Genomic DNA, 144,179 nt, shown 5'->3' on the forward strand with positions numbered 1-144,179 from the left:
GTTTTTATAGGTGTGTTGTTGTTGGCAGAGACCTTTCATGACTGCTTCATTGTGCCAAGTTAAATGTTTGGATTTTTTAAATCAGCAATATGTCATAAGATGTTGTAGTCTATTCTTCTCAGTAAAATTATGTGCTTTGGAAAAAGTCGTCAATTGTAAATAATTCTTTGTGAAGGTCTGCTTGTATCCTTTATAGGCTTTCATTAAGGATGTCTTTAAAATTTGCACAGGCTTGAGAAAATAGGTATATGGGTTATTACTCAGGTGTCGTTTTGGCAATGCTATATCAGCTCTGATTGTAATAAGTTTTTAATATTTCCCCCTTGGAGAGCCTGAAAATTGATCTTGGAGTCCCTTTAAAAATCATCAGCAAAATACATTTTTCTATATTGGGTCCAGTTATTTTTCTCAATTTTATTCTCTTGATTGCGATTTCTATTTTTTCATTAGACATTAAAAATAGAAGCTAGAGAGTCCAAATGTGAGGAGTGGACATCATCAGTGATAAAAACAAATTGCTGATCCATAAATTCCTTTTCATGACTATGATTGTTCTTTCCACTTTTTCTGTGAATGTTTTGATAATTGGGGCTTTTCGGGGGATCTTTGTTCAATCTTCCTATGGGACTATTTCTCATTTCATGGCTTCTCTTTGATTTATTAGACATTCTGTTTATAATCACCCACCATTTTCTTCCAAAGAAATCTGTGCCCTAATTTAATATTGTCATTGGTTTCTATAACCTTTTTTTCTGAGCAAGATATGCTGTTTTCTGTCTGAGGACATTTTCACCTACCAGCTACCTATTTGTGGTGATTGGTTTTTATCATATGTATTTCTTCGCAAAATTGTGAATATAAGATAGTTTTTTCTTTTAATCATTTTCTTTGCCCCTAGAGTCATCAAGTCATTTAAAAAATTCTTGATTGATGTATCTCTCCAACTTATTTTTTTTCTAAAATTGGTACTGATTTTGATCTTTCCTCTAACAAGTCATTGCTCTGAGGGAACAAAGATGCTTAACTTAGAAAGTAGACCCATGACAGTAACCATAATCCTTTGTTACCTCTTAAAATACAGGTCAATTTCATGTGTTGTGATAGAGTTCAGTATTTGCTATGTTTAGCATCATTTACCTCAGTTCTGAAGGAACAAATTAATGATATCTGAATCATCTACTTTGTCCTTGGATTCTGACATCTTTACTTTTGATTTGTATGCTGGAATTTTTCCTGTCTTATCACCTGCCCATCTCTGTGACTTTTCATGGACTATCTCCAGATCTAGAATGTTCTGTCTCCTCACCTCTGTCAATTTTCCTTTGAGATTTACCTCACCTCCCTCATTTTGCATGATTTTCCTGCTTTCCCCAGGAATGGGGAAGAAATGATGCGTGGAGAGTTATAGATGGGTGAGATAATGAGGTGAAAAATCAAGGTACTGAAACAGAGAGAAAGAAGAAGGAGGAAAGAAGCAAGTACCAAGCAGTATGGTGTAGGGAAGATATTCTCTGATGGTACATGTAGACATCACATTGGGTATGATTTACAGTATCCTTTGTTTCCTATCTTTGAGAGAGTGTTGTGTCTCTATGGATAACATCCTGTTTCCTGTTAAGGGGAATCAGAAGTTTGGGGGGCCCAAGATCCAGAGAAGTGGAAGGCATGGCACTAGGAAGGAGATTCATGGAATATGAATATAAAATTATTATAAGGAAGGAATGAGGAAGATATGGACTATCAGAGACACAGGAAAATTTCTACCATTTTGGCAAAATGCCATGCTAGATAAAGGGGTGAGCTTAGAGACAGGAATCTCAATGTTGCCTCAGAAACTGATTAGTTGTGTAATTCTGGGCAAATCATTTAACTTCTTCTAGCCTCAAGTTTTTATCCACAAAACTGGAATAATAATAGGACTTATCCCACATTGCAGTTGGGGAGAGCAATGAAATAATATATGTAAAGCATTTTGTAAAATTTAAAGCACTATGTAAATGTTATTTTACTCCTCCAAAACTGAGTATGAGTGTTACAGACAAAGCCAGGGTTGGGGTGAGGGCTAGGTGAAAAAAAGACTGTGAAAACAAGATTGACTTAAAATAGATTAAGGAAAAGTTAGTGAAGAAATAAAGAACTATAGTCATCTATAAATAGAATATAGAACAAAATCCTAATTCAGGGAAAAATAAAGATCAAAGAAATTATAAATCTAAACTTAAATATAGATGATTCAGCAATCCATTAAAATGAAAACTAGTTACACATTGGATAAGAAATAAAAATCCCACCATCTGTGGCTTACAAGAAATTTACCTACATGGTAGATAAGGGACAACCATCCAGAGGGACTCTCCCAACATTTTCTTCCAAACAACTTTAAATTAATTCCATAAATAAAACTTTGGTGAGCTAGACCTAACAAAAGATCATAGTGAGATAGTTTTCTTGCCTAAGTATATCTAAAAATCTGTGAAATTTGGTTGGAGATCTGTCTGTAGCTCAAATATGAGGTTATGATGCCAGTGACCACACTAGCAGAAGTGCCAAGTTCTCTCAAGCAGAGGTGGTAAGGAGGCCAAATAATTGTTCAGAAAAAGATTACAAGGGACCTTTTGCTGGGACTGAGTACACCTGTCACTGATTGGAAACTGTATTTCCCACACATAGTTTTGGGTTGCAGTTCCAGAGTAGAAATGAGGGTTGTCAATTGGTCATAAGGGATCAGGGCTCCTGATAACTTTCAAAGCAAAAAGGAGCATTAATGTTTATGGTTGAAGGGTAGCAAGGATCCTTCCTATATAAAGACTACAATGTAGACCAGAAGATAACTTACCATACCTCTGCCAAGATCATACATCCTTGGAAGTATCAAAAATTTGCTGATCCCCAAAACTAGCTCTGAAAACATCTTCATGAAAAAGCCTGAAGCTTAAAATAGTATCTCTCCCTAACCAGGAGAACAAAGTTCAAGTTTAACCTAAAGTTAAAAATCAAGAAGTAGGCTGGAAAAATAATCAAACAAGAAAAAAATATTTTTCTATTAAAAAGCTAGCACAGTGACAGGGAAGACCAAGATATAAACTCAGAGGAAGACAACAAGAAAAATATCTGCCATCAAAGTCTTAAAGAAAAATATTAATTGGGTCCAAAACCAACAAGAGTTTCTGGAAGTTAAAAAAATAAAGAAGACCGCCAGAAGAAAAAAAGGCAAAATAAATGATAGTGATATAAGGATTTTAAAAAAGTTAAAATAAAGGGATGCAGCAGAGGGATCATGATTTCAGACAAAGCAAAAGCAAAGCCAAATCTGATTAAAAATGATAAACAGGGAAATTATATTATGCTAAAAGATACTACAAACAATGAAATAATATCAAAAAATTTCACAGCAAGTTTTGATAAAGGCCTCATAGCTCAAATATATACTGAATGTAGAACTGAGTCAAATTAATAACAATAAGAGCTAATCCCCAGTTCATAAATGATCAATGCTATAAATGGGCAGTTTTTTTAGAAGAAATCAAAGCTATTTATAATCATATGAAAAATATTCTAAATCACTATTTATTTATTTATTTATTTTAATTTTTTATTTTATTTTATAATTATAACATTTTTTGACAGTACATATGCATGGGTAATTTTTTACAACATTATCCCTTGCACTTACTTCTATTCAGATTTTTTCCCTTCCTCCCCCAACCCCCTCCCCCAGATGGCAAACAGTCTTATATATGTTAAATATATTACAGTATAATTTAGATACAATATATGTGTGTAGAACCGAATTTTTTTTGTTGCACAGGAAGAATTGGATTCAGAAGGTAAAAATAACAGTTTACATTCATTTCCCAGTGTTCCTTTTCTGGATGTAGCTGGTTCTGTCCATCATTAATCAATTGGAATTGGATTAGTTCTTCTCTATGTTGAAGAAATCCACTTCCATCAGCATACATCCTCATACAGTATCATTGTTGAAGTGTATAATGATCTTCTGGTTCTGCTCGTTTCACTCAGCATCAGTTGATGTAAGTCTCTCCAAGCCTCTCTGTATTTCTCCTGTTGGTCATTTCTTACAGAACAATAATATTCCATAACATTCATATACCATAGTTTACCCAACCATTCTCCAATTGATGGACATCCATTCATCTTCCAGCTTCTAGCCTAAATCACTATTTATTAAAGAGAGGCAAATTTAAATAATTCTCAGATAACACATCACACATATCAGAAATGATAAATGCTGGAAAAAAATAAAGGGAAAAATTGATAATAAACTTCTGGTGGATTATGAACTGGTCCAACTCTTTTGGATAAAAAATTAGAAGTGTTCCTAAAGGGCTTTAAAAACTGCATTGAAGAATCCACATTATGACTAGGTTGGTGTTCCAATCAAAGGGAAAAGAAAAGGCTTTACACATCCAAAAATATTCATACTTGCTATTTTGTGGTAGCAAAGAATTGAAAATCAAGGGGTGCTCATCAACTGGAGAATAATTGAACAAGTTGTGGCTTTTAATTGGGAAGGAGTACTATTGTGTTGGAAGAAATAATCCAGGAGGTGGCTCCAGATAAATGTGAGAAGAGCTTTATGAACTGATGCAAAATGAAATGAGAGGAACTGGGAGACCATTGTGTATGGTAATAGCAATGTTATAATAGAACTTGTCTATAAAGACTTGTATACTCTGATCAATACAATTCCAAAAGATTCATGATAAAAAAAAATGTTACCAATACCTCTACAAAGATAACTGATGCACTCACTTCAGATTGATATAACTTTCTTACATTATTTTTCTTGCTTTTTAAAAAGTATAGAAGACATGGAAATATTTTTGGATGATTTTACATGTCTAAGGAATGTTTCTTGACTTTTCAGTAGATGTAGAATGCAGGGAGAGAATTTGGAACTCAAAAGTTTAAAAGAAAATAATGTTGGAAAGAAACAATAAATTGAAATGTTAAAAAAATAAATAAATATGCAAAAAGAGAAAAGATACACAGAATAAAAGAAGTGGCTAGGACAAAATTTGCTATTTATAGATTAATTGAAAAATAGAATTGCAATTACATTATCAAAATGGTAACAAAATTGAAAAATTACAATATTATCATAGTTAAACAAAGAAATGACATTATACTGAAAATAACCATACACAACAAAGCAACAGTAGTATTTAACTTATATACTCCAAATATTTTAATTCATCTTATTAATTAATATCTTAATTCATAAAGGAAAAATTACCTGAGTTAAAAGATGTAGACAGCAATATAATAATAGTAAGGGATATTAATGCCTCTCTCAGTTTTAGTCAAATCAAATAGAAAGATAAATATAAGAAAAAATGTAGAATTGAACTGTTTTAGAAAAAACTATAGTTCAAAGACCAGTTGCATCTTCTAAAGAGAATGTTCAAGAATATATGTATTAGTGCCATATATAAATTTTAAAATAGCTGACCATATATTAAAGCACAAATTATACCCCATGAATATCCTGGAATATTTTGAATACAAACTCTTATTTGAGAAATTTGACACAAAAAAGTTGTTTTTTTTTTTTCTCTCCCTCATTTGACTACTTCCCTTCTCATCCCAGATGCACTGATTGTGTTTGTGCAGAAGCCTTTCAGTTTCATGTAATCAAGATTATCTCATTTATCTTGTTTAATTGTTTTTGTCCTTAGAATAAAATTATAATTTTATTGATAAGTGTAAAAAGCAAATGATCCTCTGCAATTCTAATTTTATTTCATGGTTTGAGCTTTAATATTAAAGTTGTGTATTAATTTTGAATTACTCATGGCATATGGCACAAGATCACAGTAGTAGCCTAATTTCTGCCAGACTGCTTTACATTTTTTTTTCAAAAAGCTATTGTTTTTAAATCAAATAGTGAGTTCTTTCATAAATAATTTAAGTTTTCAAGCTTATTGAACTACTTTATGTCTCATTCTCCACTGTCTAGTCTCTTCCATTGATCCACTCTATTTTTCTAACTAAAACAATACTGCATTATAATATGTGTTCTGAAAATTTATGCAATCCCCCTCATTCCAAATTTTTAAAAATTGTTTTTATTGATAGTCAATGATTTTCATTCTTTCCCAAATTGTTTTTGTTATTATTTTATAAAATTTTGCATAAGAATCCTTTGATAGTTTAGTGGTATTGTATCAAAACAATAAGTGAACTAATAAATGGGATTTTTATCATTTTTATTACATTGACACATTCCAAAAATAAGCACTGAATATTCCTCTAGCTACTTGTTATTATTTCCTAAAGTGTCAATTTGCAATTCTATCTATAAAAACATGTTACATTTTTGGCAAATAGATTCCCAAATATTTTAACCATTTTTAGTTATTTAGAATGGGATTTTGCTTTCTATGATTCCTTCTTAGATTCTGTTATGAAGATGATGATGATGATGATGATGATTATAGGATTCTGTTAAATTGTGAGCTGATTTTATAGTTTGCAACTCTATTGTTTCAATGTATATATATGGTGGTATCCTAGGATTTTGTAAGGAAACCATCTAAGTAAATCATCAGCAAATCGAAATGCTTTTTCTCTCCCCTGCTTATCTTTACATCTTTAATTTCTTTCTCTTATCATTATTACCAGGATTTCTATAACTATATAAAATATAGCAATATAAATCATGTAAACTTTGTATAGTTACATGCATAAAATTATATATAGATATAAATTACATAAATGTATTATATATATATATATATATATATATATATATATATATATATATATATATATATATATATATATATATATATATATAACTATGTAAAATAAGGGAGAGACTAAGAATCCTTGTTTTACTCCTGCATTGAATAGAAAATTTATATTGTGTCTCCACTGCCATGCTTTTGGTTTATATGAAGTTTTAACAATAATATTTTAAAAGTTTCTTTTGGCCCAGACTTTGTAGCACTTTTAGAATAAATTAGTCTTTTGGTATGTCAAAGTGTTTTCCTGCATCTATTAAGAAAAGCATGCGTAAAATCAAATCCCCAGGTATTGAACATCACATGTATTTTTAGACATTTTGTCTTGTATTTAATTATATGAATGTTTCCCCTTCCCACTTTTTCTATGTTCTTTTTCTTTAAAAATATTTAAAAATATAGGTCTGTGGGAGAACAGAGACACTGGAGAAATTTTGGCAATGTAAAGATATTGATAAAGATTTATTTTTTAAAATATTTTGTACAAAATGTTTAGTCACAGTTTTAATTATGTATTTTATCTTGCCCCTTCAATATTATAGCTAAGGAGAGCTGATCCCCTAAACTCTCATCTTTAATCAAAGGCATCACCACATATCAACTGCAAGTACATTATCTAGGAACAAAGTAACCAGTCTGAAGAGCCCACATCTTGATTTAACCTTTGAAATGATGAAAACCGGGGTAGCTAGGTGGCGCAGTGGATGGAGCACCAGCCCTGAATTCAGGAGGACCCGAGTTTGAATCTGGTCTCAGACACTTAACACACTTCCTAGCTGTGTGACCCTGGGCAAGTCACTTAACCCCAGCCTCAGGGGGGAAAAAAAAATGATGAAAACCAAAGGGACCCTTCTCCCCCACCATACTAATTAAGAGAAGGAATTGTTTTTTCAATGCAATTCTTCTGGAATTAATCTAGGCCAATTCCTATCAAACCAGAAGACCAGTGCTGACTTTCTCTTTCCTTTCTCTTTTTGGTGAAGTTAGAAGATAGTTGGTGGAGTGTTGGACTTGCAGTTAGGACTATATGAATTCAATTTCAACCTCTGGTAGTTGTCTCAGTTTCCTTATTTGTTACATGGGAAAATAATAGCACTTATGTCACAGCCCATATGAGGATCAACAATGATTACATTTGAAAAGTTCTATGTAAATACCAGGTATTGGGAAAGGAGGATACTAAGTGAGGTTTAGTCACATCATGGATCTTTGTAATATGAATAAACTCCACTTACAGACCGTGAATCAAAATCTTTTCTCAGAGCTCCTTTATTTTCCTCTGCTTCATTCCTACTATAGACTATTGCTCTCCGTTATATGGATTGTGTATGGTTGTTCTCTAAGGGTTTGCACGTATATGGTTGTGTATAGAATGATCTGTTTGATATTTAGTAGCGCATCAATCCTGAGGGTTTGGAAGCTTTTTAGTGTAAGGGTATGAAGAGTGAAATATGAGTGCTTCAAGCATTTAAGAGCTGTGAAAATGAGAAAAATTGAGGCCCAAGCATACATGTAGCCCAGTGATCTAAGATTTTTTTTATTGCTAGGCAAAGTAATAGTCACTGGCACACAGGACTGCTTGGCCTCTGCCCCATACTTAGAATTTCCAGGCCTCCTTATAAGCTCTAATTAGGGAGAGTCCCACAGTGTCCCTATGAGGTGATGGAGTCCTCTGACCCCAGTTTATAGAACTTGCAGCTGAGGCCCAGAGGTGTCAAATAGGTGCCTGAGGCAATGAGTCCAGAATCTAGGAAAGCCAGGGTTAAAACCTTCCCTCTGCTCTAGTCTGGGACCTGATTGAACCTAGCAGTCCCTTTAGAATTGTAAATTTCCCCCATCCCTTGCTTCTCTGTCTCCATGGAGTCCTGAATGAATGATTTCTCTGCCCTACTTTATTTTTGGTCAATATTCTTAAACACCAAGGGATTTCACTGATGATACTTCTGCTGCTTTCTAATAGCGGGGCTCAATTTCCCTAAGCTTTGAAGGTACCCTTCACCCCTGGACCACTGCTGTGGGTCAGAAAAAAAGAACAAAAAAGCAAAATGACTATCTGATCAGACTTTACAAATTGCAGGGGAAAGAAGGAAAGGAGAAAACAAAAAACATTTCCAAGTGAATGTAGAATTCCAGAGAATTGTAAGATTTTCTTAAAAGAACAGTGCAAATGAATAGAACAACAAGATGGGAAAGACAAGATAATTCTTCAAGAAAATTAGGAATATCAAGGGAAATTTTCATGCAAAAATACATGGGATGAAACATAAAAATAGTAGAAATTTAACAGAAACAGAAGATATTAAGAAGAGGGGGCAAAAAGACACAAAAGAACCATACAAAAAAGACTTAAACAATATTGATAACCACAATAGTATGGATATTGACCTAGAACCAGACATCCTGGAAAATGCAGTAAAGTAGTCTTAGGAAACATTTCTACACTAGGATAATGGAGGAGATGGAATTCTAATTTATTTAAAATCCTAAAAGATGAGGCAGTAGACGTAGAGTCAAGATGGCAGAGAAAAGACAAGGGCTTGACTGAACTCTTCCCCAAAGTCCTGTGAACAACTTTAAACAATGTCAAAAAAAAATTCTGAGTAGCAGAACCAACAAAAGAATGACATGAAATAATTTTCCAGCCAAAGATAACTTGAAAAGTTGGCAGGACAGGGCTTTTGGACCAGGTTAAGAGTGAAATCGTTTCCCAGTACAGGCCATTACCAGCTCAGATCAGGCTCCTAGCAAATCAGGAGTAGACTTTGGAAGTGATTGAATTAGCAGCAATAATGGCTGCTTCTGAAAACTCTCAATCCACAAATCTTAAGGGGGTAAATAACAGGTTAGAAAGAGATTATAGAGGTCTCTTTACTAGAACTGAGGGACAGGAGTGTGCTGCATTTCCTATACTTAGATCTGGCTCCCAATCATATCTGGCAATTTCAGGGAGTAGCATATCAGAGCTTGTGGAAACAGGAGAGTGGCAATCACTTTTTGCAGTTATAAGGCAGAAAAGAGTGCTTGTGATCAGACCAGGAAAGTAGCAAATACACTTAACTTTAGATCATACTACCTTGAAAAAAAATGAAAATTTACAGATCTCTAGAAGTATCTTTGAAAACTGCTGCACAAAAGCCTTAAAGTTTGGAATAGTACACCTTCTGCCCTGAACACAGAGCTAATCTTTTACAGGGGTTAAAAGCCAAGAAATAGGTTGGAGAATGAACAAGCAACAGAAAAATATTCTGACTATAGAAAATTGCTATGGTGACAAAGATCAAAACATATTCAGAAGACAGCAACAAAGTCAAAACTCCTATGTCCAAAGCCTCTAAAATATGAATTGGTTTTTAAAGGATTTTAAAAATCGAGTAAGAGAAGTAGACAAAATGGGGAAGACAAATGAGTGAGGCAAGGAAATCACGACAAGAGTCAACAGGTTGGTAAAAAAGGCATACACTTACACACAATACTGAAGAAAATGACATCTTAAAAACAGTTGAGGACAGGTGATAAAGGAAGTACAAAAATTCAGTGAAATTCAGAAGAGTGCCTTGAAAAGCAGAATTGACCAAACAGGAAAGAAAGTACAAAAGCCTGAAAAACATGATTCCTTAAAAATTAGAATTGAGCAAGGGGAAGCTAATGACTTTATGGGACAACAATAAATAATAAAACAAAACCCAAAAATGAAAAAAAGGCAATGTGAAGTATCTCAATTAAAAAAATAACTGACCCAGAAAAATGATTCAGGTGAAATAATTTTAAAGTTATTAGACTACCTGAAATCCACGATCAAAAAAAAAAAAAAAAAAAAAGAACCCACGCATCATTTTTAGTGAATTATGAAGGGAAACAGCCCTGATATTCTAAAAGCATAGGGTAAAATAAAAATGAAAATAACCCATCAATCACTTCCTGAGATACCAAAATAAAAACTCCAAGGAGTGTTACAACCAAATCCTAGATCTCCCAGGTCAAGGAAAAAATATGCTAAGCAATCAGAAAGAAACAATTAAATTGCCATGAAGCTTAGAATAACACAAGATTTAGCAGCTTCTACATTAAGGAATCAAAGGGTTTAGAACATAATATTCTGTGGGATTGAGGAGCTAGGATTACAAGCAAGAGTCATCTACCCAGAAAAATTGAGTATAATCCTTCAGAGGGTGGGGGGAATGGATATTCAATGAAATAGAATATTTTCAAGCATTCATCATGAAAAGAATAGAGCTGTATACAAAATTTGATTTTCAAATATGACTCAAGGGAAGCATAAAAATATAAACAAGAGGAAAATAAATAAATAAACAAGAAAGGCAAGTCATAAGATAATTTAAGTTAAACTGCTTACATTCTTACATGTAAAGATGATACTTGTAATTCATAAGAACTTTAAGGCACTTTAGAAAGAGTATGCAAAGAGAGAGTGTTAGGTTCTTACCAAGGGCTAAATTGGTTCTTAACAATTCTCTAGCTCAGAATTCACACCTTTAGTTCAAACTTTTAAGGGAGTTTTCACCTTTTGAAAGGAATACTTTAAAGAAGCAAGTTCATTGGTTGAAGGTGTCCCCACAAGCTCCTGCAGTACCCACAAGCCCATTCTCTGGGAGGATAAAAAGAGGCAACATTGAGTCTGAAGAAGAGTCTGGATTGAGTCAAAGAGAAGAAGTCCATCGATTCACAAGTCCAGCAATCCCACACTTTTGGAGGGGAAGGCTCCAGAAGCCTCCCAAGAAACCTGCTCACAGAGGAAAAGATTATACAGAAATCTCCTCCCAGAGAAGGATTACAATTGAGAGATCAACAGAACTTTACATTATAGATTTGAGTTTAATATGAATAGTTTTGAGTTTAATATGATAGGATGATATCTAAAAATAAAATTAAGGTCTAAGAAAGAGGAATGCATTGGAAGAAAAGGAAAAGGTGTGGTAGAATAGGGTAAATTATGTCACATAAAAGAGGTAATAAAAATTTTACAATAGAAGATGGCAGGAAACATTTAAACATTATTCTCATTGGAATTGATTCAAATTAAAAAACAACATAAACACTTAGATGGGTATAGAATCTTATCTTACCCCACAAAACAAATTTCTTTGATAAAAGTCTCATTTCTCTAATGTATAGAAAAAAAAGTCAAATGTATGGAAATAAGAGCCCTTTCTCAATTGAAAAATGATCAAAAATATGAACAATCAGTTCTTAGATGAAACAATCAAAGATATAAATAGTCACAAGGAAAAAATGCTTAAAATAATTATTGATTAGAAAAATGTAAATTAAACCAGTTCTCAGGAACTACCTGAAACCTATTAGATTGGCTGATAGGGCAGAAAAGGAAAATGACAAATGTTGGAAAAGGTATGGGGAAATTGAGATACTAATGTATTGTTGATGGGGTTGTGAATCAACTTAACCATTATGTAGAGCAATTTGGAACTATACTGAGTGGGCTATAAAACTATGTATATCTTTTTACCCAGTAATATCAGTATTTGGTCTGTATCCCCCCCAAAAAAAAATTTTAAAAATACAAAACAAAACAAAAAGCAAACAAACCCATATATGCAAAACCATTTATAGTAGCTCTTTTCTTGTGACAAAAATTTGGAAATTGAGATGATGTCCATTAATTGGGAAATGGATAAACAAATTGTGGTATATGACTGTGTTGGAATACTATTTTGCAATAAGAAATGATGAGTAGGATGTTCTCTAGAAAACCTGGAAAGACTTTTGTGAACTGATGCAAGATTAAATGAGTAGAATCAGTAGGAAATTGTATACACTAAAAGAAATATTGCAAGATAATCAGCTGTTAATGCCTTAACTATCCTTAACAAAACAATGATCTAAGACAATTCTGAAGGATCTATGAGGAAAATTGTTATCCATTATTAGCAAAATGGAGTCTAAATGAGATGGAGTCTGAATACAGATCAAAGCATACTTTTTAAAATTTATTTTCTTTGTTTTCTATTTTACTTTTTTGGTTTTTAGTCTATGGTTTTTTTCAACATTATTATTATGTAAATATATTTTGCATTATTACACATGTATAGCCTATATTAAATTGCTCTTCTCAATAAGAGAGGTGAGGTGAGGGGGAAAATGTATGATTCAAAATTTGTAAAAATTAAAGTCAAAATTATTTTACATGTATTTGGAGAAAATTAAATATTAAAAAAAAAGATGATGCTGTTAAAGTATTGCACACAATATTCTAGTTAGTTTAGATAGCTCAACAGTGGCCACTGTTTGGAAAAGTTTGGATAAAAAAGATTAGCTTACATCCCAATTCTAAAAAGGAGCAATAACAAAGAATGCTCAAATTACAAAATAATTTCACTCATTTTACACTCCAGCAAGGTTATGCTTTGTTAGGATTACAAGGTGAGAACTCAGGTTGTCTTGACAGTGACAAGGTGAGAACTCAGGTTGACTTGACAGTTCTCTGACTTAGACCTTTGGTTCGGGCCTTTAAAGGGAGTTTACACCTTAGGAATTCTAAGAGAAGCAAATTCATTGGTTGAAGTATTTTCTCCCACAAGCCCTTGCGTTCTCACACGCCCATTCTTTGTGAGGATAAAAGAAGACACCACTGAGCAAGAGAGAAGTCTCTACTCTAGGTCAGAGTTGGCAGCTCGATACAGGAAGAAGAATCTGGCTGAGAGATTGAGTTGAGACAGCAGATCTCCCAGAGAGCAATCGGCAGTCTCTGGAGACAACAGAACATTACAACGCTTATGATTCTGCAAGAAAGGATTAATAAATCCAGAAGAGCAGGCTTGTTTTTGAAGAGGCAGGAGAACTATAAACCAAATTGCCAATGTTCGCTTGGAAATGACTTTCCAGAAAAACATTAGTTTCTGCTTCATTGATTACATTAAAACTTCTTAATGTGTCCATCACAAAAAAATATGGCAAGTTCTCAAACTGATGGTAGTACCATATCATTTTAATTGTCTCCTGAGAAACCTGTATGTGGACTGACAAGCAACAGTCAGAAGCAAGAATGAAGCAACTGATTGGTTTAAGATTAGAAAAGAAATATGACAAGATATATTGTCATCCTATTTCTATCAAGGTTGGGCCCTGAAATAGACCTCAGAAAATAACAGTAAGGACCTGAAACTTGGGGTATCATTCCCTTAGGACTATAACTTGATTAAAAACTGCTAAAAACCAAAGTAAAACACAGAAATGAAAGTGAATAAGCAAAAAGGAAACAATTCAATAAAAGATTATTATTATTGTGTGGTTAGAGAATATCTAGATTCCTCTTCAGAGAAAGATAAGGAGCTAAAAGAAAAAAAACCAACTTTTTTTTTTCAGTGAGAAGTGTCAAATGGCTCACAGAACTTAAAAATCAGATAAGAGGGATTGGGGAAAAATAGAAAAAAATAATAAAAATTCAAGAAAATTATGAAAGGAAAGTTAACCAATTTGAAATAAAAAATAAAAAAGGAAAATAAGGACTTTAAAACTGAAATTGGGCAAGGAGAAGCTAATGGCATTCTAAGATGCCCCCCAAAATCATAAAAGAATATCAAAAGAATGAAAAAAAATAGGAGAGAGAATGAAACATCTCATCAGAAAAAATGACATCTGTAGAACAAATCAAGTAGGAAAAATATAAGGATAGCCAGCCTACCTGAAAAAATGATAAAAAGAGAATCTTGTTACAATATTATAAGAAATTATGAAGGAAAATTTCCCTGAAGTTCTAGAATAAGAAGGCAAAGCAAAAATTTAAAAAATTATCATTCACCAACTGAGATTCCCAAAAGGAAAATTTATAGTAATATCAAAGCCAAGTTTGAAAGCAATGAGTTTAAGGAGAAAATATTGGAAGGAATAAGAAAAAAAATTAAATATCATGAAGCTGCAATAAGTATTACATAAAACCTAGAAACTACTATATTGAAGGATCATAGGTCTAGGAATACTATGTTCCATAAAGCAAAAGGGATTATGACTAAGAGTAAATTGCCCAGCAAAATTAAAGATAATTTATGAATATTAAAGATAATATAATGAATGGAAATAAAATAGGTATTTAATAAATTGAAACTTTTTCAGGTTTTGTGAGAAAAAATAAAACAAACAAAAACAAAACTTAAGGGAAAATTGACATAACATCCCCAGGAGAAATATAAGGTAAACACTAAAAACCAATTATAAGGGACTCAATAAAGTCAAATTGTTTAATTTGTATATGTGAAAATATTAGTATCTTCATGTAATTGCCATCATTATATTTGGGTAGTTTGAAAGAAAACCTTGGGCTGAAGTGAGTATGATGAAGTGATTCTTTTTTTTTTAATTTTGTTTATTTATAATTTTTTTGACAGTATATATGCATGAGTAAATTTTTTAAAACATTATCTCTTGTATTCATTTTTCCAAATTATCCCCTCCTTCCCTCTACTCCCTCCCCCCGATGACAGGCAATCCCATACATTTTACATGTGTTACAGTATAACCTAGATACAATATATGTGTGTAAATACCATTTTCTTGTTGCACGTTAATTATTAGCTTCCGAAGGTATAAGTAATCTGGGTAGATAGACAGTAGTGCTAACAGTTTACATTCAATTCCCAGTGTTCCTTCTCTGGGTGTAGTTTTTTCTGTCCATCATTGATCAGCTGGAAGTGAGTTGGATCTTCTTTATGTTGAAGATTTCCACTTCCATCAGAATACATCTTCATACAACATTGAAGTGTACAGCGATCTTCTGGTTCTATTCATTTCACTGATGAAGTGATTCTAAAAAAACAACAACAACAACAACTTAGGGAGAGATTAAAAAGGAGTAATTATCTCAAACAAATGAGGAATAAAAGTAAAATTTGATACAGAAGTTAGTAGGGGTGAGGGCAGGCAGTGCTGGAATATGTCTATATATATAAAAGTTTTAAATTCAGAGAGAAATAAGAGGGCAAGGAGAATAACAAAGTTCATTTAGAAAAACAAAAGGTCAGGAAATTCAAAGAAACCAGGAAAAAAGAAGTAAAAAAAAAAAGTAGATTTGGCAATATCAGATCTTAAATTATATTATAAGGGAGAGAATTGTTGAAGTGGAAAAAGGATAATTTTAATTATTTTAAATTTAAATCTTCTTTTATAAATTAAATCTTTGTAGACAAGGATGGGAAAAGGTAGACAAGGTAGGGAAAAACTTTCATACACATTCTCTAAGATAGGATGTGATTTCATTGGAATACTGCTGTAGTGTAAGAAGGATGAGGTGGTTGATTAAAAAAAACATAAAAAGCTTTGGATCTATGAAGAAAAATCTCTTCTGCCCTCAGAAAAAGAGATAATATGTAAATAAGAATAGTATGGTCATATATGTGTATGAATATACTTTTCTATGTGTGTAAGTTTATAGATAACTATGTATATATGTAAATATCCATGATTAATTGTAATCTTCTGTAGAGTGAGAAGGGGAGGGAAGTAAAGTAAAATAATAAAAAAAAAAAAGGAAAAATGCACAGCAAGGAACAAAAGAAAGAAGCAAAGAAAAGCTGCACAGCTTTGAAAACGATATGTAATATTTGTTACATAATTTTTCTTGACATGGAAATTTATTGTTTTACATTAAATTTCTCTCATGGTCTGCTGTATATGTGGTGTTTTTTTTCCTCATTTCACATTTAAATTTAACATGAAAAAATTAAAAAGAAAGAGATGATGCATAATAGAAGAGGCCTTGAGTGAATGGCTGAACAACTGAAGTTGCCAGTGACCCTTTGTCTGAAGAGGAGATGTGTGGGGATGAGGGTAGAACAGGACAGGATATCCACACTCTTCCATTTCTGCTCACCTGTATGGGAATGGAGAAGAAATTGGACAGTGCATGATAGAGATTTGCAAACAGGGCAACTGGTATTTGAATCCAACTTTGCCCTATTATTGCAAGGCTTGGGGGAAGCCACTTCCCCTTGGGCTTCATCCAAATCAAGAGTGGGAGGGCTTTTGCTCTGCAAGGTCCATTCCAGCTCTAAATCCTGTTACCTGCACAATTAGGCCAAATAATTAGATTGTCCATTCAAAGGACCAAGGCTAGCTCCACATAGATAAGCAGCTGATGTCTATGTGTTGTATTAAAGCTCTTTTAATATATGAGCTCCTTGGATCATTGCAGCAATTGAGTGTGAAAGGTACCAGTATGATCCACATTTTGTAGGTGAACAAACTGAGGCAGAGAGAGTTTATGTTCTTTTCCCAGCGTCCCACAGTTAATACTGGAGTTGTGATTCTCTGCTCTGTCCCCTACCCCAGCTAGCTACTTCTACTCAGTTTTCTCTAGGTGAGACATGTTGATTCTAACCCAGGACTTCTGAGCTGAACTCTGTCCATGGTGCTGGTTCAGTTGAGTTTATTTGAATTCATCTCTTCCATCAGTCCAGGATGAGGTAAGAAAAACTCACCTGCATACTTCAGTGCTCACCTTGGGGGGGGGGGGGGGGGCGAGGGGGAGAAGAAGGGGCTGTCTTTGGAATGGGGCCAGAAAAACTTTGCAAAGCTGATCCCATTTAGTCCCCACTGCAGGAGAGATTTTCCAAAGGATGGCCCTGATCATGTGTTTGCTTAAGTTTTTTCTTTGTTTGTTTGTTTATTTTCTGCTCAGTAGTTACCTTTAGGAGGCATGGGCAGTAGATAGAAATAATCCATATTAGGAGAAACCAGGGAATAGCAACGACTTTTTAATGATTATGTCATCTGTTCATAAACAGAGGAACAAGACTGCAAATTAGGTAAAACATTATATGGAGTCCTCTTTAGGCAGCTTTGAAACTGTGACCTCTGCACTGAGAGGCAGAAGCAGGGGGTTGGGGTGGGGTGAATGGGGCTAGAATCAGAAATATGGGGGTTTGAATCCCACTTCAAGTCCTGCTGATCCCATGACCTGGATAAGTGTGGCAGAGTGAAAAAAGCAGGAGCCTTGAGGCTAAGGGTCTGTGTTCAAATCTTGTTACTTACACATGACCTCAAATAAAAATGTGGTGGGGTTTAGAAGAAAATTAGAGGAAGCCAGGGAAGTCAGAAGTAAGAGGGGAAGATGGATTGCCCCAGGCTCAGGAAATGGCAGAGAAAATACTGAGAGCCAGAGATGGAAGGGGTCAGGAACACCAGACATCCCCTTCCCTCCGCTCCTTAAGGTCTTTGGCTCTTATGGGAATCCTTGGTCATGCCCTCATTCTCATATGATCCTCCGACTCAGCCGAAGCCTCCTTCCTTTCAATTTCCTTATCTGTACAGTGATCAGTCATCCTCTCCCTGAGAGTCAAATGGACAAGCTCTGGACAAACCAAATATTATTACTTGTCTTCCGGAAAGGAAATAAATCTGCAGCCCCAGAAGGCAGGGAAGGACTGATTGTTGATGCTTTGATGATCTCAGAGCATGCTCAGGTACCAGTTCTTTGAACTGTGAATGCAGAAATATTTGTTAAATAAAGGAAAAATGAGGTCTGACTAAGTGCTGAAGCTGCAGGTGGGAGCCCCAGCAAAGCCTGCCAGATGGCAGACACTTCCCTCTCTGAGTGCCAATTTAAGTAGCCACCAGATGAAGGGGATGGATTCAGTGTGTGTTCTCACAGGGCTTTTTGGTATCTCAAGCAATGATTCTAAAGCCATTTTTCTCCTATTATGTATGTATGTATGTATGTATATGTGTGTGTGTGTATATATATATATATATATATACATGTGTATGTGGGAGGAAGGGTTTAGGGGGACCACATACAATTTCTTCACTCCCAGAAAACACTGAGATTATAAGCAAGAAGAGGAAAACCATTCTTTCTTTGGGGGAGAAATCTTACATTTTCAAAAAGTAATTTCATTTTGAAATTAACTGTTTCAAATTCTGACCATAGTTTGAACCTATCAGAAAAAGGAAAATGTCCATTTCCCCAGTGCTTTATGGAATGCTATCCAAAGAACTGGTAAAGATGCAATAATGTGCAGACCCAAATTGTCCTGTGACCCAATCTCCTGAAAGGAGGTTCAGACAAGGGATTCTGTTGACAACTCCACTGTCCCTGCAAGGAATCAATATGGAAGATAAACGAATTATTTACTAGAGAGGGGCCCTTGAAAATGGGCTTGAAAAGTCCCTATTAGGATCCACCTGAAGGTTTCCTTTAGCTGATGCTGCCTGCTCCCCAAATGAGGCAGCAGGGAAACCCACTGAGGCTGATCCAATTTAGATATGCAAATTGTAGCTGGTGCCAAGGCTGGAAAAGCACGTATAATTTGAACCTTCAGTTGTAAGAAATAATATTTCTAATCTAAGGAAAACATGCCTCCATTGTCCATTTTCTCTGCTCCCCACATTAAAGCCCCACACCCCTTCACTTTTACTTTCAAGTTGTGCTTTCTCATCTCTTCCCGATGCTTTTTTCAAAAGAAAGAGGGGAAAAAAGATGAAAGGATTCGGGAAGTTCACATCTTTAAAAGAGCCAGACAAGTTGGGTTATGAAAGGTCAAGCAAGAGCCTTCATGGAAAGCAGAAAAAGGAGCAGGAAAAGGGCAGACTCTTGTTTCTGTCACATGAGACTGGGCTGCTGTTTTTGACCATCGTAATATTCGGGCTAGAGGACGGGGCTGCCCATATAAAAATCAGGTCAAGTCTGAGAAATGCCTTTTGGGCAAGAGTCTGATCACAAGCTAATTTAATAATAATTCTTATGCCAGCAATCCTGGCATAGAGGAAGTAAGCGATAAAATTGGATTTGGGGCTTTTAGAGAAGAAACTTACTTCCCATTTTCAATAAAAGATCATACAAGGAACCATGAAACCAGGGATGGCAGCAGCATCCCAACAATTCTCTGCAAATATAAAAAAAATCAAAGACTCCCCAGTGTCTAAATCAGTGTTTACTTCAGTGCAGAGGCACTCTGTTCCTCCCAAAGTGGACAGGTCCGGTTATATGGTCAGCACTTCCACATGGCCAACACCTTCTTGCCATCAGACCCTGGACGGTGGCCAGATGTCCAGCCGGAATTGGTTTTCTTCTGCTGAGTCCCAAGTTGGTTGTTTTGTTTTAATTATTTGTTATTTAGTCAGGGGCTGAGTGAAGGAATTATAGCCACAGGACAAACGTTGCTTTTTCATTCATCCTCCTTCTCTTCCCTAATGTCTTCATTGTCTTCTTGGTTACTTCAAAAACACAGTGCTTTTGTCTCATCTCAACAAAATCCTTTTGCTCACTCTCTTTGTCATATTTCCCTATTACATTTATTGAATTTCCAGGGCCTCTTCTTGAGAAAAATCTATAAATCAGCACTTTTTTGTTCCCCCCATCCTTGTCGACCAGATACAGAGGTTGTTTCTGAGCATTAGGGTGTTTTGTGGCATCTTCCAGAACTAGCCACCCAGGGTAAGATTTAGAGAAAAAGAATCTTGTTTGCAAAATTGAATTTCACTTTGGAGCCTGGGGGGAAAGTCTATTCACAGACTTAGAGCATATTTATATCATTGGTTCTCCCTCTTAGAAAAACAAACAAATAATGAAATCTTATTAACTCAAACTGTTTTATCCTTCTGGTACATGCACAATTTTAAAGGTTTTATTTTTAAGGTAGATTTTAAATCAATAATATGGATAAAAGCTTATTCACTTTGCATCTGTCACAAAATGGGAGGGACAGCCCAGCAAGAGTCAAGATCCCAAATGATCTTTTATAGACTAAAGCATTGGAATAACTATTACACAGTAAAATCCAACACTGGAAGTCTTATACTGTGGTTCAATTCTTCACAAGTATTAGGGAGACATCACTGGGCAGAGCTTCATCAATTGGTGATAAGGAAGAATTTCAAGGGAAGTAATGAAAAAAAAATTAAATGAAGGTGGTCTAGCTGTACCTGATCTAGAACTATATTATAAAGCAACAGTCACCAAAAACCATTTGGTATTGGCTAAGAAATAGACTAGTTGATCAGTGGCATAGGTTAGGATCACAGGGCAAGATAGTGAATAAAAATAGCAATCTAGTGTTTGACAAACCCAAAGATTCCAACTTTTGGGATAAGAATTCATTATTTGACAAAAACTGCTGGGAAAACTGGAAATTAGTATGGCAGAAACTAGGCATGGACCCACATTTAACACCACATACGAAGATCAGATCAAAATGGGTCCAAGATTTAGGCATAAAGAACAAAATCATAAATAAATTGGAGGAACATGGGATAGTTTGCCTCTCAGACTTGTGGAGGAGGAAGGAGTTTGTGTCCAAGGGAGAACTAGAGACCATTATTGATCACAAAATAGAACATTTTTGATTACACCAAATTAAAAAGTTTCTGCATAAACAAAACTAATACAAACAAGATTAGAAGGGAAGTAACAAATTGGGAAAACATTTTTACAGTTAAAGGTTCTGATAAAGGCCTCATCTCCAAAATATACAGAGAAATGACTTTAATTTATAAGAAATCAAGCCATTCTCCAATTGATAAATGGTCAAAGGATATGAACAGACAATTTTCAGATGATGAAACTGAAACTATTTCCACTCATATGAAAGAGTGTTCCAAATCACTATTGATCAGAGAAATGCAAATTAAGACAACTCTGAGATACCACTACACACCTATCAGATTGGCTAAAATGACAGGAACAAATAACGATGAATGTTGGAGGGGATGTGGGAAAACTGGGACACTGATGCATTGTTGGTGGAGTTGTGAAAGAATCCGGCCATTCTGGAGAGCAATCTGGAATTATGCCCAAAAAGTTATCAAAATGTGCATACCCTTTGACCCAGCAGTGCTACTCCTGGGCTTATCCCAAGGAAATACTAAAGAAGGGAAAGGGACCTGTATGTGCCAACATGTTTGTGGCAGCCCTTTTCATAGTGGCTAGAAACTGGAAGATGAATGGATGTCCATCAATTGAAGAATGGTTGGGTAAATTATGGTATATGAATGTTATGGAATATTATTGTTCTGTAAGAAATGACCAGCAGGAGGAATACAGAGAGGCTTGGAGAGACTTAAATCAACTGATGCTGAGTGAAACGAGCAGAACCAGAAGATCATTATACACTTCAACAATGATACTGTACGAGGATGTATGCTGATGGAAGTGGAAATCTTCAACATAGAGAAGAGCTAATCCAATTCCAATTGATCAATGATGGACAGAATCAGCTACACCCAGAAAAGGAACACTGGGAAATGAGTATAAACTGTGAGCACTGTTTTGTTTTGTTTTGTTTTTCTTCCCAGATTATTTTTACCTTCCGAATACAATTCTTCCTTTGCAACAACAACAACAACAACAAAATTCGGTTCTGCATATATATACTGTACCTAGGATATACTATAAAATATTTAATATGTATGGGAATGCCTGCCATCTAGGGGAGTGGGTGGAGGGAAGGAGGGGAAAAATTTGGAACAGAAGGGAGTACAAGGGATAATGTTGTAAAAAAAATTTACCTATGCATATGTACTGTCAAAGAAAATGTTATAATTATAAAAATTAATTTAAAAAATTTAAAAAAAATTGGTGATGGGGACTTATGGACCACAAGCACCACACGTACATCAGAAGACATGACAATCAAGGATGATTGCAGGAACTAGGGTACAGTAAATGAGAAGGGGCATCCCAGAGTAGGGAGAGTACATTGTATTCTGCAACAGTCAGGTCTCAGCACACATGGTGAGAAGGACATTGAGAAGCTTGAGAAGCTTCAACGTATTGGAATACACGGGAGAGCTGCTGAAATACATGGGAGCCACCTAACATTGACTGCTTGGAGATCCAATCCATAATGGATCTCCTCTTGTGAGAGGATGATACAAGGAGACTGTTCTCTGACCTCTCTGAGGGGCTGTTGTGTTGTCTGACCTCTCTCCTCTTCCCTCTGCCTCCAATTTATCTCATTCCCAGTCTGCAACACCTGTGTCAGCAAAGGCTGCCCTGCAACTCCTTCAGATGCTACGATCCACAGCTGTGGAGGCTCTGGGGGAATTGACCTGTCCCTCAACATCAGAGGATGATGACCCAGATGGGCAGGAACCTCAACTTCACAGCAAAGGAAAATCAAATCAAAGGTGAAGGAAGGGGCCTTGTTCTTTTGTAGGAAAAAAAGATCTGTGGATCTGAAGGCTTTTAATGTGGAAAAGGAAACTCTGCTTTGTTTCAGAGATGACAAGTGGGTAGAAATCCTAAAGAGGATATTTTAATCTCCATCATAAGAACAACAATGACATTTAATATTTATCCATTTCAAGGATTATAAAACACCTGAATGTGATATCTCATTTGGACCTGTGAAGGAAGTGAAGGAAGGGAGTTACCCCCATTTTACAGATAAGAAATGTGGAGTAGCTTGGCCAGGATCACTTGGCCAGTAAATCTCTCAGCCTCTATGAGCTTACCTTAGGAATGAGCTGCCTCCAGAGCCGGTGGGGATTTCCTCCCCAGATGTCTCCCAGTCATAGCTGGACACATCATCTCTGGGTGGTCCTCAGGCATCACCTCTGGCTGTCCCTTAGGTGTCATCCCCAGGTTGTCCATCAGTGTCACTTCTGGCTGTCCCTCAGGCATCTTAGATTCAGTGAGTCCCCTCATCACCTTTCTTCTTGAGTCCCCTCCTCTCCCTGACATTCTGGTTTTCTAGGTTTGGGCTCATTTCTGACTTCTCTATCTCCATCCTAGTGCCCTCCCTCTGGTGATTGAAATGTATTTATCCCACATTGAACTTGTCTGTACACAGTCGTTTGCATGTTGTCTCCCCCATTAGATTACAAACTCCTTGGGAACAGGGATTGTGTTTTGTCTCTTTTTAAAATTCCCATTGTTTGACACAGTCCTTGTCACATAGCAGCTAATTATTAAATGTCTATGGATCGGTTGATGACATATAGAGTACGACTATTCCCCAATTTGTAGATAAAGAACTGGATGTCCAGAGATGCTAGGCCACTTACCCATGAGTCCACAGCTACTGAGGATCAGAGGTTGGAACCTGCTTCCTTCCAGTTATAAGTTATAATCACCTGGTGATTGTTCCCCAACGCTGCAATTAAATAAATGATCATTCACTTGCAATAGTTTCCATCACATTGTAAGAAATCGGAACTATGCATAGGCACACACAACATATATGTATATATTATACAGCTCCATGAAGCAGCATATAGAACACCCGCCCTGGAGTCAGGAGGATCCGAATTCAAATCTAGTCTAAGACACTTAGGAGCTGTGTCACCCTTGGTGAGTCACATACTCATATTTGCCTCAGTTCCTCATCTGTAAAGTAACCTTGAGAAGAAAATGACTAACCACTCCAGGATCTGTCAAGAAAACCCCCAAATGGGGTTACAGAGAATTAGACACGATTGAAATGACTCAACAGCACATAGACATATGTGTGTGCATGTATGTTTGTGCATAACAACCTCAGTACTCATTGTCAATTGGTTCCAGAAGGCACCATAGCTGGTGAAAATGACAACTGCCAAATTGTTCCCATAAAGGAGATATCTCTAGTCCTCAGCCTAACCATCCCTCCCCACCCAATTCCCCAACCTGCCCAGTCTAGCTCCTCTTCTTGACTCAACTCACTTGACCAACTCACGAGAGGAGCCTCGACCTTTATACTCTCCCCTCCCCATTCCACCCAAGCTTCCTTGGGGTATAGGAGGGGTTAGATGTGGAGGTAGAAGCTGTGGCCCCTTGCCTTCTGTCACCCAGCACTCTGGCCACTCCCCAAACTTGGGGCTGCTCTTGCCACCTCCACCTGGGCTCCCTCCACTGCTGTTCGTGTCATCCCTGAGGCTTCTGCTCTGCTGCTTCTCCCCCTGCCTGGAATGCTTGCCACTCCGTGTCCCTTCTGGCACTACTGTTTGGGGAGCAAGGAGACCCTGCAGCCACACTAAGCTGTAGTCACTGCCCTGGGACCTGCCCGCAGACAGGCACAACTTCAGAGCTCCAACCTGACAATCCGGTACACCCTTGCCTTTGTTGGGGAGGGGCGGTGGGGACTGGGCAAGGTCCCGGCCAATCTCTCATCCCTGCTGCTGAGCCAGACAACACCCACCGGGGAGGAGAGCCCAGCAAGCTCCGAGTGCTTCTGCTGAGATGCCTCAAATACAGAATTCCACGAGTTTGGAAGTAGCTAAAAGCCAAAGTCCCACCGTGTGTGAAAAAGCCTCCATTAGGTTGCCCCCAAATTTGATGCTATTGCCCTTTGAAAGCCCCTGTAGCTCTTAGGGCTGTGAAGGGGCTCTGGCACACAGCTGAGCCTGCCAGCGGGGGCAGGGGATTCTGCTTATTCCCACAACTGAGCTTCTGGCCCTCAGCCTGGAACTCTCCCCTCCTCGATTGTCCAAGCTGGCTCCTTGTGAAGAAGTAGAGCTCCGGCCCTTCACCTCTCTCCCCACCACATTTTTGTTTTAAGGAGATCTCACAAAGAATAACTCCGAAGTCCCAGTAATCCCTGGCCTGGGAAATTCCTGATCTTGGACCCATGGCTGCTGCTCTGGCCTCGGTTTCCTTAGAGTTCCCTGAGGACCATCAGCCCCAGCAGAGCCCAGCTGCTCCATGGGCAGGGTGGGGGTGGGGGGACAGAAAATGTATTCTTTCATCTCTAATCTTCACCCGCACTGCTAACACAATCCAGTTAGCTCTGGCTGTTTCAACCTTGATTCAAGAGCATTTTTGTTTAAAATACAAGATTGTATTAAATAATGAAACAGATATGTGAAAAAGTCTTACCTCTCAATTAAAAAAAAAAAGTGCGCTCAAGCCATATCCCCATTTGGGGAAGAGAAGCATGTCTGTGTGATGTTTTTGTTAATTAAATTTGTCTCAAATGATGTGTACTTGGGATGGGTGCTCCATTCATCACTTAAGTGTAATAAATATGTGACATCCTTGAGTGTGACATCTGTCCACCTGAGGTCTGCTTTCGCTCTCCTGCCCTTTAAATGAAATTGTCGGTGGCTGGCAGCCCCATGGGGGAGCATCCAATGAGCATTTATGTAGACACACATTTGGGTTTTAGTATTTCAAATGGAGACTGCATTATTTTTGTTAATAAATATTGTGGGGCCTTGACACTCTGGTTTATTTCCCCTCCTCTTCTCCACATTTCTCATCCAATATGAAAACATTTTTATTTAATCACCAATAACTCAACTCATGGGTAAAAGTGTTCCTTTTCAATTCCCTACATTGTTACAACCCCCCCCATTGAAATTCTGCAAAAAGCTAAGCTGCTCAGAAGAAATTGCCTTTCCAATCTCGCTGTGATTATCTCTTGGCTATGGACACGTGTCTACAATGCCCAAACAGTGCAGCTGGGTACATACAGAAACCCCAGACTAGTAAATATTTGCTGTCCATTATAGTCTCTGCTTTGGTGATTAACAGTCCATAAAGAGATTTTAAGCAAAGCTATCAGTTTAATCTAGCAGGGCTTTACATATCTGACATGAGCCCAAAGCGGGCAGTTAGAGTAGCAAGTCAATGATGCAGCCACAGTTTCAGAAATAAGACAGGGAATTTTTAAAAACCCTGGGGAGTCACAGCCCCATTTCTTCCATCTGTGAGGCATGGGGTGAGGGGGATGGGAAGAGGTATGGTAATAAGCACAAAGGTTTGTGGGAGCTTGATGACTGAATTTAATGATGCTCCAGTGGAGAGGCTCAGAGAAGACCAGTTAGCTGCCCCACTGGATGGTATGTTCTGCTTGTTCCCCATGGGAGGGCATTGACCTCCGATCACCCAAGAGAGGCTAGCTGCAATGTTGCTTCGTGATGCTCAGTCCTTGCGTTATCTCTAAAACGGAGCCTTTTACTACCTCCTGGATAAAGCTAAAAAGCCACAACAATTTAGCTTTTCAGGAAACGTATTCCAATCCACCAAATGCCTTCATGTAATTTCCTAAAAGCAAAGAAAAACTAGATGAAATAACATGTATATATATGCATGCCAGCTAGTCCATTACATATAGAGGTCATTTTGTCTTCTGAAAAAGTGATTAGGAAAACTAATAATAATAGTAATAAATATATATATATATATATATAGTATTTTAAGATTTGCAAAGTATTTTACAAAAATTAACACATATGATCCCAATAACAACCCTAAAAAGAAGGTCCCAGTTTTACAGATGAGAACACAGACAAAAGTTAAGTGTTTTTCCACGGTCATACATCTAAGCATAAGTTTCTGAGGTCAAATTGGAAGTCAGAATTTCCTGGTCTACTCTCCATTGGTGTACTTACTGCATTGTATAGGATTCACTATGTGTAGTATATGAAAATATTCCTGAAGAGATCACAGCTCTGTTTCCTGGAAGCTCAACATTTGTAGAATCAAGAAAATACTTTAAATATGAAATATGCAAAGCAAAGGATGGTTGAGAATGTGGTCTCCACCCTGGATTGAAACTGAGAAGCAATTGTTTTGTTAAGTAATAATGAGTGAAGAAGGTGCTAGATCACATCTTGCAAGGGCCAACAGTCCAAGGTCGCACAGATTGTAAGTAGCAGGAATGGAATATATTCTGATTTCAAATGAGAGTTCATGTCCCTGTGCATCCTCCAAATGTCTTAATCCTCCACTAATCTAAATATAGCTCCATGTCCTTAATATTATGATGGTGAAGGTTCTTGAGATCGTGCCAGATGGTGATAAGCTTAAAGAAATCTGAGATCTGAGACTTGAGGAAAGAAGACTTTAAAGAAGATGTCATTATGGAAAGGAGGGATTGGATTTGCTTAGCCCTAGAGGAGAGAATTAGTGATAACAGAGGAGGGAGGTACATAGAAGCAGATTTTTGAGTGAAGATGTGAGGGAAATCTAATTAACCTTTGGTGGTACTGACTGCCCCCAGGAGGAGGACTTCCCTCAACAAGGAAAGTCTTTAGGCAAAGATTGGATGGTATTTTGTCAGGCATGTTTTACAGGACATTCTTGTCACAGTGTAAAGGTTTAAACTAGCTGGTTACCTAGGTCCCTTCAAACACCAAGATTTTGTGATGCTGGGACTAGCTTAGAAGGTTAGACAAATGGCCCTGAAAGTGGCTAACATGGTTTCCCAGAAATCACCAACCCTTGTCCTGTGAGACATCTTCATTGCTGGCAATCCCAAGGCAATTACAGCAGAATAAAAGCAGATTTCAGTGACAGTCTCATCTATAAATGAAGGTAATTATCTAAATTTATTGTGGATGTGGATGATCTCCGGTGGGAAACTGAACTAGAGAAGAAGGACATTTGTTAAAGAAGAGCAGGACTTTGCAATCTAAAGGGATGAACAAAGAGATGTCACTATTTATTGAACACACACACACACACACACACACACACACACACACACACACACACACACACCTATTTAGTCAAATGAGGACTCCAGGTAACCCACAAAGGAAAGATGTGCTAAAGAAGTCATGAGAAATTATATATCAGAAAAGGATTATCTAAAGGCAGAAGAAAGAATTGCCACCAACCATCTGGTACAATGCAACGGTCTGGAGTCATAGCTCACTTCTGCTGCTCATCACCTCTCTGACCTGAGGCAAATGATTTTACCTCCCTGGGCCTCAGTTTATTCATCGCTATAACAAGAGAGTGAGGCTAGATGGCCCTTACGTAGTTTCCAGCTCTAGATCCATGATCTTATGAATTTAAGCAATGTGTCAGATTCCCTCATTTACATTTCCAGACAAGAGAAAAGCTCAACATTCAGATGCAGATATGACCTTTTCCCTAGGATTAAGCTCGAGCAAAATAGCAATACATGGGCCTTTTTCTGTGAAAGACTCTAATTAGCACAGTGGATAATATGAAAATTATCCTTATCTTATCTGGGGCCATAGTCACGGGCTCCTTAATATATTTCAATTCAAAGATTCAAATTTAATGCATCAGATTATTCCAGTGGCCCAGCCTCAGATGATGACACTGAGATTTAACAGTCCTCCCATGTACACAAGTTCTTCTGAAACAAACCAGGCTGCTCTGAAATTCAGATCGAGCATGAATAGAGGGAAAACCAGCATTGGCTTAGTTTTGTCTCACCCCTTGGTGCATAAGCTTATCTGGGCTTTGCTAGTATACCATATGCCAGGATGTCTTGGAGTCTTCAGGGACTATTGAACTGTTAGGCTTTTCCTGTTGACTCCAAAGACTGTTTTTTATTTATTACATGATTTGACATAAGGATCCCAATTTACTGGAAAATAATGAAGACCAAGGGAGTGGAAGGAAGGACATTTCACATGATGCAAAAATTGACATTTGAGCAAAGCAAAATGAAATTAAAACTGGAATCATTTTGTTAAGTGATGATTTAGATGACTACTAAGCATGGTGATAATTACATCTATCTGGAGGGTTTCCAAGCAAAGGGAAATTCCTACTTGCTACTAGCAGAGTAATGATGAAAAAGAGCAGAGTTCTCTGAGAAATGGGTGGAGCCTTGGGTTCAAATTCTGGTTCCATTCCTTGCTGCTATTGTGATCCTGAGCACATCATTCAAACCTCAAAGGACCTCAGTTTATTTATTTGTAAAATGAGTAACCTGGATTAGATGATGCTAAGGTCCTTCCTATAATGAAATGAGTGACTAAAATGACAAGAGAAGTGATGTCATCTCCTGGAGAATGGAAGAGCAACCCAGCCAAAGAAGAAACGCACAAATTGCTCTAATTTTTATGATGCCAGCAGAATGCATTTTTCTCTCATTTCAATATAAAGCTAATATTACCAGACTTGGAAAGTCTGTATAGATTGTCAGGTTCTTGAGGGCAGGAACATATTAGGCACTTAAGCAATGCAGGTATTCTGGGAGATTTCTGCCACATGGGAAGTGTCAAATGAACAAACCTTGACATTTCCCTGCTTTCAAAGAATTCTGCTTTACCCAAGGCTAATTTTTTTTTTCATCAAAGAGTTAGTGTGGCACAAGGGAACTTCCTTTTAAATGGGTCTAACTACGTCATCCTGTTTCACTCCAATTCAATAAATTCTAGTGGTTCCTTATGATCTCCAGGATTAAGCCTTTCTTTGACTTTTAAAGCCTTTCCTAACCATGCTGCTTCATGCCTTTCCATTCTTCTCAGACCTTACTCTTCTCACTGCCACTCTCAGACTCACTGGCCTGTTTGCTGTTCCTCCCACAAGGCACTCCCTCTCCTGACTTTATGCATTTTCATCTGCTATCCCCATGTCTAGAATGATCCCTCTCCTCTGGTGACTTAACAAAGAGCAGAATAAATTGAACATCCTCTTCCATTTCCCTCATTTGACTCAGCTATGAAATAATGTTTTGCTAATCCATTGTGGTACAGTAATTTAATTGATGTTAAACTGTTTATAATTCAAGTTCTCTTTGAAATATGAAATAGGCAGGAAAAAAAACCTTGTATCTTTGATTTCCCCCCCTCATTTCTTTCTCCCTCCCAATTCTTTGTGGCACCATCTGGCCTAGAAGATTTGTAATCACTGGTGTCTGGAAAAGATTCCTAACCCTTCCCCAATGATGAAATCCCAATTCACAAAGTGTTCCAAAATCCACTGCTCCTACCAGTCCACCTGCGATCTTTCTCTGACATCTAATGAATAAATCATTGCATTCATTACAGCAACTGGGTCATACTTCTGGGTAATGTCCCATCCGTGTGAACACATAGGCACACGTGTGAACATGTAATGCTCATTCAAAAGTCAGACACAAAAATAATTCATTAGGTGAGCATTAGAAACAAGTATTTTGAAAGAAATGAAAAAAATCCTTTTAATTGAATGCCCATAAATAAATCATTGTTAACATTAGTTATTAACAGCTAAATGTTTTCAAAAGCTTGAGTTCTTTCATTGTGACCAACAGCTCAGCATGGTGTCCGGCTGGAGAGGACAGGGTGAAAATCTTGTTTTAAGGATTGAGGACTTCCCAGGGTGAATGTGCCCTCCACAGCATTAGCCCCTGCTTGTCTGAGTAAATGACCTTCAAGAGTGGTTGTGGTCACAGGATTCATCACTTAACAATAAATGACATTGGTATAGTGATTTTGGCTTTAAAATACTTTGAGTGCTTTCTCATTTTACAGTGTGAGGTGGGATGGGAGAAGGGATTATTATTATTATTAATTTGTGGATAAGAAAATTAAGACACAGAGAAATTAGGTATTGCATCCAAGGGCACATGGATTTTATGTGTGAGTATGAACATTCAAGTTCAAGTCTTCAAAGCCAAGGGTTCATTCCATTCCACTTCAGCTGGCCATCTCTCTTAGAGATAACACTTTCTGATTCTATCTGGGAAGATGCTTGAATGACAGAGAAGACAATGGGTCTTTGTATCGTATTCTGTGTATATAAGTTAAGTGCTGCAAATGTGATTGTTCCCATTTTATCCATGAGCACACCAAAGTCAGGGAAATGAAGTGACCTGATTATGGCAGCAGAGCTATTACATTTCAGTCCAGATTTGAGCTAGGGCTTCTTGACGGTATGTCCAACCCTCTTTCCATTATTCCACAGGGTCAGTTCATCTATAGATCTGTATCCAACACCTGCCCTGCTTGGGAAGATCTATCAGTGTATGAGCCAACTTAGCTTTGGAGGGGCCAGGATCCCAGCCACATCAGAAGGCCTCCAAGGAGACACAAACTCCTATAATTACTTTATAATAAGCTGGCCTCAGTCAGTGTCATATGCCATCATTCACTGTCCAACTTCCATAAGAAAGAGTTGGCGTAAATATAACTTCTGCCATTTTAAGTGAAATCAGCTAAGATAATAGCAGCTACTTTTAAAACAGCTCATAGTTCTTAAAGCGTCCAAATGCTTACAGATTGTGTTCCTCATAAGCATTATGGGAGTTCAGTAGGGCAAACATTAGCACTGGAACAGTGTGTATCATCATAGCTTCTTTCAAGAATTTGAAGGTTTTCACAGGGACCAGGGATGAGACTTGTCCTGTTTGACCCCAGAAGCAGAACTAGAAACAGAGGGAAGAAGCAAACTCAAGGTGGATATAAGAAAGCAAAGTTTTATCGATTGGAGCTGTCCAAATGTTGGAATGGTCTGCCTGGGAGGCAGAAGTCAACGCTTCAGCACAGGGCATTCAATGAGGGCTGCTTTGGAATATATTGTCCTAAAAATTCTTGTTCAGCTGCTGGTTGGAATCGATGGCTTCTGGGGCCACTTTGATCCATGAGATTATGCAGAGGATTTCTAGGGAACACCAACAAATTCCTCCTACATTTTCCGCCTCATCTTCCACCACCCTTTCATCTTCCCCTCACCTCTCCCATGAGTCTCACCATTGTCCTTTGGCCTCACCTTGTTACATCATTCCCACCCTTCTTCTTCACTCATAACCATCTCTACCTTCAGCCTTTCTCCTAATCCCCACTCCACTATTCTCAACCTCTTTCTCTAACCTTATTTCTTCCATCACCCTCACCCTTCTATTTCCCCTCACCTCTATTTGTTCCATCACTCTCATCATTTGCCATTGCTATCTTGCATTCAAGATCTCTGACAGTGCCTTATTTGTCCTTCCCTGAACCTGCTCCTTTGTTATTTTCGCCAATACTTACAGTATCACATGACATGGCTAAGCAGGTTGGCTCTCTTTCCCTCAGCTGTCACTGCACTCAGCAGAATGTTCTCCAGACACACTGGTGCTTTTGGCCTCTCTACAAGATGACTGCAATGTTCTTTAAAGATCACTGGAAATTTTCAGCTGATATAGAATCCAAAAGTCCTCCCACTTTCAGGTCTGTTAATAGGCTCTGGATTTCAATCCTCTTTTGGACAGGGAGCTAAATTCTGCTCTTGACAGTAGGTGTGCTGAGACTTCAGTTTATAAAGTAGCCATGAGTCATCAGTGTTTAACAAAGTCAGGCACTGTCCTTGCATTGGTTCTGCTGTTCTCAACATTGGAGCTTAAATCTATATCACCTCTTCATTAAGCACTTTTAGCCCCTGAATGTAGCCTGAGCCTAAAGAAGTGAGACTGCTTATTCTTCCCAAGGCTTCTTTATGTTTGGTGAACACACTCTGAACAAGCTTATAAGAATGCTTATAAAGTATTAAGTAAAGGACACGTATAGTTCCCCTCTCCTAAATTGCTCATTGCTTTCAATGGCTACCATTTTCCTTTTATAGACCTCCTTTCTTATATCTCCAAATCTAGTCACTAATTGAATGACATTAAGCACAGAATCACAAAATTTCAGGGTGGGAAGGACCTAAGTCACCATTTAGTCCAAGTACTTATTGTTTAATCATTTTTCACTCATGTCCAACTATTTGTGACTTTTTTTGGAGAGTTTTCTCAGTAAAGATACTGCAGTGATTTGCCAAATCCGCCTCTTATTTATTTGACAGATGAGGAAACTGAAGCAACCAGGGTTAAGTGACTTGTTCAGGGTCACACAGGTTCAGTAAATATCTGAGACCAAATTTGAACTCAGGAAGATGAGTTTTCAGATTCTATCCACCGCATTTCCTTGTTGTCCCTACTTAGTCCAAAGCACAGTCAAAAATAATTCCCATGAAAATGTATCAAGCAGATGGTTCTCTAGCTTCTGTTTAAAGTCCTCTGGTAAGAGAGAACCAGTCCACCCAATCGGGAAGCCTCTTCAATTTTAGGAAGGCTCAAATTGTCAGGAGAAATCATTTTGGTTTTGTTTTATTTTTTCTTGGTGCCATACTTAAATTTGCCTCTTTGGGACTTCTACTTATTTCTTCTAGTCAATGGTTCTTTGACAAGCTTCTGATTTCTATTCCTCTCTCTCCACTCCTGTGGCATCTAACTTTATACAGGCCCTCATATCTAATGCAAATATAAATGTATGCAAGATACACATTTTGGGTAAATAAATAGGCACATCTCAGTGTAATCCCATTAGAAATGCATCCTCCTTGAAAGCAAAGACTGAATGGTTTGCTTTTATTTGCATCCTTAGCACTTCACCTGATGCCTGGAAAATAGCAATTACTTAATGCCCTCTCACCTTTCATTTTCTGTCTCTTTCTATTTGTGGGACTCTGTTTCTCTAACACATCTGTCTCTCTATTCATCTGTATCTATGTATATCTCTATCTATCCACAAAAAGGTTTTCCAGTACCTAACACTCAAAACTTTTATAATTGAGAGAATTGCTCATCTTGGTTTGGGCAAATTCAGCCATCCAGTAAGGAAAAGGCAATCGGTTCTCTGAGGATTTTACACAGTGGTACCTATGTGTTAGAGTGGATAGAGTGCCAAGCCTAAAATTAGGAAAATTCATCTTCTTGAATTCAGATCTGAACTCAGACACTTAACTATTTCTGTGACACTTGCCAAATACTTAATCCTTCTTGCCTCAGTTTCCTTACTTATTTATAAGATGATCTGGAGAAGGAAATTAGAAAACCCTTCACTATTTTTTGCCAAGAAAACCCCAAATATAATCACAGAAAGCTAAACATAATTTTAAAAATGACTGAACTAAATCTTATTTCATTTACCAGTTATTTCTTGTGAATTTATATTAAAAATGCATTGAGAAACTTTGAATCATCTGTTAAATGCATCAGGGAAGCTGAGCATTTAAAAATTGGAAAGGGAAAAATCTTTTTGTGACTTAAGCAATAATTTTGATATATCTCTTTTTAATGGTAGCTTCTTCTGGAATAAAAATATTATTTATAAGGAACATGATAATAAGTAATAAATGTTTGTTGACTTTAGAGGAAATAGGCCACAATTCATATTTTATGAAATAGAAATTTACTAAGTATTTTAAATATATTAAATAAAATAAAATCCAACCTCTTGCATGCATTGATTGTAAAAGCTATAAATCAGCCAGTATGAAGTTATCTTGGATAACAAAAAAATTATGTCTTTGGAGAATTCAAGGATGTTGGAATGGTTATCAATTATTGGTGACAGTACCATCCCCAGTGAAATCTCTTGAATGTAAGACACAGCTCTATAGTGGATCTCCTTAAGCGTTGCTCAAATTCAGCTGTAACTTCTAGAGTTGACCCAATCAAACATATATGACCTTTCCTCTTCAGTTTTCTCTAAATAAGTAGACAACTAGAAGGTCTCTCATTTCTACAAAGCAGATTTTTTTCCTGATTATTTACTGCTTCCATCTGCTTTCTCAATTTTAAGAATAGGCAAAGAGAAGATTAAAAGATAAAGATGACAGTGAGGGTATTCAAAACATTTGGGTGAGGGGAATACATTCATTTTAGGTAGAATATAACACTTTCCTTAGTGATCACAGAAGAATTGTGTAACTGACTGCCTTTCTCAGATATTTTATTTGTGACAGTTCATTCTAGCCTTCAAAGAAATAAAATGAATGGTCTATTCTGATTATTATAGGTGTCTATATTTTATCTTAAATTATGAACTGCCCAAAGTAGCAAAAATGAGCTCATGCAGCTTTTGTGTAAAAGACTCCCTAATGATCAAAGGGGCCTGGATCCATTAATCACCAACTCTCCTTACAAGCACATAGGGTTACAAGGCAAAACTCATAATTTTTTTCACAGCATAATAGACACAGCTAGAATTCACTTCAAAAATTTAAAAATTCATAAATTCACTATAATCAATGAGTGAATAATAATTTTTATCATTCAAGTACTAGGATGCAAGCTCACCTTCAGTAGCCTCACTGGAAGCATCTTTGTGGCTCCAAAGCAAGAAACATCACAGAGATGACATGAAAGAACAGTTTTCAGGGATTGGACTTCTATACTACAACTCTATAGTTTGGAATTTTTCAGAATACATAGTTTGGGAGTGACTTGGACTTGTCCAGATGAAATTTTTGAAAAACACTATTCTTAAATACATATTTGTCAATGGAATGTCTAGGTGACTCATTGACTGTACGTAAAAGTTCCCTTCTAATTCTCTGATTCCAGGAGAGATGATGTGTTAAAGCCTCAATAATATTTAGGGACTTATATTTGTTATGTAGTGATTTATTTCTGTCGGCTTATAAGATGTAGCAAGGTTCCTATTTACGTTTCTAGCAATAAAATCATGTTTTTCTAAGTATTTACTTGGTGCAAAATTTGTGGAAAGATGTGATGCTGCAAGGGGACTTTAGCCAGAAATGCAACAAATTCAATACAATACAATAAGCATTGATTAAGCATCTACTGGGTGCTTCACAAACAGCAAATTATGCTACTTATTCTAAGTGTTTTCAGAACAGCCACCATAAAGTTGAGAAACCTAAAGAAAATCACAAATCTATTATGATAATTAATATTCAGAGAAAATCCAATTATTTTAAGGTTATATGAATGTTGGGGGTGGGTGGGAAATACACAAAAATATGCTCAGGAAATCCTGCTTTCTTTCCATCCTAGACAAATTAGTGCCCTAGGGCTTTAGACTTTGAAATAGAAACTTAACCTTGAGATGATAAGTAGAGGAAAAATAACATTCATGGAAGTTTTAGCATTGATTAACTTTGTTTTCTTATTATCTTGATTGAATTAAAAAGCAAAGAGACAAAACACTTAATGCTAAGTACAATTGGTCACTGAGGGAAAACAGTGAAAACTGAAGAGATGGTATATAGAGATTATTCACTAGAAATCTTTGTTTCAAGAGAATGGGGAAAATTAATCAGAAACAAGCATCTCTCAAGAGAGAATGAAAAAGTATTAAAAGGATGCAGGATTGTAATCAAACAAGGGATTGAAACTTGAGCATCCTGAGCCTCCTGGAAAATCTTTTCTTTATCTGTCCAGAGTTTCATGGAAGTATTCAAAACAATCACAAAATCTGCCCCGAAAACTTACATTCAGAGGAGGAGACAGCCTGAAAGTTAATAATTGAAATCAACAGTATCATTCTCTTTTATGTTGGAAGATGGCACTGCTAGGAAATCCTATGTTCATAAATAACCAATGATGGCTTACAGGGCTCTGCTAAATTACAAAGAGCAGGGGCAAGAAAAAAGAAATGTGCTGGACAGAATTTACTATGGATAGCCAACTTTTGATAGCATATTTTACCAATCATCTTTTCAGAATTAAAAAGTTATTTAGTGTGAAAGTTGTTAAAGCCTGCCTTAGATGATAAATGATGGAAGAGAAATGTGAATTTTGAGGGTATTTAAATATTTTACTATAAATTATACTGATGAAGAGAAAGCTTTTGACAAAAAAACCTTCCAAATTAATTTACTTTAAAAATCTTGAAGAGCCTAGGCACAGAAGGGCCCTTTTATTATAATCAGAAGTAAATATTTTAAAATATGCACAAACTTTTTTTACAGAGGAGAAATGGGGATTCCTACCTACCAACAAGGGACATATTCCTCTACTCAGTATATATGTGTATATACTCCTGAAGTCAGGAGTTAAGATTTGAACTCAGGTACTCCTGACTTCAGGCTCTGTCCACTGTACTGCCTAACTGCCCCAAACTCATTACAGTTTTACATAGTAATAGCTATGCTAGCTTTAGCAAAAGTGATGCAAACAGGATTAAAAGTGGAAAACTGGCAAAGTGAACATAAAATTATATTACTTGCAGAAAACTCAAAAAGAAACATAAAAATATTAAAAGATATTAACAACTTCAGCAATGTAACAGGACATATAGAAGTACATATTTATTCTCCTATGTGTACATATATAAGTATAAAATCATCAATATTTCTGTACAATATTAGCAAAAAAACAGGAAAAATGCTGATAAAAGATACTTCCATTCAAGAGATAATCTTATACAGAATATCAATTATTCTCACAATACACAACTCACAGTTATACAAACACAATTATAAAACAATCTTTAGATAAATAAAAGGAAACAAATTGGAGAAATATCTATTGTTAATGGTTGGAATGTGTTGATATACAAATGGCAATACTTTAATTTATTGACTGTGGGTTATGCCATTCAAACTACTGGGAGAACACTTTCCAGAATTTGACAAAAGAATAGCAATATTGATCTGGAAGAACAGTTTTAAAACTAAAGGAAAATAAAGTGGACAAATGTGTATAAAGGAAGCAGAGAATTATCAGATCTCAAACTATTATAAAGCAGTAGTCATCAAAATAATTTGGTGTGAGAAAATAACAACTACCATAGCAACCAGTCAGCAAATCGGCTTCAGTAAGGAAGAAACCAAAAGCTCAGGGTCATCTGAACCCAAGAATGAAAATTCCTAGATGAAAGTCACCTTTAGAGCAGGCATTGCTGGGAAAACCAAATAGCAGTTTGTCAGAAAATTAGATCAAGCCAATGTCTTTATGGTGTTCCATAATAAATTCAAAATAGATACATAAACTAAATATAAGAGATAATTCCATAAAATAAACTGGAAGTGAATGAAATTGAGTTTCTTTTATGACTATGAGTAAAGAGGAAATTCTTAACCAAACAGTGGCTAGGGGAGATCAGAGAAGATAAAAGGGAGAACTCTGACAACATAAATTGTTCAAAAATCTTTTTTCATGAACAAAATCAATGACTATGAAAATCAAAGAAAAATGTAGACTAGGACAAGATCTGAATCAAATACACTGATGAAAGTCTGTTGTCCACAATGGACAATGAAGTAAGCCAAGAACATAATGCCAAGAAGATTATGCCTATGAGATTAGTGATTCATGGAAATGAATGGTTTTCAAAAGAAAAATTGAAAATTACAAATGGCTATAAGAAAACATTCCAAATCCCTAATACTATAGAAATGAAAATTAAGACCACTCTGATGTTGTAACTTTAACCAAATAAATTGGTAAAGATAAAGAGGCTGATGATCCTTATTGGGTAAGTTGCAAGAAAATAAGCAAATTGGCATATTTTTAATATATCTGTCTGTATATCAATTTAGAATTATGCTAAAAAAATGGGACTTGCTTATCCATATCTTTGGAACCACCACTGGACATACACCAGAGGGAATAAATGAGAGAAATGAAGGTTTACTTTTTTCACAAACATGCACAGTAACATTCTTGGTGGTAAAGGAAAGGGACTCCATGAGATCATTGTTGTTTGTCCTTAGTTCTTGAAGAGGACTATGACATCAGGGAGGTGATGTCATGACATGCATTTAGAAGGGCAATAATGTGCAAAAATATGGAAAGAAAGGAGAAGACTTCCTGTGCTTGGCTTCCTTCATTGTCCATTGTGGGCAACAGACATTCATCAGTGTATTTGATTCAGATCTTGTCCTAGTCTACATTTTTCTTTGATTTTCATAGTCATTGATTTTGTTCATGAAAAAAAGATTTTTGAACAATTTATGTTGTCAGAGTTCTCCCTTTTATCTTTTCTGACCTCCCCTAGCCACTGTTCGGCTATATAGTCGAGTCAATAAGCTTTTATTAAGTGGCTACTATATGTCAGCTGTGGGGATACAAGAAAATGTACAAAAAAGTCCCTGTTCACCCAATATTATTAGGGAGACCACGTGCAAATAACTATGCATTATTGAGAGCAGAATTTAACAAAGGGCAGACTCAGGCTGTTCATTTATTAGTAGGGTTATATAGTTTAGTAACAAGAGGTCTCATGGCCCAATCGTGCCAAAAGCAAGGACCCACTGCACCTTTTAAAGGTAGTTATGCCTTCCTTCTGATTAGTCTGACAATTTATCATTGGCTCTCCCCTGGCAAATGGAAGGCAACCTTGATTGGTGGGTGGGATGGCCTTCAGGTGTGGCTGATTGCCTCATTTAAGGAAGGCTAGCAGCTTTATGAGGACCAGCTGCTTCTAGCCATTTTGCCTAGAATATATAAGCCCTTGGAACCAGTTCTTTGTGATTTTGGCTTCTTTGTTGGAGGCCACCCCAAAATTTAATTACAAAAAAAAAGGACACAGTAAGAGTTTTCCCCTGGAGAGAGCCTAATTCGGCCTGGCTCCTGTGCTTGAAGAGGCCCAGCCCCAGCAGGTAAGAAGATACCTTGAGAGCTGGGAGTAATCCTTTTATTCAATCCCATTATTTAAAAACTGCCTGTCTTTCAGAAGTGGGGGGCTCTATCAAAAAGTAAAATATAGATCCCATAGAAATATTAGTTATTAGATAGGGTAGTATACCATTAAGGGTGAGTTATAGATTATCTTAGAAAGCATGAAGATGAACAAAAACTGGGGGAAAGTTTTTTGTTGTTGTTGTTGTTTTTCTTTTTGTTTTTTGTAGAAGGTGAGATGTTACCTAAGAATTGAAGGGAATCAGGAAAGCCAAGAGGTAGTGGGAGGAAGAATAAGGTTCCAGGTATTGAGGGCAAACAGCAAAAAATGCCCAAAGGTAAGGAGTTGGGGTCTGAGTAGGAGCAATCCAAAGGCATTATGATTCGGTGCATAATAACATATAACACATAGAATTTAGTGTTTGATGAGTTAGAAAGAGGTTTAAAAGGAAAGTAGAGGAGTTACATTTTATCCTAGAGGCAATAAAAAGATCCTGGGCTTGATAATAGGGAAGTCACGTAGAACAGAAAAATGAATAGGAGAGAACCTTGGAGAACATCCGCAGTTAGAAGGTATGCTTTGGATGATGGCCACATAGCTAGGGAGAGAACCAGGACAAAGCAGTCACTCAATCCAAATATTTGTTTTTTCCATTTCTCCATGTCTGTTTTTAAGGAGCTGTTTTCTTCAGTCAATTTTTGTGCTTCCTTTTCCAAGCTGTTGGTTTCCCCCCAGAAAACTTCCATAATTCTCCTGCAGAGCTCTCATTTTGTTTCCCCATTTTTCTTCTCCTGTTAAGATAATTTTTAAACTCTTTCAAGAGAGACTTTTGAGTTTAAGGCATTTTGCCTTTGCTGCTTTGTCTGGGTTTGGGTTCTGATCTTCCCTGTCTCCATCATAGCTTTCTATAGTCAAAGCTTTTTGCTTTTTTGCTCATTTATTTCAAAATTGAGTTCTGCTCCTAGGATACAAGGGAAATTATGGCAAGGTTCTTTTGCAGTGGTACTGGAGCCTCTCACTGACTGGGCCAACCTTTCCTACTATACTGGGTGGGCCTGATCAAGTCATGACTGTTTTTCTGGGGTTCAGGGGAATCACAAGCAGTTGCCTTGGAGGTCTCACAGCTGATCTACTGGCCTTCTGAACTAAGACATAGTAGCCAACACTTCTGTACTTTTGCTCCTGCTAAATTCTCCTTGCCTGGCACCCTGTTCACACTGGGCTCAGTCCCCTCCCCCACTGCCAATTGATACGGACCTTTTCTGAAGTTTTTCCAAAATTATTATTAAGCTAGAATAATAATAATTATTATTATGCTGGAAAATTATAATGCCCTAAATGTTTGTGAATTTACTCTGAGCATTTTACAGATGATGAACTGAGGCAAACAGGGAAAAGTAACATGTTCAGGATTACATAGCTAGTAAGTGTCTGAGACCAGATTTGAACTCAGGAAAACAAGCCCTCCTGATTCCCTGTCCAGCACTCTACTATATCATCTAACTGCCCCCTAATAAATAATTGAATGATAAAAATAAATAGTTGAAGATAATTATATTAGAGAAAATCAAATAGGATTTCCCTGAGGAGACTTTTTGCCTCCCAGAATTAACTCCCTACTATGCAGGGGCCAGTCCTTTTTCAAATTCTCTCACCTATTCTTTCTTTAGTTCTCTCCTGACTTCTGGTGAACTTTCCTCCAGGTTCCCTCTCCTTCCATATTTCCCAGAATCCTCCCTGAGACATCTTGCTCTGTCAGATGCTTAGCTCCATAATTCTGTCTTTTCTTACTTGCATTAAAATCCCTCTTCCATCAATGGTCTCCATTAATAAGCCCCCAACTAGGAAAGCAAGCTGATCTGAGCATCCATAACTGAGAAATACTTAATGTATTTCCCATCCACCATATTTTCATGTTTGAAGTGGATCTTCTGATAGGATGAGTGAATTCTCAGGGACGGAAGGTACTGCAAGCTTCCAGGAAGGTAGGCAGGGAAGTAATGGTCAGACCCTCAAATTTGTGGCCCATTTGAAAGCCTATATGGTTAGGACTTGCAGGCTCTCCAAGTTGCTTTCACGTGCTACCCTGCCTGTGAGAAGCATTCTCCAGGGCTCACCGATGAAGAGAGGTTAGTGTGCCATAAAGATAAAGTGCTGGGTTTGGGATCACAAAGACTTATGTCCAAATCCTGAATTCTATCTTAGCTGCATTATCCTAAGGAAGTCACTGAACATCTCAGCTTCAAGTAACTCTGTAAGACCCTGAATAATAGTTGAATTGATACCCAGAATTCCATAGGGCAAAATAATGATGAATCAATCACAGATTTTTCATGTAATAACATCCAAAGATGGTTATGTATTTTCCCAGATGGAGTTCAGATCAAGACTTAAACTTAGTTCTAATGACTAGATAAGGACATAGAGATGCTGGGATTCTGAGGGGACATGGCAGGCCCATTTATAACCAAAGAAATAAGCTGGGACCAGGGCATATTATCCACTGCAAATAAAAATTCTGAAGCTTTGGTGTATGTCTGTCAAAACTGGACAAGAGAATATCTGCTCCCTGAGCTTCCCTGAATGATGGCTCCTCATGATCTCTTGACTCAATGGATTTTGCATCTTCTGATTGGAGTTCTTGTCAGCTATCGATCTCAACAAAATACATCTTTATTAAGTGATTTCTATACCCCCAACTCTTGAATCTGGACACTCATATCTAACTCTCCCCAACTTTTTCCACTATTTTCCACTATTCCCACTCAAAGTATGTTTGTTTAGTTATTAGTCCTAGCTGTAATCTTTTTCATAGGCTACAAGCAACCACCTTATCTGTAGCAGTCACCAGCTTTCTGGGCATTATAGCTTCTCAGTAAGGATTTATTTTATCCTGATATCTTTTTTTCAATTTTCATCAAAGAAAAAGGTTCAGTGTCAGGACACTTTCTACAGCTTTTTGCTTGTGTCCAAAATGAGATTTGTAGTCTCTGTGTAAGTTGACACTTGATTTACCTTTGAAAGAAAGGGTTCATCTCCAGTCACTCTCCCATTCTCTATGGAAAAAAAGCCATTCTTTATACAGAAACACTTCTGCATTTAACCAGAGTATAATAAACCCAGTTGGGAAGGATATAATAATGATCAAACATCTTCATTTCTAGAAAAGTATCCCACTCTCCTTGCTGGCTGAGGAGGGAGAATGTTCCAGGTGTAGGGGACAGACAGAGAAAATTCCCTGAGTTGAGAGATGGTGTGTCTTGTTCATGGGACGGCCAGAAGGCCCAAGTTATTCTGTGAGAGTGAACCTAGTGAGGAGTAGGTCTATGAAGATGGGAAAGATCCTTTGTCTTCAGGGAATTTTCCATTAGGAATATGTGCCAAGGCCCAGGCTCTAGAATCTCAATTCTGTTGGTGGCTAATTCAGCTCCTGCCAGACTTTGTCCTTGGCCTGAGACTTGGATGAAGGCAGAGGTGACATGTTCATCCAGTCTACAGATGACAAACTCAAAAGGATCTTAATAGGGTCTCAGATCATTGAGCTGAATCTAATCAGATGAAAGTCAATACAAATAAATATAAATCTTGGATGCAAAAAAATAAATTATAAAAGTATAAAATGGAGGTAACTCACTCACCCAAGCCCTTGTCAAATTTTGTCCTTCCTACCTTCACAATATATAATATATATCCCCTTCCCTCCCTTCACATAGTTGCCACCTTATTTTAGGACTTTATTGTTTCATATGTGGATAATTTGAATAGCCTTGCAAGAAGGCTTTCCAGGCTCCTCCTGCCCTAACAACAGATGGCCCCTTCTCCTCAGATTACCTTCTATCTACCTGGTAGCTAGCATATCACCTAGTGATTTACATGTTTACATTTACAAGAAACTTGTAGTCTCTTCTATTCAAATGTAAGCCTTTTGAGTGCTGGAACCATATATTTAATTTTCTTTTTAACCCCAATATTTAGTAGAGTGCTTGATTTAGAGTAGTACTTCGCAAAGGTTTGTGGACTGACTGACTGACTAGTCAATCTGGCTAGGTCCCAGGCCAACTTCTCCCCCACCCCATTGACTTTTGGGCCATGATTGGTACAGAGTTAATGTAAATATCAATTGTTTCTGTTTTGGCCAGATACCCACTCACAGATTGATATTTTTTGACTAAGTAGAAGCGACCATTCTCTACATCATTTCTTTTTTTTTTTTTAATTTTATTTATAAAAATTTTTGACAGTATATATGCATAAGTAAATTTTTTATAACATTATCCCTTGTATTCATTTTTCCAAATCATCCCCTCCCTCCCTCTACTCCCTCCCCTTGATGACAGGCAATCCCATACATTTCACATTCTCTACCTCGTTTCTTGCATAGCCTTAGTAACTGAATGGGTGGTTACCTCAATCAAACTGAGACCTGTTACAGATTTTAGGCCAAGGTCTCCTCCTGCATCCAGAGCCACATCCATTCTCCTGATTTATAGCTGGTCATTGGACTCAGATGCCTCCGGAGGGAAGAGTGAGGCAGATGAGTTTGCCCATCCCTTCCTCACTTCAATCCAATTCACTTGAAAGTCATGATGTCACCTTCCTGACATCATGGTCCTCTTCCAGAACATCAATGGCTGACTCTACTTCTGAAGAGAAAACATTTCATATTCATTTACCATCTGGTTCCAGCAATTCTTTCTGTCTTCATGTGGCCTTTGTCCCAGTCAGACAGGTTACTCCCTACAAGAATATTCCATTGTTCTCCATATTTTCATATTGATCATTGCCCCTGCCTGGAATGTGTTCCCTCCTCAATTTCACATCTTGGAATTCCTAACTTCTTTCATGATTTAACTCAAAAATCCCTCCTTCAGAATATTTCCCTGATCACCTAGTTCTTAACAGTATTTCCCCAAAAAGCTATCTTTCAGTCATGAACCTGTACACATTTTTGCTTTCCCCACCATCACCAGGGGCTGTAAGTCACTCAAGGATAGGAACCAGGTTTATTTTTGTCTTTTTGGATGCAGTCCCTTGCACAAAGCTGGAATGTAAGTTGAACAGGATTCTATGAAAGGGTGAGACTAGGAATGGTTTCTAGCCCTCAGCAGGAAACCATCATATCATGAAGTTGTTGCTGGGTTTTTCCACAAAACTAATGAAACTCAGAAATACCTCCTGTCACCGGATATCTCCCTCTGAGCATCGAGACTTCAAGATATCTTCAACCTGGGCTTATCAAGAACAGGGCAAAGTTGAAATGAGGCTGAACCCATAACACAAGTATTTTTTTCAAATACATATGATAACAACAGAACAGGGGATTGAACTCTCTCCCTGGTGTTGCAGAAAGCATCATGGGACACTTTGATAGACAGGTGCACCCTATCTCACAGATACCCAATGCCATTCCTGGAGCCCCTGGCATAAAGGGGAAGAAATAAAATTAACATGATCAATTTAGACAAGATGAACATATAACCTCTTTTTGGACTTTATCTCAGATATTTCCAAGTTTCTTTGTCTATTTAAAAAATAATCGCTCTAAGGAGCTCCCAATGTTAATCCTTCCTCCACTGATAAATTCTGCACTTTCTCAGTCACTTTGAACCCAAGAGGGTTCTTTGGGGCCCTGAGGACTGATCTGCTTAGGATTACTCAGAATGCATTTGAAACATCCAGGGTTTCCTGCTCCTAAATCCAGGCTGCTCTCCAATAAGACACAATGCATTTCTCATTATAGTCAGTGAGATTAAGAACAGATACATAACAAAGTTACCAAGATACAAACCCTATTAGGCAGAAGATAAGAAAGGAACTTTCTCTTTACCACCCCAAAATCAAGATCTCTCTCAATAGTCCCTTGCTACCTTCACTTGTCAATTGAATGTCACTTCAACGTACAGCCTTGGCTACAGGAGAATTCTCAGGTGGGTTTCCCATTAGTCGTATGAATATTCATTTATACAGCAGACACTGCCCCCCTTCCTCCTCCCCAGGTGTCTTGCAGTGCTTGACTGATCAGGGAAAAGGTCTGTTGCCTTCCTTTCATTCATATTTTGGGTGTTTTAGAAACTGGCTTAAAAGAGCATTTGTTTCTTAACCAGCCAAGAAGCAGTATGTAAAAATTTGTACATGGAGAAAGTCGATAATTGGGAGGGGAAGAAAGAGAAGGGCAGAACTGTAGGGAGGCTCACAGCTCAAAGGACGTGAGAAAGACAATAAGAGCAGGGGCACAGCTGACGTGCACATTGGTCCAAGCATCCAGGAACAGCAGATGCTCAGCCTCGGCAACTGGCCTGGAATGGGATGGTCATGAGAGGAGAACTGAAGCAGACCTAGATGCCAGGCTGAGGAGAGGATGGCACAGCAAACTGGGCCAGGCACGGCAAGGCTTGGTTTAGGATGGACTGAGCATTGTTTAATATTTCTAGAGATAAAGGAAAATAGCCTACATGAGTGCTACATCATTGTATTTTTAGAGTGGGGTGCCAATTGGAGACAATTTAACAATTTGGCTAGCATTTTATCCCACAGGCCCACTGTGGAGAAAGCTAGCTGAAGGGTTTATTTGTGCTATCATGTAACAGTGAGGCAGTGTAGATCACCTTTGGGAGAAGCCAGAGTAACCAATGTCACCCATGGTCTTAGTCTGTCTAATGAATGAATGAATAAATGAATAAGGAGAAAAATAAAAATAATAATAAGCTTTGGATTTTGCTATCTAAATTCACAGTCCCATAATTTTAAAGCAAGGAAGAATCCCAGAAGTTACATAGTCCTATTCCCTCATTTTACAGATGATGAAAATGAAATTGAGCAAGGGGGAGGACCTTCCTCAAGGTGACACAAGCAGGAGAGTCAGTCCACTAACTGAAGTCCTCCAGATGCAGCCTTCTGTCTGTCAGCACATGGCCTTTTCCTAGCTAGAATTGTGTATGGGTAAATGTTTGAGCCTTGGATGCACTCGTTTAACTCCATGGTGGTGTGCCTACATAAGAGTAAAAGAGCTGGATTTGAGGATTTCAGGCTCTATCTCTCCTCCTTTGTGGCTGTACAAAGAGTTGTACCTTTTTTTACCTTTTATCTGCCTTTTTCTGTAAAATGGGAGAGTTCAACTAGACTCCTTCAAAGCTAATTTCTACCTCTGTGTCAGGTTCTATGAAATAATAATAGCATTTCTATAGTATCTTAAGGTTAGTAAAATACTTCACATAGGAATGTGTGTTTATCTAAAACAATTTCAAAAGTACTGTGAGATGGGTGCTGTTTAAGACTGAAAGGGTATCCAGGGCCACACAGCTAGTACAATAAGTTTCTGAGGCAGAATTCAAATTTGGGTCTTCCTAATTCCTACCTCATGGCCATGTTTATAACGTGGAATCAACAGGATCCAGCCTCTCCATCATGTGTATGTGTGTGGGGAGGGTGTTCTAGTATCAGGCCATCAGGGATCTGTAAGATAGAGAGGTTAAAACTCTCTTTCCCAATGTAAATAGTCTAATTTGTGGTCCTTAGCAGATAAGTCTTGGAAAATTGCCAGGACATTGGAAGAGTTCAATCACTTTCCCAGGGTCATACAACTAGTGTCAGAGGTGGTATTTGACCCCCAACTTCCTGGTCTTGTTCTCAATCCATGATGCCACAAGACCTCTCTGGTGCTCATTCTGGTACTAGAGTATGTACAAAAGGAATTAGTGATAATTTTGGCTCAAAGATCTTCTCATTTTTCCCCAACACACCAAGGAAGCCTTCATCTTACACTGAACTAATGAAGTGTTGTCATGGGAGGTGGTTGTGTCTATGGAAATGAAGAGGCAACTTTAATCACATGGCTTTAGTTTTGAGAATCAATATTTTTGAAAGGGTGAAATTCATGAGGGTGGCTAAAATATGGGTGGGCCATTATCACCACTATCCATCTCAGAGACAAGGAATCAATTGACAAGTTGGCCATTGGTGAATTATGTTAGGACTGAATTCTGTTGAGAGTGGATGGCCAGCTGAGGCCATTTCTGAGGGTTGTTAGCTGGACTCAGGCCCCCACTTGGTCTCCTGAGGCTCAAACTCTCTGGCAAAAACCCAAACTGAGGACTGAGAAGTGGTCTCTCCATCTGAGCCTGACTGAATTGAAAAAGAAAGTATTGTCCCATGTTTAACATTGAGGGTATTTCACATTAATCCTGTCTCTTCATCCAGATCCTCAGAATGAAAATGAGAAGCTTTTCTGCTTTAATGAATGCACACATACAATATCCATGTTTACTTTGCAAGGCTGTGGGCTCAAGTTGCCTGTGCCAAAAGAAAAGTAGAAAACCAATTTCCATTCATAATCACTCTGATTTCTAGCTCAATTAAGTCCCTGCCCATGGTCTGTTGCCTTCCTGGTTAGCATAAGTTCCAGGCTGTGGAACCTCAAGCCTTCAATTTACAGGTGAGGAAAATAGAGCCCAGAAAAGGAGTCATGGGTAGCCAGACCCAGCTGTTTATTTCCAATCATTAGTTGTCCACATAGACCATTATGGACATCTCTGCTCTTACTTGGCTAGTCTGAGGCTACACAGCCAGGAAATAGTAGAACTGATAGGGGGCCTCAGGATCTCTGCCCCAGTTATCCTTTTGTTTTTTGTTGTTTGTTTTTTTGTTTCCTCCTATTTTTTGTTTTTATTTCTTTTATCATTTCTAATTTTATTTATTTAATATTTCCCCCATTACATTCAAATGATCTTTTTTTTCATTTATTTATAAAATTTTTGAGTTCTAGGTTCTCTTTCCTGTCCCCCCCCCAATTAAGAAACCACATGTGAAGTTAATGCACAACATTTCTATAAAAGTCAAGTTGTGAAAGAAAACATAGATTTCCCAATATAATGAAAATACAAACTCTTGAGAAAAATTGAGTTTAAAATAGAGAGAAAGAGAAGAGCAATAGAGAATACTTTGATCTACATTCAGACTCAATCAGTTCCTTCTCTGGGTATAGATAGGATTTTTCAAGTCCTTCAAAATAATTGGGGATGATTGTATTACTGAGAATAATAATGTCATTTACTGCTGGTCATCCCAGAACATTGCCATTACCTTGTATATAGTACAATTCACTTTGTTCATGGAGGACTTTCCAGATTGTATTTCCTAATAGCCTCCTGCTCATCTTTTCCCAGAGAACAATAATATTTCACTAGAGAAACTTGCTAGGTATTTTTTACAATTACAATTACTATTGCTATTGTATTTCCCCCATTTATTCTCTCTCCTTTCACCCTATCCCTCATCAAAAGTGTTGTACTACTGAGTACTCCATCCCCCAATATGCCTTCTTTTATCTCCCATCCCTCCCTCCCCATATCCCATTCTCCTCCTGCGTAAGATAGATTTCTATATCTCTATTGAGTATGTATGTTATTTCCTATTTGAGACAATTCTGATGAGGGTAAGTTTCACCCCCTACCGCTCTCCTCCCCCTGTTCTCCTCCACTGTAAAAGCTTTTTCTTGCCTCTTTTTAATGGCAGATAATTTGCACCATTCTACCTCTCCCTTTCCCTTTCTCCCAGTACATTCCTCTCTCAACTTTTCATTTAATCATTTTTTTAAAAGATATTATCCCTTCATATTCAACTCAAATTCATGTTCTCTGTCTATATATACTCCTAACTTCCATAATAATGAGAAAGTTCTAAGGAGTTACAAGTATCATCCTCCCATGAAGGAATGTAAACAGATAAACCTTAACAAGTTCTTATGAGAGTACTTTCCTGATTACCTCCTTGTGCTCTCCAAAGTCTTGTATTTGAAAATCAAATTTTCCATTCAGTTCTGGTCTTTTCATCAGGAATGCTTGGAAATCCTCTATTTCATTGAATGACCACCTTTTTTTCTGAAGGATTATACTGAGTGTTTCTGGGTAGATGATTTTTGGTTACAGTCCTAGCACCATTGCTCTCTAAAAATATATTCCAAGCTCTCCGGTCCTTTAACGTAGAAGCTCTAAATCATGTGTTATTCTGACTGTAGCTCCACTATACTTCAATTATTTCTTTCTGGATGCTTACAATATTTTCTCCTTGACCTGGGAATTCCTGAATCTGGATATGATGTGTCTGGGAGTTCTTATTTTGGGATCTCTTTCAGGAGGTGATTAGTGAATTTTTTCAATTTCTATTTTACCTTCTGGTTCTAGAATAACAGGACAGTTTTCCTTGATGTCTTGAAAGATGATGTCCAGGCTCTTTTCTTTAAGCATGACTTTCAGGTAGACTAATAATTTTTAAATGATCTCTCCTGGATTTATTTTCTAGATCAGTTGTTTTTCCCAATAAGATATTTCACATTTTTCTATATTTTGTTCATTTTTTGTTTTCTTTTATTGTATCTTGATTTCTCACAAAATCATTAGCTTCCATTTGCTCAATTTCCATTTTAAGGAATTATTTTCCTCAGTGAGTTTTTGGCCCAAGTGGCCCAATTGACCAATTTTCTTTTTTAAGGTATCTTTTCCTCATTAGTTTTTTGTATTTCCTTTTGAACCTTTCTCAATTCTTTCCCTGATTTTTCCTCTATCTCTCTTGATTTTCAGAGTGCCTTCTGAGCTCTTGTGTGGCCTAAGCTCAATTCTTATTTTTCTTGGAGGCTTTGGATGTTAGGAGCTTCGACTTTATCATCTTCTGGGTATGTGCTTTTATCCTTGTCACCATAATAACTTTCAATGGTCAGAAACTTTTTTTGTTTTGTTTTCTGCTCATTTTCCTAGCCTATTCCTTGACTTTTAACTTTTTGTTAAAGTGGGGCTCTCTTTCCAGTTTATGGGTACATTGTCCCAAGTTTCTGGGGCGGAGGAGGAGGGTTGCAACTATTTTCAGAAATTCTTCTAGGAATCTGATCATAAACACTCTCTGCCCTGGAGCTATTGGATATGTCCCTGCTCCATTGGAGCTGTAAGATCTAGTGTGCTGGCTAGGGCTGGAGCTCTGCTGATTGATGGCCAGAGTTGCACTGGGACTGCACACCAGACTCCTATCCTGTAGTCACAGACCTTCTGCACTGATGTATATATTGTCTCTCCCTTAGCCTGTGAATCTTTTGAGAGCAAGAACAGTTTTTGACCATCTCTTGTATTTTGAGTGATTTTTAACATTCCCTGTAACTTAGAAATGCTTACTAAATGCCACTTGATGAACATCTGTCTCAAAACTTCACTAGGAGAAAATGGTAATACAAAGATAAGTCGACCAACTTTCTCGTATAACATAGAAGTTATTTGGGGGGGTTTCCTGTTGTCTCACAATTGAAGACAGGACATACCCTTCATACATTCACAAAGGTATGCTGCCTCATTTTGGACATAGGGTTGGAAGGCCATGGACTCCTGCCTTGGAATAATGATATTTTCATTTTTTCCATCTTCAATTGGGCATATAAAATTGATACTCTGCCTGACACTGAAAAAAATGAAGCTTTCATCAAAAACTGTGTTAAATTTAATAATAGATTTAGGTCACAAGTAATCTTCAAAGCCAGTAATATGTTGTGTATCAGCTGGGATGCAAATCTGGCCAAAGCTGCATGGGCAAAAAGATACAAGTTTGAATATAACTTCAATCTGGATAATCTCAAAAACTTGCACCCTACCTTTTCTTCACTGAGAGGGAATCCCTGGGTTGACCCAGTTGCAAAATTTTTTGAAAATTTTGTCATCAACATGTGGATGGTACATTTACAAATGGTAAAAAACTAGAACTTTCAAACTCTGAAATGTACTAATATGTATGGTCATCATACTTGGATTGTTTGGGCAACTACTTACAACGTTAGCTATATACAGTTCAATTTTGTTCCAAAGTTTGGGAGTCTGTCATTAGCAATGGAGCACTTTTTTGTACGGAACTATGGGTCATCAGGAAATCATCATTTATGTGATCCTCTCAGGAGGGAGAACCCAGTAGTGCCTGCAAAGAATATTGTGTGGATCAGCTATGTGCAAATCCAAAAGTGAGATGGAGTTGCAGATCAGCCTGTTCTCAAGATGCTGAGCAGACAGTCACGCACAACTGAAAAGTTTCTCTTGTCATCTTGGTACCAATTTTTCTTATGCTATTTATCATACTTGCCATTGTGATAAAGCATTATTATACAAGGTAAATCACTTCTGAATAACTTTAATCAAAAAAGATTATGGAATAATATCTATCATCCTTAAAAATGTCTAAACAATAAAAAATTTATAATCCAGAAAGGGAAATCCACTCATCAGATTGCCCAAGTTGACAAAAAAGAAAAATGACAACTATTGTAGAGACTTCTGGAAAACAAGCAATTGATGTAGTGTTGATGGTACAGTGACTTGGTTATGACATGTGAAAAGCAATTTGGAGGCAAGACCAGCTAGTGATCAAATGGGACAAACCCTTTGACCTAGATGAGCTGTTGGTTGGCTTTATACCCATGAGATCAATGAAAAAAAGAGGAGACCTTTGTATAAAAATATTTATAGAAGTTCTTTTTGTAGTGGCAAAGATCTAAAAATGTAGGAGGTATTTACCAGTGAGAGAATGGTGGAATAAATTATGGTGTGTAATTGGGTTTATGCTGCTAAATGTTTGACAACTGCATCTTCAGGGAAAAAAAAAAAGGTGCACATGACATACTCTTAAGTTTAGCCTATTAACATTTTCTTTATCACTTTACATTTAAACAATTAAAAAAATATAAGGCCCTGATTTAAAAAAAATACAAAAATGAGTCTATTCCTTCAAATACATATGTTGGACAACAATGATTTAAGTATATTTCAATTTTAAGCATGTCAACATCCTTTTTTATCCTATGGTGTTCAGAATTTTTTTTTAAATGTATGAAACATGAAACTTGCGTACCTGCAAGCAGAATAAGCAACAAATACACATTTTGGTTGATTTTATTATTAATAAAAATCCTTCCATTGGATTTATATCTCCATGTAACCATATCAACTATTCAATAAACAATCCACAGGACAGAGGAAAGATGAAATTCATTAGACAAATGTTAATCTGATAAGAATGAGCTCCTGATGGTGGTGAATGTTGTAAATTATAGAGTGCCCCCCCACCCCCTCCTCTATTGTCATCTGGCTACATAATAAAGAGCCAGCATCTCTCTGCAGAGACACAGGGGAATGAATTCCCCCTGGATTGAGCTCAGGCCCCTTGGTGGTAATCTTTGCTGCTTAATGCAGCCATCATTCAGGGGAGGATGGCATTCCCTATGGCTTTAAAGTGCCTGCTTATGCGAAAAGCTTGTCTGTACTAAAAGCCAGTAGTTAAGGACACCTGCTAAATTAAGGAAACCAATTACAGCCCCCACATTTATTTGATGGAGATCAAATGCTTTCCTTCCCCCCACCCACCAAGGAAATCTAAAGAAACTGCTGCCACAGAGGGAAGCAGTCAGTTGCCTATAAAAAAAGGGGCAAACTGTTCCTGATGGATTGTCCAGATGTTTATAACTCATCACACCTTCAGAAGTGATGTGTGCTGCCTATAAATATCACTCCACTTCTCTGAGATGAAAGACAGTACTTAATGCCAATTATGGCCCCTTGCTTAATATTGAAAATGTGTTTTATATCCAAACCCAACTGCTTCCACCAAGATCAATCCTAAAGGAAATGCATAATGTAGAAATTAAATCAACACCTGCTTCCTTGGCCTCCTGATTTATAAGGGAGGGCATTGTATGATTGATGGCGAATGGCCAACTTAGAATTTTAAAATTTTATTTACAATATTTTACAATGTTATTTACAATCATTAACAAGGGGGAGGGGCAGCAGAGAAACAGTGAGTGTGGTTCTAGGCTCACCTACTAGAAATAATAAGCACATCCAGTACTCTAGGGATGTTAGAGACATTTGGTTACATTCCCTGGAGAAACTGAGGTATTTTCTCACCTAAAAGGGGCCATTAGAATCTAGAATTTTCATCTTGATAAATATATTTATAATGTCTATATTTGGGAACAAAAGAATATAATGAGATGTGGAAACTAATGAACTTGTAGGCTTTTTTGGTAGATCTTAAAGCACTATAGGAATGCAAGTCATTACTACTATTTTGAGGGAAAGTCTCTTCACTGGATCTTAGTTTCCTTTTCATAAAACAAGGTGGGGAAGTGGTACATAAATATAAGGGAATTTGAATGTGCCATAAGAAGTGATGAATATAAGGAATTCTGAGAAGCAGCAGAAGACTTATATGTATAAACGCAAAGTGAAAAAAAAAAAAAAAGCAGAACTAGGGAAAAAAAATCACAATGAATCACAAATTTGAAAAGGACCTCAATGGCCATTTAAACATAGACATAATAGGAATATCTACTGTAACATATTCAAAAGATGGTAATTTAGTCTCTGCTTGAATACTTCTAAGAACAGAGACCTCATTATCTTTCAAGTAAGTCCACTTCCAATTTTTAGAAAGTTTCCCCCCAAATAAGCCTAATTTACTTCTTTGCAATGTTTCTCCATTTCTTCTTGTGCTGCCTTCAGGGACCAAAGAGAATAATTCTAATCCATCTTCTGTGCCAGCTCTTTTAATATTTAAAGACATTGATTGTGTTTCTCCTGTCTTACCTTCTCTAGGTTAAACATAAACATTTTAAACTGATTCTCATGTGAAGATAAAACAATATATAATAATTTAAAAATGGAAATGACTAAAGTTGTGGTATATGACTGTCATGGAATATACTTATCTGATTGATTTTAGAAAAACATGGAAAAACTTGCAAGAAATAATGAAGAGTGAAATGACAGAACCAAGAGAACACTGTACAGAGTAATAGCAATATTCAATATTATTCTAAGAACAACTTTGAAAAACTGAGTTTTATATATATGCATACACATATTTGTATCTAATGATAGTCTTTCCTAAGGTGGAATGGGTAGAAAAGGAATAAAAAGTGCAGATCATAGAACAAAGGAAAACTTAGAAGCATAACAAAGCACGGTAGCTTTGAAAATGATGTATTTATTACATAAATTTTAATAAACAGTATTAAGTGAGAATTCATGGCTTTATATTTATATCTTTTTATGTTGTGATGTGTATGTGGAAATATTTTTTGTCTTTTTGTATTTGAGATAAAAAATTTTTTTTTAATTAAACTAAGCATTATGTGTTATACTCACCAAGCTTAGCAATCAAGAAAAATTGAGAAAATATACTTCTGTTTTCACAGTTAAGATGGGATGTGTGTTGGGGTAAGGGAATGCTAAATATGGAATATTTCATACACTGTCAGATATGATTGATGTATATGAATAGGATTTTAATCTTTATTACAAGAAGTTGGGTAAGAAGGTAAATTAAAATATTGGGAAATAACGGTCATATAAACTCATTGGGCAAGAGAAGGTAAAAGAAAATATTGGGAAATGAAGGTCATATAAGCAATATATTCACAAAAACAAGATTGTAAAGTCTTCTTTACAAAAAGGTTCTAGGGAGAGTCAAGGGCCTGAATTTGAACCCTACTTCTACTAGTTCTTTATAATATCTATAGAGCTGGAACAAAAATGCTTCTGCTATAGACTTTGAACAGGTTAATGTGAAGGGGGAGAGTGGATAAGCCTTAAAGAATTATAAATAAATGAGAGCTATGATGTTGAGGATGTTGGAAAGGAGGATTTCCTGTGGTCCTTTGACCTGAATAAATCTCTATTCCCATTATCTTATTTTTCTGTATTTCAGATCATTAGCTTCACCATCCCATGAAGTAAGGCACAGATCACATCAGTAGACCATGACACTTCTGGTAAGATACAAAACTTTCTGAGATTCTGGAAAACTTTGGTAATCCTAAGCCTTATCACTGAGTAGCCTCCCCCTTTCCTGGGAGAGTAAAAAGCCCTTCATTTAAGGACTGTTGACTGCATGTGTTAGGTATTGGATATTGGTGATGAATTAATAGTAGGATCGAAAACAAAGTATAACCTTTTCCAATGTATTCTCTGTTCAAATCCTGCTATGGAATGAAAAATAAAGATGAAAAGAGCCCAAATAAGTCATCTGGACCATACCCATCTTCAGCTTTCTACCAAAAGTACAAGAATTTAAGAAGTTTTCAAAGGAATTAGCCACGTCAATTGAAGCAACACTTTTGTACATACTAGAGATAAGATAAAAAATATGTAAAATTGATTTATAGTTAACATTCACTTTCTCAATTAGAATAATAACAGATTATAGTAAAATTATTTGAAATTTTTAAAAAATCTTGTAGCAATTGACTTAATTGACATGATTAGTTCTTCTATTAAGCCCTATTTGCCAAACACTTAATACATATAGGAAGCAAGGACCAGATTTTGCACATAGTAGGTACTTAGTACTTTTTCATTTGGATTTAGAATGGGATTTAGATCACTGTAGGTAATTTAGAGCAACACAAGTTAGAATCCCTGTTGGAAGCAATCATTAAGCTGTTTTTCATTAATGAGAACTTTAACAAGGTCCCATCATGTTATTATTCCAATCTTCCAATGCATTTGTGATCTCACTGATTTCTACAAATCACAATCTGTCCAACGGCTGCTAATCCTGTGACATTTTTCATGCATTCCCAAAAATGAATCACAGGGTGTCTTCCCAACTGTGTCAATGATACTATTGCATCCAAAGAAATGATGAATATTAGAATTTAGGGAAAAATATTAGATTGAATAAACTATGGTGAAACAAAATGAACAGAACCATGGGGACCATTTGCATAATATCCATGATTACATAAAGGACACAACATGCTAAGACCCTGGATTTCACATCAATGCAATGACCAATCTGAAATCCCAGAGGAATAGGGAAGAAGCCAAATTTTTTTTCTTTAGGTCAGGAGTTCTAAGTCTTTCTTATTTCATGATCTCCTCTGGCAGTCTGGTAAAATCTATGAACCCCTTCTTGGAATATGTTTTTTAATGTGGGGGAAAAAAATTAAATACTTAAGGATTTTCAAGGAGACCAATTACATTTAAATATGGCTATTGACATTTTTTTATGTTCACAGACTACAAGGTAAGAATCAATACCTGCCCAAGAGAGTAATAATAGACCACATGTGTACCACATAGGTGGAATGAGATAGAATCAACGTGTCTCTTTGGTTTCCTTGACTGACTTTTGTTGTTGTAAAAGAAAAAAAAAAAAAAAAGAGAAGGATTAATTTTCAGGGATCAGAGGAAATTCTATTGGAAAATATTATTTTTAAAGTATCATGAAAATATAGTTGTTAATAAGAAATCTTCAAGCTTGATATGTTGGTTATGGGTGATAGAACCTTAGAATTCCACTAGTTGTGATTTTAGGATCAAATGTGAAAATCAACATCTGTATTTGGAATTTTTTTAGCCTGGTCATTTTATCACCTCCTCTCAGAATGTTCTCACAACAGGACAATAGGCCAGTGTATGTGATAAATCTTTATTACTTTTATCACATTTCCGGCCTTTGTTATTCTAGTGCACACTTTCCCAAGACCCTGTTTTGGAACTACAGGAGCAATAGCAGGAAATCCTATCCAAAGAAACAATATGCAAAAGTCCCAGATTGTGTTGGGATGTTAAGACTTTAACTTTGTAGCATGTGATCTAATTACTTAACTTTCACTTAATTTATTGTAGCACAAGACAATTATAACTAAAAGGTAACAGAAACAATTTAGAAAGGAAACAAAGATTAAATGGGACCATAGATTTCTCCCTAAATGGAACATTTCAGAAAGTAAAAGGGCTCTGACTTTACAAGTTTCCTTGAAATTGGCCCTATGTGGAATGCTTCATCTGTCTAATGGATGAATTTATGACTGAACTAAGATGATTTGACCAATAGCCAAGGCTTTCTGACTTTAGTACTTGTATGCAACTCTTCAGTAACCCTGGTTCTCAGTGAAAAAGAGTCTAAATTACCGAAGTCTTCATTTGTCCATTTCTGTCAGTCAGGTGACACTACCAACTTTATTCATCTGACCTTGAGATCAGAATATAAAAATAAAAAAAAAAAAAATTATGAGTCTGGTCTTTTTCTCTAGCCTGCCAAGGAAATTGGAACTTCCATCTCTCTTTATGATAACAGACAGATGAAATCCATTCTTTCTTCATTTTTATGAACTTCTCTAAGACAGCTTTAAAATTCCCCTACATGTTTGAATTATTTTATTTTCCAATTAAATCTGTAAGATATGAGTAAGATTGAAAGTAAAAATAAATAAATAAATCTTAGCCTTTGCTTGGATTGTAGCTCAAAAAATGTTGTATACAAGGATAGGTCAAAATAACAGATGGTATTTGGATATAACTTTATGCATAAGTTTTAAAACATCAAAATGAGAACCCATGCTGCTTGTACTATACTAGCATAAAAAATCACCAAATTACAGATTTTTTTCCTCACTGAATGGTACTATGGCAGCCATTTAGTTAGACATATACTTATACCCCATTGGGATTTCTCTGATAGCAAAGTTTGTTTGTTTTTTTTTTTTCCTTCCTTTCCTACATCAGGTTGAAATTTGCCTCTTGATTACAAAGATCCTTTTCAGAGTCTGGCTCCTAATAAGTCAGATTCTTCCATTTTACTGTCCAAAATATATCTGAAGGGTCTCAATATGATCAACATGAACTCTAGGCCCACTAGGCCTAGTATTGTACCTGAAGCCTCCCATGATACTTCTGCAAAGCACCCAAATCCTTCTTCCTAGGGTTGTACAAGGCTCAAAGGAGATAATATACCAAAACATTCTGCAAATCTCAATGCCATATAATGTTCCTATTACTAAACAGCAATATGTAGAAAACTAGTTATATAATATACAAAAGTTAATTAAAATCATTTAAAGTGAACCATTTTTGCAAATATGGCAGCTTTCAAAGTACCTAAATATCTGTTTATTGATGCCACTATTCCAAAAAAGACTTCTTTCCTTTCCCCTTCCTTTCCTTTCCTTTTCTTTCCCCTTCCTTTCCTTTCCTTTCTCCTCCTCTCCCTCCTCCCCTCCCTTTACTCTATTCTCCTCTTCTTTTCTCTTCTTTTCTTTTCTGAGACCATGTCTCCCTGTTTTTCTCAGGCCTGGAATGCAAGGACCACTCCTTGCCTAGCCTGACCCTGATGATCCCTTGGGTTTTGCTTTGCTTTGCTATGTAAACATTGGGCAAACTGGTGCACAAATTAGTGGTGTTTACCTTTGGGGAAAACTGTAATGAGAGCTCAACCTATTTATCCTGAATTTAGTTTTGACATCTCCTTTGTAGGCTACTGCTGTTGAGATTCCTGAGCTCTAGTGATCCATGAGCTTCAGCCTCCCTGCTAGCTAACAGGATAAATGTGCCAGAAGATTTCCTTAAAACTAAATTTTGATTACCATCATTAATGAGGATGTCATGTGACCTTCAGCCCACAGACACTCCTCCTCTTCCCCCCCACCCCCATTAAATACTAGCCAAATGGTTCCTTTGCTGGCCCTTGGAGGAGAGACAAATACACATCCGTCACTACCTGGTCTAGAGTGAGGATTACAGTGGGTGAGATGGGTCACTGGAGACCATGTAAGCCATTGAATATTCTGCAGGCAAACGTGATGGTTAACAGAGGGGAACAGACACTGAATATTGAGCAATGAAGGAAATATCTTCAAAATGATTGCAATTCCCTTGTCAGTTATGCTCAAGTGATGTTAAAGACTCGTTATACTCAAATGCACAGGGGTGGGGGAAGAGAGAGAGAGAGAGAGAGAGAGAGAGAGAGAGAGACAGACAGACAGACAGACAGACAGACACAGACACACAGAGACACATAGAGAAAGACAGAGAGATATACTTGTGACAGATTTCAATCTAGCATTTTCAGGGCTCCCTAGGCAAATAATTGGACACACCGTTGAGGAACATATAAAGTATAAAATTATGCTGGAGGTCATCTAGTCTACTAGAGGAAACTGAGGTCTAGAGAAGTTAAGTGATCTGTCCAGTCTCACACAAGTAACAAATAGCTAAGGCAGGACCTGAACTCTGCTCTTCTGACTCCATAGTCTGCATTTTCCACACTGATAATCAAAATAGAAAAGGAGATGGCTACTGTTAGACCCAATGGGCAAGAAAGGAAAGTACAGGCAAGATGGCACATTCCCTCAGAAAGGAAACTCAAGTTTAAAGAACTGTCCTTTTGATGTGGTTGAGCTCAGAATTTCATGAGGATTTGTAATGATGCTGCTTCTGTATCAAGAAGCCTTTGCAATTAGACTTGGAGCCTGAGGAGCAAAAAAAATAAAAAATAAAAAAATAACCCCGTTGGACATTTGTGAGTTTATGGGAGAAGCAGATTATTTTATTTCAGTATATAAATGAACTAGGCTGGAGAGTACTTAGTAGATAAAATACTTCTTGGTAAATTTAAGGGTTTGAAAAGTCATTCTCAGTCACCAGGCGCTATAGGAAAGTAAACACTTCTCTCTAAGTCCTTGAAGAAGCAAACTGATGGTCTTCTATCTACTGTCAAATCGCTTCTCCAGGAAGACAATTCTTTACAAGAAGGTAATTTCCTTAAATGCACAGCATTAATTCCAAACTGTATATCACAAATCTACCCTCAACTTTTATAAAATGTTGAATTTTTTTTTCAAACCAAAGGCATTTAAAAAAATAACTATTTACATTAAGTATCATAAAGTCACTTTTATAGATCACAAAGATTTCCAGTAGAAACTTGAAGATTACCAAAATGCTATCAAACTGAGCAATGAACTGAATTTTATTCAATTCCAGTAATATTTGTTAAGTACCTACCTACTTAATACATATGAAGCTGGAGATGATGTTGAAGGTCATCTGGTCCATCAGAGGACACTGAGATCTAGAGAAGTTAAGTGTTCTGTCCAGTATCACACAAGTAATAAATAGTTAAGGCATATGTACAAGATATGAATTAAACACGGGAAATATATAAACAAAATGAAAAGCAATCTCTGCCATCAAAGAATTTGTTTTGCTGGGGAATGTGACATATATCTAAGTAAATGCAATCTGTGTCCCAGGGCTCCCAAATTTCTAGTGTTACAAAGATCTGACCCAATCTAGTGGGCTATACAAAAATATAATTTCTCTTATGGTCCATGATGCACTCAAGAGTTTATATTAGGAAATCTCCAAGTATATTCATGTCGAGGTATTCCTTTTTAATGTGGAAGGCAGCATTCCCTGGTCCCCTAAAAGTTGTTATAATAAATAATGTATATCATAGAGAGGACAGTCTTTGCTTCATTCCATGGAAAGCATAGAACACAACAAAGAATCACTTAAACCAGAGAGAGGAGAAATGTAAAGCTTTCACACTTTAGAGTATTTTGCATTTTAGAATACATTCCTTAGAAGAAAACTAAAGGAATTTGTCAGGGTAACATTTGAAAATTCCAGTGTGACCCCCTCTTTTTTCTCAGAGAGTCCTGCCCAATATTGACCTTCCAGACCATTCGTGCCATCATATAGCTTGTGCTCCTTCTGAGAGGCAAACACATATTAGGACTATTAAACAGATCCTTCCCATCAGACCTACATTTCTTAAAAAATCAATGTAATAGCAAGGTATAATAAATCCTCAATAGACATAGATTAATTAAATGCATTTGCACTATCTGTAGGGATTTAGAAAAAGTATGGCTAGAAGGAAGATATTGGAAGATAAGACAGTAAGTTGGGGAAAAAATGTACTTTCAGGAAATGACAGGTTCAGGATATAATGATATTGGCCATGGGATAGATGACATGTTAATGTACCAATGGTTGTCTAGAATTCTGTCCACTTGCAGGAAGAAGTACTTTAATTCATATTTCATTACCAAACAAAAGGTAAGGAATCTTGGTTTCCAAATGCAACCTTTGGACTCCTTCAAAGTAACAAAGGTATTCCCAGAACTACATAAGGACAATAGTGATTGACATTAAAACCTCTATCATACCATAAAAGTGACATCCACCACTAGTAAGGGAAAAAAATGTTCATTAAGAATCTGTGATGTGCCAGAAATTGTAAACACTTTACAGATATTCTTTCATTTAATCCTCATAATAACCTTGGAAGGTAGGTGCTTATCCCACTTAAAGCAACTGAGGCATTCAGAGGTTAAAGTGACTTGATAGGGTTACACAGCCAATATAAGTTTAAGATCAGGTTTGAGCTCCTGTTTTCCCATTTTCAGGTCCAAAGCTTTATTGACTGTAGTATAAAAAACCTCTTTAAGAGAACGCCGTGTCTCAGGAATAATAATAAGTAGTATTACCATTTGCATTATTATTGTTGTATATGTCTCTCTACTATCCAAGTTATTTACAAATGTGATTCAGAGAGTTCAGTGTGCTCTGTAATATGTAGGTTTTATAAGAACACTGTGTTAAAAAAAATATAGGCTTTCAAAACCACGTTATTGAGACATTCAATCAGAAAGAAAGCTTATATTAAATGCTTACTGTGGATTAGATGGTGTGTCAAAAACTGCAGATAGAAAAAATAACAATTAAAAAATATATTTTCTATAAATCCTACTCATAATGAGCTTACATTCAAATGGAACTAGCCACAAATACAAGTATGTATGAATATATATATATATATATACATATATATATATATATATATGGTGTGTGTCTATACCTATTTGTATATATGTGTGTATATATAGAATGACTCCAAAGATATCAATGAATACATGATTGGAAGGGAGGAGACTGGCAAGTGAGGGTATCAGGAGAAGCTTTATGTAGAAGATGGCACTTGCTCTGAGTCTTAAAGGAAAAAAAATGAATTTGATGAAGACAAGGTTAATTGAGAGAGTTTTCTAGACAGGAGTTATGACCGTGACAATGACATGGAAGTAAAAGAAGGTGGATCGTGTTTGAGGAAACTAGAGAAGGCGTATGTGGTTGGATTTGAGAGTTTGATAGGAGAAATACCAAGTAAAACTGGAAAGAAAGGTTGGGGCTTTGACATGGAGACCTCTAAAGGCAAAACCGAGGAGTTCATATTTATCCTAGAAGCAAGAGAATATCACAAGTACAAAATAAGGAAATAACTCCACAACATTTGAATTTAAAGGAAACTACTCTGACAGGTTTATGAAGTATAGAATGTAGGATGAGACTAGAAGGAAAGTTAGAAGACATAATAAGCCTCAGGTGCAGAAAGTCTTGGACAAAGCATTAAACTTAAAAAAAAAATACTCAAGAGAATGATGTATACTGTCACAGCTATATTGTTGAGCAAATGAATAATTTTGACTACTATAAATAACCAAAGTAACTATAAAGGACCCATGAAGGAAGATGTTATCCACACCCAGAGAAAGAACTGATAAAGACAAGTATGTATAGAATGATTTTACATTATAACTTTATATTTAAAAGGAATCACATTATTATACCATTATACCATGTCATAAAAATGTTTGTTTTATTCCATAAAGTTTAAAAAATAAAAACTTTACCTATTAAAATAGTCATAGAGGAGCCATTTTTTAAAAATTTGATAAAATTGCATATGCTAAACTAATATCTAGAATTCACAGTAGATTTCTTTTACCACAATGGCCAAGGGATTTCTACTTATGTTTAATTAAATTAGGAAATGAATGAAATCACAAAAGATATCATTATTTAATTATTTAATAATAATTTAAAGTATAAGAGTCTTCCGGGGACAAAATCAATATAGGTAGGAGGAGAAGGAAAGCATTAAAAGGGGAAAATATTTTCATAAAATATCTCTGATAAGAATTTGACATTGAATAGGTTTATTGATAGAAAATTGGATATAATTGTTATATAGAACAAAGAGCCATTACCCAAAAGATAAATACCCAAGGTGATTAAAGTGAGAACTATTAGCAACCACATGGAAAAATGTTCTATATTGTTAATGATAAGAAAAAATTTAATTCAAACAAATCTAAGGCTTCACCCCACACTTGAAAACTGGCAAAGATCAAAATAGTCAGTGTTAGAGGGAGTGAATGTTATTCTAACAGTGGATCTGGGAATTGGCCTAAACATTTTGGAATGGAACCTGCAATTAACTTTTTTAAAGTGACTAAAATGTCCATAGTCTCACATAGAGATCTCACTTCATCATCACTCTAGAGCTTTGAAGAAACCTCCAAAATAATCTACTCTAAAAATTTCATTTGACAAATGAAGAAACTTAGGTCCAGGCTGGTTAAGAGTTCATGTGGGTTGTTCACAGAAAAAAATAGATTTGGACTAATGCCTTCTAATGCTAGAAATAGCACTCTCCATTGTACCACACTGCTTCCCAATGGAAAAATGACTACCCCATAAGAATAAAATGGATAAGAATCTTCAGAGAAGTACAGAAAATAATTTAGAAACTATATGAGTGAAATAAACCATATTAGAGTGAAATTTGAGCAGAAAAAATACTATACACAGTGACTACAGCTTTATATAAGAAAAGAACAAAATTAACATCAACAATTATGCAACTGACAGCTGCCTAATTGTAATGACCACCTTGTCCCCACAGGAATTGAGAATAGTACCCTTATTCCCTCCATTACAGAGACAGAGGACTATGGATATGGAATATCGCATACAGGCAGACACAGCAATGTGGTGCTAGTTTTTTTCCCCTCTAAACTGCTTTTTTTGTTATGAAGTAATGACTTGCTGAAAAGAAGAAAGAGTGGGGAGGGAATGTTATAAAAAATGCATTAATATGATCTAGTTTTTTTAAGGTGGGGTTTGGGATCAAGGTGCAGCTTTGGATTATTGAAAGCCCAGAGTCATTTCCCACATACAGTCCAAACTATCTCTTCTTCCATTCATTTATCCAATTGCAAGATACATGGCCTACAGTCATTCAGTGGAACATTTGGAAATGGATCATTGTCAAAAAAGGCAAAGGCAAATGAGGTAAAGCAGATGCACAGTCTAAGACCCGCCTTGGCACCTGTTTAACACCTAGAACCTTGGAGGAGGCTTCTAGCATGTTGGGTGTAGCCTCTTTGGAAATCTCATTGGAGGGCATAAGGAAAAGTGACTGGGAGAAAGGATGGCAGATGTATTATTATAAGTCGTTGCTGTCTACTTTCCAGTAAGATCCTGAGATAAGGACTGAAATATAGTAGTTATATTCAACTACACACTCACCACACACACACCACGTCCACACACACACCACACACACCAACACATATACATGAAGACCGCCAACATCCAAAGTACTTTATGTGGAAATAGGACACAAAAGAATGAGCCCTTGCCCACAGAAGCTTCAATGTTATTGGTTTGTACTTTTCTCAGGCTTTGAAAAATATTCTCTTTATTTCAGTCCTCCTGCCATGTACTGGTCTTCCCAAAAATGGCAAGCAGATTCCTCCCCCTCTCTGTACTGATCCATACTTGGTGTTCTAGTAATGCTCATCTGAGGCTCATTAATGATGTTCATGAACAGACAAAGGTTGGTAGCCGCCCGGTATTGCTTTCATCTCCGCCCAGAGTCACACGTTCTGCCTGCACAAAAGGCTGAAAACATGTCACAAGAGAATTATCTTTATAGAAAAAAAAAGTAGGAATTAAACAGTAAAATCATGCCCAGTCACAACCATTATAATGACCTTCTAGCAATTAGACAACTCTCACATAGACGCCTTTGGCACTTGTTCAATGCCTTTCTCATTATTTAAGTACTCTCTGCTTGTATGAGCAAGGTGCCCTTTTGGATCTATCTCCTTTCAAAAAAAAAAAGTTGGCACAAGGGAACATCAGAACTATATATCCCTTAGAGGAGATCTTTTCAATTCTTTGAAAATGTCATTCTTTCCATTTTCTGGTATATTAGGATATGCTATAATGTGGATGGGTATTATTAATTCAGATGCTCAAAAGTTATGTAACATATGCTAAAAAGTTCTTCTAGAAGTGATTTGTTTTAATGTCTTGATTTCAACATCTCAGCAACATCATTAGTGTGTATAATCCCTTCATCAGTGAAGATCACTTTAAATTGACTCATCTTTTATGATCCTTGTCAGTTAACAATCACCAGACTTTAAAATAATTTTATTGATGTTTTTAGTTCCTTACATCATCTTAGTATGCCATGTGACCCTATCCTTCCTGAGAGCCATTCCATATGATAAATAACATTTTAATGAGAGAAAAAAAATAGGTGTAACTGATTGATATGCACCTATAGACCTCCCACTTCTACCAAGGGTAGGTTAGAGGTGTCTTTTCAACACTCTTTACTTTAAATTAATTTGATCTTTAAAATTTTGTTATTTTTTCTTTTGTTGTTGTTGTTGGTTTGATGTGTCATTGTTCCTTCAATGTACATTGTTGTAGTCTCTGTGTATACTACACTCTTTTTGGTTCTGCTTACTTCACTTTGCACCAGTTCATAGAGATCTTTACATTTTTCTCTGAGTATATATATCTATAAACATATATATATATATATATGTATATATAAATATATCATTAAGTCCTACAAAGCTGTAGTATTTCATTATATGCATATACCACAATTTGTTTATCCACTTCCCAATCAATCTACTTTGTTTCCAATTTTAGCTATTACCAAAAGTACTGCTATAAATTATTTGAAGGATATCCAGATTTTTTTTTCTCTCCTTATGGATGGTTTCCTTGGGATTTAATCTTTGTAATGGAGTCTCTGGTTCAAAGGGTATTTTAGTTACTTTATTTGCATAATTCCAAAAATATTTTTCAAAATGATGGCACTATTCTATAACTTCATAAATGTATTAGTGCGCTTATCTTCTCGCAAGCCTTCCAATATTGATTGCTACCATTTTGGTCATTTTTACCAATTTGGAGGGTCTGATATAAAACATTAGAGTTGCTTTGACTTATCTAGTTCTTATTATTCTTTATTTGGAGCATTTTTAATGTAGCTATGAATACTTTACAGATTTTTGGAAACTTCATATATTTTGAATGTTTATTACTTTTATATATGCTTATTAATTATTTATATGTCTTGTATATCAAACCCTTGTCAGAAAACTAAAGAATTTTTTTTCCAATTCAATTTTTCTTCTTATCCTACATACATTAACGTCTGTACAGAAGCTTTTGAGTTTCAAGTAATCAAAGTTATCTGCTCTGTCACTTGTAATTGCCTCTATCTTTGGTTAAGGATACATTTCTAACCTATAGTTGTAAGAGGTTTGTTTCTCATCTGATTTTTAAATAATAGTGGAGAAAAGAAGGCATCTTTGCCTCATTCCTTCATTTATTGGAAAAGGTTCTTCTATATCCTTATTACAAATTGTGCTTGATATTTGGTTAAATGGGTACTTTTATGACATTAAAATGATTCTATACCTATACTTTGTAGAACGTTTGGCAAAAAAAAGATATTGTTCTTTGTCAAAAACTTTCTCTTCGAAGATCTAATTCAGTTCCAACTGATCAATTATGGACAGAATCAGCTACACCTAGAGAAGAAACACTGGGTAATGAGTGTGAATTATTTGCATTTTTGTCTTTCTTCCCAGGTTATCTTTACCTTCTGAATCCAATTCTTCCTGTGCAACAAGAGAACTGTTTGGGTCTGCACACATATGTTGAATCTAGGATATAGTATAATATCTTTAACATGCCTGGCACCTACGGGAGAGGGTGGAGGGAGGGAAGGGAAAAACTGGAACAGAAGTAAGTGCAAGGGATAATGTTATAAAAAATTACCCATGCATATGTACTGTCAATAAAAAGTTATAATAATTTAAAAAGAGAGAAACTTTCTCTTCATCTATTGAAATCATACAGTTTGGATCTTTTGCTTTTTAATATGATAATTATGTTGATTGTTTTCCTAATGTTGAAGCATCTTTAAATCACTGGTATAAATCACATTTGATTATAATGAATAATTTATCAGAAAAAATGCTGTAAAATTTCCTGCAAGTTTTCTGTTTTCCTTCTAATTTTGGTTGCATTGGCTTTGTTTATGTAAAGCTTTTTAATTTCAAGTAATCAAAATTATCCATTTTACTTACTATAATCCTCTGTCTCTTATGTTGCCAAAAATTCTTCTCCTTATTCATACATCTAGCAAGTACAATTTTCTTTTTTATTATTATAGCTTTTTATTTTTGATAGTTTTTATTTACCACATATATGCATGGGTAATTTTACAACATTGACAATTGCCAAACCATTTGTTCCAATTTTTCTCCTCCTCCCCCCCCCCCGCAAGATGGCAGGTTGACCAATACATGCTAAATATGTTAAAGTATAAGTTAAATACAATATATGTGTACATGTCCAAATAGTTATTTTGCTGTACAAAAAGAATTGGACTTGGAAACAGTGTACAATTAGCCTGTGAAGGTAATCAAAAAATGCAGGCAGACAAAAATAGAGGGATTGGGAATTCTATGTCATGGTTCATAATCATCTCCCAGAGTTCTTTCCCTGGGTGTAGCTGGTTCAGTTCATCACTGCTCTATTGGAACTGATTTGGTTCATCTCATTTTTGGAGAGGGCCACTTCCATCAGAATTGATCATCATACAGTATTGTTGTTGAAGTATATAATGATCTCCTGGTTCTGCTCATTTCACTTGGCATCAGTTCATGTAAATCTCTCCAGACCTTTCTGAAATCATCCTGCTGGTCATTTCTTATAGAACAATAATATTCCATAATATTCATAAACAACAATTTATTCAGCCATTCTCCAATTAATGGGCATCCACTCAGTTTTGAGTTTCTGGCCATTAAAAAGAGGACTACCACAAACATTCTTCTTTAAAATCTCTTTGGTATATAAGCAGGTACAATTTTCCATACTCCCCTAATTTACTTATAATATCACCCTTTATATCTACATAATTTATCCATTCTGACCTTATCTTAGTGGTAAGAAATCTCATTTTATGTCTAGTTTCTACCAAACTGCTTTCTAGTTTTCAAAGAAATTTTTATCAAATATTGAGTTTTTAATCTAAAAGCTTATATCTTTGGGTTTATCAAACACCAGATTCTCAATGGTCATTTACTACTTTTATTATGTACTATCTATTATGTATCTATTCCATTGATCCACGATTGTGCTTCTTAATTATTACAAGATTGTTTTGATGTTTGTCACTTTGTAAAATAGTTTGAAATCTGTAATTGTTAGACCATCTTCCTTAACTTTTTAAAAATTATTGATATTGATATTGTTGTTATTGTATTTGAAAGTCTTTTTCCTGATGGCTTACAGAATTGCTATTTTTGAATGAATTGTTAAATTTAACCAATATATTCTTGAAGTTTGCAACTTGGGTTTTTTTCCTGGTGGTGATCTGTGAATTTTTTTCCATTGGATTTTCATTTTTAATATTCAGAAGTTCTGGACATTTAAAAAATTTTTGACATCATTTGGTGTTAAGTTTGTTGTTGTTGTTGTTGTTGTTGTTCTGTCATGTTCTTTTGGGAGTCCTTTGATTCTTAGATTGTGTCTACACATACTATCTTCAAGATCCATATGTTTGCTTGCAAGTAGGAACATTTTCTTTTAATGTTCTTTTTTTCTTTCTTTGCTTCTCTTCCAGACTCTTTCCTTTTCATGTATCTGTATTTCTAATCTATTGTTCCCTCTTGTTTCTTTGATGAAGCTTGCCATTGCAGATTTAAGTTTTACTATTCTGTTTTTTAATTTTGCCATGCAGCACATAAATTCTATTCCCATAATTCTCATTCCTCTTTTATTTAAACTCTTCAGAAACAGCATATTGTGGTTCCATGTCCTCCTCAACTTCCACAGGGTTCTCAGTCTCATCAAATATTAGATCATTTTCTTTTATTTTGTGGTGTTTGCGAATAGACGTTTGAACTCATTTATTAAATGTAGGGGTCATACTTCCTTCTCTTATTACTCTTCTTCCTATTGATTTGTATTCAAGGTTTCTGATATTTCTTTTTCCTGAGATCTATGGTACTTTCCACCTTTTTCCCTCTTCTAATTTTCCTTATCTTCTGATTCCCTCCCTTCTTATTAATATTTCTTAGGGGACTGCATCTCAAAGAATCTCAACCTCCTCCCACACTGAGCAACAAACAGATCATTAGTCTCTAATTACTTTTTTCAGGGTCAGAACTAGCCCCAAGTAGATGCTTTACTCTTCCCTCAGTTTCGGAAGCATCCCACATATTCATTGTCCTTTCCTGGTGATTTGTTTCACTCCCCCTTTTCCTTAGTTCTTTGGTCCAATATTGGCAATTTAGTAAATGCTGGTACTACCTATTCAGATACCAATTCTCACAGGCAGTGGTAGTTCAAAGTTTTCAGCCTCAGTGCTTCCAGATTGTAATCCCTATAGGCATTTATTCTTGAGGACTTTGGCTAAACTGGCTGTTGAGGCCCAAGGAATTTTCACAATCCAGAGGCAAGATCTGTGGCTTTAGAAAAATGGAGGAGGAACTGGAGTTGATGGACTGGGTTTTTTCATGTACCTCTGTGTTGTCTTATTGGATCTGCTAGTGCAAGCTCACTGCAATTAGTGGGGGTGGGGAGAGGGAGATAGGTACTGACGGAACTCAGAGCCTGTGAGAATCAATTCCTGAATTTGAAGTTTGTTTGTTTGACCTTGTTTTGGATTCTTAGTGTCCTAGACCATGGAAACAACTGATGTTGCTTTATTTTAGGTGTATGATCCCTATTTTGTAAGGTTTGAGAGATTGTGGGGATTCCATTATTCATTTTGAAGCTTACGTGACCCAAAAGTCATTCTTATCTTTATTTTTAAGTGCCAACTATAGATCAATCGTTGCATTTAGTACAGGGGTGCAATTTTTTTAAAATGAGAGTTCCTGACCTCATGAATCTTGGATATCAATTAATATTACATATTTACATGTAAATATGTGGATGTATATATATATATATATATATATATATGTAGATATATATATGTAGATATCTGGATGTATATGATATATGTATTATGTAAAGCCAATATAATTATTTGATTTGGAGTGAGAAAAGTATTAGCAACTGGAATTCATGACTGCATTATATGGGTTAAAAATTAAATAAAAATTTGAAAAAAATTCGTTTTCAGTCAAAAAGGAAAATTAGTTCCTACATTCAGTACAATGCTGTGCTTGTTTTCTTCTTGGCCAAGGAAGAGAAAGGTTGTAATAACATGATGCTTGCTCCTAATGAGGAGGTCCTGAAAGGCCACGTATCATTTTCATGTAGAAGAAGGACTGCTAAGGGAAGTCTTTGCAATCCAATAATAGGGAACTCCACATGGGAATAAAAGATTTCAGTTAAGTGTTCAGAAAGTCTGATCTAGTTTTATTCCAAGTTTTTCAGTCTCTTGAATTCTCATTATGAGTTCCATGTTAATATTTTGCCAATTTACAAAACTTTTCTGGCATTGGGGTCTATCCTTAGTCTTCAGGCATCTGAATCCTTTGGTCACCAAATAATCACAGAAGCAAAGAATGTTCAAGCTGGGAGAGACTTCAGAAGTTGTCCAAGCAAACACATGCTTACCATGGATTCCCTCAATAAAAGTGTTCCCTTCAGTAGGAGGTGGAGCACTCCTGATCTCTCTTGCATGCTGCTATTCACTTCAGTACCAGCCTCAGAGCCCATCTCTTTTACATGAATTTTCCTGGTCCCTCAGATTCTAGTGCTTCCCCTGCTTCAAGATTACTTCTATCCATTTTCGTACCTGTAAATATAGCCTTTCAAATATAAGCTCTTTGTGGACAAACATTGTTTGCTCTCATTTTCGTGTGCCTTGAACCTATTCCAACATCTTGTATACAGTAGAGACTTTTTAAATGCATGTTAAAAAACAGCTTAACAACAAAACTGTTTCTATGCCAACCAATGAGGAGAAGAGCCTAAAGGGAAAGGGCTGAGAAGAAGAGAGGTAAGGGCTTTGTAAAATAAGAAGTCCTGTAGCCCCCACCCCCAACTTTTCATGCTTCTCCCAAAGAGGGTATGCTTGAAATGGCCACAAGCAAGTTTCTCATCTAGCCATTTTGTAGGAGACTAATAACAACAAAGTGAGTCTCCCTCTAGGTCAGAAAACAACTGCTAACAAATAGGAGAAGAAGAGAAATAGAGTATGTTCTTATCTCTTTAGCCAAATGTCCTGGAAGATTAAAAAAAAAATCTTTCCAGTTCTGGGAGCTGTTTTATTTCTGGTGTTGAATAAATACATAACAACCGCTGATAAGGGTGTTGGGTTTTAGGGTTCACTTGACTCATTGGATCTCTTCTGGTTTTACAAATTAGAAAACAGACACAGAAATGAGTTTCTTTACAGAGAGAAAAAGTTTTGCAATTGAATCAGAAGAAATTCCCTTTATGGGAAGAAGATACAACATGATAACAGATATTTGAGGAGAATAATAAAGCCCTGACAACAGGTGGGGAATGTGATAGTATGAGCAATATGAGAAGTATGCTTGTATGGGAATTGGGTAATGAAACAGGAGTAAAGTTTTTGCAAGTCCCTCTTTTTTTGCAGAATGTAAACTTCCCCCTCTCCCTCAACATCAGAAATGCTCATAAACAGACCAGCACTCCTGATGCTGAGGGATAGGGGGAAGTTCACTTCTATTATTCTGCATTACAACTTTATATTAAAATGAAGTTGCTCCCAAAATGATTCAGGGGACACCATTACCAAAAGAACTCTAGCTAGTGAGGCAGGTCACAAGAGGGAAAAGAGGCTCAGTACTAGTAATAACATGACTGCAGAATCTAGGAAGCATGACTGTCACCGTTTACAGAACACTCATGACCACTCTAACCGTGAAAACAATTGTTGGGGCAACAAGGTCTGGAACACTGTGTTCACTCCCAGAAGAGGGAGTACAGAACAGGACTCAAGTATGTGGATAAACACTAGATTCAGTCCTGGAGAACCTGATCTCAAATTAGAGAACACTAGCTTCTTTCCCCTTACATTCTTTGGCTCATTAAATCATTAGTTGTCCTTTCGAGGACTGCTGGAATGTTTTCTGGAGACTTTAGTCCCTACTAAAATCCAAGTCCACTTTAATGAAACTTGCAGACTTTTTGAACTCATAAGGTCACCTCTAAGTTTTGACCCATTTATTACCTAACATCATGAAAAAACAAATATATGCATGAACAAACACAACTCAGAGAACAAGACTCTCAGTCAAGACACACTGTTTAGATTCCCAAGTGTTCATGGTTGTATGGTTGCTGAGAAATTATGACAATCACTAACTCTCCCTCTAACATTGTCTCAGAAAGCAATTTAAAATGGTATTGACATTATTTACAGATGGAAAGGAAGAGAGAGCCTCTAAAAGAGGTGCTTATTTTTTTTTTTTATAAATTTATGTCATCACTTTTTCTGGCTCCATAGCTGAGAAACCAGTACCACAGCTCCAACAAGCATGAACAGCAGTGCTAAGCTGGCTTCCCAAGATGGTTCCCATAGGCCAATTTGACCTCACTGACCGATTGGTTTTTCATAACTTCTAACTTTTACTCCTAACAAATCCTAAAAAGAAGGGAGATCTTTAAAAAAAAAAAAAAAACTCTCAAAGCTTTAAATATCATGAGAATTCAGGTCCCACATGTTTTTTTTCTCAGTTCCCTTGATAATTAAAGTCAAAATCTTTTATTGTTTTGTCCAAATCACCCAAAGTTCCCATCATCCACTCCAAAGTTCCAAGAAAACTGCCAACTCTTGATCCCATCCCTGTCTATAGGAAGGTGTCAAGGATAGTGAAGAGCTAAGGTTCTTTCCATAGAAAAATAGGTTAAAGGAAAAGGGGATGCTTCTCCTGGAGAAGCCATGAGAACTATCTTCAAAACTGTGAAGGTCAGACACGTGAAAGAGGCTTTAGCCTTGTTCTGCTTACCTACAGAAGGCAGACTTAACAATTATTGGACGTTACAGAGATAAGTTATGGCTTTGTGTCAAGGAAAAAATAAAACAAACCATACAACAGTGATCTCAAAAATGCAAGGGGCTAGCTTGAAAGATTGTGAGAATTTACAGGAAGAGATCTTCAATTCAACAATAGAGACACACAGAATGTTTGGGAGGTTCCCCCTCTGGGGAAAGATCTAGTTACCTGTGGGTCCCCATCCAATTCTTAGATTCTGTTCTTCAAACTCTTTTTCGGGGAATATCCAGAGCATCTCATTTTATGACAAAGTAAAAGACCACCAGGTCATTCAACCCTGAATTCCCTAAAGTAAGAGCCCATATCCACTCAAAGGGAATTTTAATTAAGCAGCTTCTCTCTTTTGTACTTTAAATATATTTGGCTTGCAAGTCATGGGGCAATGGGCTTATTCTCAGTCTCACAGAAGTCCCCAAATTAGGCTCATCCGAAAAGGTCAGGTCTAGTCAAATGTCTTCTTTTTTTTTTCTTTTAAACTCCTGAGACGTACAGACATTAATATATTTTAAGTATGTCTGCTCCCTTCCATCAAAGCTTATTGTCTTTCGAGTAATTTCACTGGATTCTCTCTAATTTCCTGAATGACCCCATGTTAAGACTTGCATGATCTTGCTAGAAGGTAATTCCACACCTAGCCTTTGATTATGTTAAAACTCCTGGCCAGACATCTGTTGGGAGATGGTGCTCTTTATCTTACTCATGCCTTCTGATTACATTGTTTTGATCAGCAGGAAAAGAAGTCATTTGAATTGACATCTGATGGAATCAAGCTCAGATTAATCCATTTTTTTTGCCCAAGAGAAATGCAAAACCAGATGTTTCCCTGCTTCTGTTCTGTGATGAACATCTTTTCACCCTAAAAATCTATTTGATCTCTCTCCTTTTTCTACCTTCTCACCCTAACCTGTCTTCTTCCCTTTTCCTTTTTTTTTTTTTTCTTCCTCTCCTGACCTTTCCCTCTGAATCTTCCTAATTTTATTTTATTTCATTTTTTTCTTTTGGCTACCAGGTAATTCTCATGCTGAAATCTGTTACCATTCAATAAAAGCCTCCCCAGTTATAATAAATTGTTCCAGTCAGCTCATCCCTCTGCACTCTTTTTCTTTTGAACTCCTGTTAATTCTAGATAATTTCTTCCCTTGGAACAAAAGTGGAAATCTAAAATGTCTCTAATTTGACACAAATGGCACCTAACCCTTTCCCAGTATTAACATATTAATGCCTTAATATAAAATTATATTATTATTATTACTATCATTATCTCAATCTCATTTTAATGGAGCTCAGAGACAGTCCTGGGATGTCATTATCCTGCTGTTATTGCTTCATCTTCAGTGTTCTAGAAACCTTTGTACAGGTAGCTAAAATAATTGCTTTTTTGTAATTGAATAAAAGTATGAGAAGATAACCTCACACCCTCACCGAGTTCACCATAAGCCTCTTTGGGACCAGCAGACAGAACAATGGGGATCATGATGAAGCCTTCATCATATACAAGTTTGAAGGTCTCTCCTTTGAACAGGTTTTTATTTTATATAGCTTAGCGATGTCTTTTGGAGCAGTTAGGTGCTTCATCAGATAGAGTGTCAGGTACAGAACCAGAAAGAATCATCTTCCTGAGTTAAAACCTGGGCAAATCATTTAATCCTGTTGGCCTTAGTTTCTTCATCTGTAAAATGATCGGGAGAAGGAAATAGCAAACCACTCCAGTACTCCTGTCAAGAAAAAAACAAATGGAATTCTGAAAAGTCAGACATGGCTAAAAAACAACTGAATAATAATGACTTTTTGAGAGAATAACTAACATCTATTAAAACATTGTTCTTAAGTTTTTATCAGTCAATACTATGCCCTAGGGTGACATATCCAACTGACAATCATTCAATTCCAGAATAGTTTATTGGTCAACTTATGATAGATATATTGAGGTCTGTATTTTTGTGGTATGAAGATTTATTATCTGGCTGTTCATGAGACGTAATGAGCTTTTGAGATTATAATAATAGCCATCAGAGCATGACTTAGGTTCCCTATTTTTTGCAGTCTTCAGTGTTATGTTGCACAGATTACAATGTCATTATGATGGTAATAATTGTGATAAAGATAGTGATAGTGACAATAATGGCTGGTCATTGAGCTCTATCCAAATACCTAAGAGGTTTTTTCCAAACATCTTCCCTGTAGGTTCTTAAGAGATGACTTAATATTGATTCCTTTTTATACATTGTCATTCTGTCTGAGTATCACCATCAACACAGATGGTAGTACTACTAGAATCATGACTTTTCTCCTGGGGATATGCATGACTCAAAATCCTTGAGTTAGAAGATAGTGCAGAAGTATCTGCTCTAAATTGTATATAAAACTCTTCCCCTCTCCTGCAAAGTCATTGGCAAATGGTTTTCTAAATTGTGATTGAGAACCAATCACCTCCAACAGTAGTTCATTCCACTTTGGGACAGCTTTCATTATTAAGAAGTCTTTCCTTACAGAAACCATAATCTGCCTCTCTGGACAAATATAATAAATGTGATAAAGATTTAATATAAGATACCAAGGGTCTAGATTAGTATGGAGGCAATAGGAAAGAAAGGGGGGAAAGTATATGAAGGAAAAAAATGACATTAGTGATAGGGTTGGTCTGGGGACAGTAAGAGAGGGTTATGTGAAAGTTCATACTGAGATTCTGATTCAGAAAGAAAAAAAGAAAACTTTCATGGACAGAGTCCACCTTTGTTGATTCCTTTTGAAGAGGATAGATATCTGGATAAATGGACATAACATGTTAAATGTTTATACTCTTTGTTAAACACTATCGTAAGTACCAGGGATACAAATACAACTTTTAAAAATATCCCAACCATCAAAACCATCATATTCGTGAAAAATGAGAGGATCTTCATCAACTGGGGAATGGCTGAATAAGCTATGTTATATGAAAGTAATGGAATACTATTGTGCCGTAAGAAATGATGAACAGGCAAATTTCAGAAAAATCTGGAAAAAAATTATACAAACTGATGCATAGTGAAACACTCAGGACCAGGAAAACATTGTATGCAGCATCAACATGTATGAGTCAACTATGAATGACTCAGCTCTTCACAACTCAATGATCCAAGACAAGTACAAAAGACTCATGAAGGAAAATGTTATCCATAGCCAGATAAAGAACTGGTGGAGTCTAATTTTAGATCAAAGTATTTTTATTTACTTTATTCTTTCTTAAGATTTTTCCTTTCTGTTTCTCCTTTTATAACTGAGACTAATATGGAAATATGTTTTACATAATGCATGTATGAATTATATCCAACCACTTACCATCTCCACTCGAGGAAAGGGGAGGGGGAGGCAGAAAATCTGGAACTCAAAATCTTTTTTGTTTTTTAATTTTTATTTAATTTTATAATTATAACTTTTTTTTTGACAGTACATATGCATGGGTAAATTTTTACAACATTATCCCTTGCACTTACTTCTATTCAGATTTTTTCCCTTCCTCCCCCAACCCCCTCCCCCAGATGGCAGGCAGTCTTATACATGTTAAATATATTACAGTATATTCTTGGTACAATATATGTGTGTAGAACCGAATTTCTTGTTGCACAGGAAGAATTGGATTCAGAAGGTAAAAATAACAGTTTACACTCATTTCCCATGGAACTCAAAATCTAATAAAAATGAATGCTAAACATTTCGGGACATGTATAGAGAGAAATAAAATACTATTTAACAAAACTTTTTTAAAAAGACATTCACATTCAGATAATGGATGACAACATTTTTAAAAGGGTTTGGAAAGTAGAGGTGGAGTATGGAGGCCAGTCTTAAGGCTTCTGGAAAGTCCATAGAATTAGGAGTAGAACAAGGAATGAAGTGATCATGACCTTGGTATCTCATGAAGCAGTCATCTAGCACAGCGATTCACCAATGAGATAAGAAGGACTCAGGGAAAAGGCATCTTAAGGGTTAAAAGGCTGATGGCAAGGAAGTAGAAAAGTTTGGAGAATAAAGGGTAAGGCAAAGAGTTTTGGGGAAAAATAATAAAATCTCTGAACCTCAGATTTAGAAGGGACCTTGCAGGTCTTCTCATCTAGCCTTGAATGCAAACATAATTGCTCTGACCACCATTTCTAATGAGGGCTCTGCAGTCATCCAGTCATGTCTGATTCTTCATCACCCCATGGACCATATTACACCAGGTTCTTCTATCCACCACTGTCTCTCAAAGTCTGCCCAAGTTTACATTCATTATTTCCATGATATTATCTATCCACCCCTTTGCTTGTCATTTCCTTTTCCTTTTGCCTTCAATCGTTTTCAGTATCAAGTTATTTTCTAATGAGTCCATCTTCTCAGCATGCGGCCAAAGTATTTTAGCTTCAGCTTCAATATTTGGCCTTCCAGTGAATAGCTTGAATTAATTTTTTAAGGGTCGACTGATTTGACTTCCTTGTTATTCAAGGGACTCTCAGAAGCCTTCTCCAGTACCACAATTCAAAAGAATTGATGCTTTCTTTGGAGTCCAGCTCTCACAGCCATATATTGCTCAAATAAAAATAAAAAAAAGCACAGCTTTGATAAAACAGACTTTTGTAAGCAAGGTAATTTCTCTGATTTTCAGTCTGCTGTCCAGATTTACTATAGTTTTTCCCCAAGAAGCAATGGTATTTTAATTTTATGGAAGCAATCGTCATCTAAAGTGATCTTTGAGCACAAGAATATAACATCTGATACTGTTTCCAAATCTTTTCCTCTATTGGTCAGGAAATGATGAGACTGGGGGTGGAACCAAAGTGAAGAGTAGACAGGTCTTTGCCTGAGCTCTTCATGATTTCCCTCAGAATCAACCCTAGATCAAGCTTCTGAACAGATTTTGCAGTGACAGAACCCAGAAATATTCAGAGTATAATAATTTTCCAGCATAAGATATCTTGGAAAGATTTCAGGAACTGTCTGTCTCATCTGGATGGGGTCAAATGGGGCCCTACTCAGGTGCTTTATGGGGAGACTCAGGACAGAGAGGTCAGCTCAGGGAATCTAACAGGAGGCTCTTAGCCAAAATCAAGCAGCATTAGTCAGTGGATTAGTAGACAAGCTTTGAGACCTCCAATGCAACTACAGAAGGCAAGTCCTTTGAACTATATCTTGGTTAGGGGTATACTTAGAGGGTATAGGTATAATTTGAATTAATTGTGATGATACAAAAAAGAAATTAGAGGTGGAAAATGTATTGTACTGGAAGAAGAAAGGGGAAGTAAAATAAGGTAAATTGCATCTCAAGAGGCAAAAAAGATCATTACAATTGAAGAAAAGAAGGGAGAGACATGAGCATTGTGTGAACCTTGACATCAATAGATTCAGTTCAAAGAGAGAATGTCATAAATATTTGATTTCATAGAGAAACTTTTTGTACCCTATAGGGAAGTGTTAAAGACTATGCTTAAGTGCACTGTAAGGGGCAGGTCAGTTCTCGGAGAGCCTCCACAGCTATGAACAACTGAAGGAGTTGCAAATCAGCCTGTACTGACACAGGTGTTGCTTGTGGACTGGGAAAATTAATTGGAGGCAGAGGGAAGAGGAGAGAGGTCAGACAATGCAACTGCCTCTCAGGAGAGAGGCTAGAGAATAGCCACTGCCTCTGTCTCCTTGAATCACCATCATCCTCTCACAAGAAAAGAAGAAAAGGTCTACCAGAGGTAGAGCAAAGTTACATATTGTGTTCCCAACAGGGAAATAGGACAAAGGGCAAAAGCCTTCCCCCCAAAAAAGGAAGGGAAAGGTTAATAAAAGGGAAAACAGAATTAGAAAGGGAAAAGGATAAGAAAGGGGGAGAGGCTGTAAAAGGGAAGGGCTGTTTGAGGGAGATGATGGTCAGAAGCAAAACATTGGGGAGGAGGGAAAGAGGAAGAGAAAGAGAAAATATATCTTGGGGAAAATAAAATGGTGGGAAAGACATAGTTAGTAATTTTAACTGTGAATGTGAATGGGAAGAATTCTCCCATAAAACAGATGCAAATAGCATACTGAATTAAAAGCTAGAATCCTACAATATGTTGTTTACAAGAAACAGATTTAAAGCAGAGTGATACATTCAGAGTAAAGGTAAAATGTGGAGCAGAATCTATTATGCTTTAGCTGAAGTAAAAAAGGCAGGGGTAGCGATCCTGATAGCAGATCAAGCAAAAGCAAAAATAGATCTAATTATAAGAGATAAGGAAGAAAACTGCATTTTGCTAAAGGATTCTATAGATAATGAAATTATTAAACATATATGTACTAAGTGGTATAGCCTCCAAATTCCTGGAAGAAAAGTTAAGAGAGCTCAAAAAAGACATAGACAGCAAAATTATACTAGTGGGGAATCTTAACCTTGCTCTATCAGAATTAGATAAATTGAACCACAAAATAAATAAGAAAAAAGGAGGTAAATAGAATTTTAGAAAAATTAGGTATGATAGACCTTTGGAAAAAATTGAATGTAGACAGAAAAGAATATACTTTTTCTTGGTAGTACATGGAACTTACACAAAAATTGATCAGTATTAGGGCATAAAAACCTCAAAATCAACTGCAGAAATAGTACATGAGATTTTTTTTCAGATCATGATGTCATATGATTGTCTCAATAGATGAAGAAAAAGCATTTGACAAATACAACATCCATTCCTATTAAGAAACACTAGAGAGTATAGAAATAAATGGAGTTTTCCTTAAAATGATAAGTAATAATTACTTAAAACCATCAGCATTAGATATAATGGAGATAAACTAGAAGCATTTCCAATAAGATCAGGAGTGGAACAAAGTTGCCAATTATCACTTTCATTCAATATTGTACTAGAACTGATTTAGCAATAAAAGAAAAACAATTGGAGTAAGTAATGAAGAAATTAAATTGTTACTCTTTGCAGAATATTAGAGAATCAACTAAAAAACTACAGGAAACAATTAACAACTTTAAAGATACAGGATGTAAAATAAGCTCATATAAATCATCAGCATTTCTATGTTACCAACAAAATCCAGCAACAAGAGATAGAAAGAGAAATTCCATTTACAATAATTGTAGAAAACATAAAATATTTGGATGTCTATCTGCCAAGACAAAGCCAGAAATTATATGCACACAATTACAAAATACTTTTCACACAAATAAAGCTAGATGTAAACCACTGGGAGAATATCAAGTGCTCATGGATAGGCTGAACTAATATAATAAAAAAGACAATTCTACTTAAATCAATCTACTTATTCTGTGTCATACAGAATTCATCTGGAAGAACAAAAGATCAAGAATTTTAAGTGAATTAATGAAAAAAATGCAAAGGAAGATATCCTAGCTGTACCAGATATAAAACTATATTATAAAATAGCAGTAATTAAAAGAATTTGGTACTGATTAAGAAATAGAGTAGTGCATCAGTGGAATAGATTAGGTTCGCAAGACACAATAGTCAATGAATACAGTAATCTAGTGTTTGATAAACCCAGCTTCTTCGAAAAGAACCCACTATTTGAAAAAAAAAAATTGCTAGGAAAACTGGAAAATAGTATGGCAGAAACTAGGCATAGACCAACACCTAACATTCTATCAAAATAAAGTTGATATGGGTCCATGATTCAGACATAAAAGGTGATACTATAAGCAAATTAGGGGAACAAAAGATAGTCTACCCCTCAAATCTGTGGAGAAGAGAGAAACTTATGGCCAAAGAAGAAGTAGAGAACATTATGAAATGCAAATGGATAATTTTGATTATTTTAAATTAAAAAGGTTTTGTGCAAACAAAACCAATGCAACCAAAATCAAAAGGGAAACAGAAAACTGGGGGAAATTTTACATACAAATGTTTCTGATAAAACCTTGATTTCTAAAATATTTTGAGAATTGACTCAAATTTATAGGAATACAAGTCATTCCCCAATTGATAAGTGGCCAAAGGATATGAACATACAATTTTCAGATGAAGGAATGAAAGCCATTTCTAGTCATATGAAAAAAATGCTCTAAATCACTATTGATCACAGAAATATAAATTAAACCAACTCTGAGGTAACAATTCATGCCTCTCAGATTAGCTAAAATGACAGCAAAAGATAATGATGTGTTGAGGGGACATGGAAAAAACAAAGGACATTAATACATTGTTGGTGGAGTTGTGAACTGATCCAATCATCAGTTTTAAGCTATTTGGAAAACAATTTGGAACTATTCCCAAAGGACTATAAAATTGTGAATACCTTTTGATCCAATCTCAATTTTGATCTATAGAACCTGTATTCCAAAAAGATCATAAAAAGGGGAAAGAACCCACATCTACAAAACTTTGTAGCAGCCCGAAACTGGAAACTGAGTGGATGCCCATTAGTTGGGGAATGATTGAATAAGTTATGATATATGATAGTTATAGAATATTATTGTTCTATAAGAAATGATCATAAGGCTGATTTCAGAAAGGCCTGGATGTTGAGTGAAGTGAGTTGAACCAAGAGAACATTGTATACAGTAACAAGATTATGTAATGATAAACCATGATCTACTTTGTTCTTTTCAATAAGGAAGTATTTCAGGGCAATTCCAATAGTTCTGTGATAGATGCAGCCATGTATACCCAGAGAGAGGACAATGGAGACTAAATGTAAATCACAACATAGTATTTTGACCTTTTTTGTTGTTTTCTTGCTTGTTTTTTTTTCTTTTTCATGTTTTTCTCCCTTTCCATCTGATGTGACATGACAACTCTGGTAATATATTTAGAGGAATTGAACATGTTTAGCCTATATTGGATTGCTTTCTCTCTAGGGAGAGAGAAGGAGGGATGGAGGGAGAAAAATTTGAGACACAAGATTTTGCAAGGGTGAATGCCAAAAACCGTCTTTGTTTGCATTTTGAAAAATGAAAATCTATTATTGTTATTTTTAAAAAGGAAGTGATGGGACCAGTTACCAAGATCTTAATTTTTTTATATTAATCTTCAAGCCAGCTTTTTAAATTCTCCTCCTTAAGAAGCTTTTTAATTCCCCTTCACTTTGTGCAAGCAGAGTGCTATCATCTTTGTGTCTGAGATTATTGATATTTCTTCTAGCAACCCAAATTCCAGCTTTTGATTCATCCAGTCTGGCATATTGCATGATGTGTTCAACATATAAGTTGTACAGCTTTGTTGCAGTACTTTTACTATCTTAAACCAACCAGCTGTTCCATATTTGGTTGTAACTGCTGCTTATTGAAAAGCATGAAGATGTAGTACTTTCATCTCTTTGAAGACTTACCACATTTCATTCTGATTTTCGCAGTCGAAGGCTTTAGTGTAGTCAATGAAACAGAAGTAGATGATTTTCTGGAGCTCCCAGGATTTCTCGATAATCCAGAAAACATTTTTGATTTGGTTTCTAATTCTTTTGCCTCTTCAATAACAGCCTACTCTTCCATAATTCTCAGTTTAATTATTAGTATTTAACAGAATCTTAAGCATACCTTGCTCTGAGATGTGAAATGACTGTAATTTTTTGGTAATTTGAACATTCCCTGGCATTGTCATTTAGGAGTGGGTTATTAACTGAACTTTTCTAATCCTGTGTGTGTGTGTGTGTGTGTGTGTGTGTGTGTGTGTGAATGTGATTCAAAATTAGGACTATGGGGTAGCTTTTTTTTTAACATAGTAAAAGTTTTTAAAAACCTTTATAGTGGGTTATGGAGAAGAGAGTTAAAAATCAAGAATAGAGACTTAGTGAAATTCTGAAAAGTATTGGAGACATCAATGTTGAACATGAGTAATAATGGGGTCAGTGTCCCAAAGTCCTGGATTTAATATCCTGGATTAAAATCAGATTTACTAAGCTGAGGAAGAATTGGTAGCAGCAAATTACTATTGATTAGAGAAATGAAAATTTAAAAAATTCTGAGGTATTATCTCACATCTATAAGATTGGCAAATATGACAGAAAAGAAAAATGATAAAGGAGAGGATGTGGGAAATAGGGACACTAATGTATTGTTGGTGAAGTAGTAAACTGATATAACCATTCTGAAGAGCAATTTGGAACTATGCCCAAAGCACAATCATACTGTGATTATCTTTTCATCCAGTAATATTAGATCCGTACCATTACCAAAGAAATCATAATAAAGTAGAAAGGATCTGCATGTAGAAAAATATAGCAGCAATTTTTGTGGTGGCAAAAAAATGAAAATTGGGGAATGGCTAAACAAGTTGTGGTATATAAATATAATGGGATACTATCGTGTTATAATAAATGATGAGCAGACAGATTTCAGAAAAAAAAAAACTTGCGTGAACTGATGCAAAGTAAAATGAGCAGAATTAGAATACTGTGCAATCATCATCTATAATTGACTTAGCTCTTCTCAGTAATGATTCAAGCAGATTCCAAAGGACTTATAATGAATAATACTATTTATATCTAGAAAGAAAACAGATAAGAGTCTAAATGCCCTTTGAAGCATAGTTTTCATTTTATCTTTCTCATGTTTGTTTTTCCTTTTGATCTGTTTCTTCTTTGCTAATATGGAAGTCTGTTTTACATGATTGTATATGTATAACCTAAATCAAATTGCTTGTCATTGTGGAGGGAGAATATATAAGGAAGAGAAGGGGAAAATAAGATTTGTCTTTATGTGTAATTGGAAAAATAAAGCTATTAGAATTAAAAATAAAATTGGTGGCAGCACAGGGGCAACAAGCAAAAAAAGAAAACTCAAGGAAGAAAATGAATAATGATAATTAATGATAATAATAATTGCTATTATTTATATAATACCTTCTATGTGCCAGGGATTGTGGACAAAGTACCATTGCTCAGACTGCCCCCCCCCCAGATGGTATGGCTTTCATATTTTATTCTCGGTTAATCATCTGGTTTTATTTAGATGAATCTTCATGGAAACATGGAGAACTCATTATCCAAATGTAAGAGACATGTAATGGAAGGCCAATAGCAAATGCTGAGAATGTAAAGAGATAGAGACAGGATTTTAGGAGACACATTGATAAAAATGATGGCTTCATGGTTCTATCCTTCAATGTCTCATCATACTGAGTGACTTTCCATGAATATTCTATGGAAGATCCGTCCAATTAAACTCAGATTAGCAAATTTTTATTGTGATTACCATGAAGCCAAGTTTATCCCACCTCTTTAGGTTAATATTTGTCCAATGAATGGTCCAAGGTGATCACTTGCAGAGCCAGAGTCAGGTTTTCCAGCATTCATTCTATTGTCCCATTATCTCATCAGCCTCTGCTACCTGAATCCACATCTGCCCCCTTGAAATTGAAGACATTGGAGAAAGAGGGTTGTAGAATGGAGCACTATGGGACAGAGTGAAACTAGACAACTAAGACCAAAGAAACGTGCAGAAAGAAGCCAGTCCAGAGAGTCAGATACACATCTTTCCTCCAGTCACTATGAACATCACAAAGCATGCCCTTTGGGACTCTGAACTACATGGAGGGGGGAGGAGGACTTCTTCTTTTAATGACATAAGAACACTATAATTAAATACCCTCTTGCGAAGGTCTGGTCTAGCTCCTCTTGTCAGGATAAGCAAAAGTCCTTGCCCCACGTGTGGACGCCAATTGTAGCGTGCTGTCGTCTCCAGAAGCTGCCGGATCGCTCTCTGGGAAGAGATCTGCTGTGTCTACTACAATCTCTCAGACAGATTCTTCTTCCTGTAATGAACCGTTGTCTCCAGGCAGTTGCTGTTAACTCTTGTCCTTAGAAGTGACTTCCCTTCCTGCAGAGAGCCCCGTCAGGCCTGATGTAATGCAGAGAGTCTTCTCCTTGAATCCTGGCTCTGAATCTCCTCCAGCTCTTATCCTTCTCCAGGCCGATCTGCTCTGCGCCCAGTGCTGTCCTCTCTTTTATTCTCCCAGAGAATGGGCGTGGGATAATGCAAGGGCTTCTGGGAAGAACCACCTCAGCCAATGAGCTTGCCCCCTCTATCAAGTCAACCTGAGTTCTCACCTTGTAACTATCCAGACAACCTCAGTTCTCACTTAGTAATCCTAACATCTCCCCCTTTCTTTTGATTTAGAACATAGGACAGTCATGACCTTGAAACATAAATCCATCAATATGGGAAGTATTACAGATAATTACATAAATGACCTTGAAACATAAATCCATCAATATGGGAAGTATTACAGATAATTACATAAATTACATAAGCATATAGTAACATAGTAACATAACACATGCTAGAAGTATATAATATAATCATAATCATAAATTGAAAATTTATAAATGTCCATAAGTCCATTGTCCATTATTCTCATCTTGTGTGAGGAAGTCCAATGATTCCTGCTGGTTTTTAAGTTCTTTAACAGTCTTCTTATTATCCATGCTCTTTCAGTGTCAGATGTTTCTTAGATCTTCTCCTTTATTTTGAGGCCTTTCTCTTTTTCTGTCTCTCTCTGATGGACAAGGCGAATATGACTTGTTGGCACCCATCTGATTCCTTCTCCTGCTGAAGAAATACAAGCAAACCCTCTCTCCCAGGCAGTTAACCTATCTAATTTCCTTCTATTTACCACTTTCTAAATCTCTTCTCATCATCTGACAATTACATTGGAGTTGTTTGCACTGGGCACAGCCCTGTTGGTTTAAAAGGCCTGTATTCTCCCCAAGTGTAATCCATTTTTGCAATCTGATTGCCTTTTGACTGACTTATCAGGTAATCCCTTTCTGCCATGTGATTGCTTCTCTGCTGATTGATTAAATCAGAGTCCTGGCCTTCTAAAGGCTCTTTAGGTGTAACATCAGCTGCCATCATGCCCCAAGTCTTTTTTGCCTGGGGCCCTGGATCTGGGCCCCTCATCCTATTTCCCTGAATTAGTTTACACTCTGATGCCCAATGGAGTCCTCTGTTGCATTTTGGACATGGGGTTTTAGGTCTTCTCTCATCCTGTCTTCTCACTGTATCTCCATACCTACACTGAGCTCTTAGATGTCCAATTTTTCCACATTGAAAACATCGCCGAGTTTCTCTAGAAGTCCCTTGCCAGGAGGGACCCTGCCTTTCCACATTCATCATTGTCCGGGTGTAAAAAGCATTTGTTCCCACTGTAGCACAGCGTCTTATGATCTCCTCTAAAGGAGCATCTTTGTCTAATCCCCATATAATTCTTTTGCAAATCTCATTGGCATTTTCCTTAGCCAGATGTCTGGTCATTATTTCTGTAGCTGCATTTTCTCCAATAGTTCTTTTGACAGCAGTTTGCAAACGTCCCACAAAATCTGCAAAAGGTTCATTGGGACCTTGCTCTATTTTAGTGAAAGCCTCTCCACGATCTTTCTGTCCAGGGAGGACACCCCAAGCTTTTATTGCAGCCTTGGCAATTTGTTCATATATTGTCATGGTATAATGAATCTGTTCCGAATTCTCTCCATACCGACCTTCACCAGCCAAGTGCTCAAAAGTGAATTGTGTGTTAACTCCTATTTCCAAATTGCATCTGACTTGAATTTTACATAATTCATGAAATTCCGAAAGCCATAATAAATTTTCTCCAGGTTCCAGGCATATCCTTGCTATGGATTTCCAATCATTCGGGGTTAGGACTTCATAAGACAAACCATCTAGTAACATTTTGACATAAGCTGATGTAGTCCCATAAAGGGTACAACCTTTTTTCAAATCCTTAATTTTATTCAAATCTAAAGGTGCATATCTTCTCATTTTATGACCTACAGAATCAATATTTTCAATCACAGGATATGCATGTATAAAATCACTTATATCCTGTCCTTCTCTCTTAGCTTTAACCAATGCTTTTTCTAATCTTGTCATAGGCTTAGGCTTCTTCACAGGCAATTCTGTTTGTGTTTCTGCCTCTTCCCCTCTTTCTTCCTCCATCTCTGAAGGTGGGGTTGATGCGGGCCTGTCAATAATCTGTTCTCTAGGCAGGGTTGAAGCTTCTTCAAGAGAATCATACCACAATTCCTCATTTAAATCCTCTTGGTCTGGGGAAAGATCTTGATCTTTCCTTTTTTCCTCACACTTCCTCCTCTGTCCATTTTTAGAACTTTTCCTTCTCCTACAACTTGCTTGATAGTTTAAGGCTAATTGAACTATGTTGTAGATATAAAATACTTCTGCAGAAATTGAACGAGGCCCATTTTTTGCTTGAAATTCTTTCATTTCATATCCCACTAGCTTCCATTTATCTACATCTATCTTTTCTTCCTCTAAGAACCAAGGGGATGTGCGTCTTAATGCAGCCAAGAGTTTAGCAATCTGTACCCAGGTTACAAGTAAACTCTGCTCCTCAATTATGTTGATTATACTCTCTATAGTACCACTCCTGAATGGAGCTGAGGTTGCGTCTGGGGCTGAGGTTGAGTCGGCTGAGGTCCAGGGATTGAATATAGCTAACATCTGCCCCATTTCAGCTATAAGAGATTCCTGGTTTAGCCCTTAACAAGTTAAGTTCCTTATTTATCTATTAGCACGCTCACTTAATCTTTAACAAAGTTTCCTCGTTACTCACGGTTCTGGGTCAGAGAGACTGAGATCTAGATTGGAAGCTTTTCCACTGGAATCAGGACTGTGTCTGTCCCTGTTCGGGCGCCAAATTGCGAAGGTCTGGTCTAGCTCCTCTTGTCAGGATAAGCAAAAGTCCTTGCCCCACGTGTGGACGCCAATTGTAGCGTGCTGTCGTCTCCAGAAGCTGCCGGATCGCTCTCTGGGAAGAGATCTGCTGTGTCTACTACAATCTCTCAGACAGATTCTTCTTCCTGTAATGAACCGTTGTCTCCAGGCAGTTGCTGTTAACTCTTGTCCTTAGAAGTGACTTCCCTTCCTGCAGAGAGCCCCGTCAGGCCTGATGTAATGCAGAGAGTCTTCTCCTTGAATCCTGGCTCTGAATCTCCTCCAGCTCTTATCCTTCTCCAGGCCGATCTGCTCTGCGCCCAGTGCTGTCCTCTCTTTTATTCTCCCAGAGAATGGGCGTGGGATAATGCAAGGGCTTCTGGGAAGAACCACCTCAGCCAATGAGCTTGCCCCCTCTATCAAGTCAACCTGAGTTCTCACCTTGTAACTATCCAGACAACCTCAGTTCTCACTTAGTAATCCTAACACCCTCTGGTTAAAAGAAAAAAATACTTCAAATCTTCTAGTTTTAGGTGCCCTCTTTTCTCTGAAATCTTGGCAGAGTCTTGCAATAGGAGTTGTCATTAAATGCAATATAAACGAGCAGCTTTTAAATAGGAATTGGGGCTGCTGAGGGCCACTGAGACTGGAAATAAATATGAAGAGAGCTTCCTAGATCAATATGACAATAAATATATTTCTTAGCACAAAGCCAGGCTGATAATTTGCAGATAATCTATTTTCTATTCCTCAAAGCTTTCTTCTGCCTTTATCCTGAGTTATAATTTCATTAGCTTCACAAGCTTATCTGCAACAATGGCAAGTTGCTGCTGTATGTATTTCAGAATGTCATTTGAGCCATGTGATGGCATCTAATGAAGATGAACGCTTTAATCAGACTACATTAAACAAAAAATTATTTAACACACCACAAGAGTCAAATCTCACAACCCCATTAGAAAGAGCTTTAATGAGATTAAGCTTGGATCCAAGTAAAATGTCAGTCCTTGGATTCAAAGCTTAATTTGCTGTGTTTCAGAATGTCTTGAATGAAAATGGTGGTTCTTGGCTCAGCTGATGGCCAGATGTTGTTGACGGCCCACTTTGCTGTGTATCTCTTTCCAGAACCAACACCGGCTCCCACGTAGCTCACATTTTTCCTGCTAAGTGTCCCACAAAGACAATAACTCTGACATTGGGGGAGCAGTTGTCCCAATTTCTGAAATACTATCGTGAATCTGGTCCAAAGTGCCCAAGTCACCTAAGCAAACAGGAATAGATCAGAGAGAATCTGTCACCCTCATCTGCACTCTCATCCCAGAGCTACTGAGGCCCTCACACAAACATTCTCTTCCCAAGCCTATTAATGAGGCAATTAGCATAGAGAGAAATGCAGATCGCAAGTGGTTATGGGAAAATTGGAAATTAAAAGAAGCCACATTCAAGCTGCTAAACACTGAATGATCTTCTCTATATGCTTAATACCTTAGAGGGAAAACAGTCCTCCCCATGAAAACAAATTTCTGTCAAGATGGCGGTGGGTGGCCAAGTCAGAAGTACCAGATGGCAGTGTTCGCCATAGGTTGGACCCGTCAATTCAAGCACCGAGCCTTCAGAGTAATATATCAGCTGTCCTTCAAGGAATCAAAGGAAAAAGGGGCAGGAGAGGAAGGAGGGAGGGATATTCCCCTGAGAGCCATTGGGTGACCTGTAGTGGGAAGACTAAACCATCTGGGACACCGTAAGTGAAGTGGTGGGCAAATCTCCAAGGCATCCATGGGCTCTCAAGTGCTGTTAGGGGAACATTCTCTAAGTTCACAGAGGAGTTGGGGGACAAGTCAATCGCCTTCTATATTCTTCGCTTTTTAATGCTCTGCAAATAAAAGAACTGCCTTTTGTAATGGAGAAAGAGAAGAGGATGGACATTTATTAAACACTGATTATGTGCCAGAATCTGCATTAAATGTTGTACAAACATGTCACTGCAATTCTGTGAAGCAGATACTATTAGTATCCCCATTTTACAGTTGAGGAAACCGAGGCGCACAGCAGTTAAGCAAATTGCCCAGGAACACAAGGATAGTAGGAACCTGAAACCAGATTCTCAGCCTCTGCTTCTGTCCCCTGGTCTGCTTCACTGCCAATAAAATAATAAGAATATTGGGAGATAAGCACAGAGTCTGCTGTGAGAAATGTTCAAGCAGTGCTTCAGAAGGTACACTTGGCCCGCTTCACGGGGTCATGATGAACACCAGGGAGTGTGCCCGGAGAAAGCAAAGTGAGCCAGCTGTCCTTCCAAGCGTGCAAGAGACTAGAAGAGAACAGCTCATCATCTCAGAAGCTAAGGAGAGAGCTGCCCTGGGCACCTTTGGGCCACTCTGAACCTCAGTTTCCTCTTCTGGATCCCTTTAAAGCTCAATTCTATGATATTCCACAATTAAATACAAGGAAGAGGAGACAGGGAACTCGTGGTTCTCAGGCATCTGTTCTGTGCTAAGCCTTTTACAAATATTGTCTTCCTTGAGTTTCACAATAACACTGTGGGGGGAGATGCTATTATTGCCCCATTTTACAGATGAGGGCACAGAGAAACAAGGTGAAATGACTTGTTCAGCATCACCCGGCTGGGGCTCCTGAGGCCACAGTTAATACTGGCTCTCCTGGCAGGGCTTTGTGCCCTGTGGCGCCCCTAGCGGCGTCATCGCTAAGTATATAATCACATGGGCAATTGTTATAGAGGCAGAATTCTCATCCGGGTCTCTGCAGGACAGGCGGGAGCTTATTTGTAGGCTATTTGTCCTCAGTCAGATCGTCCTAAAGCCCCAGAAGGGGCAGGCTCCTTGGGGCCACTGGGGGTTTGGGCAGCTTGTCCAGAGTCTGTGCCGGCCCTTTTTCTGTTCTGGGAGTTCTGCTCCAGCCCGCATCGGCTTCCTGACTGCATAGACACGGCTCTCTGGAAAAGGGGCCGCCCCGGTTCTGTCTTTGCAGTCCCGATGTCCAGCGTGGAGGCGCTTGATGCGTCCGAGGGGATGCACCGAAGGCCGCTGACCCACATTGTTCTGAGATCTTTCTGGCTTTGCCCTCGGGTTCCCAAACTCTGAGGACTCTGTCCCCGGAAGAGATGGTGGCCCTTGTCATGCAGGGACAAATACCCCCAAATATGGCTTGGGCAAGAGCCTCTGGATGTCCAGGAAAACAGCTGGAGGGGCCTTGGTGGGCAGCTGGCCTCTGGGCTCCGGATATTGTTGAGCTTCCTGCTTGCCCATCCTCCTCCGAAGAAGGGAAGGAGCTCAGCTGGAGAGGTCTCTGCCCAAGGAGTCCCAGGGCTGACCGTCAGCGGCCCGGTGTCCCCAGCCCCTCCTCAGGGGCTCTAGAGGCTCCTGGGCTGAGTGAGAACGGAGCCCTGAACACAGACACATGTGGACAGCACATATTTACATGCTCACACAGAGTAATATACTTATATACTCACACACAGTCATATGTATATATATACACATGTTCACACTCAGGCAATTCTCACACAGTGTACACATGCTCACACACACATGCACACTAACATACTTTTGTACTCACAGTCACATAATACACACATGCTCACACACACATGCACACTAACATACTTTTGTACTCACACACAGTCACATAATACACACATGCTCACACATGCATGTGTACTCATGCACACGGCTCATACATCCACACTCACACATTCATGCACATACATATGATCACACACATTCACTTGCTCTCATGCATGCATGTCCACGTGCACACGCACACACACATGATCCCACACATCTGTGCACACGCACACACACATGCTGTCAGGGCACAGTCCACCTTCCCGCGCCCCCCCCCCCCCCCAGTTCTGGCTTCTCGCTGGTTGGTCTGGCCCCGGTTCTCTCCCGCCTGACTGCTCCCATGCTGCCCCTGGAATCCATCCCAGGCTCTCCTGAGACACGCCAGTATATCTGTCATTTCACAATCATTCCCCTCCAAGGTTTCCCCTCTATTAGACCGCCCATTAAGCAGCTTGTTTGTCCACTTTCCATAAAGGCAATCGTGTAAATTGGACAAACACAGGCTGCCCGCCACGCAGAGAGCAGATGTGTTTCCCCCGGTATGTAGTCACTCTGTTCACCTTCATTACACCAGTGAATTTTACAGCAGAGCGAGGGGAGGGGCAGAGAGGGGGGAGTGCAGGACTGGCCAGCGCACTCGCTGGAAGCAGATGGCTCCTAACCAGATTATCGTTTTTCCCCTGCTGTTGTTTCTAATTACAGACACACACACACACACACACACACACACACACACACACACACACACACACACACACACACACTTTTTCCCTTAGCAATGGCTTGACCAAAACATCCACGCTTTTTGTGACCAAAGTCACTGGTGTTTGGGGACCAGGGTTTCCTGCACCTCCTCCTTGCTGGGGAATCCAATGATCTTTTCACTGAATCTCCCCTGAAATTCCCCTGGAATTTCTCTCATTGGCTGGCAGGGGAACAAAGACTATCTTATCACTATCTTCACAATATCAATGATACACTGGGCTCCCCTGACCGGGCGGTTTATGCCGTCCCATCAACCATTGCCTGCAAGGTGACCCAGGGAGCGACCAAGCTTTGGAGCTACGGGGCTGGAGGTCGCGGCTCCTCCACCAACTGGGCTTTGGGCTGGAGGTCGCGGCTCCTCCACCAACTGGGCTTTGGGCTGGAGGTCGCGGCTCCCCCACCAACTGGGGCTTTACTGATGTTCCATTAGAACAAGCCTTCAGTGTCTCCTCCTAAAGAAGAATCTCGTAGAGACATACAGAAGGCATTTAATAAGTGTCAAGGGCATAGACAGGGTGGGAGGAGAGGAGAATGGAAAGAGAAAGACAGAGACCAAGAGAGAGACAGAAGCAAAAAGTTAGAGACCGAGGAGAGATGGGGGACAGAAGAGAGGCAGAGCCATGGTGGCCACCTTCCCTTTCCTGGTTGTCTTTATGCCCTGAGGGCTGCTATCCAACCTCAGCTGTGGCTACATCCTACTGACAGGCCAGTTGCCAGAGGCACCAGCAATGAGAACAGCTTGAGATTCTGCGTAGATCACAGGTATCAGTTTCCTTCCAAGAGGTTTTTTTACATCTTGATGTTGCTTCAGATTATACCTCAGAGAATTATGGGATATTGTGTCTCAGCCTAAGTGGTGAGCCCCCTGAGGGCAGGCAATGGCTTCTACTTTCTCCATAGCCCTAGCACTTAGCCCTGCCCCTGGAGCCTAATCTGTCTATGTCCAGACTGGTCTTTGTCTCTAGGAAGGTCCAAATGGCTGTAGACTTTCTCCATGGTTCCTATTCTTGTCAGTCAACTAACAAGCACTTATGAAATGCCTGCTGTGTACTAGGCACAACATATCCCGACGTTCTACTCAGGGGCTACCCGTATCTGTGGCCCGCCCCTCCGAGCGGCTGAGCTGCTTTCCCTGGTGTGCAAAAGCACCCCAGAGAGTCTGAAAAATCTGGGACAAAAGAACAAGCATTGCACCGAACACTTCATTAAGTGAGGATTTATAATGTAGTTACCCACGTGAGCGCACACGGGTAAGTCTACACACAGTTGCAATGTGACACAAGAGCTGTTCAAATGAGCAAACGCAGGATAAATACCTACTGTGCCCAAGGTCCCTAAAATCCCACTGTTTTCCACCAAAGTCCAGACCTTCATTTTTTTTTTTTGGGGGGGGGGAAGCAGGGTGACAGAGCTGGCACATAGGAGGAGGAGCAGGCTTGTTCCATTCAGCTCCACCAAGCAGCATGGAAATGTGGATGGCAGTTGGATCTCGTGCTTCCCTCTGAGGAAGACTTGACTGAGAAGCTTTTTTAATGAAATGGGCTTTTTTTGAGGTAGTGATCTCTTTATCACCCGAAGAATTCAAGTCTGAGTGTATTGGTGAGTCAGAAAGGCTGCTGGGCAGGAGCTTCCTGCACTAGATGGGAGGGGAGGGAGCCTCTAAGTTTGTTTTCATCCCTAAAACTAAAAAAAAATCATTCCTAAAGATCGAAGGTTTTAAGTCCACCCTAAATAAGCCAGACAAGAATTTTATTTTGTGTATTTCCTGGATTTTTCAGCCATAGACAAATCCTATTGAGGCCACAGAACTCTCCAAGGCTCATCACAAATCCCCTCAATGCTGGGTGCTGGAGAGAGTTCCCCTTCTGAGGCCAGTCCACACTGCTCCCTAGACAGAAGACCTGAGGCTAATGGAGGCAGGGCTGTAACTTTCCCAGCTGCACATCAGCAAATGTCTCAACAGCTGGATATGAATCTGGGGCCTCTGATCATGGAGCAATTGCACTTTCATTTTTCTTACTTGTCAATGGACCTTTTCCGTGGCTGACTGAAATGGTTTTAATGAGGGGTTTTAGGAAGGCAACAAGAAGCCCAGAGAGCATTTAGCTTAAGGCTCTTTATGAATGTAACGCTAGGACTGGGAATCTTCTATAGCCATGTGACTATTGTTATATTTTTTGAATATAATTAGGAATGCACTAAAGACTTGGCTAGCCCTTTATTTGGGACCAAAGGTATGGTAATTCATTCTAATGATATTCAAATAGGCTTTTCTGTTTGGGGATGCCCATAGTGTACACTCAAAGTAGGAAATAAAAGCTCTGGCATTTCTACTAATTTTTATTCCTTAACATTTATAAAGGTATCAACTAGAAGCACATTTGACAATAAAAATGTATTATAGAAAAAGGTCAAAATGACCTCTTAGAGGAATGAGGGAAACAATGATTCTCAACTAATGACTAAGCTAAAAAACAAAATCCTGTGGAGAAAAAAGGAAAAATACTTTCTTGTGGATAACTATTTTGCCCTTAAGTCTGATAATTGCAGACTTCAGAGCCGAAGCCCTGAAAGCTATGAGTATTTGCATCCTTTAACTGCAATGACATCCAGCCCTCAGTCCACCCCCAGAATAGCAATAGAAAGGAAGCCCCGTAAACCCCAGGACCCCCAAGATCCTAGGTTCTGAATCCTGAGAGACTGAAAATTATAGAGAAAAAATTATTACAAAAGTCAAGAGAAAGTTAATCTTTTTAAACACTGAAAATGCATCCTCTTCTCTGATAACTATGTGGGTTTACAATTCAGTGGTTTAGCAGTTGTTTGACTTTGGAGAAGGCACTTCTCTCTCTGGACCTCAGTTTCCTCAAGTGTAAAATAAAGATATTGAGCCAGATGAATTCTAAAGACACTCCCTTCAGATTCTGAGTCCTATAAGGCTAGAATCTTCTATTTCTGGTCTAGACAAAAGAACACCAAATGTGGCCTAAGGGAAAATGGGCTCCATCCTCATCACTACAGATTAGTCAGATGACTTTGGTCAAGATGCTTTCCCTCTTGGGCCTGGGTTTACTCCCCTCTAAAATGAAAGGGTTGATCTCCAAGATCTCCTAAGTCCTGAGCTCCTCATACATTTTCACTTTTACTTTCTCTCTATCTCTGTGTGTATCTCTCTATCTCTTTCTCTCTGTTTCTTTATTTCTGCCTCTGTCTCTCTATTTCTGCCTCTCTATTTCTTTCTCTGTCTCTCTGTCTGTCTCTCCCCTATCCCTGAACCACCCCCTTCCTTGAGAAAATAACCATAATAATTAAAGCTTCCTGTCTCTTTTAATCCCAGAGGTTTGACTCTACCATATCTAGAGGAGCTAGATCACTTTTGCTGTTTGTTTGTCAATGCTTGAAATACAAATCCATTCAGAAAATATCCTAAATGTCAATTAGACCATTTAATACTGAGCCCCAGCCTGATATTATGTTAGGAGCAAGGAGCACACCTTTAAAAATGGTGGGAAGAGTTCAGAAATACCTCGAAAGATCAGGAATAAAGCATACCGCTCATTGGAAGCTTAATAATTCAAATTCACTTAACTATATCCCCTCCTCACCCACTCTCTCTTCCACATTAGCTGGGCTCTGGAAGGAGTTTCCAAAGATCCTGCTTACGAGGCTAACAATCCCAGATTCTTCCCTGCCTGCTTGTGGCTGCTGCTCAACTAGGATGAGGATTGTTTCCGATTGGACTCGGAAAGGGAATAAGTGATTCAGAAATGTAGCTCTAGGCAGATGGGACCGAAGCATGCTCCTGGTGGTGGAGACTGTGATGGCCAAATATAAAGCCAAACAATCCAGAGAAAGAAACATTTATTTTTTTTAATTCATTTTTCCAAATTATCCCCTCCCTCCCTCCACTCCCTCCCCCCGATGGCAGGTAATCCCATACATTTTACATGTGTTACAATATAACCTAGATACAATATATGTGTGTAAATCCAATTTTCTTGTTGCACATTAATTAGCTTCCGAAGGTATAAGTAACCTGGGTAGATAGACAGTAGTGCTAACAATTTCCATTCGCAGGAAGAAATATTTCAATTTTTTTCTTAATTCATTTTCCTAAGCACCATTTCTTCTTTTTCTGAGTGTATAGGATAATGGAATGTTCAAATCTACACATGGGGAAACAGAGGCTCCATACTAGGGAAATCACAGAAGTTAGGAAGAATGGAAATCCATCTTCTATTGAACCATGATTTCCATTGTTATTGAACCAATGACAAGCAGAGATGGGCAGATCTGTGACATTTTCCAGCTATTTGCTGCCCACCTCGTTTCCATGATATATGTTCTTGTGATGATCTTGCCTAGTTCAGCCTTTATGCAGACTCATGTGTCCCTCCACTACTTTTTTCTGTAGTGTAGGAATAATCCTGTTTGTAATTTTGTATTGATTTACAAATACTTTGTGCTCTAAATCAGTGGTGCCCTCAGCTGTCACGCCTCTCCCTTGTAAAGAAGGATAGACTGATGAAAATTCAAGGAATAAACAGGAGGCTTTCTTAAACAATTTTCTGGAGCAGACCACGTTTTAAGAGTCACACAGTTGGCTGGTCTATGATAATCACAAAACAAAACAAAAATATGTTTGATTGAATTGAGAAAATAATCTAAAGGCTGTTTTGTTTCCCTAGAAGATGTTCCCATATGTTAAGATTCTACAAAATACTTGAGACAGGCAAAAAATTATGATAATTGTATTCAATAATCCTCTCATTTTCAAAATATCAAATCATTCATAAAAAGGAAATCTATGGTTGCCAAAGATGTTACCAATATTATGGAGATTTTACAGAGCCCAAATGGAAAGGGAGTTCTCTATAAATGGTCTGGACCTATTGATGTCCAGTTTGTGGATATAATGCTGGGAATGGAGTTAAGACCTCAGTTTAAATATTTCTTCAGCTATTTACTGTGTAGTCCTGAACAAGTCACCAGCCTCTGCCTCAATTTCCCCATCTGTAAAATGATAATAATAGAAGCACCTATGTCTCAGGCTTGTTATGATAAAATAAGATAATATTTATAAAGCATTTTGTAAACATTAAAGTGTTTGTTGTGGTGGTTATACCCTTATTATCATTATCGTGCTACTATATTGTGTAGGTAGCTCACCTACTATGTGCCAGGCATTGTGCTAGGCACTTATTTTTTGGAAATATTATCTGATTTTCCCCCTCTCAATAATCCTAAAAGCCAGGTGTGATTATCCCCACTGAGGAAATTGAAGCAAACAGGATAAAACTTAACAGGTGTCTGGGGCCAGATTTGTGCTTCCCATAAAATGATAAAAGATGGAGAAAATTTTCCAGTGAATCGGATAGATTTTCCTGTGATAAAGGAGTTGGTTAACGATCACCCAAAAAGGAGCTGTGAATGATGGCCTGGAAGGAGACCATTGGAAGGAATATTCCCCCTTGCTGAGATTCAGATATAGGAATGATGGGGACAAATTAAGTAGATGCCAAAAGTTTCTTCAGGCTTCAGAGCTCTGGGATGTATCAGGGTGTGATATCCTCTATTGCTGCTGGTTGCAACTCACATACACGGAAGGAAGGTGTCTTCATGGGGAAAACTCTCTCGCTGATTTAATATCTCTGGGAATAAGCCTGGCTGAATTTGGGTGGGCCAGAAGCCTCATGTTTCCTCAAAGCCCACCCAGCTGAGGAACCTTCTTAGACTGCTCTCTCATGGTATCACCATTAAAAAGTTGAAATTTACCCCCTTCCCTCAAAGAAGCATGGAAGCAAGAGAGGGTGACTTCACTAGAGAAATCTGATTTCCCCAATTTTCCTCTAGCACAATGCAAATGAAATATAACTTTGCTTCCTTGATGGCCCAAATAATGCCCTAGTTGGTCATTCAAGCCTCCTGGAGAGGCAGCATGGTGGGGTTGGGGAGGAAAGGACTGGCTGTCTTTGCAGTCTGGAAGACCCCACTCCCAAGCCCACTTACCAGAAGTGTGACCGTGACTAAGTCATTTGACCTCATGGGTCTGAGATACCCTCAGATGAGGTGGTTGAATTCAACAACCCCCAGAGTGGCTTGCTTTAGCTCATCTGTAAAATGGGACTATGGAGGTCACTGAGATTAATGTGGCAGTTCTTTATAAACTTTAAAGCTCTCACACTAAGCCCCACGAGGCCCCTGAAGGCTTCTTTATTGGCTAATTACCACCTCTCTCCTTCTGCTTGTTATCAGTTCCAGGAGGTATTACAAAGAATACTCATGTGACCCCTGAATGATTCCACTTGGGCTATTTTACTACCAAGATGGGCAGAATGGGAGATGCTCGGCATGTGTGGATCTGCCCAGTTCCAAATGATTTCAGAAATGAAAGGCAGATTCCATGAAAGGCACTTGTGTACGTTCACTGTTTGATGTTTAATGAGCATTTGGCTGTCTCTCTCCTCCCATCGGGAAAAGAAAACAATTAGTGGCAGAAGAAAAATGCTTCATTAAGCAAGTTGTAGCACACACCCCTCTGCACATGAAGGTCTCCCCCACCCTGTGGCATGCAACAATCCCCCGTCCCCTTTTCTGTTCGTCCTTCATGTTCCTTTTCCCTCTTGGCTGTTTGGGTCAGTCATCAAACAAGCCCATTGCCTGGTGGCTGTACCTGGCTTTCCATGTGAGCCTTGATCCATAACTCAGGTTTTCAAAGAGCCTGGACTAGAATTGTGGGCTCAGACTAAGGCCCAGCTAAAAGAGCCCATATTCATCTCGGAGAGCAGAAAAGCTTAGCCCTGGTTGCTTTAATTCAGACCCTGATCATTACAGTAACTGACTCTCCACCTGGCTTTGCTGATGTCCATCTTAATCATCATGTCACCCTCTGATTATAAATCTCATTAGTTCCCCATTACCTACAGGGTAAAGTTAAAACTCTTTGGTCAGTCTTCAAGACTCATCACCAAGTGGAGAAAGAAAAGGCTAGACCTCCTTTTGTGCTCTTCTATCCCTTCCTAAAACCTCCAATCCTGCCCTCTAGTCTTCCCTCATTCCTCCATCCTCAGGATGTAACTACTTTAACCTCTGAGGCGGAAGTGTGGGATTATGATCAGAGTGCTGGTTGGAGAGAACTGAGAATCTACCTATTTACTAGCTGTAAGGCTATGCACAAGTCACAATATCTTTGAATCTCATTCAGCTCTAAAACACCCAGAATTGCTGTGAGGATGAAATGAAGTCAAATGCTTTTAAAATGAAAATGTGCTGAACCAGTTATTTATTACTAATTTTAGTATTATCATTACAATTATTGAAAGAGTTTGGGGGCAGCTAGATGGCACAATAGATGGAGCACTAGTCCTGAAGTCAGGAGGATCCGAGTTCAAACCTGGTCTCAGACACTTAACACCTCCTAGCTGTGTGACCCTGGGCAAGTCACTTAACCCGAATTGCCTCCGAAAAAAAATGGAGTTCAGAGAGTGCCTAGTTCTACCTGAAAAGCAAAATGCATCAATGAACCAGGCAAAAAGCAAAGCAATAAACAAATAAGCATGCAGCTGAAATACCAGGAATGGACCACTGGGAATGTGACTCAAGGAAATGATGGACCTGAACTGTGCTATTCCAAATGGAAGCCTGAGGGCCCTGCCTATGCAGAAAGCAGGGACCAAACATCCCTCACAGATTGCGTCTTCCCAGAACTTAGAGAGAATTGTGACTTTGCTTTTTTAAATTTCCTACTAATTTCCAAAAATTGAGTGTTTCCCTTTCATTCTTAATCTGCTCAAGAAGGCAAGAGCTCATTTGGATGCTTTCCAAGTCATTTAGCTTGTGCTATATGTGCTTATAATGGTCCAGGCTCCCCTCTTGCTTCCACCCTATCCCCAACCACCATTCTATGATACGGAATCCTCCCTGGGTGGCCCAGATTTTGTGAGGGGAGCCCAAGTTCAAGCAGACTCATCCAGGTTTGAGAGTCTGAGGGGGTGTTGGGCAATGGACCAGCTGTTTATGAGTTGGGGATCACCCGAGTCAAATTTAGAATGAGCTGTGATCAGGGGGGACTAAAGGAGGACGAGCTACATTTTGTAGCTACGACAATTCATAAGAAGTGATCTTCTGGAGGAGCTCGTCCTTTCCACTAGAACGCTGATAAAAACAAGTCCAAGCCCAAGGATATGTTAATGAGCATATATTAACTGTACTAAGGAATATAAAGAGAAAAAACAAAAACATGTGCCTGCCCTTAAGGAGCTTATATTCGATTAAGGGGGAACAGATTGTATATCATGTATCCCAGAGGTCAACTGACTTGTGTGATGGTTGTGTGAGTGAAAGGAACAGATTTTGTAGAGCTAGAATTGATAAGTCTTTGGAAGTAATTAGATTGAGGGATGCCAATAGTGAGGGCTCTGGGGTGACTCTGAGGTTGGGGACCTGAGGACCTACAAGGATGGGGACATCTTCCACAGAAATAGACACATGGGGAGCAAGAGAAGGCATGTGTGGGGATATGGGAATGTGGACTGGGTTCTGTTTGCAGCACACTGAATTAAAAGTTTTTGAGGAACCTGTTTTTTGAGATAGTTGGTGATAGGTAACAGGCAGTAGGCTGACAGAAGAGAGACTACAACTGGATAGACATACAGGAGGATCCCTTTAATTTAGATGACCAAAGGATTCTGGGAGCCATAAAAGAGATCTGAGATCAGAGAAATCACTGAGAGAATATAAAAAGTAACAAGGGGCAGAAGTGATGAGACATGGATTATCATCCAGTAAAGGGAAGAAAGCAGAAGTCAGACATGAAGAGTCGGTGGTGGGATGAGAAGCCAGCAGAGGAAATATGTCGGGAAGGGCAGGTGGTGGTGATGGGATAAAGGCCATCCTCAGCCATCATAGTCTAGAGCTCACGGGTAACTTAGCCAAACGATGAGGTCACAAGCAAGACTGAAGAGGGCTGAAGAAGAAGAGGGAACACCGACACGCCCAGCCTTCCAGTGTCCCCCTGTGAGTAGACTTGGGATGGCCTTGATAGAGTTGGTCTTGGAGTCCCAAAGCACTGAGTCCCAGCCATGCTTCTGGCACACAATGGCTGCGGGATCGGGGGCCGCTTTCAGCAGCTCTCTAGGAGCATGAGCTAGAGGGATGGTACTGTCTGGTACTGGAGTCCTCCTACCTCCCATGTGTAGCCCCTGCTTCCATCTTGAAGTGGTGAAAGAGAAAAGAAATGCAGAAAGGAGTAGATAGGGAACTCGGAATGAGATACCCCGGCACTTGTTAGGTGCTCGTGCTGTTAAGAATGGCAGATTCCTCAGCATCTTTGTAAGCAGAAATGAGGGAGCCCTTGGAAATTAGGGGAAATGGGGCTGATCAAACTTACGGAGGAGAATGAAAGTGATGGAATCAAGGGGCTGACATCAGCAAGGAGAAGGGTGTCTTCACGGAGCAAAGGAGAAGACATGGAGTGTACATGGGGGTCATCAGGAAATGTTTGAAATGTAGGGCTGGAGAGAAGGGGGCTCTTGATGGACATCTTCAGCTTTGTCAGGGATGTCTGCACGGAATCTTTCTGCTTCAGAAGGAAGAGGGAGGAGGGAGCCGAATGAGGGAAGGAAGCAGGGAACAGAAGCTGTGAGCAAGGGTCTGGGTGAGGCAGGAGGGTCCACACTGGAAGCACAGGTCACCAATTGCTGGCGGACCTGTTCGTCAAGGCTGCCAACCTGCTCAACCTGCATCATCAGCATGTGAATGGGGAGGGCGAGGTGGATGGCAGGGGCAGCCTGGGCCGGGGTTTGAAGGAGATGAATGGTGACAGATGATGGCTTCCCCTGATGCCCCAGAGCCCTGATGAATAGCAGTCTGACAAGTCATTCATTTCAGAGTCACATATTCCTCTCTGAGGCCACAGTGAGAGATTGGAAGAGTCTTTTCATTTACAGAGAAGAGATCTATTATCGGGCCACCCAGGAGCACCGAGCCTGGCTGGCCTCCCAAGAATAGTGGGGTCACCTCAAGGATCCTGTGGGTCGAATTCTGCTGATGACAATGGCCCTTCTGGGTGGTAATTATGTGGAGAAAAATGAACTGGAGTCCTCCCGACTGACAGGGCAGGAAGGGAGGCAGGTACAGGAAAAGGCATTAACCAAAATGGAAGCATGCCATGGGTCGGGGCTGAGCGGAGCAGGCACTGCCCCCAGGCCCAGGAAAGGCAACTGCCTCAGACTGCCTCTCCGTTGTGACTTGGGGCATCCCATAATACCCCCAAATATCCCAAATCCCTGGTCAGGCAGGGCACCTGCACTCCCCTGCTAATTCAGCTCTCTAGAAACTCTGCTTCTAGAAACCCCAAGTGAGAGTTGGAGCATTTCTGCAAGTATTACCAGTGCTATTACCATTATTCACTTCCTGACATTTCTCTAGCACTTTTCTCTAGCCCCTAAGACAGCATCTCTAAAACAGCACGGGGAGCCCTCTGCTCTAGATGGAAAGATCAGGCCTGGAGTTGGGCACTAGTCAGGAGGCTCGTGTCTGGCACTACCCGGGGGGCCAAACCAGGCACTACCTCCCAGGCTGGAGCCGGGCGCTACACCTGGTACCTCTGTCTTCTCTTTATCCAGACCCTGGTCACCCTCTTGTCCCCAGAGCAGCCCTCGGATGTGTCCAATTGCAACCAGAACAAGGTGGATAATGCAGATGATGCACTTAAACAATTTGAGTTTCTCTGCACTCTAATCTAAAAACTTCCCCGATTGGAAGTTCTCTAATTCATTAATGGTATATCCACCCCCACCCCACCCCCCTGTAGAATTATATTTAGTTTTGCTGGGATTTTGGAGTAAAAAGATCTTTTCATTCAACAATGGCAGGAAAATCATCCTTTTTAAAAGTCATTTTCCTTAGAGATGGTAGTGTTGGGAAGAGCTCTCTTATGAATAGATCTGTCACTAACAGATTTGAGCGCCAGCTATTCCACACAATAGTGTGCCTTGGAAATGGACAGGCACTTTGTGACCATGCAGATCTGGGACAGAGCAGGTCAAGACCGCTTCAGAAGCCGGCAAACACCATTTTACAGACGTTCTGACTGTCACCTTCTTCCTTTCCACACAAATGACTCTCAGAGTTTCCAGAACTTGGGCAATTGGAAGAAAGGATTCATTTATTATGCAGATGTCAAAGAGCCTGAAAGCTTTCCTTTGGTGCTTTTGAGTGACAAGATGGACAAGTGTCTACAGAAGAAGCCCATGTCTGGGCCAGGACAATAACAATTCTCATTTGGAAATAAGTGCCAAAGATGCCATAGTGTCACAGCAGCTCGAGAAAAAGCTGGCAGAAGAAATCTTGCTATTGAGGGGCGTTCAGATCATTTTATTCAGACAGATAAAATCAGTCTTCACCAAAAGCCTAACCCCAGTTCATCTCATTGTTGGCTATTTAAAAGCTTTGGCAATATAGATCTAACCAACTCATTTACAACAGGGAAGAAGAGGATCATAGAATAAAGGTCCAGCAAACCCAGTTCTAATAATGAAATTTAAATTAATTTATACCACAGCTTCATCAGAAGGTGAAAGGGAAAGATTCAGTTATCAAGTAACCTATTTACCAAAGATCCATAACATTTATAAATGAAAGTGTCTCTTATAACAAGTGTTTACTTAAATTTAAATATATAACTTACAGAACTAGTAATCAAATGAGTATTTTAATTATAATTAAAATGAAAGCTTGATTTCTGGAAGCACTACTCTGCTGTATTTTTCCCCTTAGAATTCAAATGGAGAACACATTTTATATGTATATATTTTTAGAAAATGGGTTGGTTCACTGAAAACACATTTAAAATGCTCAATATTAAAAACAACATAAACGAAACAAAATATCACAATGAGAGGGATACATCTCAGCTATTGTTGTTATCCTCATTTTACAGATAAGCAAACTGAGACTGGCATATGAGAGAGTTTCCTCTCACTGGTCACTGAAGAGTTTATCAGAGATATGGGACAGATTAAAAGAAAAAAGATATAGAAAGCAGGGATGGCCATGGAACTCGGGGAAGAGAAGGTGGTTTGTCACGGAAAGGAAGGGAAAAGAGCTGAAAAGCAAGGCTGGGCCAGGCCACTGGCCATTTTTGTCTATTTAACACTCTTGCCAGGTCTAGCTGTTATAGCCAAGCAGTTCACTTTCTCAAATGGGAAGCAAGAAGCTCCATTTGAAGAGATAAAGGAGGTGGCTGCCTTGGATAGATTCATGGCTCCAACTGGGATTTACAGCTTCATCTTCTTGGGGGCTGCACCACCATAGGCTCAATGGGTCAGCCTCCCTGGAGAACTCCCCATTGCTTCTTCTCATCTGGCCTTCTCCTCAGTTCCATACCTTCACTCCTGACATCTCCATCTCTGTAAAGGTTTCCCCTCACCCCAGCTGGATCCCATTTCTACCTGCTGAAAGCCTTCCCTGTCTTGAAACTTCTTTCAGGACAGAAAGATCTTCCTTTCACTCCCTCCCCCCAGGACAGTTCATTCTCCTAGAATTTCCCAAAGTACTTTGGAATGGACCTAACTTTAAACTTGACTTCTAAATTAAATTATCAATAAGCATCAGAATTGTGGAGAATATTAATAAGAGCCGATCCTTCTGTAGCTCCATAAAATTTACAAGGGATTCACATAGACAATATCTTCCCATGAATGGGTTCTCATAGTGGTCCTGGGGAGCAGATAGCATGGGAAGTATTATTCCTATTTCATGGGGATGGCTGAAAGAGTCACTTACTCATGGTTACATAACCAGGAAGGTCTGAAATGAAATGTGAATCTCTCTCTCTCTCTCTCTCTCTCTCTCTCTCTCTCTCTCTCTCTCTCTCTCTCTCTCTCTCTCTCTCTCTCTCTCTCTCTCTCTCTCTGTCTCTCTCTGTCTCTCTCTGTCTCTCTCTGTCTCTCTCTGTCTCTCTGTTTCTGTCTCTGTCTCTGTCTCTGTCTCTCTCTCTCTCTCTCTCTCAATTCAGCATTCAATTAATTTTCTATTTTCCATGTGGTTCACCCACCTTTGTTTCCCCTAGTCACAAGGATAAACATCTTGAAGGTAGGGACTATGCCTGACTGCATCACTCAGTCTGAACATAGTGTCCTAAATTTTGTTCAATTATTTGTAGTCATATCTGACTCTTCATGACCCCTAATAGGGTTTTCTTGGCCAAGAGAGTGGAATAGTTTGCCATTGTCTTTCCCAGCTCATTTTACAGATGAAGAACCTGAGATAAGACAGGATGAAGTGACAGCTTATAAGCATCTGAGGATGGATTTGAACTCACAAAGTTTGAGTGTTCTTGCTCCCAGGACTGGTATTCTATCCACTGCAGCACATTTAAAAAGTGTTTTAGAAACTCTCATTAAATTGATAACTCTGTTTTCTCTCTCTCTCTCTCTCTCTCTCTCTCTCTCTCTCTCTCTCTCTCTCTCTCTCTCTCTCTCTCTCTCTCTCTCTCTCTCTCTCTCTTTCTCTCTTCCTCTCTTCCTCTCCCTCTCCCTCTCTCTCCCTCCCTCCCTCCCTCTCTCTTCCCTCCCTCCCTCCCTCTCTCTTCCCTCTAAGACTTGGCAAAGGAGAATTATATAGAAACAGGTCATCATCATCATAATCTGCTCCCTCAAAAGGCTATGCCCCTAAAAATGGCTGTATCTTATGATTCTTGGCCCATGATCTCTCCTAAGCCATCTTCTCTCCCTTTGTTCACTCCTTTTTGGGTAAACACTTTAACTCCCATGGGTTTAAATACCATTGTCATATGGCCCAGACCCAGTCTCTTACCCAAAGCTTAGCTGTCTATCACTAATTGCCTTTTGGACATTTCAAACTCGATATCCTAGACATTTCCCAAACTTAACATATCAACGACTCCTCACCTTCCCAGTTCCTGTTCCAAATGCTACCATCCCTCCAACTCCCATATTCATATCCTTGGCTTTTAGGTCTCATCCTCCCATATCTAACATATCCAACTCCCTGACTAAATAAATACAACACAATCTCCAAATTCCAATGCAATAGTCCCTCCCCTCGAGTTTACACTCTTGGAAAAGATGGAGGAAGGGAAGATATCTATATCTACAGATATATCTAGATCTAAAGAAGCTATATCTCTATATCTATATATCTAAATCCACATCTCAAAAAGCAAATCAAAAGTCATTTGCAGCGAGCGGCAGTGATTAAGAATGAATGTTTTCTCAAATCCACCCAAACTGCTTCATGAAGGCTTATTGGCTGCTTGTACAACGTAGGGGAGCCCAGCCTGAGCTGTCCATGGTGATGACAGTGCGTCGGTGCTTCCGGATCTGGGGATTTTTTCCCACAACCCCCCTGCCCTCTTCATTGGCCGAGCTCCAGGCCCTCCCCTCCTCAGGGCCAGACTTTGACTGAGGGGTGGCCACCACCTGGAGGCCGCCAGGGTTGGCCAGGGGCCTTCTCCATGACTATTTTCAGGGCGTATGTAGCGCGGGCGGACCTTGCGGGTGAAGAGGCCTTTCAGGGAGCCAGCAGAGGAAGGGGGAAGTAAAAGGAAGGTAGCCTCCCCCCGCCCCCGTCTCCTAGACAGCCTGCGGGCGCTTTCAGGGGGCCCACGGGCCCAGCGAGCGCAGAGCCCGCTCGTCCCTGCGGCGCTCCCCGGCTGTTTCCTCTAGATCGCAGCTTCCGCGGCTCCCGTGCAGCCTTTGCCTGCGAGCCCCGGGCTGCGGCGGGTGGGCGCTCCCCCAGATGCCTGTGCGCACTCCGGCTGCGAGCGCACGCACCTGCGCTCTCTTCCCGAAGATGGAGACCACAGAGGTTAGCCCTCCCCTCCATCTTAACGAGGAGTTGCCCTGGCAACCCCCGCTGCCTGCAGATGCATCCCGGGCCCCCGGCGGCCCGGCCTGCTCCTTCCCCCAGGCCCCCCAGCCCTGACACAATTCCCCACAGAGCCCATTTCTTCTGGAGGCCCCTGTGATGTTACAGCTGGCCCGGCCGCCCCTGGGGTGTGGCGTCGTCTTTGTGTAAATAAAGCGTTTGCTTCTCCTCTGGATGCTGCAGACAAAGCCACACTAGGAGGGGGGGGGGGGGCTCTTTCCCTTGCTGGGGGGGAGGGGAGAGGGTACAATTCCAGCGCTGCCATCCAGATGCTGCCCTGAGTGGCTCCGTCTTCCATAAAATCCCCCCTCGCTGTGCTCATGTCTTCCCCCTCACTAAGGATGAGCTGAAAGCTCTCTGGGAGAGCTGTAACAAAGGCAGGGCCATCAGGACTTTGCTCCAGGGTGCTTAAATTTAGATTGCATTTGCACTTGTTCAGCACGTAGAAACAACTGAGATGAGCACTTGGTTAGCACGAATAATTAGCTTTAAAAGTAAGCTACCAATTATGTGCATCCTTCCCTCTCACTGCACCAGCCACTGAACATTACATAAGCTCCTTTCTGACCAAAACTACCCCAGTCCCTCCCCCAGCAACCTCTCAATAGCCTCAGAATCCACCCCCATGGATCAGTGTATTGGATCAGTTCTCCAATGGGGGAGGGGGGGTCATTGGCTCAGGTCCCTTATGAGGTCCCCACCTACAATGGGATGTGCCTATAATTTGTGTTTTCAGGCTGCTTGTCCCAGGCACCAGGAATGCTCACATGGCTCTGCTCAGTGCTGCAGAAAGTGTTTTCATACTTTCCTAAATACCCATTAAAAGCCAGCTACAGTAATAACTCGCTTACAATATCTGTAATCACTTTTGTCCCAACAAATCTTGGGAGACAAGAAAAAAAGTGCATTATAAAGTATACTTACAGATAGGGAAACTGAGGCTATAGTTGATGAAGTGACCCCTCCAGATTCTCATTCCTTGTGAGTGTGAGAAGAAATCAGAATCCATCCTCCCCTGCCCCCAGCCCCACATGGACTGCTCCAACTCTAAACCATGCTGCTTCCTCCAAACATCCAGCATCCTCTTGGATAAAGCCATGTCAAGGGGGCTCTCATGGAGGGCTTAACCAGCCCTGAGCCTGCTTAGCTTCTGACCTCAGACGAGGCTCCCAAGCCTGATGAAGGACCCTGATTACCTACTGTCCAGAACCTCATTCTAGAGTTTTGCCCCTTACTCTCCTCCCTCCTCCAGCCCAGAAAGGTCAATACTCTGGCTAGGAGTTATCCAACTTGCAAACAGAAGAATGAGTTTTAAATGAATGGAACAACTTGGAGCAAAAGTGTGTCACATCCCGTACAGGGAGGACACAGGCTTGCCACCTAAAGCTGATATAATAAATAAGGTATTTGTGACTCGGCCTTATGGCAACTGTGGAGTGCTGGGAGTGGAAAGAAGGTAGAGGAATGGAAAAAAAAAACTTTTTCCCACACTCAAAACCTTGGCCTTGGCAAATGTCTTAACTAAGACAAAATGTCTTTTTAGAAACCCCCACCTGCTAAACACAATCAACCAACTGTTCCCTAATTCTTTGGGTTACCCTTCCCTGACCCCTTGCACCTTCATGCCAGCCCCTCCTGCCACACCAGGTGTCATGGTTTGGGGGGTGGGCAAGGTGCCCCCTCAGGCTGTGAGGAGGAGAGGTGATGTGACAGCACCCCAGACACAGCTCCTCTCCTACCAGCCTTTTGCCAGGATCCTCCCATGGTGCCTTCTCCTGAATCACACCCTGAAGGGGGATTATTTCTCGGAGGATGTGCTGACAGGCTCTCCAAAGCTCTTCCCCTTCCTTCACCTCTCAGCCACAGGCAGAGCAAGGTCTGTTCTCTTCGTTTGGGTCTCCCAGAAGCAAGGTCCTGGCATTAGGAGTACAGACGACTGCGAAGGAAGAGTCTTGGTAGTAAGCGTGGTCCACTGGTCAGCAGCTGCCTGCCCTTTAGAATGATAACTCACACTTGTGCAATCCAGCCCAGTGTTTGCAAAGGCGCCATTACAAGATTTTTAAAAAATCTTTACACAAGGCTAGAGTGATTCCCCATCTTACTGAGGAGGAAACAGGCTCAGCAAAGGGTCAGGATTTGTCACATGCCCATCCATGGGGGAGGAGGGAGGGCAGGCAGGGTCTGAGTCCTCTCCACTTCTTCCTGTTCCCTGGTCTGCCTGGCACACTGCAGCCACAGTCACATGTGGATTTGGGTTTGGGTTTGTATTTTTCCAGGAGTGGCCTGGGATGGTGAACCCCATTTAGAAGTGTCACCTCAGGCACACTAACTGAACAGAATGGATTTGCACCCTTGACCTCAGAACCACCACTGCCACCATCCTAATTCAGAAACCAGCCGTCTGTGGCCTGGGGGCACCCCAATACTGCTCATAGAGCTGGGAAGCAGGCATGGCATCATCCCCAACTCTTTGAGAAAGAGATCCTTCTGTGTACTTGATCATTTGTGCCAAAAACAATTTGTTTGGACTTCTAGCATATACCTAGCACATAATATATACCGAAGAGGTGGTTATTGGTTGATACACAAAAACATGAAGGACCAATGGTTTTTGTGCTGTGGGGCAACTCCCTATCTGGATATTTCCTTTCCCAAAACAGTTTGCAATCCTCCTTGAACTGAGGACGCATCTTAGGAGGTCCCTGAAATGTGTAGGAGGGAAGGGACTTGAGCAAGGCCACCTGGCTATGAACTAGTTCCGAGGATCCCCATTTGAAGCCATATCTCCCAATGCCAGGACCAGCACTACATTCACTAGTCCATGCTAACTGTCCATAATCAGAAATGTAACTTGGACATCCTCTTACCTTCTCCTTTCAGGCTGTTCTGAGCCGAGGATGCCCCACAGAGATGCCGTTCAGTGCCTGGTAGCATTCCGGCTTGCTGCCCATTCTCCAGTCAGGAACGCCACATCGCTGCTTTAGATGAAGCCCAGCCGGACCTACAGGTAAAGAACACATTGTGGTTAAAAAAGAAGGTGGTCACAAGGGTCGGCCGTCCAGTCTTCAAAGCATCAGAGCGGGCACGAGCCCTGTCTTTGGGAAGTGGGGAGAAGCGCAGCTCATGGGGTTTGTGCGCAGGTGGCTACGTGTGCCCTCTCTCCCCATCTCCCTGATAACAGCCTCAATTCTTATTCTGGGCACCACAGGTTGATTTTCTTCTGTGTTTTGGAAAAAATCCTGCCTGGGGGCACCTCAATTATTTACCCACCTCATTTTCAGCTGCCATAAACAACATCTCTAGATTATTGGCATGTTTGAGAAACAGCTTAAACTAAACAATTATTTTGGGGATCATATTTATAGCTCCCACAACCCTGGGAATTATCTATTCTCAGCAGAACCATGCTGAGGCTTGGGGAGCACTTTAGGATAGACCTGTCTGGTGGAGAATGGTTTTATCCTGAGCAAGCAGAAATTCCCCAACCAACAAGGGCCCCTTCTTGGAGGGGAGGACAGTCGCAGCTTTCCAAACAGATCTGCGTTTGGATTGCTGGAATTTTGCTGACAATTGGGGATTGGTATTTTTAAAAGAATGGGAGGCCTCTTTTTTTGCCAAGCTGGGTCTGAGAAGTAAAAGGCAAAGAGAAAGGCTGCTGGGAGGTGTATGCTGGGACAGGAGCTGCCGAGGCCAGAGGTCAGCCTGGGAGCGCCTCCTCCCAGCGATGACCCAGGACATTCTTGAGAAAGAGATGTCAAGGGCAGGGCCAAAGCTGTCCATCTCCTCCCAGAGACTTTAATTCTGACTAAAGTAAGAGGGACAAACACAAGCCACACTCCACAGAGTCTGAGGGCTCCTCCTGCTGTGTGAGCAACTTTAGAAACACTCCTGCCCAGAATCCAGGCCTCCTGAGTGTTATTGGGCTGGCAGTGACCACAGGAAGCCACTGTCCTAGCTAACCTGGTGAGATGAGTGGCCTGTAAACAAACACACTCAGGAAACTCCAAGGACAACCAACTTGTTTTCACTATAGGATGGTAGTCAGGGGAGGCAGCCTTGCTACTGAGAGCCACTGTGCACTACTGACCTGTGCTCAGCTGGGGAGAGAGCTGATTGTTAAATTTTCAGTGTATTTGTGCCTTGGAAATGGGAGAACTCAAATCAGAGCTTGGTCTGCTGTTTTGTTGATTTAAGAGAATGTTGAAGAAAACATCCATAAAGAGAATTAAAGGTGTGTTGGTCATATACCCATCCATACATGTGTATGTATGTCTGTGTTTATAACTTGGAGACCCAGTTGTTAAATATTCACCAACACAACCCTGCAGAGACATGGTCTAGGCACAAGATGGCAAAACAAAGCGGCAATGGATTCAAAGCAAGTTGATTATTGTCTCTATTATTGGTGGAGTCAGAGGCTCAAATTCTAGCTCTAATGTAAAATACATTAAGCAAATCACTTTGCTTAGGCCTCAGTTTCCCAATCCAGGACATGATGGTGCTGGACTAAAGAGCCTCCTGGCTTCTTTCAGCTCTAAATCTTTGAACCTGGAGGACAGAAGATCTGGGCTGAAAATGCCCGAGATCTGTCCTGGTTGTTGGACTCTGGGCAAATCTCAGGACCTTTTCAGGAGCTCTCTGAGAATGGTTGAGTGGTTGCTGGCTTGCTTGGACAGAGGGGATTTACTGTGAAGATTTTTTATACCAAAGTAATCACAGATTTAGGCAAATTGGAAAAACTGCCATGTGACTGGCCACCCATCTCAGCCCTATCTGGGGCTTGGGGCAGCAGGGAAAAAGCAACTTCTGGGTAAGCAGTGAAAGCCATGGTAGTGGGGCCCATAGCCAGGCCCTGGGGTTTTCATAGATGATAATTCCATAGTGGAAAAAGGAGGCATTGTAGTGTGTCAACTGATTGGCTTGGAAGCATGAACACGGGAAGCCAAATCTTGCCTCAGATGTTTCCTGTCTGATCTGGGCAAGTCATTGACCTCTGTTTGCAGCAGTTTCCTCAACTTTAAAATGGAGATAATTACAGCACCCACCACTTAAGTTTGTTTTGTGGATCAAGTGAGATATTTGTATAATAATAATAATAATAATAATAATAATAATAATAATAATAATAATAATAATAATAATAATAAAAAATAATCCCTCTTCCACATGAAGATGACTCTCAAGTCCCCATGAGTCTTTTCTCTCAACTAAAACACTCATTTGTTTTAGCTCACTGTTCTATGATATAGACTGAAGACCTTGGCTGGTCGCTCTCTTCAGGAGGTTCTCCATCTTGGTGCTGTTCTTTAAAACCAGGTTACCCTTCCAAAGTGTTCTAATGAGGGTTAGAGGTGTTGGAACTGCCCTCTACCATAGAAGCTTTGCCTCTCTGCTTCTTCAGAATGCCTTAGCTTCTCAGACTGTCAATTCTAATCCTAACTTGGGCTTGAGTTTAAAATTCACCAAAATCTGTAGATCTTTCTCAGAGAAACTGTTCTCCAATCATGTCTCCTCTGTCCCTGTACTTATGGGGTTGATTTTTTAAAAATCATCTTTAGGGATTTATATTCATTTCCTATTGAATTTCATCTAGTTTCAACCCAATGCTCTAACCTGTCAAGACCTGTTGGGATCCTAACTCTGTCACGCATCGTGTTAAGTATCATTTCCAGTTTTGGGTCATCTACACATTGAGACTGCCATCTATGCCATTAGTCAAGTCACCAATAAAATTAAACTGTACAGAATCAAGCAGAAATCCTGGGGCACTTCACTGTAAATCTCCTGTCAATAAGTCTGACAACTGCTCATTAAGGTGTGACTACCCTCACACCTATCAGCCATAACACAATACATAATTTAGTTTCATTTTTCTGTTTAGGGGAGATTTCCCTGACACTTTTAGAAGACAGAATTTGGGGTAAAAGTCAAAGAAAAGGACTTATAATCTTAACCCATGAAAAAAAAAAGAAAAAAGAAAGAAAATGTCCAAACTGTAGCCTATGGCCCATTGAGTTCATCAGTGTTCTGATAAGGACTTTTTCAGCAGATGCTGGAGATAGTCAATGACCTAGATGGCTCTGGGGAAATGATGGGCTGATTTGGGTCCCATGATCCTAAGCTCCTCGTTGCTACCAATGCAGATCCAGTTTTAAAATCATAATCCTCACTGTGGTATGTTGTGAAGCAACAAACCATAAAGACCAGGAAGAATCAGAATTACCAAGAATTCTAAAGGCAATGGAAAGACTGGGCTGACCAGAAGTCAGCTCCAACAGTGAATGAGGCTATGGATGGAAGTTTTAATTTTTGTTTGACATCATAACCTTTTTCCTTCAAAACCACTGAGTCCTCATTGGTACCGAAGAAAACCTGTAAACAAAATCAGCTGACCAAGTGACCACATCTTCAGACCGATTCCACATCCTATAATCATGGTCCCTGATTTCTTTTGCTAAGAAGGATAAGGAATATTTCATCATCTTTCCTTCAAGAAATTCCTTAGCGTTTCATTGCTTTCTTTGGCTGTTTTCACTTATGTTATTACAGTCATTGTATGTCTATTGTTCTCTGGTTCTGATTATCAATTCATTTAAGTTTCCCCATAATTCTTTGAAGTTTTCATATGTATCATTTTTATGACACAGGAATTTCCATTACATTTGGTGTGTTTGGTCATTCCCTGATTTATGGGCATCCACTTTGTCCAGTTAGGAAAAGAAGAGGAAGAATAAAAATTAAACTCAAGGACTGTGTCATCAGATCTATTGTTCATGAAGCAAACATGAGAGGTAATATAGAAGTATACCAAGTGGTCCCTCAAGGACCCCCACTTTATCCTTCAGGATAACGATAGAGCCTCAATCATGGGATGTGCCTTGTGTGAGAATGTCATGGAAGGCACAGACAAGACTCTGATAGGATGAATAAATCCTGTAGTCACAAATATCCTAGATATCAAGTTGTTTAATTGACCCATTTTTCAGAAGAGAAAACTGAGATCCATGGAAAGAAAGAGCCTAGTCCCAGTCCCCACAGATCTCAGAGGAAAACCCTGAGCCCAAGCACTAGGAACTTGGAATCTTTTATTGCTCTGGTTTCTCCATCCATATCATAAAGGGACTGCCCATACTATTCAAACATCCAAACTATCAAATAGATTCTGAAAGGGAAAAAAGGTTTCTGTTTTAATTCAGCTCTATTTTTTAAAAAATCCATTATAATTAAAGCAAAAAGGAACCTGAAATGTCCCTTGTCACACATCAGGGTTCCAACTAAGGGGGGGGGAAATAAATATTTTGATCTGATTAGGAGCAAAATTCCTCTCGTTGTGGAGGAGGCAAAGACCACTGTAACCTAGAGTGGTCAGCAGCATTTTAACATCCCTGGGAAATGATGAGCATGGTAACCAGCGTAATCTGGTACTCTCTCAAGCTCTCTGCCCTGAAGGGGCTGTCCAAATTAATTGATGCTCTGGCCTCTATATTCCTTAAAAAGTAGAATAAGTAGCCATCTAAGAGGCAGAATTTAAGGCAGCCTGTGCCTCCTGGACTCAATAGATGACTCAGAGTGGGAGGATTTAAGAATGCTGATTGTTCTTCCTTGAAAATGTTTTTATTTGGCATATGATGGCGTGTGTGTGTGTGTGTGTGTGTGTGTGTGTGTGTGTGTGTGTGTGTGTGTCTTGTGGGGGCAGGTGGAGGGAAGTATATTAGGAAGAGCAGAAATTACCAGATCAAGACAGAGATTTTTATAATAGGTCATTGAAGGGGGAATTCATACCTCTCAAGAACTGAGCCGCGAGCTAGACAACGGGATGCTTTCTTTACAGTAACTTCTGCACATGTTACCCAGTCCCTCCTCTATCTTTCCTTCCATGGCCCACTGAGATTGAGAGCCTTAACCCCACCCACTCCGCCCAAAAGCCAACACTTTTTAATGTCCTTACTAAAGTAATAATTACCCATTTTTATTTAGCGACTGATTTGGAGAATCCACGAGAGTACATGTTATTTGAGTGCCACAGAAATTCTGTGAGATGTGAGTACTATGAGCTTTACTTTACAAATGAGAAAGCTGAGGTTCAGAGAGGTCCAAGCCCTGGGCACAAGCAGCAGCATTTGAACCCAAGTCAAAGAGTCTGCCCATTCCAGTTGGAATGTTGGCAGTGACTTGTAGGAAGCTTACTTCACCAAGACACCTTGGCTCCTGGAAGGCAGAAAGAATCTAGTCTTGGAGAATTGGTTGAGCCATGTGCTAAGAACAGGTATTCAATGGGACTGTTGTACAAATAAAATGAGATAAAAGAAAAATTTGACAATGCTATACAAAGCTATGGTTCTATATAAGCATTAGCTATTAATATGATTTTGATTACTCTGGTTTTTATTGCCCATGATTCCAAGGCCGGTGTTCTGGCTGCTGCTCTGGGTAACCAATCACTGGCTGCCCCATGGTGGGCTCAAGATTAGGGCATGGCCCATCAGCTAGGCTGACAGTGATAGTGATAGTGGACTCCATAGCTTCAAACTCTGTGTAGCTTGCCTTCTTCCTGCCATGCTTATTTTCCATTTGGTTGGGAGTAGACAAGTGGATCATTTCAGTCATGCTGAAGGGCCACATCCAGCCCAGAAGGCACTCTGTCTGATTGCAATGTCCTTAGCTAATAACCTTAATCAGCTCTTAACATTATAATGTCATTCCAAATTAACTCAAGATCAGCCTAATGAGTGTCCCCAGCCCAGCAACTACTGAATGTTTTCCTTGTAAAGGTTCAATTTCCAAATGCAGGGATTATAGGCACTGGATCTATAATTCTGGCAGCCACGTAGGAGCAGATGCCCACCCGTAAATATGCCGCCATGCTGGGACAGCAAAGAGCCAGGGCTGTCTCTACGGGAGAATGACTGCCAGGTTGCCAAATCCAATCAGCTATCAGCCCGCCAAGACCTTTTTTGTTTGTTCAAGTAAAGTCCTGGCAGAATAGCAAACTCTTCTTGGTGCCCTCCTCCAATCAGAGTGCACCTGACTCCTTTCCTCCATCTAATTTGGAGAAACTGGTGCCCAAATGTCAAATGAGAGTCCCCCCCCAAAATAGAGTAGATGAGATATGGGGGAGGGAGCCTCTGGACAGCTCTGTGTTAAGCAATATGCTCCAGGGAAGTTTAGGGAAACATGGCCTATAGCTTTTTAGGGAAGAAGATGTAGGAAAGAAGAAAATTAAGTAAACCTGAGCCAACCTTCCAGGGCCTCCTGAGCAAACCCTGTGAAGATAAGACAGTAACTGGAGAGGCGGCCACTTGGATGGTATTAATATTTCATGGAGCTGAATCAATAGCACAGAATAATAAGGTATCTTAATGTGGATGCCTGAAAACCCTTTATCTCCCACCATTCCTCCACTTTGCAGACATTGGTTGGAAAGACAAGAAAAAATAAGCCTTTATGAGTGATGAAGAATGAGAGAAAAAAATGAAAATGAGACTTGATAAATTATTGCAGCTGCTGCAGACGTAGCTCCGGAGGAGCCAGGACCTGCTGGGGACGAACATAGAACTGGCCTTGGACAAGCTGGAGAGGAGCCGGGAGAAGGTGGAGCTGGGATGCTGACCATCATCCTGCCCCCGATCTGCTGGCTGCTGTTGGCCATTGACTCCCACTTCTCCTTTCAGAGGAGGCAGAGACAGAGGATGGAGATGACTTGTTCCTCCCATAATTTATTAAGATGGAATGGCAAACAAAGGTTTGAACTGGTGGTGCTCAAAAAGGTGGAGAGAGACCAGAGACAGCAGGCAGCAGAGTATCTGGTGAAAAGCACAGCCAGGTTGTTCTAGAAAGAGCACCCTGAGTCTTGCTGTAGACAATCACAACAACAACAATATGCAACATCCGGTGCTTTGAGTTTGCAAAGCATTGTACATATTATTTCAATATTTGTTTAAAACAACCTTGTTTAATAGGTACTACAATTATTTACATTTTACAAATGAGCAAAGTGAGGCGAAGATAAGTTAAATGAGTTACCTTGGGTCACACAGATAGTAAACCTCTGCATGGAATCGCATTCACATCTTCTTGACTGGATATAGAGAATCACCTGTGAAACAGTGTGTGAAACAGGAAATTGACTGTTCCATTCAAATATTTTAATCATGTATAAATCACCATAAAAAAAACATAAAGATGGTAAAGTAGGAATATGGATAAATGGTTATTTTTTCAGGCTCTCCTTTTTTTTTTTTTTTTTTTTTTTGGTAATATTATGTCCATGTAGCTTTGAATGAGTTTACAATTGTGTGATTTCCAGAATGGATTTTTTCTTTGTGAATTTAATCTGATCTAAATCTCAGCCTCATTTACCTTATTCCTCACTCAATTCTTTCTTATGACACATTGATGACCAAATTTTGAGAGCCCAAATATAGTGTGCCCCTACCATCAAAGATGAAAATAGATCCCCAAGAAAATACTGTCAGATCTGTACTACTTCACATCTATTTGCTATCCTCCTTCCAGTTTCATCCATAAATGTCTCCTTGATAATCTATCTGATTAAGGACTTGTGACAAAATTCCTACAGCATCATTTTCTTCTCTACTGCTTTTTTTTGGGAGGTTTCCAAGTCAATCAGGTCATAATTTTCCACCTTCTTTTCCAAATAGTGTGTAAAAGAGATTACTAGGACTAATTCAGCACTGGCCAGTATCAGAATACTGATCCTAAAGATAATTATTTATCTGGCCATGGTGATTGATGAAATATCCCTCCATCCTACACAGTGGCCTTCCTCTTCCACAGGGGCAGATACAGGAGAAGAGGGTACTGGGAATATCTATGAACCTAGCCATATCAATGTAACTGCTGACACTGCATATATAATTCTTTTGTGAGGAGATATTTAAATAATGATATGGTTATAAATGAACATGTAAATATGGGGCAGAGATACAGAATGCTTTGTCCATTGATGGTATGCTTTATTGTACAGATCTTGAAAGTCAATATTCTAAAGCTCCATTCTTTACATGACCGAATGCTTCTTGTGTATTATTTAAAACCACAAGGAAAAAAATCCAATATTTATTGCCAAAAGAAAGAGAACCCCCATAATGCAAAAAACCATTTCATTTTCAAACTTGTGTATCTTGGGAAAGAGGAAAAAAATACCCAAAGAGAATAATAAAATATGGTATGCTGTCTGCCTAATAAATTTTAAATCACAATGTAGAGAATGCAAATTATTATCTAACTTCTAAAAGCCCTTCAGTGGAGAACCTGCATGTAGCAGCCATTCCTACGGCCTCATTTGCAAGTCATCACCGCCATTTGCAAGTCAGATGCTAGGAGATCTGGGAAGGAGATGGGGGTAAGGAGGGCTCTTCTCCCTTTCCTCTTTTCCTGGAGCATGCAGAGATGAGAGCTGGCACTGATGAAGGGATGAGGGAAGCTCATGGCTAACTACACTAGGGTATCTTTAATCTCATACATTTAGGTAATGCGCACCCTCCTTGGGCTCTCTGGAGGGCCTGAAGCACCCTTTTCAAAGGAGAGAGAAGCTCTGGAAGTTCATTATCCCAACCCTAAGTCTTCATTGATAAGGAGCTTACCAGGGCCAGGGTTTCAAGAGTGCTTTATCTCCATCAAGTTTGCCTAAGACTTTCCACAAATTCTCATCTAGAAGAGAACAGGAAATTATTCCATTGCAACTCATTCACCTAGAAAGAGATGGCTGGCTAAAATCAAGGAAATGGGGCCAGACTGATTCTGCAATTAGCAAAATCAGGAGCTAAGTATGAAAATTACAGAGAAGTTTAAATGAAGATTGGAAAAAGCAAGTTAACTATTAGAGCTATATCCTAAAGTTGACTTAAAAGCTGGTAGATTCTTCTTGATTGGAGCAAGAAGCTGAATGACCTCAGGGTATTTCCAAAGGAAGGGATCTTGTTCAGGAATGGATTCAAATACTTTAAGGATCTTTGTATGTTCAGGAGCCACAAAACCTCAGTACCAATGCTCCAACTAGCTTTTTGTTTCTAGTGGCCTCCATGCATCCTCTTATTGATGTAATCCAGGTTTTTGTTGTTTGGTCATTTTAGTCACCTCTGACTCTCCATGATGCCATTCGGAGCTTTCTTCACAAAGATCCTAGAGTAGTTTGTTATTTTGTTCCTCAGCTCATTTTACAGATGAGGAAACTGAGGTGAACAGAATCACACATTAGTAAGTGTCTGAGATCAGATTTGAACTCAAGAAGATGAGTCTTTCTGCTTCTAAGATCAGTATTCTATCCACTGTACCACCTACCTCTCCCATAAGCCAGATCCCAGGACATATATTATAATCCTTAGCAATATGGCAGGATGTAATAAGGAAGCAAGAGGATGGGGGTCCTGCTCAGAGAGCAAATCCCATTTCTCAGGAATATTCGGAAATGATGTCACAGAAGCACAGAACTGGGGAGCTGGAATGAACGTTAGCTAATCCAATCCACATGTTAAAGGAATCCCCACATCAGTTCTTCGTCTCATGTGACAATATCTGACATTAGCATGGCTTTTGTCTTCGTGGAAATCCTTTCTTTCCTTGCTTAATTCATGACTATTCATATGTGTAATGAATTTTGTTTTTCTTGGGTGTCTTGCTTTTTCCATGGCTGAGGGAGGAGAATTAGGAGAGAAAGAATTAGGAACTGAAAACAAAATGAAATTGAATTTAAAATTTTTTAAATGGCAAGATAAAATCAGGAATTTGTATCTAATACCATTGGACTGCTGTCAACCATCCTATAGCAATCATGGAATTAGAATAGAAGACCCAATGTCATCCTGTTTCTTGCCAACAAGAAAAGCTAGAAGAGAGCTAATAATTCCTCTCATTTCTATAACACTTTAAGATATTTTATTTGCCTCGTTTGATTCTCAAAAAAATGAATCTTTGGTCTAGGTGCCATTAATGTCCTTATATTAGAGATGAGTAAACTGAGTCTGTGGTAATGTGATATGGCCAGAATCCCATAACTAGTACATTTCTGCAGCAGCATTTGAACTCAGGCTATATTGACTTCCAGGACTTCAAGTCCCTGAGCTCAGCATCAAACTGCAGAAACAATCCAGAGTAGTTTCTTAACCAGGTGTCCTGAAAGGACCTTAGAGTCCACAGGGAGCCAGATTATATTCAGTATTCAGGCCACTTCTGCTTACAAACCTTTATAAACTCCCTCCCTCCCCCTCTACTTTGTCATAATGTTACTAGGTGAGGGCAATGGCTCTTTCCAAGTATCAAGAACTCCACTGAGACCACTGATCCATATACCACTTGCTAATCATGCAATAAAAGGTAAGTCCTTTCTCCTGCTGGTATTCTATTTCAATCTTCTCATTTTACACAGAAGGAAACTGAGACCTAAGGGTAAATGACTTGCCCAAGATCAGTTTAGTAGTTGATGGAAGAAGTAAGGCTCAAACTTAGGGTCCCTTGATTCCAAGTTCAGCATTCTTCCCACTCTATCACATGGAACTCATTACTATGACTCAGTCAATTTCCTCATCTATAAAATGAGAAGATCATTCCTCACAAAGCAACAGCCAATTTTTTAATGAAAATAAAAATCAAGACAACCAGCAGGACAGACTGGGCAAGCCTCAGTTTAGTCGTGAAAGGGGCTTATGGATTTTAGTGGACTACAGGTCCAGTGTGTCACTAGTTTGATGTGAGTTACACCAAGGCCAATATCATTGGAAGATAATTTAACAAAAATGCACTGCCCATAAAGAGGCAGTTAATAGCACTTCCCCCGCTTTACATCTCTCATCATGCATAGAGAGGGGCAAATTTGGGCTGCTGTATTTCACGGGACAAATTGATGAATTGGTGCATGTTGAATGAATGAAATATTTATCAAGTGCTTACTATGTATACAAGATCATGCTAAGTGTTAGTAATACACGTGGAAAAGTAAGATGATCTCTCCTCTCAAGGAGTTCACATTCTAATGCAGGAAGGTTTCAGCTCCAAGTCAGATGGAAAGACAGCCTGGTCCTTAAAGATCCCTGTTCAGAAAAAGAAGGTCAAGATGGTGTAGGATAGAAAAATCAGGTCCCATGAGGCAGAACTGTGAAGAAAGAATGTACTGCCATGGCAAGACACAGACATTGAACCAAGTCTGCCTTGATCAAGTTTCTGCCTGCAAGCAACTGGAAACTGAATAGACGCCCATCGATTGGAGAATGGCTGAATAAGCTATGGTTTATGAATGCTATGGAGTATTATTATTCTATAAGAAATGATCAGCAGGATAATTTCAGAGAGGCCTGGAGAGACCTACATGAACTGATGTTGAGTGAAGTGAGTAGACCAAGAGAACATTGTATACAGCAACAAGAAGAATATATATGATGATCAATTCTGATGGATGTGGCTCTTTTCAACAGCCATTTCCAATGGTCTTGTGATGGAAAAAGCCATCTACACCCAGAGAGACTGTGGGAACTGAGTGTGGGTCACAACAGAGCATTTTCACTCTTTTTGTGGTTGTTTGCTTGCATTTTGTTTTCTTTCTCATTTTTTTTTTTCCTTTTTGATCTGATTTTTCTTGTGTAGCATAATAATTGTGGAAATAGGTATAGGAGAATTGCACATGTTTAATTTATATTGGATTATTTGCCATCTAAGGGAGGGAGTGAGGTGAAGGGAGAGAGAGAAATTTGGAACACAAGTTTTTGCAAGGGTGAATGTTGAAAACTATGTATATATTTTGAAAATGAAAAGCTTCAAATAAAAAAAAAAAAAGAAAGAAACCAAGTCTGGTGCATTTACACCAGGATACACATAAAGCAATGTTTTCATTGGAGAGAGAGTTCTAAAGCTTAGCCATTAGGCTAAATTAAGAACTACAATACGACCACAGTATCATTGTAAAACATTTTAGCATTTCCAAGATTCTTTCACAAATATTACAGCTGCCAATATTCCACTGCTGACTAACTTCCACCAGAATGCAAGTAACCCCAACCAAGTGTTGCCATCATGGAAGCACTTCCCAAATCATCTGTTCTGCTTCTAACAAAGCAACTTCAGCCATCATTTGGGGGAACAACACCTGAAGAGATGTGACTTAACAGTGGCTTCTGTAGGTATTATATTCTCCCCTCAGCAACAACTATCTGGAAAAGAAAGTTCTTTGCCTCCAAAATCTTTGCCTTTACAAATGGCTCAGCACTCAAAATATGTATGTCTTTATTAGTGGAGATGACATCAACAATAATGCCTTACCCTCTTCTTTGCCCTACTCCCCAAAGATCAGGGAACCTTTCCATCTGACTGGCAGCTGAAATCTTTTGTGTTATCAATTCCATTAGGATGAGAGCACCTTGAGAGCTTACCTTAGTGCCTTTGCACATGCAAATTACTCTATAAATGAGTTTTCATTCATTCATTCATTCTCCCCAGGCCATCTCCCCATCCACTATGCCATGATACCTCTCTGCATTTATGTACATAAAAATGTGCATGCTTTAGAGATAAAGATACACATAAGCATGGATGTGCATTTGAATGTGATTATAGATTTAAGGGCTTGAAGGATCTTTGAATATCTATCATCCAACTCACAAGGATCTGTATTGCAATCACCATTATGGGAATCCTCTCTGGTGATTCATCCATGGCTTACTAAGTAATAATATCCCAAATAGTCAATGATTTGGCCAAAAATCAATAGTCAATGATTTGATCAAAATTACGCAGAAAAAGCATCTCCAAGTCAGTACAGTAACTCAGGTTTTCCTGACTCTAAGACCAACATCCCATCTCTTACATGTCACTGTCTCTGCTTGTATGTGCACGCATCTTTCCTTTCCACTCTCTAGTTATCCCTTCCTACTCCTCTCTTTCCCCGCTATCATTTCTACTCTTCCCTATGCCATCTTTGACTTTCTATCCCCTTTCTCTCCATAGAATCCATTGTTTTTGTAACACTAATGTCTCATTCTTAACCTAACCCCTATTCCCTAATGCAATAATTTTCTATTGGCTCAGTTCATGAGGTGCTATTTTCTTTTTTTTAAAAACTCTTTCAAATGGGGTGCAGACTAGATTGCACTTGCACCCTCCTCCTTAGCAGTCACCAAGATATAATCACTGGCTCCCTAACTCACAGGTGTACCAATTTCCATAATCCATTCCCTCCTTGATGCTCAGTAATATATCCAGCTGGGCATTTCCCCTTTTTAATCCTTCCTACAAATAGGAAATAACCAGAAAGACAAAGAAAGAGCCTCACAACTGTTAGGACCCACTGTCTCTTCCTTCCAAGCTATGTAATCCCTTTATGTCTTTGACCTTTGCTATCTAGACTGAAGTCCTTACAAAGTGCAGCCATGCCCATCATCTCACTGCTTAGAAGTTGTCAAAGAGATGAGATCTTAAGGGCCAAACTGAAAACGCAGCTCTAACAAAGCTGCAGGAGAAGCAAGAGGGACTGTGAAGAGAGGTCACAAAAAGGAACTGAGACTGGGCTTTCCAAGGGCTTGGCAGGCAGCATCTGGAAGAGGCTGGTTCAAGAAGGAAACCTTTGCTGAATGTTTTTCTACAGAAACTTTGCATCTTTCTTTTGTCACAGACCCTTTGATAGTTTGGTGAAGGCTCTGGATCCCTTCTCAGAATATTCTGAATTGCATAAAATAAAATGTTTAGAAAACCAACAATTGAAATAGTGATAATGGTGATGATGATAATAACTAGTATTTATAAAGCACTCTCAGTGTTGAGAAACACTTTACAAAGAATTCATTCCATCATTACAGCAACTGTGGGAGATGCCATTATTATCTCCATTGTGCAGATAAGGAAACTGAATCATGTAGGGGTTAAGTAAGTTGTTCAGTCACATAGCCAGTAAATGTAAGAGGCAAGATTTAAACTAAAGGTTTCCTGAATCCAAGTCCCTCACCCTAACCACTGTACAACTTAGCTATTTTCATATGTTTATAAAAGCTCAGGGAGCCCTTGTAATCTGTTCACAGATACCAGATTGTGGTATTAGTCCATGTACCCTATCAAGTGCTAAACATTGAATAGTCCAGTGACAAAGTCAATAAAAATCCAATCTATCTGCAGTGAAGGCACAACAAAAGTTATTGAATTAAACTGAACAGAAATGGTTTATTAATAATAATACTGACTAACTCAAGTTAGTGCTTTCAAGTTTACAAAGTGACTTCCTGCAAAATCCTTGCAAGATAAATAGTATAATTCTTCTTAAGGAACCAAAAATAATTCAAGTCAAGCAAAATATTCACTGCCTTTGAATTGAAGCTAAACTTCACTGGACACAGAACCTAGTGTAGTGGAAAGTATGGCTCATGATCCTGGATGTAAAGAAAATGATTGGAGATGATGAGTGCTTACAGACACCCACTCATAGAACTAAAACAAGAGCTAAAGTTTTCTGCAGGCAAATGATCAGTTTAGATTCTACATCAGCAGTTTTTGAAAACTTCAAATACACACACTCACATACAGATCCACACAGTTTTTTGCTATGAGAAAGTCACTTTCCCTCTAAACATGTTTCCTTATCTGAAAAATGGGAATGATAATGCTTGAGCCACCTGAAGGTGAGGTTCGTTCTATGAAAAACACATTGCATATATTAAGTTGTTCCATTCATTTGGGTTATCACACGAAATTATAGGAAGGAATGACTATCATTAGGCACTTAGTAAATGTTTGGGGGATAAACATTGTTAACTAGGACCACACGTAAACACACGCCACACAAACACCCACTTCCAGCTGGGCTCAGAACTTCTTAATTTAAGCCTTCTCCATCTCTGTCCTATATCTCCTTTTCTTCTGATTTTCTCATGCTCCATTTTCTGTTTTGTACTTGGAATAATACCTTTCTGACAAGATGGCTTCCAGTCAGGAAAAAAAATAATAGGAAGCTACGGACTCCCAAACAAACAAACAAAAAACAGGGCCAGGACTGCTTAAGACAATCAGCACCTAGGAGAGCTCTTGGCTCCCCCAGCCATGGACATTGATGGTGGCTGATCACAGAAAGGGTCTTGGAATCTCTCCTACCTTCAGCTTTCTTTTCTCAGACATATAAGTGGAGTTCAGCAAAGAGAGCTTATCTTTTTGCTACAGATAAGGCATCTATCTTCACAACCCAGAGCTAAGAACAAAAATGATCAGTCAGTGAGTGCCTGCAAGTATATCACTCCACCCCCAGGACTCCTATGAGAGCCAAAAGTTTTCTTCAACAAAAATATGAGCCAAAACTCTATCATAGCAGCTTGTGAAAACCCCACATGAGACACATTTACACAATACACATACACACACACACACACACACACACACACACACACACACACAGCCAGAAGGGGCTCAGAGCCAATCCTAACCTCACAATGTCATTCTTTTAATGTAAAAATCTCTCTCCCAGGACCTGAGGGAACCTGAATTCTTTGAAAACAATGATGTCACTGTGACAGGGAAACTGTCTGAGTTTGAGATGAACTTTAGAAAAACAACCAAGATGGAACCTTCCCCTTCTTCCCTCTCCCCTGCCCCACAATTGATGAGCACAACCAATCAGTGGCAGTTTTGGTCTAGCAGAGCAGCCTGTAGAAAACTCAGGAGTGAGCCTGGAGTTTTGAGTGGCCTGGAAAAACTCATCCAGAATCCTCAAAACATTATCTGAGTTCCAAATGGAACATTTATGAGTTATTACATAGGACTCCAATTTTCTATTTCAGCCCAAACCTCTAAATTCACAATGGTTGCCTAGTTCCCAGTGACTGTTTACTGAACTTGTCAAGAGCAAATTCCTCCTCAAACTGGTCTGCTCTGAGAAAGCTTTAAAGGTGATGAATTAAAAGCTGGATACAGAGAGCAGAGCCAGTAATTGTCCTTTATTTTCTAAAATAACCATTGTATTTCAGAGAGAGGCAATGATGTAGGAAGCAGCTTGTGGGACTGAGGGTCAGGAGAGAGAGAGCTGAATCCTGACTGCTGAGTGAATAACAGCAAGTCACTTTACTTCTGGGAACCTTCATTTCTTCTATTGGAAAATGGACATAAAAATCCAGTTTTCTTCTACCTCTGAATCTACTCGTCAGGTCCCTCTGTGGACTCAATAAGAGAAATGTCAACTATTCTTATCCACTGTGTGTTTGGATTAGAATTTGACAAAAGCCAATATGGAGAATTTTGGTCCATCTGCAAGGCAGCCTGTTTGGATCCCAGATGGAGGTTTCATGAAGAGAGCATCTCACCTCCAGGTTGATTTAGCGGTCTCAGAAGGATAGCCCCCTGCTACTTATGCTAAGTACATCCATGTTTATGATTGACTGAGAGACTTTTGGAAGAGATATAGAGGCAAAGAGAGGGGTAGGATCAGAGCAAAATGCGGCCTCTGAAAGGCAGTCAGCAGACCCTGAGAGAGCTAGGCATGTGGAAGTAAATAGTTACCCCAATATGACCCTTGATCCCCAGTGTCTACATATCCAGAGACTATTAAGAGTGGCCTTTTCAGATGAAATCATTCTGTCCACAACTGAGCTAAGACTACATTCTCTTTCTGGCCTGCAACGTCCCCATTACTGTTGTGTATCCTATCACCTAAATTAATCTGCATAGCTTCCCAGTTAGTGTTTTTATTTTCTTGCTTTGATAAATGCCTGCTTGTTATCCATAATTGCTTTTTGTATAATAGCTGTTCAGTGTGAGACGGTAAAGCTGGCTAAGATTAAGCTCATTTACCCTCCAAGTCTGGCAAAGATCTGCTCCCTGTTCCTCCCCCAAGAGTGAAGAGGAAAAATGGAGTTTATCCTAAATGCCAACATACTTCTAGTCTGAAAACATCTGATTGTCATAGGTAGGATACGAAACATCACATTTTGTACTGGGGAGTGAAAGTGTGATCTCCTTAATGCCCGTAAAAATGGATTTCCAGGCTCCCTGAGAGGTGTATTGGAATATTCCATAGTTATATAACAAGGCCACTTCTGAGCCTCCCAGGCTGTGATATTCAGCCATAATTCACTTACAAACACTTAGATACTTTTCTCTCTGGACTCCACTCCTGCGGAGTGTACTTCCTTCTCCATCATTATACAGCATCCCTCTCACCTTGCAAGAGTATCTTGCCCTTAAGGCCCCTTTCTTTAATTGGCAGTTCCTCTTGGAAGCTTCATTTTAAGGAAGGTCCAGACTTTGGTATTCCTTCATTTCTATCTGAAATCCCTATCTGACTTTCTTTCTTTACCATTACCCAGGAGTTTTCTCACTCCCCTGATGCCGCTGCCTCTGATTGGTCAGTTCTTCCCAGGAGCTACACTTTTAAGAAAATCAGGCCAGCCATATTTATGTTTCCATTCTATTCTGGACTCCTAAAGTTCTGTAGTTCTTTCTCCATCCTTCCCCATTCTTTTCAGCTTCCTTTTATTAACTATTGCCTTGTCCCATTAGAATAAGCTTCCTAGAGGCAAGCTTTGTGTTCTTGCTTCTATTTGTCCTTCCAGGAATTAGTTCAGTGCTTGGCATGTGGAGGTAAATGCTTCATAAATGCTGTTAACTTGTCTTGACTTAACTTAGAATCACAAGAGTTAGAGGTAACAATTTGTCATCATCTGTCCAAGCTCCTCCTTTTGGGGAAGATGGGATGTTGCAGATGGAGTCAGAAAGATCTGGGGTCCAAATACTTGGCTCTGTTGGAGGAGATTGGGATGCCAATGTGGCATCCCCATGCCCTCTGCAACCCATCTCACCTTCCTCTGTGAATACAAAATGCCTGCAAAGCCCCACTAAGAACTTATGGTCCAAAAAAAAGTAAATAAATGAGAAAAGAGCTATGTGGAGAAGAATGGAAGAGCTGTTCCATATTGAAATCTTGATGGGAGACAGTGAATTACCAAGTCTCTCCAAAGGGCTGTAAACTCATCAAATCCTAGAGAAAAATAAAGTTTAAAAGCTCAACCCATCAGACCGCTCCTATAAAACATGAAAGGAGCAAAAGAAGCCCAATAAAGTGAACAAAAACCCACAGGGCAGGCCCAGGATTCTTTGGTGAAGCTGGCAATAAAATGAAAATGACATAAAATTGTCAAGTCTGAGAGTCCTACTCCATCCACTAAGAAGGCAAACCTGAGCAGGCCCATAAAGTAAATCCAGGACAGCCTCACCACTGCAATCTTTTTTTGAGAACAGTCTCATCAAACCCATATTTTCTAACACTATAAAAGCCTTAGCATACCAGGCAAAGAATCCAATACATATGAACTTATCACCAGTAACTTGAATAATGTGATATAAATTTGCTTTTATCTGACATATATGGCTTCAAAAGTGTTTTATGGGTGTGTTGGGAGTCTTTGTGAGCAGGAATTGTGGGGTCTGAAAACATCTTCCAGAGCCCTAGAATTAAGAGAAGCTTGGTATCCAGAGCTAGGAATGGAGTAGCCTGGCTGTCATCTGCCTTGTCTGTCAGCCTCCAAAATATCGGGGTCTTTTTGAGCATCCTGTTTTAAGTATGACACTGATAAGCTCCAGAAGAGGGTGCCTAGAATGTTGAAGTTCCCAGAAATACATTATACTCCAGCTGGTTAAAGGAACAAGGGATACTTAGCCTGCAGGAGAGGGAAGATAGATCATAGTCTTGAAGTAGTTGAAAGGTTGTCAAAAAGAGGGATTAGCCCTTTTCTACCTGGCCCCAGAGAACAGAACTAGAAGCAGTAGACAGAAGATGTAGAAATAGAGATTAAAGCTCTGTAGGAGGAAAAAAATTCAAAAGCCGATTGGACTACCTCATGAAATTATGGATCATTTCCCTAGAGATAGATAGCCAAGCAAATTGGAAGGAGAATAAGCATTTATATAGCACCTACTACATGCATTGTGCTAAGTGCTTCACAACTATGATCTCATTGAATTAAGTGAATTAATCTCATGGTGTAAGTAGCCCAGGGGATGATCTCTGAAGTCACTTGCAGTTCTGAGAATTTTGCATTGAAATTCTAGGGAACTTAGAGTTCTTTGTACCATATAAGCGTTGGAAAGGAACAAAACATCTAATCCATTGAGAAAGTCTATCTCTTCCCCTAACTATACTGGCTTCTCTGTAGTTTGGTGACCTTTCCTTGCAGACAGCCCTTGGCAGAAGAAAAAGGAAAATGAAGAAGAGGAAGACAAGGAAATTACTTCCAGAAATCTCTCCCAGAGAAACAAAGAAATATCCATTTCATAGCCAAGAAGCAGGCTGGGTCTGTGACTTGGAGCATGGGCAGTTTGTAAGACGTGGGAATGCTACAGCACTTCTTTAGAGCAGGACTGAGGCAATGGCAAGAGATGCCTCTTACAAAGCACAAGATCTCAACATCCTATTGAGTTAAAGAAACACCCCCAGGCCCCCAGTTTCAGATTCTTTGTGATGCTCAGATCTGGCATCAAAATATAAGTAATAAAATAGATTTCCCTCCTAGGGGATAGAAGTAAGTAATGAGAGGAAGGCTACATTGCATGCACTGCCTTATAGTTGTGTAAACCCTTTTTTCTAAGCTGTTTTTCTGGGGACACATCCATACATGGCCACGATTTCAGGAACAAAAGGCATCAATAAAACTTGATTTGTTTTGCTTTGTTTCAAGATGGCTCTTCCATGACTCCTGTTCTTCCTCCTTGACCATGCCAAGGGAGAAAAATTACTTTTTAATTCTGGCAAAACATGACAAGAAATTATAAGTGGCACATTGGAAATCTCATATATTCCCAAGCAGAGGAGAGACGGCCATGGATGGAGCTGGCCCTTGTCCACACAAGGCCAGGACACAGATGAGCTTATATCAGCACCTAGTGGTGAGGGACTGGAAGGAACAAAGAGGTTTCCAGTAACTCCTTTCCAGACTCAGCCCAAATGGCATCTAAGAAGATTGCCTTTGAACTCTTCTCAGACTCATTTTCCCTAAGGGTTGTTGGGGACCAAGGATGGTTTGTACTGAGATGGAAAATTTTCCAATACTTCCACTCCCTCCCTCCCCTGCCAAGATTGCTCTCTCCAATGTTTTGATGAGCCTATGAATCCAGAAGGCCGGATGTTTCTTAATATTCCCTTTGATCTTTTTTTTCTAGCTCCCAGAAATAATTAATTTAAAACCTTTGGGGGTGAAATAATTATGAATTTAATCCAAAAGGAAAACTAAGTCTGAGATGTCTTCAATTAAATGCGTCATATTGTAGCAATGGGCCAGACTTAGGGTGGAAATAAGCATGAAATTTTGCAATCTCCCCTGTACAGACAGGCCAGATGAAAATTGCTCTATCTATTGAAAAGAGTATAAGTTGTTATTAGAATATTGGGGACAGGCCAAGGGTATGGAGAGGGAGACCTTTAAAATAGAAACTCGTGGTCACACAAAACATCTCTTTTTTGCTAGCATTTGATTCCCATTTCTCCATTTCTACAAAATGTCAGTAAGTATTCAATAGCCATCTTGATTTCTTTTACATTTACACAGTCATGTTATAATCCCTGGGTTTCATCATCTCACGAGTTTATTAGGTGGACCCTCAGAGGAGGATTTATGAACTTACCTGGAGAAGAGTCAAAAATGTGAGAGGCATAGGGGGAATAAAGCTCTAAATCATTAGGAGTCCCCACATTGATTTTATGATTCACCAGAAATTTTTAAAGATACTTCTATGTACCAGGCACCATATTAAATGTTGTGAATACAAAGATTAAAAAAAAACCTTCCCTCTAAGAGCTTACTTCTTATAGCTTACAGAGTCACTATTATAATGAAGTAGGTTATACTCTATTCAAAGATAGCCAGGAAAAGAAATATTTCCTTTCACTGGTCAAATTCTATTTGGTCCTTACTAACTCTTCTTGTCCTTTGATTCATCAAACCAATTTCTCATATAATGATAAAACAAGTTATATTATTTGTCATGTTTTGCTAGTTAATTTTGTAAAGTTGTTTCTCTAATATATGTCCAGACACAAAATTTCTGCCTCTCAACTTTAAAAGTGATGTCTTTGTGTTCCAATAGAGGAGCTCAATGATCTGATCATTGTCAGTTATGTGACGTTGAGCAAAACATTTTGGATTTCTGGCCCTTAGTTTTCTACTTTTAAGAAAGAATTTTAATGGCCTAGTTGAATTCAGTTATATTCAACTGGGTCACTTTTATGGTTTGGATCCCCAAGTTGACGGATGATTTCATGAGCCTTCCTTGTCCACCTTGTTAATTGGAGTCTTTGGTCACAGAAGGATGGGACAAGAGTGAGCTGGATCAGCACAATCCTCCTAGCTCTCATGAAATCAGAACCTCAGGTTCTAGAGCCTATAGAATCCCCAAATCCAACCTTCCGCCCAATTCAGGAATCTGCACAAAGATCCTAAGAGCTGTTGATCTTGGCTTTCATCCAACATTTTCAAAAATAGGTATCTCACATCCCCCAACAGCTCCATGATGGTAACCCAAAGCTTCTTGGTATTGACCTGAAATCTGCCTCATTGTTACCAATACCACAAATCCTATTCCTAGATCTAAAATTAATTAGAGCAAATCCTCTGACCTCTCAATGTGACATTTGATGAAAATTCTAAGAACTAATATCATTTCTCCACTCTATTTCCTATGTGCAAGGAATGTCGCTAAATGTCCCAAATAATAGTAACTGAGGTTCTCCATCTCATAGGACTCCTTTTAGTTTCTTTTTGCACCGACCTTCTCCAGATTTTATATCCTGAGTTCCCCCCAATATTCCTCAGGTAATAGTTTCTAGTGTTTTCACTGTCCTAGTTGCCCTCCTTTGAACACAATCCAGTTTTCCTTACACTCTTTTAAAATAAGATACCGAAACCAAGCATCCCAGGTGCTCAGAGTATTGTGGGACTATGTTCCCAGTTTCAATTAAAGGGCCTCAAAGGTCCCAACATCACTCAGTCCATGAACAATAGGCAGGCTGCATTTTTTTCCTAGCTTTTTTTTTAAATTTTTCTTGTTAGAGAGCTGATTCAGGGTAAAAAAAAAAGTGGTTTAAAACTGCCAAGAATTATTTCAAGTTGCCCACTTTCACAATTTGGAATTTCCATCCTCATATCTTGCTGAAAGCCAAATATTAATTATGTACTTGACTTGATCCCCCAAGTAGGACTTCCACTGTTTGTGAAATCTAATAGTATTTGGCTCAGTAATTGTTAAAAAAAATACCATTTGGTATGCTGATTCCCTCATGCCATACCAGAGCTCTTTCTCCCAGAATAGTGTCATGTAAAGACTTAAAAAAGCCTGTCTTCTATGTCTTTACCCAAGTCACTGATAAAAATAATGAACTAAACAGATACAAAGACAAAAACCCTGTGGATCCCAGTTCCAGGGTGATATTGATTCAACATTCCTTGGGTTACGATTCAACCAGCCACAAATCCACACAATATACCCAAGTCACATCTCTCTGTGAAAGATACAGTGAAATGCCTTGGAAGGAAGAGGAGGAGGAGGAGGAAGGAGAAGCTAAAGAACAACCACCATGTCGACAATGACATATTTCTCAAATCCTTCAAAGCTTGCTAAGTGCTTCACTAATATTTGAGTTGGTAGAATTAATGGGTACAACTAAACTCCAAGTAGCTGTCTTGATCACTGAAGCCCTCATCACCATTCTCTTACCTCTGGGCCAGTTTTAGGATTTTCTTTACAATTGGATCCCAATTAGTATTAAAAATGAATCTCATGAAGTGGCTGCATTATTGGAATTCACCCTGCATATTTTTATAGGACTGGGACCAATAAGCCTATTTCATGTGATTATAACTTGGAATAGTGTAAATTCAAATCTATGCCTCCACTTTAATGGATTATTCATTTGTATTAATTAGGAACAAGTTGTGTTTCTATTATTCAAAGAGCCACATGGTCTATGGTAAACTCCTATAATGTAATTACTGTTTCTATCCTCACCCGAATGCTCCATATACCTCAGTCTCAATTGGTAAAGATTTTTCTATATTCACTTACAACGTTATTCTCCCTAGCATTCTATGAAATCTGTTTCTTTAACACAAGGTGGACCCATCAATTGCTGTATTCAGCTCATGAATACTAATGGTAAAGACTCACGATGTATCTGTGAGATCAAACCTAACTCCTTGGTGTTTAGCTTTCAAATTCACTTTCTATATTCCCACATGCTGAGCATCGGCTGGTGTAGAAACATCTGAGACCCAAAGAACTCTTTGACACTTCCCTGGTTTTTCTTCATGAAAATTCTGGCATACTTTCTTTATCCTGGTTCTTCTGTCTATTTCATACCTAGCCTACTGATTTCAAATTCAGCAGGGTATTTTCCCTTTGCCCCTAAAATTCAGTTAGAAGTCTCTTGGTATATATTCTTGGGAGAATTTCTGTGGAAACATGAATAAGAACCAATTGAGTTGAGATTTGAGGTGGTTTAGGGTTATTGTTGGTAGAATCTCCACATCAGTAAGATAGATGATGAAACTTCTGAGATGCTGCAATATCAGGTTATTAATCTATTCACTTTTGTTGCTAGTCCTTTTCAAATGTGCATTTCTCCCCTCATCAGGATATTCAATCAAATGTTTTGAGTATCATAACACAGGATGCCAATAACAACAATAGGTATAAAAATAATGAGCATTGATTGTGACGTACTTTGTAAGTATTATCATCTCATTTGAGCTTCACAACTCTATGAAGTAGAGGTTATTTTTATCCCCTTTTTACATCTGAGGGATCCAAGGCCATAGGAAAGTATGTGACTTACTCAAAATGACACAAGTAGTAAGTACCTGAGACAGGATATGAATGAAGGTTTTCCTGTCTCCGAATTTAGCTCTTGATCCACCACACCACCAAGTGCCTTAGAGAACCAGATCTTTTTGTAAGGGACTCTATGTCTCCTGCTCAAATAAAATAACTCTGAGTCACAAAAATAAATCCTAGCAAGATGTTTTTTTTCTATCTGAGTATCACCCATGGTCAAGCTATGAAATTTCCAAGAGACAAAATTTAACAATCAGCTCTTCCAAGCTAGTGTGAGTTGACTTCATTCCAGAGCTAGCATCCACAATATAGATTCTGCAGTATCATCTCCCTCCACGAGCAAGAGAAAGTTGATCTCAATAACAGTCTGTGTGTGTCATCCTTTTACTTTTACAACATCCTCACTGTGTGATCATGTCTAATTACCTAAGTTGCTGTTTAGTTATCTTTCATAAGTATCAAGTTCATTTTTAAAAAAAGGAATTCAATGAGAAAAAATTCACTGATTCTCACATTAAGATTCTGTTCATTTCCAATCATATACACATATAGAAAAACACATTCCATTTACTGACCTTACCCATTCCATTTCACTCTATGACCTTGTTTTCCGCTTTGTCCCATTCATAAGGGCCCCAGAAGCCCAAGTCTGTTGTTTTATTACATCTCACATCAGTTCAAGACAGCAGAGAACAATAATTGCACCCCTCTATTCCTTCTAGTTTACTAAATCACTCCCCAGGAGTGAGAGAAAAGTATTCGCTTCCCCAGGTCTCCTTGCATGCCTAATGGGTATGATGCATGAACTTCTACAGAAAAAGTAAAGAATATTAGGCATGAATCAGTATCTGAACCTTGGTGAGCATGGAACCTGTCATGAAGAAGTGAGTAATTTAGGCACTAGAGACCTATTTGGTGCTAAACAAAAAGAACAAAAAGTCCATGTGTGGCTCAAAAGCATCAAGGTTTGACAAGGAAAACAATCCATGAAAGTTTTCATTGCCCTTCAATCTGAAACTTTTATAATGATCCAATTGTGCTGCAGAAACAGAAAATTGAATTTTTTATGACACTCTCTATAAATACAAGTGTGTCTAACAAGGTATTGATCACAGTAAATGACACATGGATAGTTTAAAATGCTTTCCTTTCACTTCCAAGAGAAGCAATTATGGAAAAAAGCTCTTCTTTTTTTTATCAAAGCCTAATATTCCTCAGTGACCACATGGTAGCACATTCAGATACTTAATGTCTTGGCTACAACACATATCAGATTTCAGAACAGAATATTCATTTCCCTTGGCATGGACATTCCAACCTTCACGTAGTCCTCATTGAACTCATATTAAATCTCACCAGTCTTTTATCTGTTCTGTTTTAATAACAGATAATCACAACAATTAGACAAACATGAATATCTTAACAGTTTCATAATGTCTTGCATAATTGGTCTGAAGGCTAACTCTATTCCAATTCCAGTCCCAATCCCTGTAGTATCTATTGGTCTCAACATAAAACAAACAATAAATTTCTCAAATTTAATCCCCCATCCATCTGTTTAAAAAAAAATAATTCCATGGGTTTCTCTAACCAGGGAGAAGGTAATAAAATTGTTTAGATATTTCCCTGTTAAAGATTGCTGCATACTAGAGAGGTATGTCAAAATATCTAGTAGGGAGATACATAATTAATATGGAATTTGAACAATATTTTTTTAGATGGGAGGGTAAAGGCTAAACTGGGGGACTAAGCAGTTTGTGGCTGAAGAATCTCTTGAGAATCGGCAAACATGGCTGACTTCCTTTGAAGCTAAAACTGAAGTATTCCCAATATGCTGATATCTTTGTAAGCACATAATGCATAAATTGTTCTCCTGGCTCTGCTCACTTTACTCTGCATAAGTCCATATGAGTGTTGTCATGATTCCATCCCTTTCATCATTTCTCATGAGTCAATAGTATTCCTTTTTTTTTTCATATACCACACAATACTATTTTAGACAAAGCTATTGTAAAATTTGGTTTGCTTGACTAACTATATACATAACAAAGGTTTTGATTTTTTGTTTGTTTGCTTGCTTGCCATTGGAGGAGTGAAGAGGGCAAAAGTTTGTTTTGTTATCACAAAAATGTTTTTTGCAAAAGAAGCCCATGGATGCCTATTAAACTCAGAATAAGAATACTTAATTCCCAGACGTATAAATAACCAGAGAATTACAGAATGTTAGAGTGAGTACAGACCTTAAAGATAATCTCAACACGGCCCCCTTATAAGAGAGAAAGCCAAATTAAAGTAGGACGAGTAAGTACTTTGTCCAATGTCCCATAAGTAATAGGTAGCAGGGCTTTGATTTGAACCTAAGACCCTTAAGACTGTAAAAATCATCTATTATATCCAGCCAACAATTATATGGTGGCTCCAATCTAGGGGTGTGTACAGTCCATGCCAACAGGAACACCAACCCAAGGCCTCTGGTTAGTCCAGTCAGCATTCCGTGCTGACATCATAAGGCAGGAATTACACTCAGCCCTTGGCTTCTTGCACCATCAAAGATATAACTTTGTGCCATTGTAGGGAAGTGTGTGCCCAAACACGTGTCATGTAATGGCAATCACAAAGCCATCAGTAATGGGTTTTTTTTTAATACTTGCCTAGGTTTTGGCCAAAGGAAGAATTCACTTGGGAACTACTCTATGAACCAGGTCAGTTAAGCAACCTCTACAGCCACATACTTTTTTCCAGTATGATAATCATTTCTCCTTAGGCCTGGAGCCCCCAGTATTTTATGCCATATGACACGTTCCTCCTCAGGTAATCTGCCTTGCCAGGTCAAGCCATTGGCACATCCCACTTGCTTTCTGATGACAAACTTGTTAACACTCTTTAAATCCTATCTCTCAGGAAGGGACAACCAATTAATTGCATTTACCTGCAGGGACTCCTAAAAAAATACAAACAAATTAACTATACATTTTCCAGTTGGCACATGCAATTTCCTGATTTTATTTCTGTAGTTTATGCTGTCAGAGCTCCCCAAAGAGCCATCTTTGTTAGGGAAATAAATATACATGATGAAAAAGAATCTTCATAAACTGCAATTTTTTTTTATTGATACATCCATTGGATTTCAATATATAGCTCAGGACTTCAAACACAAATCATTTGCATAAGATTCTTCTCACTGATGAAAAGGATAATTTAATACGATCTATAAATGGGGGGAGAATTGGCACAAGAGCTTGGGAGAAGAGAATAATTTTTGCTTGCTTCTTGATTGAACAAAGGGCATGATAAAGATTAAAATCCTAGAAGAAAAAGAGAAGAGACTTTGAGAAAGCCCTACAACATGTTCCTAATTTCCTTAGAGATTTCAGGGAAAGTCCCCTGGGTTGCGATTGAGGCCTTTTTGGATGTGCTGCAGTATCCAATATCTCTCTCCAAATAGGAAAGCCCATTCACCATATGTAATTTCTGGTATATTTTTTACCCATTTAATTGTTCTTATTTCTATTTGTTCTTTCCTTTACAAAATGAACTTATTCATGTCACTATTTATATGTTCTTTTGTGTAATTGGAATTTGAGGTAAAAAATAAACCCTACCATTGGATATGAGCTGTACCTCTTTCCCTTTAAGTGACAATAACAGAAACAGCACCTTGAACTGAAAAATAAATTTCCTGAGACAAGCAATATTTCAGTTAGAATTATTCCGTTAGTAATTCTGGCCTGGTACTTCTCTCTGAGAAGAATAGCCAATAAGATTTATTAAGCACAGATTATGTGCCAGAAACTGAGATAAGTACTGGAAACACTGGAAACAAAAGACAATTCCTACTTATAAGGAGCTCACAGACAGTAGACAACATGCAAACAGTTCTATATAAACAAGCTATAGATCAGATAAATTTGAAATAATAAGTGAAAGGCACTCAAAATTAAGAGGGCATTTGTGAAAAGTGTTGCAAAAATAAACTCAATAGTTCTTGACAAAAGGTTGAATATGACAGATGAGAAAGTGTGAAGGATTGAGAATGGCCCCTAGAATGAAAGCCTTGATATATGTAAACTCAATAATAACAAGGAAGTTAAGAAGACAGAAGGATTTGGGGTGAAATATAATGAATTCAGTGTTGAATATATTGAGTTTAAGATGTCTATGGCATACTTAGAATGATATGGCCAATGGGCATTTGCAGGTCAAGGCTGAAGATCATCAGACAAGTTAGAACTGGATAAGTCAATATGAGAATCATCAGTATGGAGGTAATAAACTAAATCTGGGAGCTGACCAGTCCCTTCACAAGCTTCCTTCCAGGCAGGAATCAAAGTCTTACTTGGAGAGAGGTGGGCAAGATTCCAGAGATATCTATGAACGCCTCTCCATGAATTGCATATGTGGGTGTGATGTCACATAAATAGGTAACACATCCTACAAATAAATAACCCCTTAATATTACTTGTATAATTGAAATGATTGTCTTTTTTTTTACATTTTAAGTTATTATTCTTTAGAGGGAAAAGGGTGAAGTTTATATCCAAAGGCTTGGTTGTTTCCCAACAAATATTGCATGGTCTCCAACTGCCTATCGTTTTTCTCTACTCCATACCTAGATTTGTCTGCCAACCAAAAGTAATTCTGCATGGTCTTTTTGTGGAGGGGTTGTGGGGCTGAAGACGCCACTAAGAAAAAGAATCTGAAAATGAGGGGCACATGATAAATTGGGGCTGCAGTCCATGAGATTCCCTGGGTGTTTCTTAAATGTGTAGATGACAAAGGCAACTATATGCAGTGGGAAGATATGCCATGAAGGTCTAAAATATGTTCCTATTTCAGGAAATCGAATTTTCATGTAAAATATTTGTCCAGTTAAGCAGAGATATAATTGTAATATCCAGATCCCAGACAACAGTGAACAAAATAGAAGAAGACCCTCCCCCATTCTCATGGACATATTTTCAAGTCATCAAGCTTATATTTGGAATCAATAGGCAGAAAAGTCCTTGAATCTATGTCTACTTTCTACACACTCAAACAGATACTAGCAGAATAATTCTCAGGTCCTTTGGAAACCATAGACTCTAAAAGTGGAAGGAGGAAGGAAGGAAAGAAGGAAGGAAGAAAAAGAGGAAGGAAAAGAAAAGAAATAAACATTTATTAAATGTCTAAGATATGCTGGGGTTTATGCTGGGGATCTATAAATATTATTGCATTTAATCCTCACAACAACTCTGAGATATAATTATTATTATCCCTATTTTACAGATGAGGAAACTGAGGTTAAATGACTTGACTGGGGTCACATAACTAGTAAGTGTGTAAGGTTGGGATATGAACTCAGGTTCAGTACTCTATACATTGTTCCAGTTAATTGCCTATAAAAGAGCATGATTCCTGGTCGACAGGAAAGCTTAGTTAGGTCCCAACCAAATCCACCCTGACACTTTTATGAGATGAGCAAGGAGAGATAGCCACATTTTGGATCAAATATTGGGGAGAGGGATATAGACAGATGACACTCCCCATCTTTAAAATTTCTTTATCTCTATTCTTTACCCCCTGACTCACATGCTAGAAATCTCAAGACTCATACAAGCTGTCCTTCTACAAATTAAAGACTGAGAGAAAGGAAAACATGACCACGCTGGAATTTTTCAAGGACTTTTTTCCCCAAATGAGGCTAAGAATTGCTAATCATTACATCTCAAAGAGAAATCCTGTAGAGAATCCCAGCTACTACCTCCCTTTGTCCATATTTCCATCGCATGCAACAAAGCCTCAGAATTAGTCCCCGACAGGTTCTTCGGCTTTGAGAATTGCATCCTCTGTTGCAGGCAAACTCGATCATGTCACACGGGGTGGTTCTCCTTCACTGAGTGGGCACAGCGTACAGCAGCAAGATTAACACTTTCCTAATTACTTGCCTTAAGTGAGTACAAATGCTATTTAAGTGACTAATTGCAAATATGCTTGGATTTTAATTTTATTATTAACATGAATAAATTTCCTCATGGAAGACCCTAACTGTCCAATATAAAATATATCCAATGAATGTAAATAGATATGTTCACATTTAAATGCTCATGGTAATAGTAATAAAAAGTACAAATATAAATACATTCATATTAATATGGGCAAAGGTGGGAAATGGCCAGATTTTAAAATAATACATGCTAAATAAACTTTGAACATGTTTGTGCAAAATAGGCTGGGATTTAACGATCTGACAAGCTGTAGAACGAGTTTGCATTTTTCAATGTTGTGTTGGATGAATAGGAAGGGACTTGTGAGGAGAAACCTCTCCAGAATGTTGATAAACCCCAAATCTCTAGTAGTGATAGCAGATCATGGCCAGGGAGGCTGCAAGCCACTGACTGCCCCCATCCATCAAAGATGCTCCACTGCAGGTGGATCCCTCAGGTGGATGGGGCAGCATCCACTGACTCTGTCCCCTTTCTGAAGACCAGAGGCAGATAAACCAAAAATGGGGGAAGCATTCCCCCCATCCTATTTCCCCATATTTCTAACTCTTGACCACTTGGCCACTCTCATTTTGTGGACAGTTGCCCTGCCCAGGAACACTGACTCTAGCCCAGAATCCTATTGCTTCTCTATTTCTCTGATCTCTCAAAGGGATCTACAGGCCTGGTTTCTTGAGCTCCATTTTGGCTGACAGGATTCATTACTTTTCTACAGCTCAGATAATCTTGCTTGCTTCTGCCTCCTGAGCAAAGCCCCTGATAGCAGAGCCAGGATCCCCCAAAGATTGGTTTTACCCATTGTATGTAGCATATCTCCAAATGGGGTCCCAAAGGCATCTTACATTCAACAAGGACAAAGAGGATTCATTTCCTTTCTGCCTGATACCATACTCCCCCCCCAAGGGAGCTTCTCCATTTTCGCACCAAAGCTCTACCTTCTGGATAGTCACCTGATTCACAAACACTGAGTCATCACGGGGACTCTTCCCTTGCCCTCTGTTCTCGGGGCTGCCATCTTGTTGACATAACCTTCCCCAACTAACTGAGATCACACTTGCTTCAAAAAGGGAATATCATGGCTTATTGTCTCAGAGAGAGAGGAGGGAAGGGAGGAAGGGAGGGTTAGAATTTGGAACTCAAAACTTTAAATAAAAATGTAGCCCAAAAAAGGAAGATGCAGAGATTATGAAGGAGGAGGATTTTTGGTCCGTTTAGATGCAGAGAACAAAACTAAGATCAATAGGTATGTACTGCCGAGAGGCAGTTGTAAGCTAGGGATCGAAAAACTTCCTAACAATGGAAGCTATCCCAAAGTGGCTTCCAATTTTTTTTTCTTTAGATAAAAGCTTCTTAGATTTTTTTCTACTGAGATCCCCTTTCACCGGAGAAATTCTTACACAACCTCAAGTACATAAGTATATAAAATCGGTATACAAACCAGTCAAACACTTACTCATAATAATTCATAATTTCACAACCTCCACATTCAGTTTCATAAGCTCAGGCGGGGTCATGGCCCATAGTTTAAGAAGTTTTGGGTTAGATAACCTTTTGTCAGAATGTTAGAAAGGGGAATTTGGGTCATGTATTGTTATGCCACAGTCTCTTTGAATTGTTCTACCTCAATTTTCCTGCATTAGTTTCCCTGAGTTAGTATGCAATCCCCCCTTTTTTCTGTTCATTAGAGCTGAGATCATTAGGGCCGTACAGATCTGGCCACTTTGACCTTCCAAAAGATAAGACTCCCGATGTCCTATCTCAGATACCTAATTGACATCCTCTATCTCTCCAGACTCCCTGTCTCAAGCTGGACACCTCCTTAATTCCCAATTAGTAAGAATTTATAGTTCTCACCTGCAATCTATCAGAACCAAATTTATGGTCCATCCTTGAAAATGCCTGCTCTTTGCCTTCTGTCTTTGTTTCTCTTCTCCCTGAAGTCCTATAAAAATCCTTGGCGACTCACATTCAGTACTGGATACTTTGAGACTAGAGTCCGATCCAGTCAATCAAGCTCTCCAATAAATAAAATATTAAAAACTCTCTAATCTCTATCTTGCCTCAGTTTCTCCAGCATTACACTATGGGGTATTAAATAGGGTCCCCTAGTTTTGAGATCCCAGCAGAAATCTTAAGTGGATCTTCTCTAAAGAACTCTCAGTGTTTCCCAAATCCAATTGCTATGATGGAGGGAAGTAGATCCCCTTTCTCCTGGGCAGCATCACATAGAACAAGCTAATTTTAAGCCTGGAATGCTCAGATTCCCCAGCCTCCAGGAGAGCAGATACAGTAGCTAGCATGTTATGGCAGGTGATAAGAACAATATCTGACAGCCAGCTCACTCTGAAACAAATTGGCTGGGATAGAAAAAGCACTGGATTTGGAACAGAAGAGCTGAGTCTGAATCCTGGATCTGTTGCTATGTGACCTTGCACTAGTCATCTCACATCATTTCATTTATGTTCCCTAGTTTCCTCACTATAAGGTAGTTATTTTAATAACCTCCAAAGCTCCTTCTAGCTCTAAATCTGTGATATGAAGATAATTTGACATCAAGGGGACCAGAAAGTCCATAAAATGAAACATAGGAACTAAAAGCACACATTTTTATCACTATTACTGGAGGAAGAAGATTTAAATACTTTTCCCTGAGAGTGCTATTATAACAAAATACATATTGATGAATATGAAAGGGCTAAATTACATCTGATATGCTCATTGAAGATATCATCAGGAAAGAAGAAACTTCATGTTTCTTAGTGAGCTTTTCATTACATATACACAACATAAACATATATATATATGATTTTTCAAAAATGTTAAAAACAAACACATTTTAAAATAAAGCTAACTCTGTATTTTTACACAAAAGGTATAATCATGTATTTCTCTATTTTCAGACAGGATCAATGGCTCCATGGGGTAATGTCTTGACTTGCTCACGAATAGGACTGAAGTAAAACAGTCACACAAAGTCCTAGCTTTAGTCTATCTTCCAGAGTCATCGAGGTTCAGTGACAAGCCAACTGAGGAGAATTGGAATGAGGAGACAAGGAGAGAGAAAAGAAAAAAAAAGGGAGATAAGGGAAGGAGCTGCAGGGTGTGGGAAAAAGAAAAAGGCCGTCCGTGGAGCGAAGGCAGGAGGCAGAAAGAGATGCAGTGAAAACTAAAGGGGGGAGGGTTGGTAGGAAGGAAAAAGGAAGCAAAAATCAGAGAAGACATGGGGAAAAAAGAACACTACAAATAAGTCCCAAGCCTAATCTCACAGCCAAAGAACTGGGTCAACTCTAAGGCTTCTATGGTTAATCCTTAACGTAGAGACTGGATACCAAAGCTGATCCACTTAGGGGACCCTGGCTCTGGGCTGGAAATGAGGGATTTTCCAGGATGAATAGCACCCAAGGCCAGACCCTGGGGTGTTTCTAAATTAGCCTAATCACATCTATTTGTGAAAATATCATTTCTGCTCTGAGACAGTAGTGACCAGCAGTGATACTCAGTGTACTCTTTAGCAGCCAAAGAATTACCCCTGGAGAAAAGGAGCCCAAATGGTGCTAAGCAGGGTCTTCATCATTCTCTATAGACCATGAGGACCCCGTTTTCTCTGTAGTCCCACTTGGCAATGTTTCACAAAATGGCAATGGAAAATACATCAGGGAAAGGAAGGTCGGCCACTTGCAAAGCAAATTCCTCTTCATTGCTCCAATCATGTCCTATTTAATGACTTTTCTTCTGTAGATGTCCTCAGACCTCAGGTCCCATACTAATGATCCTTTCTTTGATCTATGATTTCAGATTTGTTGATGTGATAAATAAATAAATGCATGAGTCTTAAGTTTATAT

The 144,179-nt window shown here is 38.7% G+C and overlaps 1 long non-coding RNA gene and 1 pseudogene across 1 annotated transcript; both read left to right on the forward strand.

The window, feature by feature from the left end:
* The first annotated feature begins 39,581 nt into the window (after window positions 1-39,581).
* Window positions 39,582-110,551, forward strand: LOC141542812 (uncharacterized). The gene is made up of 3 exons (XR_012482252.1): window positions 39,582-39,717; window positions 55,467-55,530; window positions 110,437-110,551. It is a non-coding gene; the product is annotated as an uncharacterized LOC141542812 (long non-coding RNA).
* On the forward strand, window positions 103,532-104,174 carry LOC141545037 (ras-related protein Rab-9A-like; annotated as a pseudogene).
* Window positions 110,552-144,179: the final 33,628 nt, after the last annotated feature.

Source organism: Sminthopsis crassicaudata, chromosome 5 (assembly GCF_048593235.1).
Source record: "Sminthopsis crassicaudata isolate SCR6 chromosome 5, ASM4859323v1, whole genome shotgun sequence".
NCBI classification, from domain to species: Eukaryota; Metazoa; Chordata; class Mammalia; order Dasyuromorphia; family Dasyuridae; genus Sminthopsis; species Sminthopsis crassicaudata.